Raw genomic sequence first — 130,951 nt, forward strand, 5'->3', positions numbered from 1 at the left:
TGGTAACCGTATTCAAAACCGTTCTAGCGATGAAAAAATGTATTTGCTGTTTCATCATGGAAGACCGAATGTAGCAAACCTTACAGACCATTTCCTGCTTATCAGGCAAATCTTAAAAAATACCTCAACCTCAGAGGTGCCCCTCACTAAAGCCCATACTACAATCTTCGCCCTTATGAGTGAACCTGGATTTCGTGCTGATTTGCAAACAGTGTCACACTTGTTGCAGCAACATCCGTATGGATTAATCACATCGAAAACACAAGAAGGTGCCAGAGCTTTGACGACATCAGAATTCATTCAATATTTTCTCGAGTTGCATTCCATATATTCAGACTTTCATTCAGTATATTCAGACTTTCATTCCATATATTCAAGTTTCATTCAATATAGTCAAACGCACAATCGCCACATGAATATGCAAATTAGGTGTTAACTAATTAAAACACGCTAATTTGCACACATTTGACAAGGCACTGGTGAATACGATAAACAAAATAACTGAAACATTTCACCACAGAACTTCCCCAGTTAGTGACTTACATCAGGAGTCTTTTTCCCCTAAAATGTTATTTAAATATGCATATTAGCTTGTTTGGTTAATTTAATAGAAATCTACAGATGCAAACAGATGGAGGGTATAGGCCTAACACAAACACCATCACCGGTGCACCAGCTGTGTATTTCGGTATATGAAGTTTTCCTCCCATTAAAGTAAAAGAAGACATGGAAGCAAAGTAGACAAAAATCTCAAAATTGACCACTACATGAAAAAAAATGTCCTTTCTTAAACACTTTTCATTCTATAAGTTTGTTCTATGCTGATAGATCTTTACATGATACAGACAGCCCTTCCTTAAATATAAAAGGAGGACATTGTATGACACTGAAACTAAGTCCTTGTCACCATCAGTTATGTTATGTGTGTGTGTGTGTGTGTGTGTGTGTGTGTGTGTGTTTGGTAATTTTAATAATAATAGCAATAATAATAATGTATTGATCATTTCAAAACTGAAGTCACATTGTCAAAACGCTTCACATTGTCAGTGAAATGGAAGTCTATGTGTTCCCTGGTTTGACCCCTTTGCCTTCCCCCCCAAACTCTGTCTCTTGTTGTCCCCAACATTACTCATCACCGGTTTCAACCCCCCCCCTTCAACCCTCCAAACTCCTCCTATCAGGGCAGGTGTGACAGTCATGGGTATATAGGTAGGCTAATGTGAAGCAATCTGTCTTGCTCTGGGGAGGGTGGAAGACAGGAAGCAACAGGGCTGTGAGAGAGGCGGAGGAAAGTTGCAATTTACAAAGACAACTAAATTGACAGTTGTCAGACTTGCATTGCAACCATGGTGCTGGGAGTAAGTATTGGAGCCTTGTCACATGTTTTGGACTACTTTCTCATAGAAGTTTGTTGGCCTCTATTCGAATGACAACCTAACCGACCTACGTCATCTGTTTCAACAGCCAATAGCGAAGTCAGCTGGTTAAGTCAGTTACATCCAGCTGTTTTATATCCATTAGTTACACAAACTGTCAAATGGTCGAAATGGCTGTGTTTTGGACGGAGGCTCATCGAGCGCCTGCAAGCATGGTATACGGTCAAGCGAGCTAGAGAGGGACTGAAGAGAGGGCGCTGTGTTAGAAGAAAGCCGTGAATCAGAGAAATAAAATGTCGTTTTCGCCGTTTTATTACCACTAGAAATGCAAGTGTAGCAAGTGTCTCACTACTCATTTATATTTTAAGATGCTACAAATGGTATTCAGCTAAAAAAAAAGAAAACTGAAAAGTCGGAAGTTAGAAACGAAGTACAGAGAGTCGTTGCTATGAAGATGATACACTGTCTCGTCTAGTTGCATTGGTGCAAATTAGCAGGTTTTAGAATGTTGCAGACTGGCGCATTGCAAGTTATTGAAAGTTTCAACTCGTAGCAGATATTTGGTCTGAACTGAGCTGCAACAAATTCTTCCGTGGCCGTGTTTGCATGAATGTATTATAAGTACATGTTAGCAGCTGTGGGCCGAATTCCAAATTCTGCAAAGACCCTACTCTGCCTCTGACTGGCTGGTACTTGATTGATTGACCGTTAATTCAAATATTTACTTAAAATAATTTACAATGATTTGAGGATTGCATTGCCACTTTGCATATTGAATTGTCAATTGCAAAATGCAATGTCATTAAAATAAAGAGGCCAAAAAAACTTACCATACCTTACCATAGTACCTTAGTTTCGAAATCTGCTGTGCAAGTGTTCACCTTTGTTTTTTCAGTTTTAAGGAACTCTTGAAACTCTTCAATAAGAGATATTTATGAGAAACATTCACAATCCTCCTAGCAAAGATTAACATACATTTTATTGAATAGCAAAGTTGACACTGCATGCTGCTCTTGCTCTTGCAATTTAAAAGAAAGCCTCAGAGCAAACTCGCCACATGTTCTCAGTCTTATTCAGAATCTTATTTTGTTTCACTCTCTTCAATCTAGAGAGGGAAAGATGAGTACAAACTGGCGGCAACCTCAGACGGTGGAGACAAGAAAACGAAGAAAGATCAAACAAAGAGGGATATGGACGATTTGAAGAAAGAAGTTGACCTGGTGAGTACACAAACATCACAGTGTACACATAGGTACGCTTGAAGGAGATATATACGCAACACTGACCGCACAGACAAATCTGGTCCTCCCTTTAGACCGCAGACAGGTGTAATGCTGCTCCCCAGGTCCATCGTCCCGCCCTCCTCCGTTGCACAGTCCTCCTGGTTTTTTCCCCTCCTCTTGCTCAAGTGTGGCCAGCTGGTCCCTCCTCTCAACCGCACCATAGGCTGTCTCTGTTAAGCCTTCACCTCTCATAGGTTAAAACCATGTTCATGAAATGAGTTCAGTTGCAGGCAATCGGGGGATCATTTACTTTGGCAATGCCGGCCAAAAATCACATGTCTTAACTTTTCAAATTTTCCAGTGTACAGGTGTCATCATGGTTAATAGTACACAGGTATTTTTTTTTTTAGGGTTCTTTGTTTGGGTGGGGAGCAACACTGCGGCAACCGAAGAGACAGACACACTATTTCAGAGGTTAAAACATGAATTCATTCTGATTATGACATTTAAAATAATCCACTTCTATTAAAATCTGTCTAAAAAACTAAAGTAAATAAAAGACAGGCACTGTTTATATTTCTTAAAATGACAGAGCTACAGTCCAAATACCTCTATGAGTAATACAAATTGTTCAAGATTTGGGGAGTGTTCTATTTAGAGTCCATGGAGTGACGTTGGGGGGGTTCTGTCGTGCCCTTGTACGGTGTTTGGTGTTTTAAGCCCCCAATATACTGTATATATTTGAGAGGATTGCACAATTATGAAATGTATCATAATAAATTATAGTCTTAGTTCACACCAGTAACTACATAGTGTAGGCTATACTGTACATTCATGAAACAACAGGGAGAGGACACCTCAGTGTTTTTTTACCTTTAAATAACTCACTAATACACTGTGTTTACAGTCATGTTTACAGTGTGCATTGAATTTATCGCTGAATTAATTATCTAGTAATGTCAGTGTCTTTCTTTTCTATGTCCATATATATACACGAGGAAGCAAAGCATATAATATTTGACGTAGAAAACTCGGCTGTGGTAATAAAACAGTATGGCAGACAATAGTCTACTGAATGATAGTCTAAAATATACATTTCCGAAACCACTGCTCACTAAACGTACAATATGTAATTTTCTGCCGCTAGGGGTCTCTCAATCAAAACAATAGATGTAAACAGGGACATTTTATCAGAATACAGCATAGAAATTATGCTTAGAAATAAAGGATATATTGAATAGGATGGAACAACACAATGTAATTCTGCTCAATAAAACATCACAAAATATCACATCACCTAAAATATAACATGCGTTATTAATTTTGCTCGTTTTCATTTTAAACAAATTGCTGCCACTTTAAAAAAATATATATATATATTTCAGTGCTAGTTCCATGGTATCAGAATTTTGGATAGTTATCATGGAAACATTTATTGGTCATGTGACGAGGGCTGGGCAAATCAGCATAACAGGCAGCGTAGTGACAGTCATATTTCAGGGTGGGGCCTGTGCCACCCCGTGCCCCCCTTCTAGCCCTGCCCCTGCGGAGACGTAACTGTTACGGATGGCTGGTGTTCGGCCAGACTCGGGCGCCTGTGGTCTGATACGTCTGTTTTCCTACGGATCATTAAACTGCCATTAGCGTCGCCCTGCGCTAGAGTTTGTGCTGGCTGAGTTCGGATTGCTGTGACCATAGTGGCTGGCTGCTAGCTGGCTAGAGGGGTCAAAGGTTATATGATGCCACTGACAGGCGACCAAACAAAACGTCCTGTGTCATTGAAATAAAATTTGATATTTCTCTGTTTTTGAACATTGTTGGAAACATTTGGGATCGTGTAAGTCCACATCTGAACAATATGTATATAACATAGATATAGTTGTTTTTAGACATTTTAATGTAGAAATATTACATATTGTACCTTTAACTGAAACCATTCCAAGAGTTACTTGTCATTTGCCTTTATTGGCGAGCAGTGGAAGTTAATATGTTACTCAGGAAATGTATATTATAGTCCAAATGAGAGAGAGAGAGACAGACAAAGATGTTTGCGCATAATATACATGGTTGTATTATAGCATTGTGGATTAGTGGTAGTAATTGATCTTCATGTGTCATTTGTGAAATAGACCCCTGGTCCTCACCTTAGACCACAGACAGGTGTAATGCTGCTCCCCTGGTCCATCGTTCCTCCCCGTCCTTTGTTTCACACCGTCCATCTCTTTCTGTCGAGCTCTTTTCCCTCCTCCTGCTCACCTGCGGCCAGATAATATTTCTGGCTGGTCCCTCCTCCCGACCACACCATAGGCTGGCTCTGGCAAGCCTCCACCTCTCATAGATTTGAACCCTGTACATTAAACAAGTTTAGAAAATAAAAGAAGAAAAAAAAAAAGGGTCACATGCTGCCTCTAATCCTGCCGAGTGGGCTCCTCCTGCATGTCCTCCCTCACATGGAGAAGGTCACAAGCCATGGGCTATCCTCCAGGCTCAATATTTTCTACTACTACTACTACTACTACTAGTTCAGGTGCAGGCAATCGGGCAGTAAAACATGCAATTAAAACCATGTAAGATTAAAAACAAATTACAAAAAGGAATGCATAAAGCCACAGCAAGTTTAAAACATACTTTGACCCTGTGACACATGCATGGAAGTTTAGGTGGGTTTCCTGTGTAGAACAGTACCCCCAATTTCTACTGCTTCTATTGGGCCTTTTCTCAGTATGTATATGTAGTAGAAGAAGAAGAAGAAGAAGAAGAAGAAGAAGAAGAAGACTTGACTTTATTTATCCCGCAAGGGGAAAAACACACTTTCTGCTCTTTAGCTGGCTGAGATCGTTTCCCAAGAACAGTGAGGCACCCTTACATATAAACCACTGACCAAAATGTACAACGGTAGCATTTTATAGGCAGAAATACATTTATTAAAGGTGTTTTTTTTTAAAGTTTCATTTGTAACTTAAATGATTTCTCTGTTCTTAAGAACTTCACCAAAACTGGTCTCACTTCTGTAAAGTGGTTTGTTAAAGACAAAGCAGCTTTTAACTTCTGTAGGATAGTGTCCTTCACAAGGTCAGCTCACACGGAGGCAGATTCAGGTCTCATGTTCATCTCAAAGCACTAAGTAGACATGAGTGAACATGTGCAAGTGTCCTGCTAATGATTTGTTAATATTATAATACTCATTTTCTGTCATTTTACTCTAAATTGGTCTTTGATTTTCACAAGGTCATCGAGTAAAGATAGATTGTTGCCGTCAGTTTGTTGCAGACATGCTGAAGTAAAGTACCTTTACAACAACTACAATTACAACAGAATGTGAATGCGATGGCTTGTTGCCAGTTTTGTAATTTGTTCTTTAATTACTCCATGTTTATTCTGCAACAGCCTCTGCCCAATGTCACCCACCAGGTCACAGAGTGCTGCAGGTTATTAGGCAATATAATTCCCATCTAGATGACATATTAATGATTATTGTCCTCGGTACATCTTAACAAAGTCCTGCCGCCTGCTGAAGGACATCTCAATGCCATAGCAACCCTAACCAGGCCTGTAACAATCATTATATAATTGTCCAATCGCAATTATTTAATTTCTGTGTTTAACCGCAATTAATTGCTAACATTAGCTAAGGTCCGACAATAGACATTGGGGAATGACTGCTGATGGTAATTGTTGATTTTGTTTAGATGTGCCAAATTGCAATTGTATGTAAGTGATTATTAGTGTTTTATCTTTTATTGATGAGGATCATTGTTCTATTGTCAATTTTATGTTCATTTAAGCAACAAAATGCAGTGGTTTATTATAATAAAGAGGCATGGTTTTCTTCATAGGCTACCTGTGTTATTACATTATCTGGGTCACATAACATAAAAATACATATACTGGGATTCATTCTTAACAGTTCAATTTGTCTGAAAAAGTAATACTAAAAGATGACTAAAAGAGACAATTATATCATCACAATTATTTCTGAGACAATATAATTGTACAGTAAAATCTGGAATTGTTACAGCTCTTACCGTAACGCCAGTCTGCCATAACCTCCCTAACTTAGCATATCATTTACTGCAATTAACAGCAGGCGGTGTCTTTAGTGTGTGTTACAACTGCTGAAAGTGCATTGTGTCTTCAGAAAGTTTGATTTTGAGAACAAAAAAGGGGCAACAGTGATTCAATGTCATGTATTGATGATCTTCAGGTGTCAGATTTGAACAATGGTTAAAGAATAATAGCCTGTAGTAAAACAGTAATAACAGTGTAGGTCGGTCTATATGGAGCCAATGAAGCTGACATGTTAATCATTGTTGCACCATCATACAAGTGAGGCAGTGGTCGCTATTCCCATAGCAACATAAAATAACATGTCTAAAAGTCCAACAGAAAATGCTATATATAGAACCATGTGCAATTTGATTTAGTTTAACGTTGATGATGTCCAGAAGAAAGTAGTCGCCTTGTCTTGGGTGACTCCATAACTAACTGAGCTCTTGGCGGTTTAGCTCTTGTGTTTGGCTGCAAATGTTCAATCATCAGCCAACTCTAGTTTTACTCGAATGACTGCTTTGACTCATCTTAAAATCACACTGTATGGACCGGCATGCATCCATAATCCTGCTCAGATGACTGATTTTGCCTTGTCATCTTTATGTTCCCTGTGTCCCTCTGGAGGACATGACAAGACATTTTTTAATCCTCAAAGGAGATAATATCTGCGGTTTTAAAATGACAGGGATTTTAGCTCAATCTCTTTCTCTCTCTCTCTCTCTCTCTCTCTCTCTCTCTCTCTCTCTCTCTCTCTCTCTCTCTCTCTCTCTCTCTCCATAGGATGACCACAAGTTAACCTTGGATGAACTTCAGAAAAAATATGGAACCGACCTAACCACAGTGAGTGTGTGTGTGTGTGTGTGTGTGTGTGTGTGTGTGTGTGTGTGTGTGTGTGTGTGTGTGTGTGCCACTGTGTGTGCCACAGAATAAGATAAGCCGAGAGGCCAGGGAAGATCTTACTATGCACAGACACAATTTCCACCATTTTAGTGTACGTATTAGAGACATGCAAAGTAGTGAAGAAACTGATTGTCTTGTTTTCCTCTCTCACACTGGTTTCCCCCTATTCATATTCAAATCCCATGTTTTGCTGTCTAATTACACAGACTTGTAAAAGGCGAAGCATTGAGATTACAGACATCTTAATTCTTGTAGATGTGTGTTCTTTTGTTTTTGCAACACCTCCTGAAGTAATAGTGGTGTATCTGTTTACCAAATAAAACATTTAAACAGGAAACATGTCACTCCTTCATAGTTTTGCCCTCCAGTAAAAGAGGACAAAGCTGTAAAGCCTGGACTCACAGGTTTACCATGATATTACCTAGTTTACACTTTACACCTAGCTCCTTTTTTTCCATCAATCTGTCAGTCTGTCAAACCTGTATTTTTTATTTATTTTTTAGGGTCTTTCCTACGGCAGAGCAAAAGAGATCCTGGCCAGAGATGGCCCAAACTCCCTCACGCCTCCTCCCACAACGCCTGAATGGGTCAAGTTCTGTAAACAGGTAAAAGTCACTTCTTCTGAGTTGAAATTCCAGTTTGGGACTGTACAACATTTTCCATGCAAAACAGAAACCTCTTTTACAAGTTTAGAAAAGCATATTCACCTTGATTTGACGAAGAGAGTAAAACCAGTAAAGTTATAGTCTACATCCTCGACGTTCCACTTCCGGGATTGCTCCTGTGCCGCAGGAAATTCCGCTGGAATTCGCCTGTGACGATTATGATTGGTTTAAAGAAATGCCAATAAACCAGAGCACATTTTTCTCCCATCCTGGAATGCTGTGTGGACTCGCCAGACCCTCCTCTCCAGCTCTGTGGAGTAAGGTCTGGCAAAGCGAGACTAGTAAAATTATGGCACTTAAATTATGTTTTATCTGGTTTCCAGCTGTTTGGTGGTTTCTCCATGCTGCTGTGGATTGGTGCAATCCTCTGCTTCTTCGCTTTCACTATCCAGTCTATAACAGTAGATGAAATGGTCAACGATAACGTAAGGAGGTCTTTGTATATGTTTGTGCAGATATTAATTAAAGGATTAATACCACCAAATAAGAACTGACTAACAGTCATTTTTCTCTCACTATAGTTGTACCTGGGTATCGTGCTTACCTTTGTGGTCGTCATCAGCGCATGCTTCTCCTACTACCAAGACGCCAAGAGCTCCAGGATCATGGACTCCTTTAAGAACATGGTCCCACAGGTGATTTTCTCGTGACTTTTGAACCTTCATATCTACAGTATGTCACAACTTTTTAAAGGTACACTGTGTAGTGTTTCAAGTATTTTATTAGCTAAAATCAATGTCTTCATTCATAAATATGTCCTCATTGGTGTAAAATGACCTCTGCCAATGATCTGACTTATGCTCGTAAGCGAAGAATTTCTTATCTGTATTTACATTGGACGGGCAAGTCCAAGGAGGCTTCCGTGTCGTTACGCCATTTTGAAAAATTATAATCGCTGAGAGGGACATAAAGCACTAGCAACACTTTTTCGTTCAGAGCCAGCGTCACATGACTGAAACCAGCTGAAACGGAGAAGGAGATCAGTGAGAGGCGCTTATCACTGCCCCGGCAAATCTGAAAGCCTGCACTGCACTTTAGTTCATAATGGAGGATCATACTTATGCCGAGCCACAGGAGAAGGAATCCTCTTCACCAAAAAAGTGAAAAAGGGAATTATAGCTTCTTGGTACATAACGGTTACCGTAGTTGCAACACGCATTTGAAAAAGCGAGACACTAGAGAGCACTATTCGTTTGAATGCAAAATACAATTTCACCGCTAGATGGGAGAAATTCCTACACAGTCTACCTTTAAAACAGAAAACAGCATCAATGAAAAGCTCATTTAGTCATAAATGCATAAATGTTGCTCATATCATATTTAAGACAGTGACTAATGATAGAATATCAAGAAGGATCCATATTGCTTCAGCATTACTGCAACGAGGACTCGTTTTTCCATTTATCATCTGGTTTCTTGCTATTGTAAAGAAAATCATGTATAATTCTGTTCAGAAATTGCCCCGAAAAACCATATGTTTCATCTTGATTCTCGTAGCAAGCCCTGGTCATCCGTGACGGCGAGAAGAAGATGATCAACGCTGAGGAGGTGGTGGTCGGAGATTTGGTGGAGGTGAAAGGTGGAGACAAGATCCCCGCTGATTTTAGACTCATCTCTGCTCACGGCTGCAAGGTCCGTACCTCAAAGACTTGTTATTAATCTCCCTTATGGAGCAGTGGCTTCAAATAGCACTTATGGTGGTTAAAGTTGCTTAACATCTAACGGGAAATACCGTGTTGAAAGATGTGGTTTATAAATCATCATTTTACTTCATCTAAATCACTTTCTGAAAAATGCTTCTTTTGACTGACTCAAAATCACATCATCTCCATCTAGTTTGTTCTTTAGTTTAAGTTTTATTTTGACCCAAACGTGTAATCTTCTATTGTCCTACTTTTGTCCGAGTCCAACAATAGCAGTCGTTGTTTTTTTTGGTCTTGTAGACATCATGTCATTTTCACTTCTCTGGATATCATTGGTATTTCATTCTTGCTTTACTTTTTACTCCTTCAGGTAGACAACTCCTCTCTGACTGGTGAATCCGAGGCTCAGGCTCGTACTCCCGACTTCTCCAACGACAACCCTTTGGAAACCAGGAACCTAGCTTTCTACTCCACCAACTGTGTTGAAGGTAGAGAACTAACAAAAAAGAAGACAAAACAGAAGTTGTGTAGACTATTCAATAGATTCAAGTTAAGTCCAAGTTAGAAGAAAATTAAACTTAAAAAAGGTTTCATGAATTACAAAGGTTTTAAAGGGCTGGGCAAATTTATGGAGACAATGGGAGCAGCTACCTGACTTTTTTCATGTCATTTTTATCACTCAAAAAAATCTCTGGCTCTGTCCAGGTACTGCCAGAGGAGTCGTCATCAACACCGGAAACAGAACCGTCATGGGTCGTATCGCCTGCCTGGTTTCCAGTCTGGAGGTCGGCCAAACTCCCATTGCTATAGAGATCGACCACTTCATCAACATCATCACTGCTGTGGCCTGCACTCTGGGTGCTGCCTTCTGTATCCTCTCAATGTTCCTTGGATACACATGGCTGGAGGCCATCATCTTCCTCATCAGTATCATTGTCGCCAATGTGCCAGAAGGTCTCCTGCCTACTGTCACTGTGAGTGGTTTCAGCATTTCTGCCTGAGTCTCATTCTCTCATTTGTTGATTCAAAGACAGATATAATACAAAAAGAAACATATTATAGCATTAAACAGTTGATTTCTGTCTCTAGGTGTGTCTGACCCTGACTGCTAAGCGTATGGCGAAGAAGAACTGCCTGGTGAAGAACTTGGAAGCTGTCGAGACCCTGGGCTCCACCTCCACCATCTGCTCTGACAAGACCGGCACCCTGACCCAGAACAGGATGACCGTGGCCCACATGTGGTTCGACAACCAGATTTATGAGGCCGACACCACAGAGAACCAGAGTGGGGCCTCCTTTGACAGGAGCTCTACCACCTGGGCTGCCCTGGCCAGAATCGCCGGACTCTGCAACCGTGCCGTCTTCCTGGCAGAGCAGACCAACGTCCCCATCCTGAAGGTGAAAAGCTTATTGCATGTAATATTTGATCACCACAAAATAGTCTAAACAACTCACCAGGGGTGGAAAATACAAATAATAATGGCTTTTTGTGTGACAAAAAGGTCCTCGGAGGTCCCGGGATTGAGTCTCTATCCCCTTTCATGCTGTCCTGCTAATTGAAGGTGAAGATGCCCAAAGAGCCAGACTGCACTACAGATCTTTATAAAAAGCCCTCAACATAATTAAAGGCCTTTTCAGAAATATATAGCTGTGGCTGTAGGAAGAGATGGCCACCCAGACCCATTCATTTATTTCTCAATGAGTACTGACAAGTTTTTTCTCTTTTTTCAATTTTAAAGTTGAAAAATTGTTTAACATCTTTTTTGTTGAATTGTAAAGTGGCTTTTAGGAACTTTCAGTTTGTGTTGATTTTAGAGGCCCCTTTGGACAAAAGCGGTAGTGTTTTTACCACACCTGCTGTCTTTTCTAGCGCGTGCCGGCTGTATTACTGAGTTCTGCCGTCTCCCGCTGAGCTTTTAGTTGTTCTTCGTTTTATTTAATTTTTTTTCTGGGATTGCCCTGCCCCAGTATTAGCCATAACTACAACAGATAACTCCTTAAATAAAATCAAAATACAATATGGCCTGGATACTAAAAAAGGCTTTTCCGGTGTTACACCAAAATCTGTGACCCATCAGAATGAGTTACTGTAGAGCCAGTCTGCCTGCCGTAAATCATTTTGTGACTTTGCAGGAAAACTCAGACCGAGGCAAAGGCATTAATTAAAAATAAAAATGGCGTCTTTTTCACTGTTAGTCTCGTTTGCTGTTACAGGTCATCTGTGATCATCAGATGGAAAATGAAACAGTTTAAGAAACATTTAAAAGTACCTTATAGTTACTTTAACATGGTCCTAATTCATCTTATTTATCCACCTGCTCTGTACTTTTACACATTCGTAGTTTATAAACCATTGGAGAACTATACAGTACATTATATATATATATATATATATATATATATATATATATATATATATATATATATATATATACACTCACCTAAAGGATTATTAGGAACACCTGTTAAATTTCTCGTTAATGCAATTATCTAATCAACAAATCAAATGGCAGCTGCTTCAATGCATTTAGGGATGTGGTCCAGGTCTAGACAATCTCCTGAACTCCAAACTGAATGTCAGAATGGGAAAAAAAAGGTGATCTAAGCAACTTTGACCGTGGCATGGTTGTTGGTGCCAGACGGGCTGGTCTGAGTATTTCACAATCTGCTCAATTACTGGGATTTTCACGCACAACCATTTCTAGGGATTACAAAGAATGGTCTGAAAAAGGAAAAACATCCAGTATGCAGCATTCCTGTGGGAAAAAATGGCTTGTTGATGCTAGAGGTCAGAGGAGAATGGGCCGACTGATTCCAGCTGATAAAAGATCAACTTTGACTAAAAATAGGAAAATGAGGCTACAATTTGCACGAGATCACCAAAATTGGACAGTTGAAGACTGGACAAATGTTCCTGGGCTGATGAGTCTCGATTTTTGTTGAGACATTTAGATGGTAGAGTCAGAATTTGGCATAAACAGAATGAGAACATGGATCCGTCATGCCTTGTTACCACTGTGCAGGCTGCTGGTGGTGGTGTAATGATGTCGGGGATGTTTTCTTGGCACACTTTAGGCCCCTTAGGACCAACTGGGCATCGTTTAAATGCCACAGCCTATCTGAGCATTGTTTCTGACCATGTCCATCCCTTTATGACCACCATGTACCCATCCTCTGATGGCTACTTCCAGCAGGATAATGCACCATGTCACAAAGCTCGAATCATTTCAAATTGGTTTCTTGAACATGACAATGAGTTCACTGTACTAAAATGCCCCCCACAGTCACCACATCTCAACCCAATAGAAAATCTTTGGGATGTGGTGGAACGGGAGCTTCGTGCCCTGGATGTGCATCCCACAAATCTCCATCAACTGCAAGATGCTATCCTATCAATATGGGCCAACAGTTCTAACGAATGCTTCCAGCACCTTGTTGAATCAATGCCACGAAGAATTAAGGCAGTTCTGAAGGCAAAAGGGGGTCAAACACAGTATTAGTACGGTGTTCCTAATAATCCTTTAGGTGAGTGTATATATATATATATATATATATATATATATATATATATATATATATATATATATTAAAATGTCAGCAACACATCTTTTGACTTTTATAAAATGTGATTGTATGAAACATTTTTGTATCTGTGTTATATCAGTTTTGATGTACAATATATTGTAAATTAAGAATGACCAATATTTAACACAGTTTCGATCAAAATCCAACTTTCTCCTTTGCTTAAATCCTCAGAGAGATGTAGCCGGTGACGCCTCAGAAGCTGCCTTGCTGAAGTGTATTGAGCTGTGCTGTGGATCCGTTCGCGGCATGAGAGACAAATACCCCAATATTGCTGAGATCCCCTTCAACTCCACCAACAAATACCAGGTAAACAATCCACAGAGTTCCCCATAGCTTTCAAATTTGTTCAACATGTATATCGAAAAGGTTCAACCTATCTAAGAGAGGCGAAGTCATGCAGATTTTTATCGTAAAAAACTTGTAAACATAGCATTGTAAGACAATACTTGCAGTGGTATAGGAGGGAAATGTTGATTTACGCCCTCTAGTGGTTGGGTTATTTCTCTATCGACCACTTTTTGATAAATGAGTACTAGCATATGTTTAGAATAAAATTGGGATTGAGACAAGTATTTAATATACAGTCGTTCCCTTGTCCATAAGCTCTCCATCCACAAGAATTCAACTCCTGGAGAGACCAAGCACCTGCTGGTGATGAAAGGTGCCCCAGAGAGGATTTTGGACCGCTGCTCCACCATCATGATGAACGGCAAAGAGCAGCCTCTGGACGAAGAGCTGAAAGATGCTTTCCAGAATGCCTACCTTGAGCTAGGAGGACTTGGAGAGAGAGTTCTGGGTACAACATAGCTCCATTCTACAGCTACATCCTTATGTCTTTAACTAGTGTGTCAAGGAACAGCCATTTGTGAACTCATGACAAGCATTTTCTTACCGCCTTACTCAGGTTTCTGCCATTTCAACCTGCCTGATGACGAGGTCCCAGTGGGCTTTCATTTTGACACTGATGAGGTGAACTTCCCCACTGAAAACCTGTGCTTCATCGGCCTCATGTCCATGATCGACCCTCCTCGTGCTGCTGTGCCTGATGCTGTCAGCAAATGCAGGAGCGCTGGAATTAAGGTATGTTACTGTAGTCTTTTCAGGTGTACAGTAGAGTTGTGTCGGTTTCCGGTATCAAAACGAGGCTTAACCGGTTGGCATTTGTCACTATGACACCATCTGGCAAATTAAAAAGTAGCCTACATTAGTAAACCGTGTTGACGCCGTCACGGCGCTAAATCTAACTTGTATCAAAAGCAGTGTTGGACAGTAGCGGTACTAGTTGAACTACTTCTAAATAGAGTTGCAGTTTTCAAATAGCTTTTCAGTAGCTTAGCTATTTTATTGATCAGGTAACGTAAGTGCGGTAGCGTCCTCACAAGCTACATTTCCCAGAGCATTCTGCAGCTCAAGTACAGCAGAACTTTCTGCTGCATTCTGAAATAAAACTGCTCAGGATCACTGACAAGGACTAATCATGACACGGACGAGTCGTGTTAATGGATGTAAAAAAAAATATAGCTCTGATGTAGTAAACTACTTTAGCCCGTTCTCTGAATACATCCATGCTTTAGCCATGTTGCTGTAGCTTAGCTTGCTACACTTATTTGGGGGCTAACGTTATTTTCAGTGTAAATTATTGTTTAATGTGGAGTGTTACGAACGCGCTAAGCTAACCGGGCTTGTTAAACAACAAAGATCACTGCTACTCAGCTGGTAACAGAAATCCCTGTCTCATTTTCCTACATTGTTGCGTTTAACGTGTGGATAAGACTAACTAGCCTGGATGAGTGCAACTCTTTCCTACTTCTAAAGGGGTTTGTGTGATGTCACTAGCTATGTTTCCATCCACACGTTTTTATCCGAATGAAGTGATATCGAATGAAAAATGCCTTATGGAAACAGTAAAATTCAATTGAATTTCATGAATATCGCCTCAAAGGAAATACGTTCGGTCTCACCGGATTTTATCTTGATCAATATGCGGCTTATGCGATAAACGCTGATGGAAACGTTATTTGCCAAATAAATAATGAATTGCGATTAAGTTTTAGGTCATTTTATGGTTGCAACCCGCCACAAAACGAAGAAGGAGAAGTTTTAGTTCATTTCCGCCCAGTATTTCCGCTGTCAACAAAGACAGATGTAAAACCAAAGGGTGTCCGTGAAGTGTCTCTGAACCACGATCTCCCAGAACTGTTTGGAGCGCTGTCGTTCCCACACCACAGGCCGCCTCCGTTGTCATCGGGCATTTACATGCATCTGCATCTGCATCATCATAGCAATGTGTTGATAGCATCGTTGTTTTCTTATTATAGCTTGATGTGTCGCTATCAGCTGGCACATAAGCACTATTACAACTTGTGCAATATTGATCATTTGTTGGTAGATGGCGCGATCCATTTTGTCTGGCAAAACTTTGTTCGCAAATGTTTGCTTGAATATTCGATTCAGTGCGAAAATGAATGGAAACACCTTAAATGTCTCAAATCAATTCGATATACCAATTTGATCGCAAAACAGCATGTGACGTCATTACGCACAGGTTTTTATTCACTTTAAAGCCGTTGGATGGAAACACACTTTCACCAGCTTTATTTGCATGAGTTTCTTTTACCGAACTTCAGATCATTTGATTGACAAGTGGATGGAAACTTAGCTACTGACTCACCTCAGTAACTGCATAGTTCGCTGTCGAAAGATGGTTGCTGCCTCGAGGACCACTCAGGTCCATCGGCCCGCTCCGTCGGTGTCCTCGCCGGGCCAGCCCCTCTCCTTCTTTGTTAAAGTAGTTCAGGTATAAACATATTGTTATGTGTCTGACGGCCTGACAGCACTTCACTGCTAAGCCGAGCGGCACAATGTGGAGATCACGTTTTAGTAGCTGTGATCAGGCCCTTAGCCCTTTGGTTGCCCTAGGCGAGATTGAGTTTTGAGGCATGAGGCTGATACGGTGATCTCAGACCGTCTGACAGACACAGAGCCCCGTTTGAGACTCTGGTCTCTGAATGACACAAAGTTTAGGGAAGTGGCTGACGCTGCTCTACATCGGTGGTGGAAAACCGAATCTACTGCAGAAATACACGGAGCACAAACGGAACACATCTGCCGCAGCATGTCGACAGCAGAGCGCATCCTTTATAAACCTGAAGCTGCACAGACCACGGAAGGCGCACTGCAGCAGCTCCGTGGTCTGTGCCGCTGCTCATCTCTATTTTTACAGCAAGAGTGGACACTAAGCGACGCAAAGGTCTGCTTCCAAGCTCCGTGTGTTTGAGTCTGACCCATAGACTGGAAATGTCACGTCACAGGAACTTCAAACTAAATCATTTGTTTGAAGTTTAGGAAATGATCGACAATAATCATCAATTCAATCTAATAATCAGGTTGACAAGTAAACGTGTGGCTGAGGGGACACCCTGGGATGATCATGTTTTAAACATGTTTTATTTTGCTTGTCATTCTAATTCTATTATTAATGAGAAGTAGACCTAAGGGCGACATGGCGCCCCCAACACATTTGACGCCCTAGGCAATCGCCTAGTTTGCCTATAGCAATCGCCGGCCCTGGCTGTTGGGAGGGGGAACTGCGCATATTCTTTTGTCTACTAGAAAGTTTCTGGGTTTTTTGGGGTGACAAGAATAATCTTTGGCAGAGTAAGTCTCAAAGAAAACTAAACTGCGCCACTGATATGGAAACATTTCAGATTTAAGCCGATAAGAGAAATGTTTGTTTTTGGGCTTGATATCAAAACATTTTGAAAACTTTTACACCAACCCAAGCCTAGTGTACTTTACATATATCTAATATTTCACCAAATCCCCAACCACGTTCTGTGTTAATACTTAACGGCTTCTCCCTTAGGTTATAATGGTCACAGGTGACCATCCCATCACAGCCAAGGCTATTGCTAAAGGTGTGGGTATCATCTCTGAAGGCAACGAGACAGTTGAAGACATTGCTGCCCGCTTGAATGTACCAGTCTCTGAAGTCAACCCCAGGTTAGTACACTTACTAAAATTGAAGTGAGATCAACAAACAGAGAAATGTCTCTTTTTAGATAAAACAGATACCGCAGAATATTGCATAATGTTTAAAATCGCAATAATATCATATCATGACATAAGTATCATGACAATATTCTCAGCCCAAAATGTTTTTGCAATTAATTCACTGCAGACAAATACTGTACATCTAGGGAGTCTCTGAGCTGGTGACTTAACTTTTTTTCATCAGCCAGTAGAGTCTGTTTAAATCACAGTCACGCTACAGAAATACTGTCATTCTGGGCAGAATTCTCATGCAGGAAATTCCTGTTGGTTAATCCCTTAGCATTCCATCCCCTTTTTCTAGAGGGATAGGGGTGGGAAACAGGGGATGTTTAGAGGGTGATATCAGGTCAGTAGAACAGTAGATTCCACATAGAAGCGGTATATATCATTTCATAGCTGGGAACCCAATGATTAATTTGACCTGCAACTCAGCCCTGTGTTGTTTTCTAGTCATAAATGAGAAATAATAATACATTGTAATAATTGAAATAAGTTGTGCATTATGATAGGAGTTTATGATGGCCATTACCGTGCTCACTTATGTCTCATAAGTTAACAATTTTGGGGTGGATACCATTTGTTTCACAGATTTGGTGTACAATTAAACCATTTTTTAGCATTTAAGAATTGACAAGAATTGTCCAATTTCTTCCAAAATACCACATTAAGACACCCAAACCTTGAGGAACACCATGGGAAAATCCATGTTGTGATTTAGTATCAAAAACTTTTGAGATGCGGAGATTTCTGCAAGAATTGATTTTTTTGGGCAATTGGATAGGGATCACTTATGTTTTGGAAACTGCTGAGCAACCCCCTTATGGTCAATATACCTATGTATTATAATAATAAAAACATGTATTCATGGTCAAAGCAATCAATCAATCAATAAATCTTTATTTGTATAGCACTTTTCATACAAAAGTCATGCATCACAAAGTGATTCACATTATAAAAACAAAGTAATAATGTAACAATAATGTCTAAGGTCATTTGCAATTTCGACTAGTGCTGTGCTGTGATTGGTCCCAAAGCCAGATTGGTATTTTTCATAAACATTGGAAAAATTGTAAAATCATTTAACTGATTTAAAAAGGTTCTCTAAAAGTGTACTTAAAAATGGCAGATTGGATACTGGTCTGTAGTTATTGAGTACTGCAGCATCTACATTATTTCTCTTCAGAAGGGGTTTCACCATGGCAGTTAAAAAGCATCATGGAAGACACTCATCTGAAGAGAATAGTTCACAATGGTCACTAAATCTTCACTAAAAAAGCCAAGACAATTCTCTTCCAAGGCAATCTTCAAAAAGCAGAACTATCAGTAGGGTCTGGACAAATAAACCAAGCCATTGGCTGCATTTATCTTAAAAAGAGATGTGGAAATTGGATCTATAAAGCAGGTTGCTAGTTTCAGTTGAATAATAACTTTACCAAGCCATGTCAGCATCAACCAGGATGAAATACTTCAATGTTTCCATACAAACAAATACAGGTGCAAAGATATATTTGCAATGATATATTTGACCTAATAGTTTCTATCTTACTTCTGAAGTGCTGTACCCCCACCCTACCTGTCTTTCCTGGATGAGTATTGTAAACTGATAGTCCAAGGGTGAGGCATCGATGAGGGTTGGTGGTCCATCTATGTTAAGCCATGTCAGCCATCACAGTCTTTATCGATTTCCTCTGCTAATGTTTTAGCAGATCCTGAAGATGTAAAGCCCTTTATTCTAAATCTCGCTTTTTGCTGATGATGCCATAATTTTCTTTAAGGGATGTCTGTTTTCGAAAAGAATTTACTGTTTCCCCATGATTTTCTTTTTGCATTGCCCTAATTACAATATATCCCATTCTTAGTTTACCCCCTTTTAACAGGATGTGAGATTACAACGGTTGTCCTAATGCTGCTATGATTTCCTCTCCAGGGATGCCAAGGCCTGCGTTATCCACGGCAGTGAGCTGAAAGACATGAGCCCAGAGCTGCTTGACGATGTGCTAAAACACCACACTGAAATCGTCTTCGCCAGAACTTCCCCTCAGCAGAAACTTATCATTGTGGAAGGTTGCCAGAGACAGGTCAGCGTCCCAGACACAGATTGAGATTAAAAGCTTTCAGAAATGTCTGTGGTCCTAGATTTTTTGTTTCATAAAATTTTTTACTTGAATCTTGCAGTGGACATCCTAACACTTCTTTCTTTTCTATGCAGGGAGCCATTGTGGCCGTGACAGGTGATGGTGTAAACGACTCTCCAGCTCTGAAGAAGGCCGACATTGGTATCGCCATGGGGATCGCTGGATCTGACGTCTCCAAGCAGGCCGCTGACATGATCCTGCTCGATGATAACTTTGCTTCCATTGTTACCGGAGTGGAAGAAGGTAAGACTTATACCAAGGCTTATACCTTCAGAAATGTGGAATGCAGACTGGAAAAGCATAAATGTAAGTGCTCGATTTTCCTTGCAATATTAATTTCTAAAATACTCTGTCAGGCCGTCTGATCTTTGACAACTTGAAGAAGTCCATCACCTACACCCTGTCCAGTAAAATCCCTGAGATGACACCCTTCCTCTTCTTCGTCATCGCCGACATCCCTTTGGCCCTGGGAACCGTCACCATCCTTTGCATTGACCTGGGAACTGACTTGGTGAGCTCTTTCACTGAGGGCAGATCACATTATCTTATTTCTTAACAGTTTTTTGAGATTGAAAATAGTTAATTGCCTTATGTTTTTCCCTTATTTGTTGTCTCCCAGGTCCCTGCCATCTCCCTGGCCTATGAAGGACCTGAGAGTGACATCATGCAGAGAAAGCCCAGAAACCCCGACGTTGACAAACTGGTGAATCAAAGACTCATCAGCGTGTCCTATGGACAGATTGGTAAGCGTACCTAATGGTACCTTAATGATATTTAGGTGTTGCAACAGAAATTATTATTTGTTGCTTTTCTTAAATGTTCAACCTTTTCCAAAAGACCCATCGTAAAACTGCTCTTCTTCTCTGATAGGTGTGCAGCAGGCCGTAGCTGGCTTCTACACAAACTTTGTGATCCTGGCTGAAAATGGTTTCTACCCCTTGGACCTGCTGGGGATCAGAGGGATTTGGGAAGACAATAATATAAATGACTTGGAAGACAGCTACGGACAGCAGTGGGTCAGTAACACTCATGCTAAATGAATGGTATAGTTCATTCACATTTCTAATGTAAAGAAGAGAATAGAAATATGAGCTAATATTTTTTAATGTTGTATTCACCAGACATACGAGCGCAGAAAGATCCTAGAGTTCACATGTCAAACAGCTTACTTCGTCAGTATTGTAATCATCCAAGTGGCTGTTCTAATCATCTGTAAGACCAGGACGATCTCCATCATGCAACAAGGAATGAAGTATGTATAAAGACATAGAAGACCTTTAAAGTACAGACAGTGATTTCCAAACATGTATTTCCTTAACGGATAAATTCAAGCCGGGGACATTTTTAGAGACTGACTTTGTCTTTAATATCTTATACTTCAGTCAGGGCACACTTTTCTTAGACAACAACATCACGCATCATTAGTGTTAATAACATGCCAAAACATCTGAGAGTAAATTGTTTATGTATAATTATAATCATAGCTTCAGGAGTTCTCATCATAACATTAATCAAAGTGTAGAATGGTGTCATGTTAAAAAAAATAAAAAAGTAACACATATTAGTTGAATTGTTCTAACAGTAATGACTCTTTTTCACAGGTCCAACCGTGTCCTCATCTTTGGTCTATTTGAGGAGGTAGCACTGGCTGCCTTCCTGTCATATTGCCCGGGCATGGACGTTGCCCTCAGAATGTATCCTCTCAAGTGAGTAAAACACACACACACACAACCTTATATACACAAACTATGGTTTTTACATCACAAATCATACTGGATTTACTCAAAATAGAACTAAAATGGTCTAATTTTCTATGTAAATGTTTTTTTCTTTTCATGTATAAAGGCAAATTTATGAGCACAATATGCATTACGTTTATCCTTTTTAAAGTATTAATCCATGAAATCCTTTTTTTTTTGTTAATTTACTGACATTTACATTTACTTCTTGCCAATCAGTGCCGCTGGTGTGTAAACACTGTTTTCATTGTATTCCAAGATGGTAAAGTTTAAGTCAGTGCTGTTTTAGCTTCATTATCTTGGTAGAAAAGGTAGATATTATCTAGTGTCGTCAATAGTTTCCACTTCAGAGGCAGAATGAAACAGAAAAGCTACTGTAATAATGAGATTATTTTCCCAACAGAGACCAATAGATATTTTTATTTCTGTCTTTACCTCTGAGGTTCTCGCTGTCTCATTTTAAATTCAGATATGACACTGGAAGGTACTTATTACTAAAGAAAGTCCAAGATTTGCAGAAATTTGCAGTATTTACAGCACATGTTCAATCAATTAAACATAACATTTGGCTAAATAAATAAATTGACATATTATGATTATTTTCTTTTCCTTTTTAGACACTCAAAAGCTGGCGACAAGTTAAAGAAACACAGACATAATTTCAAATCTCCATGTGATAGTCTATGTGCTCAATCTCTGTGTCTGTGTCATACCTTAGGTTTTCTTGGTGGTTCTGTGCCCTCCCTTACACTCTCCTCGTCTTCCTGTTCGACGAAGCCAGAAGATATTGCATCAGACGCTACCCAGGCGGTAAGACCTTTACTCACTCTTCTTTTTGCCTTTTGAGGCAGTTAAAGCTTTTGTATTACACATTTTTCTTTGTTCTCTGTATTTGGAGGTGCATTTAGGAGGTGAAGAGGACATGAATTTAATGTTGGCCAAATGAGAAATCAAATTCAGAAACATTTTATTTGTGTCATATCAAATGGAATTGCTGTCCAAAGAAAACCAAGTGGTTCCAAATTCTGTGACTTTGATTGAAGTAATGGTTAACACTTAGTTTGTGTTGCCATGACACTAGGAATTTGACTTTAATGCTGATATGAATGTCGGTGTATTATTTAAAATTGACCAAGAAAAGCTATCTACAAAAAAAAATAACTTCATTTGTTTCCACCAAACTTCATTGACATTTTGTACAGTTTTTGAGATATCCTGACCTGACATGATGTAATGTCAGTCAAGATATACAGTATAATGTGTAATACAGAGAGCAAAAGCAGTGGTGTATTAGTGAATGATGTATTGCAAGGTTGGTGATCAATGTATGTTTAGCATGAGCTGTGTATATGCCCCTGTGTCTAAATGTGTGTGTGCATGTGCCCGTTATTCCTGCCACAACTGCGTCTCCACGCAGACCAGTGAACTGTGGCAGATGGTAATGCCCAGTGGGATTTTAACCCTCAACCCTGCCATTGTCAATATCTCATTCCACCCACAGCGCTGAGCAGAACCTGCATTCAGGGCTGGCTCTGGTGTGTGTGTGTGTGTGTGTGTGTGTGTGTGTGTGTGTGTGTGTATGTGTGTGTGTGTGTGTGTGTGTGTGTGTGTGTGTGTGTGTGTGTGTGTGTGTGTGAGGGGGGGTACATCTGAGCCCCACAGCACAGATCAGTGAACATCCCATTGACCATCCATGCTGAATAATGTGCTACAATCAGGCAGAAAAAAGAAGTTAAACTGACAGTTAATTTGTGCACGTGATCTAATGCTATTTTTGAACCTAGGCTGAAAATCACTTTTACAGATTCACTCAAAAGTGGAAGCCATGATTCCAGCCACGTAATGTTTGGCCTTCTGTGAAACCCATCAATTTATAGTGTTTCAGGCCTAAAACTAAAATGCAGCTATGGGCTCTTTGGGGCCTGGTAAAATATGCTAAATAACAGTATTGACACCTTGGACTCACACTGACTTCTAATACAGTGTTATTTGATTGTGCACACATCTAGCTCACCTTTTAGTCATATGTATTGCCTCAAGTATGATATCACCATCTCATGAGTAACTGTAAGACATAAAGTCCTCAGCCTCCATGTCCCTGCAGGAACATCTCTTACTAGCATCATAAAGAAAGTCTCGGCTCTAGATGTTCAGAACGTGTCTTGCTCAAGCTCCCCAATCCAGTCTTATTTCTTTGAATCACTGTCAGCCAACATGAGCAGCCTGGGTGTTAAAATAAAGGTCACAGCCTTTTTAGATCCACCAAGTCATTCCTTCTTTTGATTTGTCTGTGAAAGACAACAAGGAGAATTTAGACCCCGAATGTGAGGCGAAACATCCCAAAAACTCTGTCCCTAATTTTGTCTCCTTTGGTTTCTAGGTTGGGTGGAGCAGGAGACATTGTACTAAGACAGCAAGACACAAGTTATTTATTGCCATGTTACCTAATTGTCTGAGATGTTAGTCAGACCCCAAAACACAAAGTATGGATAAATTAAAAACTACATGTATTTATTGAATATTCGATGTATATGTCATTCACAATAAAACATTTTCTGTAACATTGTACATAACAGCTTTTTTTTGAACACACTTTAGTTATCGCTTCTCTGACGAGTAAAGGCTAAAAACATCATTGCAGGGATTTGATGCAGGGCGTCAGGTTCAGTGACCCATGTTCCTAAACGTTGGTTTTGGAGACAAATTTGAATCGAAAAGGGTGGGCATGGATTTAAAATAACGCAAATATGATAAATTGAGAAAGACTTGGGATGGGATGTTTTAGGACACATTTATAACCAGCATGAACAGCAGATCACATATAACACATCCTACTTTGAAAACCGACAGCTCCAAATAGTGCATCAAAAACGTCAAATTAAAATCAAATGTTAATGTTAGATTAGCTGTGTATACTTGTGACTAAATTAAATAACTGATCATAACAATCAAAATCATTTAATCTCTCCACACATTTACATATTCCATATGTACGGGGACTGAAGTTGACATGGATATCATTTTAAGGCACACCACTATGTGGCCCACATAACAACAAAATTGTCCACTTTTAAAACAGACTTAGTCTGCGCTGACACACCAACCCGATTATCGGCCGTCGGACAGTCTGGCGAGGTCGGTGACTCGGGTCTGTTCAGTGTGTTCCGTGCCGTCGTCAGTCGGAGGAGCCGTCGGCTTGAATTTGGGCCGATTTCACTTGTTGAATCGGCCAGTGGGCAGTCGGACTCAATGACCAATCTGATGACGAGCGGGATGAGCGTGACGAACGCCCCTTAAAATCTGACGAAAATCTTTCAAACTGACCTTTGTCAGCATATATACTTTTCTTCTCCCTGAAGAATGTCAGTCCATCCCTGGGGTGCGCTCTGGCTCACCTATGGTCTCAGGGTCAGCTTTGCACCTTTCCTCCTTTCACTCTTCAGCCTATTCTTTGAGAATTAAGGCTGACAGATTTAGGCTACATCTGGTGGCTCTTCTTTGGCCCCACATGATATGGTTTTCGGCTATTCCTCTTCTCTCGGACGAGATGCTGTGGCTCCCCCACACCAGAGGGATTTGCTGTCTCTGGTAAGCGGGAACCTGTAATGCAAGAGGCCCGGGCCCCAAAAACTAGGGCAGCCTAAAAAAAAGCTGTTGGGAGGGTATTTGCCACATGGTACAAGCTCACCAGGTGGATCCCTACTTGGCGACAGCACGGGACATCCTGTCATTCCTGCCGAATCAGCTGGAGGCAGGAAAGTTGGCCATACCCTGCATGGAATGCTGGTAGTGGTCAAGGCAGTGTGTGTTGTTGCTTCCACACTGAATGAGCATGACTGTTCCCAGACATTTGTCCGTCTTTGGGGTTCGGACCCAATCCATGGAGCACTATAGCGTGCCTCCTGATCTTGACACTGGGTTCTTCCTGGCAGAACCTTTTGCGAGGTTTCATTGCTGGAATGTGGCTGCTGTTACCTCCTTCCAAAATGTAATACATTATAGATTACTAGTTACTGTCATTTGAGAGTAATTAGTTATATTACAAAATTACTGTCTCTGAATTGTAATGCTTTACACTACTTTTGCGTTACTTTTACCAAAATAATCGCAGAAGTATGACTTGGCAGGTATTGTGAATTTTACCATGGGATCAGTAAAGCCTGATCTTTATCCAATACATCATAATTTATTTATTCATAGATAGATAGATAGCTATATAGATTTTTATTGATCCCAAAAAAATGTGAAATTCCGGTGTTGCAGCAGCAAAAATATCAGACACACATCACACATACAGAATATACATGAAGTAAAAGGATACAATATACATGAAAAAATAATAGGATAGAATATAAGAACAATGGTTTAAAATATCTATAAGTTGGGAATAAAAACTGTACAACTGTTTAAATAGTATTTATAAAGCTGTAGGTAAACAAACCTATTGTGCAAGTTGCAATCAGTGCAGTTGTGATGTCTTATGTCATATTCAGAATTTTGTGTTATATTAATCTGAATCTGCAAAGTAGGCTAATCTATAAATTAAATAGCCTAGTGAAGTTAAACGTAGGCCTACAGTAGCCTACTTGACTCTAAATTGTTGTGGAGTAGAATAATAAAGTAGGAGAAATTGAAAATACTCAATTAGGAGTAGGCTTATCCTGATTTCATGCAGGTATAAACAAGCAACATGTTTGCAGGGTCACAGAAGTTAGGACGAGATACTGTGGGTGCTGCGGAGCTCGAGCACCCACGGAAAATACTGAGCACCCACGTGTGCTAGACTGGCAGTAGGCTACATTCATTTAAAATTAAACATTGCAGTTGGTGCTAGGTGGAGCGGCTTTCATAGTGTGATTGGTTATGTCGCTGTCAGTCCCCTGCTCCATATCCTATCCACCAATCACAGCATCTCTCGGATGAAAATGCCTCTTTAATGAATGAAAAAATGTTTTGACTACTTTAGACTTTTTTGTTTAAAGGGCGTGCGCCCGTGAGCACCCACGGAGGAAAACATAAATCTGCGGTTATGAGTCAGGGTCAAAAATGTGCTTGATAGGCGGGTCACCATGGAAGGAAGGAACAATATATTTAATTTTTGAAAAACGCTGCTTTAATTAAATTATTGTTATGGGATAGAATAATAGCTGATGGTTAATTCCAGTAGGAGGCAGTAATGCAACATATGGTATGCCAACTGCCTGGCTGTTGTTGCATTTGACAGTGTTTGCCTCCGCTGATGCCAATAAGCATTAAGCAACGCAGCTACTTCTGTAAGGCCTTCTGCAGGCTGTTGAGAAGGCATGTCTGTATGAAATGAACGCTTCTTTTTCCGTCTACCTTCTGCCTTACGGTAAAACTGAACTGTCTTCCGGTGTTGTGCCAAACAACTACCTTTACTTTGCTACAAATGTCAGACATGTTATGATACGGGGTACTTGGTTGAATTAAAAATGCAGGTTTTCATAGAAAAATACCTTATCTTGTGTAGATAACAGTACACTGCTTATAAGCCTTGTATAATTAAGCGGGTGAGTAATAAAAAATATCAACTCTGTACAGTTGTCATGAAGGAGGAATTTAGCAAACAAAACAAAAACTCAGAAAAAATGAGCGAAAAAGATCTGTCATCTGTAGCTGCTGTAATCCTATAAAAACGCCCACCAATCACTGCCTCGCGGTCCACTTGGAAAGAACCAATGAAATGCCTCCTTGTCCCGCTGGACGAGCCTGAGCTCAGTGAGCGTCGTCACTGCCCGGAGTTTTTGCAAGTCTACTGGAGAATGGAGAAGAAAACTCATCAGAAGTTGCCACTGCCGCCATCGTTGCTATCATTCGGTTGGACAGGTACGTTTTGTTGTTGTTGTCTTTTTGTTGTTGTTGGTTGTTTATAGGAAATGTCTCTGGCATGTCTGTGTGTGGGGGGAGCCCCGAGGGCAAGGGGAGGTTTCCCAGAGGAGATGCTACTTTCAAATCTTGATAGCTTTAAAACTTTACCAACCCTGCCTTTAAGGAAAAGCATGTCAGATAATGTTGTGTGTGCATCCCCATTACTTCAAGAGCCAGTCTGCCACAATGGTGTATGCTATGTATTGCTCTGTTGACCACTAATGCAAAGAGGCCCTCAGTGAAAACTAACTGAGACCACTCTAGTGCTATATCTACTTTGTGTTAACCCTTCTCATTATGAAGGCCCCTTCTCCCTTAACTCCTCTGATGTGTGTGTGCATACACAGTATTGTCATACCAACCAGGTCTCAGATGGCCTGCTTCAAACACGAAAACTGTGCATGCTGCCCTATTCAGGCTAAACCAGCAAATCAGGTTATTTTCCTTTCGACTTCACAGGTAATGTCTTTTACAGCAGAGGGTGCTAGTGTGAAAAAGGCAGCGAGAGTCTGCAGACAAAGGATCGAGAGATATCGAGAAAATAGGAAGAAAGAGAATGAGGTTGATGGATGATGAGAAAAGTGAATGGATGTGATAAAGAGGAAGGAAAATAGTCGAAGATGGAGAACAGCAAATATTAGCGTTTCGTCTATACAAGCGTTTTCAAGACATATAATTAATCATCTTACTATTATTTGAAAGCTGTTGTGTGTACTCTGTTAATTTGTTTCTGATGAATTGTCATGCTGATAACAATTCAGTTGAGATGAAGCAAGCGGGTGGAGAGAGAAAGAGGCTGCAGACGGACACTAACATTATCAATATGTGTGTGTGCAAATGTGATTGAATAGAAGGTATGGTCATACAGTATGTCATTGTGAATGTGGCCCTAAAAGTATTCACACACACAGCCACATGTTGTTAGCTGGCATTCCAATGAATTTTCGTGTATGAGAAACTGCACCACAAACCAGTTTCCATTGTGTTTTATTGTCTTGTGGCGAGCTGCAGCCATTATCTGAGTGGATACACAACACTGAGTGTAAGAGGAAAAGTGGATTTGATTTTGGGTTGAAGTGTCCCCTTAAGGTTTTTCTCAACCTTTCTCCCTTAGCTATCTCTTACACCACTGTCCTCTTACTCCTAGATCTATTTCATGTCATGAATAGAATTGGAACAAATTGAATTCAATACACTACAGGCCTCACTGCCATGGCAAAGCTGCCACAAAATGAGCTGCTTTCATTGTACCATAACTAGAACAATAGCACAGGACGCATTCTCTCTTTCGGCCCTCTCATACTTACTAATCTTTTACCTTTTTCATTTTTGTTCCTCGCTTACTCAGAATTCCTCTTCTCATCCCCTACTATTTTACAATCTTCCCCCCTCCTTTCTCCTCATTATTGTATGATAACACCCCCCCCCCGCCCTCCTTCCTGCATAGTCTAGTGACTATAAACAGTAGGAAGTTTACTACAAACACATCCAACAACCCCCACTAACCAGCCAGCCAACAAGGACAATCCCTCTTCCTTTCAATGGACCGGAAGGTTTTATGGTTTTGCAAGTTCAGGGTCATGAACTAAAGGTGGCAGTCAAAGATAGGGATGTCACAATACCAAAAATCTAGTAGTCGGTTCCGATATCAGCAAAAGTACACGATATTCAATACCAAAGTCTATACCACGGTGTGTAAAAAATAAATAAATACAAAACGAACAATAATACCTACACATTAATTACTGCATCAGCCGGTCGCCGTCACCTTCCGCTTTCTTTGTGCTGGCATTTGAAACTTGTTGATTTATGATGTCTATGGTTAACTGCACCTCAGATGTCTGCAGGGTAAATACAGACAGCTAGACTAGACTAGACAAGTCGAAAAACCACTTTGTCTGTTCAAGGACACAGTATGTCCAGAGCATTAGGTGGCTCAACCATTCATTTAAAATACAGTCAGTTAAACTTCATGGCTTTGCTTTAGATCTCTGCTAACAACAGAAACACTAAAGTAGGGCTTACAATTGTAGCTGCAAATCTTAAAAGTACATCTGCTTGACCAATAAAATAAGTCTCAATATCCACTTCCTGGTTTTGTAACAACGGATCTTAGCCCAGGTTTGGACAGGAAACCTAAATCTCACCTGAACTTTTAGAGGACTCAGCACTAATTGAATCTCAAATCTGATTTCTGTGTGTTTCTCAGGATGATCAACATATATTAATCCTGTATTGGTACAGCAGGCAGTCAGCAAAGGACCTTCTTAAGCTCACTTAGTGTTGCAGCAATGTGAATCTATGCTAAACACAATGGTTTACTATTATGAAATACAGTCCAGTCCTAGTCTTTTCACTTTTCCTGAGGTGGGTAGACTTCAGGCTTCATCTACACTACTACATTTTTCTTTTTTAATCAATGTTTTAAGACAAAAATAATCGCTCTATGGTGTTTTAAGCCCCCAACGTTGACTTCAAGGCAGCGCTGCAACCGTCGACTTTAAAGCACCTAACCCTAATCATAACCCTAACCCTAACCCTAGTCTAATCCTAGTGCCTTCCAGGCAACACTGCCTGGAAGACGACGTTGGTGGCTTAAAACACCAAACACCAAAATAATCTCAGTCCACATGAGAGCTTTAGCTCCAGTAGCTGAACTAATCTCCAATCATATTCACATGTCATATCACATGAACACCCACATACACTGGGCACGCGCGTGCCAGTGTAAACAGGAAGTAGATTGTCCAGTGTTAATCTGCGGTTCAAAATCATGGATGTATAAACTGAACATACAGAAATACTTGGGCGCCTGGGTAGCTCAGTTGGTAGAGCACGCGCCCATATGAAGAGGTTTATTCCACGATGCAGAGGCCTGCGGCGTTGTCCTGCAGGCCTTCCTCCTCTCTCTCCCCTTAATTTTTGCGCTCATGAAAGAACAACAATGGCGAAAAGTAAGCCCAGCGATTTATTTGCTTGGACTGATGACGAGGTAGAACTGTTACCCTAAGAGCCCTAAGGGATCGTCCACGATACGGTACCGTACGAAACGGCACCTCTGATTAATATTTAGATAATTTGATAACGGTTTAATTTATCCACTTACCGATTTTTCTTGCTAAAAGCTAAGGAGTTAGCCATCACGGGGGTGTCTTTGGTGTCTGTTCTATCCAGCCTGGAAGTTGTGCCTCTTTTCGGAGTTGTTCAGCAATAAATCCAAACTATCCCTCTAGATTTATCCACTTGATGTCCATCATTTATCAATTTTCCGTCATTTTTGCCGCTAGCTCGATGCTAGCTGCCATTTTGAATATCCCATGATGCTTATGAGATTGTGTTGACGTTTTTCAACCAATGGGAAGGCAGGTCCGGCTATACAAAGAGTATATGGAGGGAAAGATGGATCACTCCAGCGAATCCGGAACAGAAACAAAGGCTCTAGAGTGGCAAGATAGGTCACCCAGTCTCTTACCGTTTCTACAGAGAAGAGTGTTTTGGAGATGTGGCACACATTTGGGCCTTTGGCTTGAAATGTAAATAGTTTGTCCTTTTTTACATGAGTTATAATGCTCATTATGTTTATTTTTGCACTGCATGACCTAAATATATAGGAGAACTGTTTTCAACATTGCTGTGTGTGATTTCAATAAATATGACATTATTATTTGATTATTGGCATAAGTGAATGTCATGAGGTCAAAAGCGTGCAAGTTTTTTTGAAAAAATGTATATATTTTGTCAACTGTATAAGTTATAATGTTTATTTCTTCACAGTGTGACTCCTAATACATATGGGAACTGATTTAGACAGGAGATTGGCTTAGCTTTTATTGATATGTGTGTGATATCAATACATATCTGTGAGATTCATGTTCCGTTTTATTTATTTATTTGTCTTTAAGGTCATACAACCTTTTTTTACATTCAAGTGACCTCACTGCAGCACAAATATTCTAATAGCCCAGTTTTTCCTGAAAAAAATGATGTTCATAAATTGACTGTAGACAACAGGGTTGATGTTTTACAAGCTTTTTTAGAAAATAAAACCAGACGGACAATGAACTGTAAAAATGACCTTAGGTATCTGAGCGTTAAAAGGAATGTAAGCCTATCTAACCGATAAGACTGACTGACATGCATCATCGTTTCCAAAGGTCTCCATTTATGCCCGTCCAGACTACAATGCAAACCCAGAGTTTTCAAACCAAAACGGGGGCAGGAGCAGTTCCAAATTTCTGTGTTTTTTTTTCTTCTGTTGAGTAGTGTGAATGCGAGATGTAAACGTAGCAAAATATATTTGTTTTTAAACCCAAACGTAGTAGTGTAAATGTAGCCTCAGAATCCATTACGTGGTTGTTTTTTTTGTTTTTTTGTTTTTGTTTTTTTTTAACAGGGCAAATTGACCTCAGACAGAGAGGGTAAACGAAAGGATTCTCTCCTTTGCATTTGACTTGTTGTCCCCAACATTACTCATCACCTGTTCACTTTCACCTCTTTCAACCCCCCCCCCCACACACACACTTTTTCCCCCCCACTTCCACTTGTTGTCCCAACATTACTCATCACCTGTCCTGTTTCACCCCTTTGCATCTTCACTCCCCCCAAACTCCTCCTATCACGGCAGGTGAGATGGTCATGGGTATAAAGGTAGGCTAATGTGAAGCAATCAATCTTCTCTGCTCTGTGGCTGACAGAGTGAGTGGCCGAGGAAGGTTGCAATTTAAAAAGACATTTGGATTGACTTGGTTTTCATTCCACATTGCAACCATGGGACTAGGAGTAAGTATTGGAGCCTCTTCAAATGTTTTGGACTAGTTTCTTAAGGACGTTTTTTGGCCTCTTTATTTAAATGACAATGTATTTTGCAATTGTCTATTCACTTTGCAATTTTGTCATTCAATTTGAATATGCATTTTGCTATTGACAATTTCATATGCACAGTGGCAATGCACTCCTCAACTCAGTTTAAATTATTTTTAACAAAAATTGGAATGAAAGCTCAATCAATAGCATTTTATTTTGCTGTGTTTTTTTTGGTCTCTATTCAAATGGCAATGTATTTTGCAACTGTCAATTTAATTTGCAATTTCATCATTCAATTTGAATATGAATTCTGAAATTGACAATTTAATATGCATGCAACGTTGCATTGAAAAGTTTCAGCGTTCTGAACTGGCCAGTTTCAGCTGATGGAGGCACCAGCAACTCAGCTTGTCAAGTTGCCAGTGGCTGGTTTTAGAACAAAAGGCACACCATCTGTTTTAACAGTCAATATCTAAGTCAGCTGGTCAAGTCAGATACAACTAACTGTTTTATATCAATGAGTTACAAACTGTCAAATGGTTGAAATGGCAGAGTTTTGGACGGAGGCTCATAGAGCGCCTGTGAGCATGGTATATGGTTGAGCGAGCTAGAGAGTGACTGAAGAGAGGGAGCGGCATTACTAGAAATGCAACTGTAGAAAGTTAAGATGCTAGAAATTATATATATCTAGAAAACCCTGAAAAGTGGGAAGTTAGAACGGAAGTACAGAGAGTCGTTGCTATGAAAATGATACACCCTCTCTTCTAGTTGCATTGGTGTAAACTGGCAGGTAAACTGGTCAAGTTTTAACTCGTATCATAGCAAATATTTGGTCTGAACTGAGCTGCAACAAGTTCTTCTTAGGCCATATTAGCATGAATGTATTATAAAAACATGTTAGCAGCTATTGACACTGCTCTTGCATCTTATTTTGTTTCACTTTCTTCAATTCAGAGAGGGAAAGAGGAGTACAAACTGACCGCAACCACAGATGGCGAGCACAAGAAAGAGAAGAAATTTCAAGCAAAGAAGGATATGGACGATTTGAAGAAAGAAGTTGACCTGGTGAGTACACAAAAGATACGCTTGAGGGAGATATACACAACATTGACCACACAGACACATCTGGTCCTCACCTTAGACCACAGACAGGCGTAATGCTGCTCCCCAGGTCCATCGTCCCCCCCCCCTCCTCCGTTGCACACCATCCAACTCTTTCAGTCCTCCTGGTTTTTTTTCCCTCCTCCTGCTCACCTGTGGGGAGGGAAAAGGTAATTGGAATTCTTTTTTTTTTAGTGTTCTTTGTTTGGGTGGGGAGCAACACTGCGGTAACCGAAGAGACAGATACATTATCTCAGAGGTTAAAAACATGAATTTATAATACTAGTCTAAAAAACTTAAACAAATGAAAGACAGGTACTGTTCATATGTGTCCTTAAAATGACCTAGCCACAGTCCAAATACCTCTATGGGTAATACAAATTGTTCATGATTTGGGGAGTGTTCTACTTGGAGTCCAGGGCCGATTCCGTTCCTTAGCATCTTGTCCTCCTCACGTGGTCCTGCTGTCCCTTGAAACTGCTGCGGCTGCTGCAGAGAAGAAAACAGGCCCCCTCAGGCATGGGTACACACAGACAGAGACTTTATCACACACACAGTTCCAGATCATAGGTCACTTTCCTTTACTTAGCTTATACAGGCGTTGAACCAAGTCTTTCCCCCTCCTCGTCACAACCAGCTTGTTCAAGGAAAAATGCCTCGTCATTCAATACCAAATTTCAAAATCTAAGGAGCAAATCTCATCAGCGACAGTGAGCCAATAAGCATGCAGCATGCTTCAACCAAGATCTAATAATGCTGCTGATTGGCTGTCTATTGTTACACATCGTAAAGACACGCAGGAAAAACTCTGTTACTCGCAAAGACGGGGCTCACGTAGCAGTAGCTGAAAAATAAATACAAGATTTGTACCTTAATGTGTAATGCTGTAATTTTTTTTTGTTAAAATGAATTTGTTCAGGAACCAGTATCAAAGTCACGGTATTGGTATCGAAAATATTTATAACTATACCCAGCCCTAGTCGTTAGCACCTGGCAATGGACTTTGTGCTGGCTGGGTTCGGATTGCTGTAAGGATAGTGGCTGGCTGCTGGCTGGCTGGGGACTGACTGTGGATGTGTCTCCGGAGCTGTTGTCCACTCTCATCCCGACTGAAGTCTCTTAGTGCCGGGGGAGTGAGGCAGACAGACGGAAGGTGTGCTAACTGACTAAATTAGCATAAGATTAGTCATCTATCTATACAGCTAACATTACGTGGCAAACTAAATCGTGGGTTAGCCCAGGGCCATGGTCAAAGCAATCATACTAAAAATAACTTTAGAGCGTGTTGAACAATATTGTAACCTTATAACCACAGACAGGTGTAATGCTGCTCCCCAGGTCCATCGTCCCCCCTCCTCCGTTTCACACCGTCCAACTCTTTCTGTCCTCCAGTTTTTTTTCCCCATTCTCCTGCTCACCTGTGGTCAGCTTATATTTGTGGTTGGTCCCTCCTACTGATGACACCATAGGCTGGCTGTGGCAAGCCTCCACCTCTCATAGGTTAAAACCATGTGAAAAAAAGGTCACATGCTGCCTCTAATCCTGCCGAGTAGGCTCCTCCTCCATCTCCTCCCTCACATGGAAAAGTGCACAAGCCCTAAGCTATCCTCCAGACTCAAGCTTTTCTACTACTACTATTAGTTCTGGTACAGGCAATTGGGGCATAATTAGTCAAAAGGGGGGTATAAGTCAGATTAAAAACATGCAAGATGAAAACAGCACAACATAAAAAAGCATGCATAACACCAGAGCAACAAGTTTAAAACACACGTTCACCCTGTGACACATGCATGGAAGTTTAGGTGGGTTTCCTGTGTAGAACAGTACCCCCAATTTCTACTGCTTCTACTTGAGCTTTTTCTCAGTCTGTATCTGTAGCTGGCTGAGGTCATTTCCCAAGAACAGTGAGGCACTCTTGCTTTAAGTTCATCCCCAGGTCAACGAGAAGGGCTGATAAACCACTGACTAAAATGTACAACGGTCACATTTTATAAGCAGAAATACATGTATTAAAGGTGTTTATAGGTTTCACTGGTAACATGAATGATTTATCTCTTCTTAAGAACTTCTTTTGTTCTTTAATTACTGCGTGTTTGTTCTGCAACGGCCTCTGCCCAATGTCACCCACCAGGTCGCAGAGTGCTGCAGGTTATTGGGCAATAAAAATTCCCATCTAGATGACATATTAATGATTTTTGTCCTTGGTACATCTTAACTAGATCTCAAAGTCCTGCCGCCTGCTGAAGGACATCTCAATGCCATAGCAACCGTAACACCAGTCCGCCATAACCTCCCTAACTTAGCATATAATTTACTGCAATTAACAGCAGGCGGTGTCTTTAGTGTCTCTTCCAACTGCTGAAAGTGCATTGTGTCTTCAGAAAGTTTGATTTTGAGAACAAAAAAGGGGCAACAGTGATTCAATGTCATGTATTGATGATCCTCAGGTGTCAACTTTGAACCATGGTTGAAAAATAACAAACTATTGGGCAGTAGTGAAAAAGTGTAGTTGGGTCTCCATGGAGCCAATGAAGCCGACATGTTAATAACTATTGCACCATCATACAATTAAGTGAGGCATCAAAGTACAGCTAAAAGACAGTGGTAAACATTGACGATTTTAGACCCTTTTTAAATTTCATCTTGGGTGACATTGATTACTCGCAGCAAACTGTTTGAACCATGCAGACCTCTCAGGTTGTCTGGGACAGGTCTGCTTTCTTTCCCCAGAGTCACAACTAAACGTGGAAAAGAAGCATTCAGTTTTTTTATGCACCACATATCTGGAACAAACTCCCAGAAAACTGCAGACCTTCTGCAACTCTTGCCTTGCCTTGGGTGACTCCATAACTAACTGAGCTCTTGGCGGTTTAGCTCTTGTGTTTGGCTGCAAATATTCAATCATCAGCCAACTCTAGTTTTACTCGAATGACTGCTTTGACTAATCTTAAAATCACACTGTATGGACCGGCATGCATCCATAATCTACCGGGTGAGCTAGAGGTCGCCCCAGATGATCGATTTTGCCTTGTCATCTTTATGTTCCCTGTGTCCCTCTGAAGGACATGACAAGACATTTTTTAATCCTCAAAGGAGAGAATATCTGCTGTTTTAAAATGACAGGGATTTTAGCTTGTTTTACGCAATGTCTCTCAATATCTCTCTCTCTCTCTCTCTCTCTCTCTCTCTCTCTCTCTCTCTCTCTCTCTCTCTCTCTCTCTCTCCATAGGATGATCACAAGTTAACCTTGGATGAACTTCACAGAAAATATGGAACCGACCTAACCAGAGTGAGTACTCTGCATGTATGTGTGTGTGTTTGTTAGTTTTTGCGTGTTTGTGAGCCACAGAGGCACATAAGCCCAGAGGCCAGGGAAGAACTTACTATACACAGACAATTTTGCCTGTAAAAACTTTGCCACCGCTTTGCAAAAGGCAGACTAGTGAACATCCAGGCACTCACTGTCAGCGGACTATTCGGAAATGAATTGAACCGCTCAGCACTGCTGTTGTTGAAGTTGCCTGTGAAAATCCCAGTTTATACAGTCTATGGTGAAAACCCAGCGTAAAGCACAGTGAGACTAAATGTATATTTTTGTTGTTTTTTTCAAAGTGTGCGGCAACCTGTGACACTGCCCCACTCTCATTTCCAACCAATCACATCATTTCTCCCATCCTGTCGCTGGGAGCGACCCAGGTCGTGCGCAATTCACGTTAATATCGACCCTAGTGATGCCCTGATCCAACCCACCTCCCACCCAAGTAGATCGAGGAGGGTTAACCCATTCAAACACACAGTCAACCTTGGTATAACCCTGGTTGAGCCATTGGTGTGAAAGGGTATTAGATTACACCTCACACCTAGCTCTTTTTTTTCTGTCAATCTGCCTGTCAAACCTGTCTATTTTTTAGGGTCTTACCAACAGCAGAGCAAAAGACATCCTGGCCAGAGATGGCCCAAACGCCCTCACGCCTCCTCCCACAACGCCTGAATGGGTCAAGTTCTGTAAACAGGTAAAAGTCACTTCTTCTGAGTTGAAATTCCAGTTCGGGACTGTGCAACATTTTCCATGCAAAACAGAAACGTATTTCACATATTAAAATGTCAATGCAAATTCACTTTAATTTGATAAAGAGAGAAAAACCTGTAAAGTTATGACACTTGAATGTTGTTTAATCTCATTTCCAGCTGTTTGGTGGTTTCTCCATGCTGCTGTGGATTGGTGCGATCCTCTGCTTCTTCGCTTTCACTATCCAGTCTATAACAGAAGATGAAGCGGCCAATGATAACGTAAGGAGGTCTTTGTTAGTGTATGATATTAATTAAAGAATTAATAGCACCAAAGATGAACTGACTAACAGTCTTTTTTCCCTCGCTGTAGTTGTACCTGGGTGTGGTGCTTTCCTCTGTTGTCATCATCAGTGCATGCTTCTCCTACTACCAAGAGGCCAAGAGCTCCAGGATCATGGACTCCTTTAAAAAAATGGTTCCACAGGTGAAATTCTCTTGACTTTTTGTACCTTCATGTACCTCTATCACACCTCTGTCACAACTTTTTGAAACAGCATAACTGAAAAGTTATGCAATTATGCAATTAGTTGCAATTATTTACAAAATAGCTCAAAATGTTGCTCATGTCATATTTAAGACAGTGACTAATGATAAAATATCAACAAATAGCCGTATTGTTTCATCAGCATTAACACACTGATGACTCATTTTTTTCATTTATCATCTGGTTTCTTGCTAATGGGAATAAAAGCATGTATAATTCTGGTCCGAAATTGCCCTAACAAAACATATATTTCATCTTGGTTCTCGTAGCAAGCCCTGGTCCTCCGTGACGGCGAGAAGAAGATGATCAACGCTGAGGAGGTGGTGGTCGGAGATTTGGTGGAGGTGAAAGCTGGAGACAGGATCCCCGCTGATGTGAGAATCGTCTCTGCTCACGGCTGCAAGGTCCGTACCTCAAAGACTTGTTATTAATCTCCCTTATGGAGCAGTGGCTTCAAACAGCACTTAAGATAATACATATGTATACATTGTTAGAGTTTAGTATAGCTATACTTAAAGTCAATTGAGTCTTTACATTACATTAGTTAAATGTCCATCATTCAGTTGTTTTTTTTTACCAAAAGGTTATTTCAAACTGGAGTACCCAATTTCTGTTAAACATATAAATACATTTTACAAAGTGTTCTGTGTTCTTCTTGCATAGATTTAAGTAATTGTTTTTCACTTCATTCAAAGCAAACAATGACCACTTATAGTGAAATATAACCTGATTGTAATGTATTATATTTACCTATACCACAGGCATTTTACTTAACTTAAAGCGCCCATACCACTTATTGACTTAGAATCACATTATAATACCTTACAACAGTGATTATTATGCATTATTAAAGGATTAAAATGTATTAAATTATGAGACTTATAATACACTATGATCCTGGTAAGTATAATGATACTCGACCTTATAAGTCATTATAAAATGGTTTATGTGTTTTGATTATTGTTATAAAGCATTATGATTATTCACGAGTGCTTATAACTAAACTTATAAGCAGATTATAACCACATAAATGCATTCATAATGAATTATAGACACAAAGTGACCAGCTATTATAGAATATTATGATACTTGACCTTATAAGTCATTATGAAAATGCTTTTTGGGGGTGGTGATGGTGCAGTGGATATGACACATGCCTTTGATGTGGGAGATCTGGGTTCAATTCCCACTACGATACATCAACCAATGTGTCCCTGAGCAAGACACTTAACTCCTAGTTGCTCCAGAGGAGTGCAACCTCTGATATATATAGCAATTGTAAGTCGCTTTGGATAAAAGCGTCAGCTAAATGTAATATTATGATTATAGTTATAAAACATTATGATTATTTATGAGTGCTTATAACTTTACATAAAGAGCATTATAAGCAACCAACTTTTGTTGGTCCTGTAGACATCATGTCACTTTCACTTCTCTGGATATCTTTGGTATTTCATTCTTGCTTTACTTTTTACTCCTTCAGGTGGACAACTCCTCTCTGACTGGTGAATCTGAGCCTCAGACTCGTACTCCCGACTTCTCCAACAACAACCCTTTGGAAACCAGGAACATTGCTTTCTTCTCCACCAACTGTGTTGAAGGTAGAGAACTAACAAATAGCAGACAACACAGAAGTTGTGTAGACTTTTAAATAGATTAAAGTTAAACCCAAGTTGGAAGGAAATTAAACTTAAAAAAAGATTTCATGAAATTACAAAAGTTATAAAAGGGCTGGGCAAATTTATGTAGACAATATACAGTAAGTTCATGGTAAAAAGGAGTTGCTACCCCACTTTTTTCATGTCATTTTTATTACTCAAAAAATCTCTGGCTCTGTCCAGGTACTGCCAGAGGAGTCGTCATCAACACCGGAGACCGTACTGTCATGGGTCGTATCGCCTGCCTGGTTTCCAGTCTGGAGGGTGGCAAAACTCCCATCTCCATCGAGATAGCACACTTTATCAACATCATCACCGGCGTGGCTATCATCCTGGGTGTTACCTTCTGTGTCCTCTCACTCATCCTTGGGTATGGCTGGCTGGAGGCCATTATCTTCCTCATCGGTATCATTGTGGCCAATGTGCCAGAAGGTCTCCTGCCTACTGTCACTGTGAGTTTTTCTGGCCGAGTCTCATTCTCTCATTAGTTGATGCAAAGACATATGTAATAAAAAGTAAAGATATTATAGCTATGAACACTTGCTTTCTGTCTCTAGGTGTGTCTGACCCTGACTGCTAAGCGTATGGCGAAGAAGAACTGCCTGGTGAAGAACTTGGAAGCTGTCGAGACCCTGGGCTCCACCTCCACCATCTGCTCCGACAAGACCGGCACCCTGACCCAGAACAGGATGACCGTGGCCCACATGTGGTTCGACAACCAGATCCTCGAGGCTGACACCACAGAGAACCAGAGTGGGGCCTCCTTTGACAGGAGCTCTGCAACCTGGGCTGCCCTGGCCAGAATCGCCGGACTCTGCAACCGTGCCGTCTTCCTGGCAGAGCAGACCAACGTCCCCATCATGAAGGTGAAAAGCTTGTAATAATAAACATGTAATATCTGATCACCACAAAAGAGTCTAATCAACTCACTAGTGGAGGAAAATACCAATAACATTGCCTTTTGATGTAACAAAAAACATCATTGTTTAATTGATCATTGAAATTTAAAGTGGCTATGAGGATTGATTCTAGCGCCCCCTTTGGACAAAAGCAGTAGTGTTTTTACCACACCTGCTGTCGTAAAGATCTTTTTTACCGAGTGCTGGCTGGTGCTGTATTACCCACTGTATTACGAAGTTAGCGTTACCGGGACAGCATATAGTTGCGAATGAATGTTTTGCTCAGATTATCATTTACGTAAGGGAATACGTTACTGATGCATCGTTGCATTTTAAGTGTTGCATACGGTAACTTAGCCTACTTTGGATGTATTGTGAGCTAAACTGGGCACTAAATGGAAGGGGGACATTATTTCATGTAGGCTTCTTACGTACAACCACATCGCATTGTAAAGTTATTTTATGATTGAAATGGTCATATTACATACCTGTCTAGGAGGAAGAGGGCCTATTCAGGGTCAGTTGTGAATTCTTTACAATCCCGTAATTCAATTGTCTCCATCTGTTAAAAGCCCTAGCGGCGTCTGTCAAAATCCAACTTTGTGGTGTGCCTGGGTAGCTCACCTGGTAGAGCGTGCGCCAATATACAGAGGCTCAGTCCTCAATGCTGCTGCACTTTGCTGCATGTCATTCCCCTTCTCTCTCCCATTTCATGTCTAAAGCTGTCCTGTCAAAAATAAAGGCCTAAAAAAATGCCAAAAAATCCATCTTTCTCCTTTGCTTAAATCCTCAGAGAGATGTAGCCGGTGATGCCTCAGAAGCTGCCTTGCTGAAGTGTATTGAGCTGTGCTGTGGATCCGTTCGCGGCATGAGAGACAAATACCCCAATATTGCTGAGATCCCCTTCAACTCCACCAACAAATACCAGGTAAACAATCCACAGAGTTTACCATAGCTTTCAAATTTGTTCAACATGTATATCGAAAAGGTTCAACCTGTCTAAGAGAGGCGAAGTCATGCAGATTTTAATCGCAAGAAACCTTGCAAACATAGTATTGTAAGATACTTGCAGTGGTATCGCCCTTTAGTGGTTGGGTTTTTCTCCATCGACCAGTTTTTTTTATAAATGAGCATACTAGCATACTTAAGAATACAATTAGGATTGAGTTTTTTAAATACAATCTTTCCATTGTCCAAAAGCTCTCCATTCACAAGAATGCAACTCCCGGAGAGACCAAGCACCTGCTGGTGATGAAAGGTGCCCCAGAGAGGATTTTGGACCGCTGCTCCACCATCATGATGAACGGCAAAGAGCAGCCTCTAGACGAAGAGCTGAAAGACTCTTTCCAGAATGCCTACGTTGAGCTGGGAGGACTTGGAGAGAGAGTTCTGGGTACAACATAGCTCCATTCTACAGTCACATCCTTATGTCTTTAACTAGCGTGTCGAGAAACAGTGATCTGTGAACTTACGACAAGCATTTTCTTCCCGTCTTACTCAGGTTTCTGCCATTTCAACCTGCCTGATGACCAGTTCCCAAAGGGCTTTGATTTTGACGCTGATGAGGTGAACTTCCCCACTGAAAACCTGTGCTTCATCGGCCTCATGTCCATGATCGACCCTCCTCGTGCTGCTGTGCCTGATGCTGTCAGCAAATGCAGGAGCGCTGGAATCAAGGTATGTAACTGTAGTCTTTTTAGGTGTACAGTACATGTATCTATAATTTCAAGACCAAAACCACAATCATGTCTGTGTTAATACTTAACTTCTTCTCCCTTAGGTTATCATGGTCACAGGTGACCATCCCATCACAGCCAAGGCTATTGCTAAAGGTGTGGGTATCATCTCTGAAGGCAACGAGACAGTTGAAGACATTGCTGCCCGTTTGAATGTGCCAGTCTCAGAAGTCGACCCCAGGTTAGTACTTACTTACTAAAGCTTAGTTCTGAGTGTTCTGATGGCACTAAATATTAAGAATAAGACTTTTTGGCAGATGAACACCATGCTGACAATTATTTACATGAGGTGAGCGGGAGTAGCAGTTCTTCCTAATACTTGTACTTAGGGGTGGGGGAAGAAATTGATACAGCATGCCATTGCATGTTTTCTGTGGCAACACTATATCGATACACAGGTGCCAGCTATCAATCTTCTACTATATTAACAGCATGTGAGAATTTAACTTTTTGTTTTTCAATTCAATTCCATTTTATTTATAGTATCAAATCATAACAAGAGTTATCTCAAGACAGTTTACAGATAAAGTAGGTCTAGACCACACTCACACATATAATTTACAAAGACCCAACAATTCCAATAATTCCCCCAAGAGCAAGCATTTAGTGCAACAGTGCTAGGAAAAAAGTGTTCTCTACCAACTCTGCATTCTGGGAGTGCAGTCTGCAGTGTTCTAGTGCGGCAATAGGGTATTAAGGGTACTATGAGCTCTTTAATATATGATGGTGTCTGACCATTAAGAGTTTTTTAGGTCAGGAGAAGGATTTTATATTCAATCCTGGATTTTACAGGAAGCCAATGCAGAGCTAATACGGTATAAATATCTCTTTTCTTAGTTCTTGTCAGTACACGTGCTGCAGCATTCTAGATCAATTGGAGAGTCTTAAGGGACTTGTTTGAGCATTTTTTCAGGATATATCCTGATTAAAAATAATTCCGAGATTTTTTAACAGTAGTGCTAGAGACCAGGGCCATGCCATCCACAGTACCTATATCTTAAGATAATAAACTTTAAGATGTTTAGCCAAGTACAATAACTTAGTTTTGTCTGAGTTTAACATTAGGAAATCATCCATTTTATGTCCTTAATGCATGCTTGAAGTTTAACTAACTGACTGGTTTGATTGAAAGATATACTTGGGTATCATCCGCATAACTGTGAAAGTTAATCAAGTGTTTCCAGATAATACAGAGGGTTTTCACAACGCGTCATCATACCATAATTCGCCATATTGGAGTACTCCGCATCACAACAAAGCACAGGCACTGAAGTAGATCCCGAACTCCATCAAGGAAAATAGTTAATTATTGCCGTGTTTTAGGTTGTACCAATAGGTCAGACCGAGAAAAACATTTGGAATATTATAGACTTCCAAAAGTTATTAAAAACCAGGGAGAGGAATGCCAGAAGTTATCAGAGGAAAGGAGGCGCTTGTGGTTGGCAAAGTTCAACCAGGATCTACGAGGGAAAAATCTGTCTTGTTCGGTCTTTGAAATGAAAAAAAATGATTGAGAGTCACTTGGCTACACCTTGAGTATCGCTATGATATCATACAGTTAAGGTTAGGTTGATTAAAGACGTTACTGCATTACTTACTTTGGCCTTCACAACACAACGGTCGTTGATGACTTGGTACTGCATCTCCCTCACCCATCCACACACCATTTGGTTATAGGCTTCCAAACTTTTGTAGGATTTAAGGTCTTCCGCTGTGTATGGGCTCAGCGAGAAAACCAGGTAATTGACTGTATCGGGATATGCAACTGAAGGAAGAATCACCGGGTCGCCATGGATCCAAGAAGAGGGAGCCAACTTGTAGGGATCTGCACCACCAGTAAACCGTAATTTCTCGAAATATTGCACCTTTTCTTGTGGTCCAAGTCCTTCCCTATTTGCCTTTGCATCTTGGACGCATTTTGATGAGCTTTTCTGTTGTTTAGACATAAAGTATTAAAGTATCCAAAGCGCACAATACTCCATTGCTCCATTCAGTTGTTTACACCAAGTGCCTTCAATATGGCCGCGCATCCAGGTTACCGCGCAGAACGTGATGTCAGTGAAAACCTTCTATTGCCTAGAGGAAGCATATATAAGGTGAATAGAATTGGTCCCAGCACAGAGCCTTGTGGAACACCATGGCTATCTATAGCGTGCCTGGATGCTTCATCGTTAACTTAGCAAACTGAGATCAATCTGATTGGTGAAGGTCGATAGGAGAAAAGCAGTCAGTCAATATATGTCAGTTCTTAAAGCTGTTTCTAACGGTCCTGCATTTAAAGGTAAACTTGAACAAGTTGAGGCAAGTGTTGATGAATTGTATCTGTAGTTATAATTTTGTCATTAAAACAAGCTCATGAAGTCGTCACTACTGAGAGCTATAGGAATATACGGCTCAATAGAGCTGTGACTTTCTTGAAACAGTCGGTGGGTTATGTACACTGACTGAAACCAATCAAATCTATTAGTGAGATGAACGCAATTCTGAGACTGCCGTTATTGTCTGTTTGTGATGCTGAAATAAATTATTGAAGAGCTGGGGGTGTCACTCTTTCAGGGGGAGCTAGTGGTGCTATGATGCCTAGTGGAGAGTGTACTTGGTAGTCAATTACATAATGATGTGGATAATGAGTGCCAGTGATCAGTTGCATGCTAATTGTTCATGTTATTTAAGTAAGCAAATTAAGATTTATGCCATCAGGTTTGGCGCTCCCACAAAAGATTAAAATTGTCAATAAATACAGCAATATGCTGCCGGCAGACAATGGAGATCCACGTGTGGAGGCTCGGGAGCCTGGAGAAGTATCCTATTCCACAACCTAGCAAGGGCACTAGTCCAGAGATAAAGATATTCAGTCTGGAGTCTTTTAAAATGCCAAAGAGCTGGTTAAAATTCTGTTTTAAAATCTCCAACTGTTGCCTCCGGATATCATTGGTGCCCACGTGGACTACCACCATTTCCACCGAGGGATTGGCCTCCAGTATCTATGGTATCCTGGCAGAGATGTTGTATACAGTAGTGCTGGGGAAACACAGGGGGAAAGTTGTGGAGGATTGCATATTGGCATGCCTCACAATGGAATCCCCTATGATGAGGGTTGTAGGCTCAACGTGGACTGGAAATCAGGCGGGTGGATGTAGCAGCTGTTGGTACATTATTGAGGACAGAGGGACGAGCAGCTGCTCTGGAGCTGGTCCTGTTGGTGCAGGTGCACGAAGCAGGCCATTTTTGTCCCGGGCTGCGGTGCAGGGACCTAGTGAGAGGAGGAAACTCCTGTTCTTCAAGCACTAAGAACTGAGGCCGATGTCTCGGGCTGGAGGTGGACCAGTGGGTGATTTGCGTTGAGCCTAATGAGCCCAATGAACCATGGTGCTGATTGTCCCGGGGTGGAACACAGTACAGTCTTGGTCCTGGCTCCCGTTCGCAACTACTGGTCTTCAGTATGTGGGTGAGACAGCTTTGTCCATGGAACCATGTCATCCAAGTTTCCACTGGCAGTCTCACCTGCAGCCACTAAGGTTTACCATGGAGTCCATGAGCCACTCCTCCTTATCGAACTGGGAGCAACTGGAGAGGTGAATGCTGGCATGATAAAAGTGCCCAGGTTTAAAATACTCCATAAAAGGGAATGGCTAGCTTAGCTGCTAGGCTAAAAACAAACCTTGCTGTAAGGCAGAAAAGGCAGTTGGACTGATCAGTGTCCCCGAGTTGGTCAAAAAAGTGCCTCGGAACACACCAAAGTGGCGAGACGTAATACGTCTCCATAACAGCAGGCGGTGCTAATCTGTATTGTCGCCCAAAAATTAAAACCGGCAGCTGATTGGACGAACACGTCACGTGGGTCTGGTTTCTCCGGAAATTCAGTCATGGCGGCTTGTTCAGAATACAATCTCATACTGTACTAAAATAGTTCACCGAAACGTGTTTCTGAAAACATTTTAAGCGAGAAATAGGCCATGCAGTTGCTGATTCTGTCTTCATTTCAGATCAACAAAGGTCAGTTTAAAAGATTTTCGTCTAGAGACTCTAGCCACGCTCATTCCGCTCCCCGTTTCCGGGTTAGCACTCTACCAATCAGATGGGTCATTTGAGTCCGACTGCCGGCAGTGCCTGCCCCGCCGATTATACATGTCAAATCGGCCAAAATGAAGGACGACGGCCCCTCGGACGGACGACGGCACTGAACACACCGAACAGACTCGAGTCACTCACCTCTTTGGTGTGGTGTGGTGTCTGTTTTTGAAAGAATTTCTTTCGACATGATTTTCTTTTTGTTTTGCCCTGATTATATCCCATTCTCAATTTACCTCTCAAAAACAGGATGTGGGATTACAACCATTTCCTAATGCTGCTGTGGTTTCCTCTCCAGGGATGCCAAGGCCTGCGTTATCCACGGGGGTGAGCTGAAAGACATGAGCCCAGAGCTGCTTGACGATGTGCTAAAACACCACACTGAAATCGTCTTCGCCAGAACTTCCCCTCAGCAGAAACTTATCATTGTGGAAGGTTGCCAAAGACAGGTCAGCATCAAAGAAAATTTAAGACAATTTCGCAGACACACATTGGGAGTAAAAGCTTTCAGAAATGTCTAATCGTAGATTTTTTGTTTTGTAAAAAAATGTAACTTAAATATTGCAGTGGACATCCTAACACTTCTTTCTTTTCTCTGCAGGGAGCCATTGTGGCCGTGACAGGTGATGGTGTGAACGACTCTCCAGCTCTGAAGAAGGCCGACATTGGTGTCGCCATGGGGATCGCTGGATCCGACGTCTCTAAGCAGGCTGCTGACATGATTCTACTCGATGATAACTTTGCCTCCATCGTTACCGGAGTGGAAGAAGGTAAGATTTACATCAAGGCTTAAATGTGGAATACAAACTGCAATAAAGCACTGATGTAAGCGCTTGATTTTCCTTTTATTAATTTCTAAATGACTTTGTCAGGCCGTCTTATCTTTGACAACTTGAAGAAGTCCATCGCCTACACTCTGACAAGTAAAATCCCTGAGATGTCACCCTTCCTCTTCTTCGTCCTCGTCGACATCCCTCTGGCCCTGGGAACCGTCACCATCCTCTGTATTGACCTGGGAACTGACTTGGTGAGTTTTTTAAATGAGGGGATAATAGGGAATACTAGGTAATCTTATTTCTTACTGTAACAGTTTTTCATCATCGGAAAGTCTTTATAAACTCAAATGTGTGTGACAAAGAGATTGAAAATACTTCACTGACTGATGTTTTTTCCCTTTTTTATTTTCTTATTATCTCCCAGGTCCCTGCCATCTCCCTGGCTTATGAAGAAGCTGAGAGTGACATCATGAAGAGACAGCCCAGAGACCCCAAAACTGACAAACTGGTGAATGAAAGGCTCATCAGCATGGCCTATGGACAGATTGGTAGGCATACCTAATGGTACCTAAATTGTATTTAGGTGACAGAAATGATTGTTGTTATTTTGTGCTTTTCTATAATGTTGAACCTTTTCCAAAAGACCCATCAAAGTGCTCTTCTTCTCCGTTAGGTATGATGCAGGCCGTGGCTGGCTTCTTCACATACTTTGTGATCCTGTCTGAAAATGGTTTCTTCCCCTTGTCACTGCCTGGGATCAGAATGCGTTGGGACGACAAAGATTTAAATGACATGGAAGACAGCTACGGACAGCAGTGGGTCGGTAATGCTCATGCTAAATGAATGGTATAGTTCATTCACATTTTCAAGGGAAGAACAGAGGAGGAAAATGAACTAATATTTTTAAATGTTGTATTCACCAGACATACGAGAGCAGAAAGGTCCTAGAGTTCACATGTCACACAGGTTACTTCGCCAGTATTGTGGTGGTCCAGGTGGCCGATCTGATCATCTGTAAGACCAGGAGGAACTCCATCCTGCAACAAGGAATGAAGTATGTACAAAGACATACAGTATAAGGCCTTTAGGGTATAGACAGTGACTTCCAAACATGTATTTTCTTACACGATAAAGTGTAGTGCATGTGTGTAGTCTGACCTTTGTCTTTAATATCTTATATTTCAGTCAGTTTATAGACAACAACATAGTCAAAAGTTTCGATAACACGCTAAAACATCTGAAAGTGAATTGTTTATGTATAATTATAATTAGAGCTTCAAGAGTTGTCATCATAACATTAATCAAAGTGTAGAATGATCTCAGGTTAATAAAGTAACACATATTAGTTGAATTGTTCTAACAGTGTTGACTCTTTGCTCTCACAGGAACCGTGTCCTCATCTTTGGTCTATTTGAGGAGGTAGCTCTGGCTGTCTTCCTGTCATATTGCCCGGGCACAGACCTTGCCCTGAGAATGTATCCTCTCAAGTGAGTAAAACACACACACAACCTTATATACGCATACTATTTTCACTAAATGGTCTTATTTTTAATTTTCCATGCAAATGTTTTTTTTCTTTCCATGTATGCAGGCGAATCTATGAGCATAATATGCATTAGGTTTATCCTTATTAAAGTTGTCATCCATGAAATTCTTTTTTTCTGTTAATTTACTGACATACAATGTTCAATCAATTAAACATAAATATTTGGTTAACAAAACCAGTTGACAATATTTTGATTATTTTCTTTTGCTTTTTAGACACTCAAAAGCAGCCCACAAATTAAAGAAGAAGAAAGGGCTAAGCTTAATGTTAAATCTCCACGTGATGGTCTGTGTGCTAAATCTCTGTGTCGTACCTTAGGCTTACTTGGTGGTTCTGTGCTGTCCCCTATGCCATCATCCTCTTCTTTTACGACGAAGCCAGAAGATATATCCTCAGACGCTACCCAGGCGGTAAGACCTTTACTCACTTTTTGCCTTTTGAGGCTTTTGTATCACACATTTTCTCCTTGGTGGTGAATGTGTGTGTGTGTGTGTGTGTGTGTGTGTGTGTGTGTGTGTGTGTGTGTGTGTGTGTGTGTGTGTGTGTGTGTGTGTGTGTGTGTGTGTGTGTGTGTCCATGATTAATGTGCAAAAACCAGACAGAAAAAAAGCAAGTTAAACTGACACAGTTTACATTTTGGGTTGATTTATTTTAACAAAGTTTTTTTTTTTCACTATGTAGATGGCCCAATGCTATTTTTTAACCTGGGCTAAATTAAGTTTTACAGTTTCACTCAAAAGTGGAAATTCCAGCTTCGAGCCAAGTGATTTTTGGCCTTCTGTGAAACCCTTCAATTTATAGTGTGTAGAGTCACACTGACTGCTAGTATGATGATGTCATCCTACAGCCTGGGTGTTAAAATAAAGGCCACGGCCTTTTTAGATCCACCAAGTCATCCCTTCTTTTGATTTGTCTGTGAACGACAACAAGGAGAATGTAGACCCCAAATGTGAGGCGAAACATCCAAAGACCTCTGTCCCTAATTCTGTCTCTTTTGGTTTCTAGGTTGGGTGGAACAGGAGACATACTACTGACACAAGACACAAGTTATTTACTGCCACGTTATATATGTGTCTGAGATGTTAGTCAGACCCAAAAAACACAAAGCATGGATGAATAAATATAGATGTATTGATATCAATGTTTTGATCTATATGTCATTCACAATAAAACATTTTCCATTCCAATGTACATTAAGGCTTTTTCTTGTGCCACACTTTTCTTATTGCTTCTCTGACAAGTAAAGGCTAAAAACAGCATTTTCAGGGATTTGATGCAGGATGTTTTTCAAGGTTCAATAGATATGTACCAGTGAGTCAGGTCCGGTGAACCACGCAGTGGGATTATCCACCTCAACAGTTCCTAAACTTCAGTTCTGGAGACAGATTTGATTCGAAGAGGGTGGGCATGAATTTAAAATAACGCAATTATGATAAAGAGAGAAAGAGTTATCCACACTTCACAGAGCAAATGGGATGTTTTAGGACTGCTGTTATTACCACAATGAACAGCAGCTCACATACAACACATCCTACTTTGAAAACCGACAGCTCCAAATAGTGCATCAAAAACATCAAATTAAAATCAAATGTTAGTGTTAGATTAGCTGTGTATACTTGTGACTGATTAAATAACTTATCATCACTATCGAAATCAACTGTTTAAAAAAAAACAACGTTTTAATCATTATATTCCCAGAATTTTATCTTTACTCACCAGTCATTAAAGGAAGGGTTGTTATCTATTTCCAATATCATTTTTTTTGTATATTCTTTGAAATGGTCTTTACACCCCAACAGCAATACAAAGTCTTTATGGGCTCTGAAAAAGTCATCTGTGGCTGCTGTAATCCTGTAAAAAAAAACAAGTCCACCAAACACTGCCTCGCGGTCCGCTTGGAAAGAACCAATGAAATGCCTCCTTGTCCCGCTGCGAGCCGGAGCTCAATGCACATAGATGCTTTCCAGAGTTACTTCAAGTCTACTGGAGAATGGAGGACAAAACTCAGCAAAAGTGGCCTCTACCTGCCATGGTTGCCTTCTTTCTGTTGGACAGGTACGTTTTTGTTTTGTTTTTTGGGGGCGGGGGGGATTCATTGTTTACAAGAAATGTCTTGTTCACGTCTGGGTGTGTGGGGAGCCCCGAGGGCAAGGGGAGGTTTTCCAGAGGAGATGCTACTTTCAAATCTTGCTGGCTTTTTAACATTACCAACCCTGCCTTTAAGGATAAGAATGTCAAATCAATGTGTGTGTGTGTGTGTGTGTGTGTGTGTGTGTGTGTGTGTGTGTGTGTGTGTGTGTGTGTGTGTGTGTGTGTGTGTGTGTGTGTGTGTGTGTGTGTGTGTGTGTGTGTGTCCATTATCTCAAGAGCCATTCTGCCATGATGTTTGCTATGTATTGCTCTGTTGACCGCTAATGCAAAGAGGCTCTCAGTGAAAACTAACTGAGACCACTCTAGTGCTATATCTACTTTGTTTTACCTTGCTTATTATTAAGGCCCCTTCTCCCTCAACTCCTGTGTGTGTGTGCGTGTGCGTGTGTGCGTGTGTGTGTGTGTGTGTGTGTGTGTGTGTGTGTGTGTGTGTGTGTGTGTGTGTGTGCATACACAGTATCGTCATACCAACCAGCTCTCAGATGGCCTTCTTCACACATGCACTTAGGAAACACTTGAGCTTGTAGGCAGAATATTATCAGAAGGTTTTGGGTTGCCAGAGTGAAAATTGTGCATGCTGCTCTATTCAGGTGATGTCTTTTACAGCAGAGGGTGCTAGTATGAAAAAGACAATGAGAGTCTGCAGAAAAAGGATGGAGGGATATTGAGATAATAGGAAGGAAGAGAATGAGGTTGATGGATGATGAGAAAAGTGAATCGATGTGATAAAGAGGAAGGAAAATAGTCGAAGATGGAGAACAGCAAATATTAGCGTTTCGTCTATACAAGCGTTTTCAAGACGTATAATTAATCATCTTACTATGATTTGAAAGCTGTTGTGTGTACTCTGTTAATTTGTTTCTGATGACTTGTCATGCTGATAACAATTCAGTTGAGATGAAGCGAGCGGGTGGAGAGAGAAAGAGGCTGCAGACGGACACTAACATTATTAGTGTGCTAATGTGTTTGAATAGAAGGCGTGGTCATTGTGAAGCTAAAGATCCTTAAAGGTCCTACAAGCACACAGCCACTGACATGATGGAATGTGAAGCAGATGTTAGCTGGCATTCCAATGAATTTTCGTGTATGAGAAACTGCACCACAAACCAGTTTCCATTGTGTTTTATTGTCTTGTGGCGAGCTGCAGCCATTATCTGAGTGGATACACAACACTGAGTGTAAGAGGAAAAGTGGATTTGATTTTGGGTTGAAGTTATCCCCTTAAGGTTTTTCTCAACCTTTCTCCCTTAATCTATCTCTTACGTCACTGTTGTCTTACTCCTAGATCTATTTCATGTCATGAATACAATTGGAACAACACACTGCAGGCCCCACTGCCGTGGCAAAGCTGCAACCAAATGAGCTGCTTTCATTGTACCATAACTAGAACAATACCAGAGGATGTATACTCTCTTCCAGCCTCTCATACTTTAGTCTATTTTTTCAACGTTTTTCATTTTTGTTCCTCTCTCACTCAGAATTCCTATTCTCCTCCCCTGCCATTTTACAATCTTCCCCCCTTCCTTTTCTCCTCATTATTGTATGATAACCCCCCCCCCCCCCCTTCCCCTGCATAGTCTAGTGACTATAAACAGAAGAAAGTTTACTACAAACACATCCAACAACACCCCCCCCCCCCCCCCCAAACCAGCCAACCAACAAGGACAACCCCTCCTCCTCCTCCCTGCGAGTTTCAATGGGCAGGAAGAGCACTCCTTGGTTTCCAAACTTCAGGGTCATGGGCAAAAGATTGCAGCCAAACACAAACAACAAAAAAAAAAAAAAGCTGGGAAAGAAAGTTTGTTTAGTGTATCATCTCCTGCACAAAATATATGTCATACTTATTTTTGGCTTTTAGCTTTTCTGTACTAACTTGATGGCCAGTGAAAAAACACTTTGTCTGTTCAAGGACACAGTATGTCCAGAGCATTAGGTGGCTCAACCGTTCATTTAAAACACAGTCAGTTAAACTTCATGGCTTTGCTTTAGATCTCTGCTAACCACAGGAACACTAAAGTAGGGCTTACAATTGTAGCTGTAAACCTAGTACGTTAGCTTGACCAATAAAATAAGTATCAATATCCACCTCCTGGTGTTGTAACAACGGATCTTTGCCCAGGTTTGGACAGGAAACCTAAATCTCACCTGAACTTTTAGAGGACTCAGCGCTAATTGAATCTCAAATCTGATTTCTGTGTGTTTCTCAGGATGATCAACATATATTAATCCTGTATTGGTACAGCAGGCAGTCAGCAAAGGACCTTAAGCTCACTTAGTGTTGCAGCAATGTGAATCTATGCTAAACACAAGGGTTTAGCATTATGAAAGACATTCCAGTCCTAGTCTTTTCACTTTTCCTGAGGTGGGTGGATTTCAGAATCAATGACAAGGTTTTTTTTTTTTTTTTTTTACAGGGCACATTGACCTCAGACAGAGAGGGAAAACTAAAGGCTCAGTGGATTCCTCCCTTTGCATTCCACTTGTTATCTTTGCTATGAGCAACCATTTAGTCCAACCTCTTTTTCCCAAGCGGTCTTGGGAAGAAAATAAAAGTCAGTTATAATCAGCTTCTCACCTTTTTCCTCTTTCATTCTTTATTATGTAAATGCACTTTCAGCTTTGGCCACTCAGTCACCCACAGAACTGTACTTTCACCTTTCTGTGTCTGCTTTTAGCTCTGTGTGTCTCTCATTCACTTTTCCACTATCTTGCCTTTTTTTAGTTAATCTCTGTTTTGTATTGTAAACACAGACAGACAGTACACACAGGGATTCACTGAAGGGTGTGGCCGTTTGGTTGTCCACTTACTTGCTGCAAGGAAAGGTCGAAAATTAATGGAAAAAAGAGGAATGGATTGAGGAAGGAGAGTACATGAGTAAGAGTGAAAGAAGAGGACGGGAAGCGGTGAGAACAAAACAGGGAAGTTGAGCAAGAGTTACCCCTCCCCTTTCTCCCTCCCTCCCCCCCCACAAGTGCCCCCCTCCTCCAGTAACCCCTCCCTCGTCCAGTAAACGCCCCCCCCCCCCCTCCACAACACTACTCCTCACCTGTCCTGTTTCACCCATTTCCACTCCCCCTCTCCCCCCCTCCCCTAAAAAAAAAAAACTCCTCCTATTAGGGCAGGTAACCCAGTCATGGGTATAAAGGTAGGCTAATGCTATGCAACCTATCTCCTCTGCTCTGGGTTGTGCAGAAGACAGGAAGCAACGGGGCTGAGAGAGAGAGTGTGTGTGTGCGTGAGAGCGAGAGAGGCGGAGGAAAGTTCCAATTTAAAAAGACAATTGGATTGACTGTTCTCAGACTTGCATTGCAACCATGGGGCTGGGAGTAAGTATTGGAGCTTTGTCACATGTTTTGGACTAGTTTCCAAGAGTCTTTAGATTCAGGTTAAGATTAAGCTGGTTATGTTTTTCAGTTTTGAGCTCAAAGCAAGTTTTAGTCACAAGTTATTGCTTACGCCTGACAGTTGTGGATTGCCTGAAGTACTTTGTACCTTAGTTTCGAAATCTGCAGTGTACAGTTTTATTTTTTCTCTCCACAGTTTTAAGGAACCTGTCAAACTTTTCAATAGGAGATATTTATGAGAATCATTCACAATCTTTCTAACAATGATTAACTCATATTTTACAGCATGTTTGAACAGCAAAGTTGACACTGCATGCTGCTCTTGCTGGTGCAACTAAAAAAGGAAGCTTCAGAGCAAACTCGCCACATGTGCTCAGTCTTATTCAGAATCTTATTTTGTTTCACTTTCTTTAATCCAGAGAGGGAAAGATGAGTACAAACTGGCGGCAACCTCAGACGGTGGAGACAAGAAAACGAAGAAAGCTCAAGCAAAGAAGGATATGGATGATTTGAAGAAAGAAGTTGACCTGGTAAGTACACAAACAAACGTAAAAAACAGTCTGTAATTGTCTTAACTACTTGAGTTGGTCTATTTCAATAAGGCAATATTCAAAAGGGACTTTGTAAAAGTGTCTGTAACTTGCAAAATCCGCCTTAATTCAAACTGAAAGGAACAGACGTTAAATAAAAAAGACCTTCTTGAACTTTACACCCATGTCCTCACATACACATTGTTTGCCTCATACTTAATGCCTCATTCAAGCCATGTTAACACTCACTCTCACTACCATGAGTCACAGCAATGGTACAGTCAAGGCCGAGAGACAAACCACTGCTTTTACCTCACAGCTAGTCACATGAGATGTAGCTGTCTGCCTCGTATTTCCTAAAGATTGCTACTTACACTCCTACATGTACTGTCACATGTTATTAAGGAGTTCACAGCTATACTTAACTTTAAGTCATGCTTATCTAGATTAGTTTTCAACGCTGAAGTGTTGGGTGAGAGCCGCTGTTAGTCATTATTGTCTTAGGTTTCTCAAAACATGAATAGTCCTTTTCTTCTGCAGCCGGTAAACATAAATTATTCTGTTTCTAATTTACCTTTCAAATTCCCAGATCATGGGTGGCTCACTGTGTGTCTTAGCCACGATCACACAGATACTAAACTGCACTCGTGTGCACAGAAATTTGCAGAGTTGTAAAATTGCATGCATCGAACTTTATGTGGGTTTCCTGTGTAGAACAGGGCCCCAATTTCCACCAGTGTCAGCTTGTTCTCAGTCTGTATCTGTAGCTGGCTGAGGTCATTTCAAGAACAGTGATGAACTCTTGCGTTAAGTCCATCCCCACGTCAACAAGAAGGAGGCTAATAAATGATTTAATACCACCGTCTGTTATTAAAATGCACAATGGTTGCATTCGAAAGGCAGAAAGACATTTTTTATTAAAGGTGTTTTAAGTTTTCATCTGTAACTTGAATTATGTCTCTCTTCTTAAGACGTTGACCAAAGCTGCTCTCACTACTGTGTTGTGTGTTGTGTGTCTGTCCATGAACTCTATCTTAAAATGGCTTGTTAAAAACAAGGCTTCTGTAGGATAGTGTCCTTCACAAGGTCAGCTCACAAGGAGGCAGATTCAGGTCTCATGTTCATCTCAAAGCACCCACGAGGGAACACGTCCAAGTGTCTAATGATTTGATAATATTATAATAATCATTTTCTGTCATTTTGCTGCATAATAGACGTAAACTGCTCTTTGACTTTCACAAGGTCATCGAGTAAAGATAGATTGTTGCCGTCAGTTTGTTGCAGACATGCTGAAGTAAAGTACCTTTACAACAACTACAATTACAACAGAATGTGAATGCTAGTTTTATAATTCGTCCTTTAATTACTGCGTGTTTGTTCTGCAACGGCCTCTGCCCAATGTCACCCACCAGGTCACAGAGTGCTGCAGGTTATCAGGCAATAAAAATTGCCACCCAGATGACATATTAATGAATATTGTCCTTGGTACATCTTAACTAGATCTCAAAGTCCTGCCGCCTGCTGAAGGACATCTCAATGCCACAGCAACCGTAACGCCAGTCTGCCATAACCTCCCTAACTTAGCATATCATTTACTGCAATTAACAGCAGGCGGTGTCTTTAGTGTCTCTTCCAACTGCTGAAAGTGCATTGTGTCTTCAGAAAGTTTGACTTTGAGAACAAAAAAGGGGCAACAGTGATTCAATGTCATGTATTGATGATCTTCAGGAATGATAAACTATTGGGCAGTAGTAAAACAGTAATAACAGCGTAGGTGGGTCCCTATGGAGCCCATAAAGCCAATACGTTAATCATTAATGCACCATCAGACAATTAACCGAGGCGTCAAAGTCCAGCTAAAAGACGGTGACTATTCCCATAGCAACTTAATGCAGCAGATGATTTGATAACATGTGACGAAGTCCGTGACAGAAAATGTTAAATACAGACCCATGTGCATGTGCAGCATTAAAGCTAGTGAAGAAATTTTCCTCAACCGGTTTCAAAAGAAGTGCTGACAAACAGTCAAAAAAAAGCAACAGGGGTGTGGGGCATGTGCAGCACAGCACATTTGGCATGTCATAATGCAAAACGTTGGCAGTCGAGATAAAACCGTGCAATTACATCCATTTTCTCCACCGACCGTAAAAAAATGTAACTGTAAAGAGACTCTATGAACATCAAGTTCATATATTAACAGGCCAGGACTCCCCATTCCTAATGGTCAAATTACTACTATGTAAATGTGATATTTCATTTAGTACTTATATATATACTCCAAGCAGTGGATGTGAAGGGACTCAGTTCGTCTATTAACTGCTTCTATTAAGGTTTTGAGTGGCATATTAGTATAATAATTTAATTAAAGTATATATATGCTCAAAGCAGTGGATGTGAAACATTAAACTTTAAAAGGTCAGTGTAAACATGTACTTACATAATATAATGGGACACTGTCACTGAGTGGTATGAACTGATTCCCTCAACCATTCATTCATTCATTCACTATGGACTAACAGTAGCTGAGACAAAAAGCTGCCATCTATTAAAGGAAATGTGCTTTTACTACAGATCATAAATAGGAGTCTGCTTTAAAACAAATAACCATAGTATTCATAAAACCAGCCAACGTTAAATCATATGATCATAATTGCAGTCTGATATTTTTCCTTCCACTCCATGTAATAATAACGAATACAATCAGATGGCTACAACATGACTTGCCTGCCATGTATACATATGAAGTTAACTAATTCCATTTTGTGAGGATGTAGCAAGCGGTGCAGTTTTTAAAGCAACACTTTCGACAATCAATTCATCCAACAAGTTCATTTTGCTAGCACCGAGTGATGTGAGTTCAGCTCTGGAAGGGTGGGCTCCACCTAAATGTCAAAACACACAAGCAAAATTCTTGGGAGCAAACATCAGTGTATCAGTTGGGTGACATTGATTCAGCTGGATGGACTGTTTGCTCGCGGCAAACTGTTTGAACCACGCAGACCTCGGAGGTCGTCTGGGACAGGTCTGCTGCAACCTGAACTAACGTGAAGAAGAAGGGTTCAGTTTGTATACACCACATATCTGTCAGAAAACTGCAGGTCTGCTGCAACTCTTGCCTTGTCTTGGATGAGTCCATACCTTACCGAGCTAACTGCGGCTTAGCTCTTGCGTTTGGCTGCAAATGTTCAATCATCAGCCGACTCTAGTTTTACTTGAATGATAATGTTAAGGGCATTACAGGACATTTTTTAATCCTCAAAGGAGATAATAGCTGCGGTTTTAAAATGACAGGGATTTTAGCTTGTTTTACGCAATGTCTCTCAATATCTCTCTTTCTCTCTCTCTCTCTCTGTCTCCATAGGATGATCACAAGTTAACCTTGGATGAACTTCACAGAAAATATGGAACCGACCTAACCAGAGTGTGTATTCTGCGTGTGTGTGTGTGTGTGTGTGTGTGTGTGTGTGTGTGTGTGTGTGTGTGTGTGTGTGTGTGTGTGAGAGTGTGTGTGTGTGTGTGTGTGTGTGTGTGTGTGTGTGTGTGTGTGTGTGTGTGTGTGTGTGTGTGTGTGTGTGTGTGAGCCACTGATAAGCCCAGAGGCCAGGGAAGATCTTACTATGCACAGACACAATTTCCACCATTATATTGTGTTACAGACTTGCAAAGTAGTGAAGAGACAGAACATTTTAACATTCTCATTGTGTGGGGAAATTATTTTAAAGGGTCAGTTTAACCAAATTACTGAAACTCCAGTGGTGTCTGGCTATGCAGATAGTATTGGTTTACCTTTTGAGATCTCTGCCTTCACCACTATACATATATATATATATATATATATATATATATATATATATATATATATACATATAAAATGAAGACTATCTGCATGGCTGATTACCATTAGAGGCAGGAGAGAAAATGTTGTGATGTGGTTGAACTGACCCTTTAACGAGTCAATGAATGTCACATTATACAAAAAGCTGTAACACAAAATGTAATTTTTATGTTTTGACCATGGTCTTCATCACGCTGAGGACACACACACACACACACACACAGAATCCCATTACACAACCCTATACAGCCTTAAACTGGCCAAATGCTTGACTGATGCAGATTATCCACTGAAATCTGATCAGTTGGCCCCAAAACAAAGACTTCATTCAGACAGGAACACTGGTCTCATTGACCCTACCAACAAGAAAAAAATGCTGCTTTCATTCCTGGTACAACACGCCCCCCCTGCCCCAAAGAGACCTTCAGTCACACTCTTAATTCTTCTCCATGTCTTTTACACTGTAAGAACATAGTTACCCAGTTGAAGTAATAGTGGTGTATCTGTTTACCAAATAAAACAGTTCAGCAGGAAACATGTCATTCCTTCATAGTTTTTCCCTCCAGTAAATGAGGACAAAGCTGTGGAGTCTGTCAAACCTGTATTTTTATGTCTATTTTTTAGGGTCTTACCAACACCAGAGCAAAAGAGATCCTGGCCAGAGATGGCCCAAACGCCCTCACGCCTCCTCCCACAACGCCTGAATGGGTCAAGTTCTGTAAACAGGTAAAAGTCACTTCTTCTGAGTTGAAATACCTGTTCGGGACTGTGCAACATTTTCCATGCAAAACAGAAACCTATTTTGCATGTTCACATTTTAGAAATGCAAATTCACTTTGATTGGTTGCAGAGGGTAAAACCAGTAAAGTTATGTAAACTTGAATGTTGTTTAATCTCGTTTCCAGCTGTTTGGTGGTTTCTCCATGCTGCTGTGGATTGGTGCGATCCTCTGCTTCCTCGCTTACAGTATCCAGGCTGTCTCAGAAGATGAACCGGCCAACGATAATGTAAGGAGGTCTTTGTTAGTGTATGATATTAATTAAAGAATTAATAGCACCAAAAAATGAACGGACTAAAATTCTTTTCTCTCTCGCTGTAGTTGTACCTGGGTGTGGTGCTTTCCGCTGTCGTCATCATCACTGGTTGCTTCTCCTACTACCAAGAGGCCAAGAGTTCCAAGATCATGGACTCCTTCAAGAACCTGGTCCCACAGGTGATTTCCTCTTGACTCTTCTACCTTCATATCTATGTCACAACTTTTTGAAACAGAAAACAGCATCAATGAAACGCTCATTTAGTTGCAATTATTTACAAAATGGCTAAAAATGTTGCTCATATCATATTTAAGACAGTGACTAATGATAGAATATCAAGAAGGATCCATATTGCTTCATCAGCATTACCACACTGATGACTCATTTTTCCATTTATCATCTGGTTTCTTGCTAATGGGAATAAAACCATCTATAATTATGTTGAGAAATTGCCCTGAAAAACCATATATTTCATCCTGATTCTCGTAGCAAGCCCTGGTCATCCGTGACGGCGAGAAGAAGAGCATCAACGCTGAGGAGGTGGTGGTCGGAGATTTGGTGGAGGTGAAAGGTGGAGACAGGATCCCCGCTGATCTTAGAGTCGTCTCTGCTCACGGCTGCAAGGTCCGTACCTGAAAGACTTGTTATTAATCTCCCTTATGGAGCAGTGGCTTCAAACAGCACTTAAGATAATACATATGTATGCATTATTCCTGTGTTCCTGAGTATTTAAAGTTGCTGTATGTAGGATTGCAAAGATCCAGGACGTAGCCAAAAAATGTGAACATCAACAACTTCTCAGTGCCTCCCCACTACCTCTGAAAAAGCCCAAAACGGTCTCCTAAGCCCCTTCTCCCACAAGGGAGAATGAATGCGTGTGCATGAACTCTGATTGACACGCAGTTAGACACCCCCCCTGGCCATGATTGGTGCATCTGAACAGTGAGCGATGGATTTTTGCAAATCGCACTACAGGCTGTAGGTGGTGCCAGAGGAGCCAGATTCTTTTTTAAATTACCCGCTTCATGTAGTTCTACTCAAACACAGGGTTAGTTAGGGTTACGGTTAGAGTTAGGGTTAGGGTTCATGTGTCATGACAGTGTCATGTGCTCATGACAGTGTCATGTCGCTCTTATGTAGATACCTTCAAGTAAAGTGTTACCGACAAAATTATAGCTGCTCCGCAGCAATGGTCAGGGCTGAGCACTTTGAGGTGGAAAAGGAAAAAGTGGTCGATGGAAAAGAAGAGGGTTGGTGAGTGGTGCGTAGGGGATTTCAACTCCGAACCCCTCGCTCTGAAAGCCAATATCAACCTTGTTAAGCTACAGCTCCTCTTAGAACCCACTGTTTTTCCAATCCACACAGCATAATGCCAGAACACACAGTGGCATGTTAACCTAGGACACAAACTAATGAGCTGATCAATTCAGACAGGTGTGTTGATGCAGAGACACATATACAACATGTAGGGAAGGTGTCCACAGCACAATGGCTGATAAGGTGTAAGAGGGTCACGTCATAACACTGGGGGCTTGAGCTCACAACCAGTGGGTCTGAAGGCAAGTGCTGAACTTTTGCGTGAGCTATTGGGCAGGCAATGTCTCAAATGGCTTCATGTCATTAAGTAGACAATGTGAAGAATTGCATAGAAATGCAGGAATTTAAAATACTGTACATCATTACAAAATTCTGAGGGTTTGTGTACTTTGTCTAGACAACATAGATATGCTTGTAGTATTTTATTAAGTCAACCCGGGTTGAATACCATGACTTAACTGGAACTGATTGCTAATTTGAATCAGGTGTGTTGACGCAAAGACACATATCAAACGTGCAGGGCAGTTGTCCACAGCACAATGCCTGATTAGATATAGTATGCTCATCTTGTAACACCTTGTACTCAAACTCAGAGCCTTTGTTGCCGTAGGCAGGTGCTGATCTCAGGGAGCTGTTATCTGGGTGATGACGCAACTGGCTTCACGACATTGAGTAGACAATGGGAATTCTGAACTACTGTCAAAGTTCATTTCTCACTCGAAAATTCAAAGAATTAGCATGTATGGAACATGGATTTCTTAGGAAGAAGAAGAATAATACTGGCAAAAACAATACAGTCCCGCAGATTTGCTGCTCGGCCCCTAATTAATCATGATGTACTCACACCATATCAGTAAGTCATGGTCAAAGTTGCTTAATATCTGACGGGAAATAGTGTGTGGCATATTAAGCATCAGCTTACTTCATTTTAATCACTTTCTTAAATGTTTTTCTTCCTTTTGACTGACTCAAAATCAAAATCACATCATCATCACATCACCCAAATGTGTCATCCTCTATTTTCCTACTTTTGTCCAAGACCAACAACAACAATTATTTCACATTGTCCTGTAGACATCATGTCACTTTCACTTCTCTGGATATCTTTGGTATTTCATTCTTGCTTTACTTTTTACTCCTTCAGGTGGACAACTCCTCTCTGACTGGTGAATCTGAGCCTCAGACTCGTACTCCCGACTTCTCCAACGACAACCCTTTGGAAACCAGGAACATTGCTTTCTTCTCCACCAACTGTGTTGAAGGTAGAGAACTAACAAATAGCAGACAACACAGAAGTTGTGTAGACTTTTCAAAAGATTAAAGTAAACTCCAAGTTAGAAGGAAATTAAACTTAAAAAAGATTTCATGAACTACAAAGGTTATAAAAGGGCTGGGAAATGTATAGAGACAATGAAGTTGATGGTAAAGAAAGTAGAAGCTACCCCATATTTTTACGTCTGTCATTTTTATCACTCAAAAAATCTCTGGCTCTGTCCAGGTACTGCCAGAGGAGTCGTCATCAACACCGGAGACCGTACTGTCATGGGCCGTATCGCCTGCCTGGCTTCCAGCCTGGAGGGTGGCAAAACTCCCATTGCCAAAGAGATTGAGCACTTCATCCACATCATTACGGGCGTGGCCGTCTTCCTGGGTGTTTCCTTCTTCATCCTCTCACTCATCCTTGGGTATGGCTGGCTGGAGGCCGTCATCTTCCTCATCGGTATCATTGTTGCCAACGTGCCAGAAGGTCTCCTGGCTACTGTCACTGTGAGTTTTTCTGCCCGAGTCTCATTCTCTCATTCGTTGATGCAAATACGGATATAATAAAAAAAAAAAGAAAGATAATATAGCTATAAACACTTTATTTCTGTCTCTAGGTGTGTCTGACCCTGACTGCTAAGCGTATGGCAAAGAAGAACTGCCTGGTGAAGAACTTGGAAGCTGTCGAGACCCTGGGCTCCACCTCCACTATTTGCTCAGACAAGACCGGCACCCTGACCCAGAACAGGATGACCGTGGCCCACATGTGGTTCGACAACCAGATCCACGAGGCCGACACCACAGAGAACCAGAGTGGAGCCTCCTTTGACAGGAGCTCTGCGACCTGGGCTGCCCTGGCCAGAATTGCCGGACTCTGCAACCGTGCCGTCTTCCTGGCAGAGCAGACCAACGTCCCCATCCTGAAGGTGAAAAGCTTGTAATAATAAACGTAATATCTGATCACCACAAAAGACTCAACTCACCAGTGGAGGAAAATACCAACAACATTTGCCTTTGGTGTAACGCCATATTTTGTAAAAGAGAAAAATAAATAAATTCCCCTTATCAACTTATAGAATATCTTTCCTCCTCCTAAAACGTGTTGTCGAATTGGATACAATACCTAGATGAATCCAGAGATGCAGTGACTGCAGGGAGGTGACTTGGCAAGAAACAGTTTGGATCCAACAAAATCAAATGCCGCCAGACTGCACTACAAATCTTTATAAAAAAGCCCTTAACATAATTATTTTCAGAAATATATAGCTACAGCTATAGGAAGAGGTGGCCCATTGATTTATTTCTAAATGAGTGACAAGTTTTTCTCAAACTGCACAATGGGAACAGGATGAAATAAGGCAGAATAATTGTTAACCAATTATAATAATATAAAGAATGGCCAATATTTTCCACAATTTCAGTCAAAATCCAACTCTTTGTCCTTTGCTTAAATCCTCAGAGAGATGTAGCCGGTGACGCCTCAGAAGCTGCCTTGCTGAAGTGTATTGAGCTGTGCTGTGGATCCGTTTGCGGCATGAGAGAAAAATACCCCAATATTGCTGAGATCCCCTTCAACTCCACCAACAAATACCAGGTAAACAATCCACAGAGTTCCCCATAGCTTTCAAATTTGACATGTATATGGAAAAGGTTCAACCTGTCTAAGAGAGGCGAAATCATGCAGATTTCAATTGTTGCAAGGTTGCAAACACAGCATTGTAAGACAATACTTGCAGTGGTATCGGAGGGAAATGTTGATTTACGCCCTCTAGGGGTTGGGTCATTTCTCTATCAACCACTTTTTGATGAATGAGTACTAGCATAGTTTAAAATAAAAATTTAATTGAGACAAGGTTTTAAAATACAGTTTTTCCCTTGTCCAAAAGCTCTCCATTCACAAGAATGCAACTCCCGGAGAGACCAAGCACCTGCTGGTGATGAAAGGTGCCCCAGAGAGGATTTTGGACCGCTGCTCCACCATCATGATGAACGGCAAGGAGCAGCCTCTGGACGAAGAGCTGAAAGACGCTTTCCAGAATGCCTACGTTGAGCTGGGAGGACTTGGAGAGAGAGTTCTGGGTACAACATAGCTCCATTCTACAGCTACATCGCTATTTCTTTAACTAGTGTGTCGAGAAACAGTCATCTTTGAACTCATGAAGAGCATTTTCTTCCCATCTTACTCAGGTTTCTGCCATTTCAACCTGCCTGATGACCAGTTCCCAGAGGGCTTCGATTTTGACGCTGATGAGGTGAACTTCCCCACTGAAAACCTGTGCTTCATCGGCCTCATGTCCATGATCGACCCTCCTCGTGCTGCTGTGCCTGATGCTGTCGGTAAATGCAGGAGCGCTGGAATCAAGGTATGTAACTGTTCTTTTCAGGTGTACAGTACATGTATCTATCATCTCAAGACCAAAACCGCAATCACGTTCAGTGTTAATACTTAACTTCTTCTCCCTTAGGTTATCATGGTCACAGGTGACCATCCCATCACAGCCAAGGCTATTGCTAAAGGTGTGGGTATCATCTCTGAAGGCAACGAGACAGTTGAAGACATTGCTGCCCGACTGAATGTACCAGTCTCTGAAGTCAACCCCAGGTCAGTACACTTACAAAAGCTTAGTTCTGAGTGTTCTGGTTGCAGATGAACACCATGCTTAAAATGATTGTCATGAGCAGGAGCTGAAATCTTCCTTCTAAACATGTCTCTTCTTCCGTGGCAGTTCTTCCTAATACTTGTATTTAGAGGTGGGGGGAATCGATACAGCTTAGTATTGCGATATTTTCCCTGGCAATACTGTATACAATACACGGATGCCAAGTATCTATCTTTTATTATATAAATTGGCACATGAGAATTTAACTTTTTGGTACTAGAATAATAAAACAAAGAAATGTATCTTTTTAGATAAAAATGTTGTCAAAGACATGATTTGAAGTTGAAACATGGGTAATAAATTGCAATATGTCGCAGAATATCGCAATATGTTTAAAATTGCTATAATATCGTATCGTGACATAAGTATTATGATAATACCTTATCGTGGGGCCTCTGGTGATTCCCGCCCCTACTTGTACTAATAGAGCAACATTAAATCAGCGTTGGCAATCAAGGCTCTGAAATCTACTCAGCCAAAAAGGCTTTTAACATTAATTCACTGGAGGCAAATACATCTCGGGTGTCTCTGAGCTGGTGGCCTAACTTTTCTTCATCAGCCAGTTTAGTCTGTTCAGATCACAGTCACGCTGCAGAAATACTCTTCCCCAAACACGTGCATTAAAAATACTGTCATCCTAGGCAGAATCCTCATGCAGGAAATTCCTGTTGGATAATCCCTTAGCATTCCACGTCCTTTTTCTAGAGGGGTAGGGGTGGGAAACAGGGAATGTTTAGGGGTTTAGGTCAACAGTAAGTTCCACAAATTATATAGTGGTATATATAATTTGAAAGCTGGGACCCCAAGGCTTAATTTGACATGCAGCTTAGAATCTTGTGTCAAGTTTTTCTAGTCATGAATCAGAAATTTAAAAAAAAAAAGAATTGTGAAATGTATAATGGCTTAGTACATTATGATATGACTTCATGATGGACATTCCCATGCTCGCTCATGTCTCATAAGTTGTTCCATTTGTTACACAGATTTGGTGCACTATTGTTTAACCATTTTTTACCACTTAAGAATTGATAAAAATGGTCCAAATTGAGGAACACCATGGGCCTTGAGGAACACCATGGATTATTCCACTGATGATATTTATATTATTGGTATTATACACGTTGTAGTTGGAGATTTCTGCAAGGATTGCATTTTCCAGCGTTAGATGGGGATCACTTCTTTTCAGGAAACTGCAGGAAACCCCTTTATGGTCAATATACCTATGAAAGCTGTATCTCTTCTAAATTCCCTAGTTCTCTAGCTGGTGGTTGTAAAGTTCCACACTGTGATTATTCTAAAGATGACAAGCTAGCATGCCATGGTTGGTTCCACTGAATTCTCTGTTTGGAGTCTAGTTTCATATGATACCAAAATCCTTAATTTTATCTTTAAATCTGAGCCTGCTAAAAATAATACACTATCCTGTACCCTGGGACTGATAAAATGTCATTGTCATAAACATGTATTTGTGTTCTAATGTTTTAGCAAATCCTGAAGATGTAGAGCACTTTTTTCAAGATGTCGCTTTTTGCTGATGATGCCATACTTTTCTTCAATGGGTGTCTTTTTCAAAAATTATTTCCTGTTTCTATATGATTTTCTTTTTGTATTGTGCTGATTATACCCCAGTCTCAAAAACAGAATGTGAGATTGCAACTGTTGTCCTAATGCTGCTTTGATTTCCTCTCCAGGGATGCCAAGGCCTGCGTTATCCACGGGGGTGAGCTGAAAGACATGAGCCCAGAGCTGCTTGACGATGTGCTAAAACACCACACTGAAATCGTCTTCGCCAGAACTTCCCCTCAGCAGAAACTTATCATTGTGGAAGGTTGCCAGAGACAGGTTAGCGTCAAAGAAAATTTAAGACAATTTCACAGCTAAAAGCATAAAAGCTTTCAGAAATGTAGTCCTAGAATTAAACATAAATATTGCAGTGGACATCCTAACACTTCTTTCTTTCTCTCTGCAGGGAGCCATTGTGGCCGTGACAGGTGATGGTGTAAACGACTCTCCAGCTCTGAAGAAGGCCGACATTGGTGTCGCCATGGGGATCGCTGGATCTGACGTCTCCAAGCAGGCTGCTGACATGATTCTGCTCGACGACAACTTTGCCTCCATTGTTACTGGCGTGGAAGAAGGTAAGACTTACACCAAGGCTTATACCTGCAGAAATGTGGAATACAGACTGCAAAAAGCATCATCGTAAGCTCTTGATTTTACTTGCAATATACATTTCTTAATTTCTTTTGTCAGGCCGTCTGATCTTTGACAACTTGAAGAAGTCCATCGCCTACACTCTAACCAGTAACATCCCTGAGATTTCACCCTTCCTCCTCTTCATCATCGCCAACATCCCTCTGCCCCTGGGAACCGTCACCATTCTCTGTATTGACCTGGGAACTGACATGGTGAGCTCTTATTTCTAAATAAAGTTTTTTTTATCATGGGAAAATAGTTACAAACTCAAATGTGGGGGGCCAAGCGATTGACAATACTTAATTTACTTATTTTCTTAAATACCTTTTTTGTTAACTTATTGTATCCCAGGTCCCTGCCATCTCCCTGGCTTATGAAGAAGCTGAGAGTGACATCATGAAGAGACAGCCAAGAAACCCCAAAACTGACAAACTGGTGAATGAAAGGCTCATCAGCATAGCCTACGGACAGATCGGTAAGCGTACCTAATGGTATCTAAATGATATTTAGATGTTGCAACAAATGATTGTTGTTATTTTGTTGCTTTTCTAAAATGTTGAACCTTGAACCAAAGTGCTCTTCTTCTCCGTTAGGTATGATGCAGGCCGTGGCTGGCTTCTTCACATACTTTGTGATCCTGGCTGAAAATGGTTTCCTCCCCATGGACCTGCTGGGGATCAGAATGGGTTGGGATGACAAATATGTAAATGACCTGGAAGACAGCTACGGACAGCAGTGGGTCAGTAATGCTCATGCTAAACGAATGGTATAGTTCATTCACATTTTGAAGGGAAGAACAGAAGAAGAAAATGAGCTAACCTTTTTTAATGTTGTATTCACCAGACATACGAGCGCAGAAAGATCGTGGAGTTCACGTGTCACACAGCTTTCTTCACCAGTATTGTGGTGGTCCAGTGGGCCGATCTGATCATCTGTAAGACCAGGAGGAACTCCATCCTGCAACAAGGAATGAAGTATGTATAAAGACATAGAAGACCTTTAAAGTACAGACAGTGACTTCCAAACATATGTTTTCTTACACGATAAATTCAAGCAGGGTACTTTTGTAGTCTGACCTTTCTGTACACGTCACAAGTGTCAATAACATGAGAGTGAATTGTTTACGTATAATTAGAATTATTTTGGGATCCAGATATTTCTTTGGGGTTTATATTTATAGCATCAAGAGTTGTCATTATAACATTAACATCATAGTGTAGATTAGAATGATATTAGGTTCATAAAAGTAACACATATTAGTTGAATTGTTCTAACAGTGTTGACTCTTTGCTTCCACAGGAACCGTGTCCTCATCTTTGGTCTATTTGAGGAGACAGCTCTGGCTGCCTTCCTGTCATATTGCCCGGGCATGGACGTTGCCCTCAGAATGTATCCTCTCAAGTGAGTAAAACACACACACACAACCTTATATACACGTACTATGATTTTTCACTTATAAATTATACTGAATTTACACAAATTAGAACAAAAATGGTCTAATTTTTAATGGAAATGTTTTTTTCTTTTCATGTAGGCAGGCGAATCTATGAGCACAATATGCATTACGTTTATCCTCATTAAAATAGTAATCCATGAAATCCTTTTTTTTCTGTTAATTTACTGACATTTACTGCACTTAAGTCTTCTTGCCAATCAGTGCAGCCGGTGTGTAAACACTGTTTTCCTTCTATTTCCCGATGATGAAGTTTAAGTCAGTGCTGTTTTAGCTTCATTATCTTGTTAAAAAAAGGTGGATATTACCTAGTGTCACTGATACATTTCAAAGGCAGAATGAAGCCGAAGCGCGACTGTAACAATCTTCCCACCAGAGACGAATAGAAAGCAGTAAAAGCAAGTTTGACTCATTCGCTCAGGAAGTTTCACAAGCAGCTGAAATCTCCTCGTTATTGTTTGAATGTAAATGGACTGCATTTATATAGCGCTTGTCTTGTCTTAACGACTACTCAAAGTGCTTTTCCATAGCACAGGCACCATTCCCCGTTCACGCACACATTTACACACAGGTGATCGAGGCAGAATGAAGCAGAAAAGCTACTGTACTAATGGGAGTTTTTTCCTAACAGAGACAAATTGAAAGCAATAAAAGCACATTGGGCTCATTAGCTCAGGAGTTTCCCAAGCAGCTGAAATCACCTTGTTATTGTTTTGGGTCGTCCTTTACTCTACTGCTTCTCCTTTCTTCCTTGCTACCTTTTCATCTGTTCCTACTGCTTCTATCTCTTCAAACTCCTCACCCACCCCCTCAGCTTTCTCGTTGGGTGACTGCTGATGTTTAACTAACATTGGCTTCTCTTCCTCTCTGTCTGAGACTGCGACTGGGTTCTCTCTTTTTTATTTCTGTCTTTACCTCTCAGGTTCTCGCCGTCTCAGTTTTCATTCAGATATGACATTGAAAGGTACTTGTTACCTTAAAGAAAGTCCAAGATTTGCAGAAATGTGCCGTATTTACATGTGGCTAAATAAGTTAGTTGACAATATTTTTAATATTTCCTTTTCCTTTTTAGACACTCAAAAGCAACCGACAAGTTAAAGAAACGAATAAGCATCATTTCAAATCTCCATGTCATGGTCCGTGTGCTCAATCTCTGTGTCTGTGTCATACCTTAGGCCATCTTGGTGGTTCTGTGCCTTCCCCTACTCCCTCCTCATCTTCCTTTACGATGAAGCCAGAAGATATATCCTCAGACGCAACCCAGGCGGTAAGACCTTTACTCACTCTTCTTTTTGCCTTTCGAGGCAGTTAAAGCTTTTGTATTACACATTTTCCTCTGTTCTCTGTATTTGGAGGTGAATGTGGGGGGGTGAGGAGGACAGAATCTGTATCACATCAAATGTTGCTGCTGCCCAAAGAAAACCGCTTGTCTCTAAATTATGTGACTTCGTTAGTCAAGAAATTAGCTAAATAAACCATTTAAACCTCCACCCCATCCCTAAACCCTACCAATGTTATTGCCTCATTCCACCCACGGAGCTGAGCAGAACCTGGCTCTGATGCAGCTGCGTTTGTGTGTGTGTGTGTGTGTGTGTGTGTGTGTGTGTGTGTGTGTGTGTGTGTGTGTGTGTGTGTGTGCGTGTGTGCGTGTGCGGGTCTGTTACATCTGAGCCCCACAGCACAGATCAGTGAACATCCCATTGCCCATCCATGGTGAACAATGTGCTACAATCAGGCAGAAAAGTTAAACTGACACGGTTTATATTCTGTGGGATTTATTTTAACAAAGATTTTTTCCACTGTGTAGCCTTCATGGCCCAATGCTATTTTTTAACCTGGGCTACATTCAGTTTTACAGTTTCACTCAAAAGTGGAAACCAAGATTCCAGCCAAGTGGTTTTTTTAGCCTTCTGTGAATATGTATTTATAGTGTTTCAGGCCTAAAACTAAAATGCAACTTTGGGCTCAGTGGGGCCTGGTAAGAGATGCTAAATAACAGCATACACACCGTGGAGTCGCACTGACTTCTAATACAGTGTTATTTGATTGTGCGCACATCTAATGATGCGACACAAGCCATTTGTGCCAATTGTGTTGTTTGAGCTGCCGGGTCAGGTCAGAGTTCACCTTTTATCATCATGTCATGAGTAACTGTGAGACAGAAAGTCCTCAGCCTCCATGTCCCTGCAGGAACATCTCTTACTGGCATCATAAAGAAAGTCTCGGCTCTAGATGTTCAGAGCGTGTCTTGCTCAAGCTCCCCAATCCAGTCTTATTTCTTTTAATCACTGTCAGCCGACATGAGTGACGATATCATTCTACAGCCTGGGTGTTAAAATAAAGGCCACGGCCTTTTTAGATCCACCAAGTCATCCCTTCTTTTGATTTGTCTGTGAACGACAACAAGGAGAATGTAGACCCCAAATGTGAGGCGAAACCTCCCAAAACCTCTGTCCCTAATTCTGTCTCTTTTGGTTTCTAGGTTGGGTGGAACAGGAGACATACTACTGACACAAGACACAAGTTATTTACTGCCATGTTACATATTTGTCTGAGATGTTAGTCAGACCCAAAAAACACAAAGCATGGATGAATAAATATAGATGTATTGATGTCAATGTTTTGATCTATATGTCATTCACAATAAAACATTTTCCATTCCAATGTACATTAAGGCTTTTTCTTGTGCCACACTTTTGTTATTGCTTCTCTGACAAGTAAAGGCTAAAAACAGCATTTTCAGGGATTTGATGCAGGATGTTTTTCAAGGTTCAATAGATATGTACCAGTGAGTCAGGTCCGGTGAACCACGCGGTGGGATTATCCACCTCAACAGTTCCTAAACTTCAGTTCTGGAGACAGATTTGATTCGAAGAGGGTGGGCATGAATTTAAAATAACGCAATTATGATAAAGAGAGAAAGAGTTATCCACACTTCACAGAGCAAATGGGATGTTTTAGGACTGCTGTTATTACCACAATGAACAGCAGCTCACATACAACACATCCTACTTTGAAAACCGACAGCTTCCACGCAATAGTCCATCAAAAATGGAAAATTCAAATCAAATGTTAGTGTTAGATTTGCTTTGTATACTTGTGACTAAATGAAATAACTGATCATCTCAATCAAAATCAGTAATTTTCCGTCTGAATTTATTTTATTTAATCAGCACGTAAAAAAAACAAAAACAAAAAAACACAACAATGGTACATTTAAGAGACATTAAATGAAAAAGAACATGCAAAGGAAACCCAGAAAACCCTCAAGGGGCTTGGCATGATAGACTAATCAGTGTTATCAGCTACTACACTGTTTTCAAAACCTTTTTAATCAGTATTTCTCCAGGATGTTATCTTTACCTACCAGATATTAAGGAACAGCATGTCAGAGCATTGTGTGTGTGTGTGTGTGTGTGTGTGTGTGTGTGTGTGTGTGTGTGTGTGTGTGTGTGTGTGTGTGTGTGTGTGTGTGTGTGTGTGTTTGTGTGTGTGCGTGCCCATTATCTCAAGAGCCAGTCTGCCACAATGGTGTTTGCTATGTATTGCTCTGTTGACCGCTAATGCAAAGAGGCCCTCAGTGAAAATTAACTGAGACCACTCTAGTGCTGTATCTACTTTGTGTTTATCCTGCTTATTATGAAGATCCCTTCTCCCTTGGCTTCTCTTTTTTTCTTTTTTTTTTTTTTATTGACAAAATGCAGTTTACAAAAAAATCAGGTAAGCAATGATAGCACGTGAACAACAAGTGCACAAACTTATGAAAATAAAAAAAGTAAATAAATAAATAGAAACATATGAGGCAATACAAACGAGAAATAACATAAAAATATAAAATAAATAAATAAATAAATAAATAACATGACAACATGACATTACAAACAAGTACAAGAAGACATAAATGTACAGTCAGTCGGAGGTTTCAGGGAAAAAAAGCTCTACACTTTCCACAATTTTGATCCTTTTTTTGTTATCCAACAATCTAAGTGACTTCAGTAGAGATTTAAAGATTTAAATTCTATGAGAAAAGGTACAAAATTAGGAGATGAGTTAGAAATGTTCTGCTTGTGAATATAGAATTTTGCATACAGAATAACAAAGTTAATTAGATATTCAAGAGCACCATTACCTGAATTATCGTAGAAACAGATGATATCTTTAAGATTAAAGGAGTTGATAAAGTTGGTGGGTTCAAAATAGTAAGACTCCAAATCTGTCCAAAATCTTTTGGAAATTTCACAATCCCAAAAAAAAGGTGAGATATTGTTTCAATATTCTGTTTACAAAATGTACAGGAAGAGTCAATGTCGGTAAATCTAGCAACAAGGTGATTAGTAGGGTATATGTTATGTAAAATGTTGAGGTGTACTTCCTGAATATGCTTATTATTACACTTTGTGTGCGTTACTTCAATTCCATCCAATGATAGTAAAGGCAGTGATATAACGTGTGCATCATAGGTTAAGCAATTTTTTATAAGTAGAATTAAACCATTTGGGATTGCACGAGTTAAAGAATGAAATTCTCTGAAAGGAATTGGAAAACTGTGTACGTTCATGAACTGTTCATAGGATAGCATATCACCAGATTCATCGAAAAGATTAAGAATGTGATTTAAATCTCTTTGGAACCAATTCGGGAAAAAATAAGGATTTGTTCTTAATGACTATGTTACAATTGTTCCAGAGGAAAGTCTTGTGCGGTGAAATATTGTGGACAAAGGCTAGCTTCCAAGCTAGAAGGGCTTGTTGATGGAATTTTGATCATTTAATTGGCAATTTATTTGGCAGAAAATTACATTTTAAAATAAAGGAAAGACCTCCAATTGTGTTAAAAATGTAATTTGGGATAAAATACCAAATTGACTCAGGGTTTTTAAGACATCTTTTTAACCAATTAACTTTAATGGTGTCCACAGTGTCACTGAAATCTAGGACTTCAAGACCTCCTTCTGCTTCACTACTGGAAAGTACGTTTTTCTTTAGTCTGTGTGACTTATTTTTCCAAATACAATTCAGAAAAATTTGATTTACTTCAGTGGTTGTTGAATCTTTTACAAATAAGGATAAAGATGGATACACAAAACGAGATAGGCCCTCTGTTTTAGAGAGGAGAACTCTGCCCAAAATAGACAAATCCCTTTGAAGCCAGATGGTAAAAACATTTTTTGTTTTCTTTAGTGTACTTGAAAAATGTAGATGTTGTCTAGCAATAAGATTTCTAGTTATAAATATGCCCAGCTACTTAACAGAATCCTTAACTGGGATATTTCCAATTACACAATCATCACAACCATGTACTGATAAGATTTCACATTTGGACAGATTCAATCTTAAACCTGAAGCCTTGGAAAATTGGTCTATCAAGCGAATAGAGTTACATAACTGGTTCTTGTCTTTCAAAAATATCGTAGTGTCATCGGCCAATTGGGAAATTTTTAACTCCTTACCAAATATTGAGATTCCTTCAAAATTTCTGTCAGATGTAATTTTAAGCGACATTAATTCGGTGACCAAAATAAATAAGAACGGCGAGATCGGGCACCCCTGCCTGACCCCTCTATTAATTTGAAATCTTTTAGAAGTATTGAGATTAATTATAACCGAGCTATTAATCTCTTTATAGAACATACTGACAATGTCTACAAATGTGTTACCAAAGCCAAACGCTTTAAGGGACTGTAAAAGAAATGTGTGCTCAATTGTATCAAAGGCCTTATAAAAGTCTAGAAACAAAATGAGTGCCTCAGACTTAACTGCGTCTGCATAATCCAACAGATCTAATATGAGTCTGATATTACAACTAATATGTTGATTTTTCATAAATGTTTGACTGTTTGAGTTTCAGCTATAATAGAGTTTAGCCCTTTCTAGAAGCTGTTTGAGTAAGCTAAAGCCAATATCTTTTAATCTATTGTTAAAAGAGTGATAGGACGCCAGTTGTCAATTAATAGAGGGTCTTTGTCAGGTTTGGGGATAAGAGATATAATGCCTTGCTTCACTGTAGCTGTCATCTCCCCTTGACTGATGCATTCTTTGTACACACATAATAAAGAGTTATGAATGTGTTCCCAAAAGTGTATATCTTCTCTGATGTGTGTGTGCGTACACAGTATCGTCATACCAACCAGGTCTCAGATGGCCTGCTTCACACACACTTAGGAAACACTTAAGCTTGTAAGCAGAATATTACCAGAAAGTTTTGGATTGCCACAGTGAAAACTGTGCATGCTGCCCTATTCAGGTTAAACCAGCAAATCAGGTTATATTCCTCCCGACCTCACAGGTCTTTTTTTTTTTTTTTTTTTTTTACAGCAGAGGGTGCTAGTGTAAGAAAGGCAGCGAGAGTCTGCAGACAAAGGATGGGGGGATAACGAGAAAATAGGAAGGAAGAGAATGAGGCTGATGGATGATGAGAAAAGTGAATCGATGTGATAAAGAGGAAGGAAAAGAGTCAGATCAAATATTGGTGTTTTGTAGCGCACATTTTCAAGACGCGTAATTAATCATCTTACTGTGACTGGAAAGATGCTTTGCCATCATTTTTTCTGATTAATTATTATGCCGATAACAATTCAGTTGAGATGAAGTGAATGGGTGGAGAGAGAAAGAGGCTGCAGACAGACACTAACACTATCACGCCTTCATCCTTCGTCCACAAGCAGGGCCCCTGAACGTGCCTGTTGCTATGGCAACTCATATTAGAGCCCTCTCTCTTTCACTCCAGCATCGAAATAAAATCTAAGCTATTTATAGAGAAGCAGTGGTAACACGCGAGCTGCACTGATCGCACACGCATTGATGTGAATGCACTCACCAAAACAAAAATATAGACTGTGCATACACGCACCAGCACATGCACATGTGTGAGCATATGCACACACACTCCTCCACAATGCCAGGGCTCGCTGCTGTGTCCATCTGTGAATCAAGTCCACCTGTGGTTTAGCTTGTTTACTCGTGATTTTGTTTATTTTGATGTGTATGTTTTGCATCATATTTTGGAAAAGAGCCAAAAGTAGATAGAAGAAGAGATGAAGTCCTCGCAGTGAAATCTCCTTTTCGCTGTTTGATCTATTTCAGGTTTATCTTGTCAGTTGGTGCAGAGTGCTCTCCAGGCCAACTGATAAGGTCTATAAGAATACACAGGGTGCTAGACAGTGAGTGACAACAGTCTACTTATCAGGATCCAATCACTCTCCAATGGTGGGCTTATCCTGCCTGCCTGGGTCTAATTCATGGTTTAAGTGGTCCCTTTGTAATAAAACTACTGTATGCAGCCTGCTGATATAGCTGGTTAAAGCTTGGTCTTATTACTGGTTTGCCTTAGAAATATATAAAATAGGAAACTCTGGTAGATGTTCGCATGACGCAGGTGAGGCAGACTCCTTTTATTCTGTTCGGACGTACAACAACAAGTGGCTGAATGTTTCTTGTTTCAGGCATAGATCCAGGGATGAAAGAATACATCTCTCATTTGTGTTGTGGGATGAAAGGGTTTAAAAGCTCCTGGAACAGATGCAAATGGCCATAAGGGTGCTGCTGGGGTGCAGCACAGCTAAACTTGCTCGCATGGCTGTAATGCGATCGATGGGGTCTCCGCATGGAATGACGCCACCCCCCTCCTCCAACTTCCATCTCCGCAGGGGGTGTCAGAGGTCAGGGAGCATCCTGGAGCTAGCGGGGATTCAGAGTTGCAAGTATTTGCAGCCCAGTAACAGTGAAGCCAGATAAATATGTTAGAGGAAACAATGCACAGGGGCCCCGCTAGTCCAGGGGGAAAAGGGGGAATACTTTCAGGGGGCCTCAGAGTTGGGAGGGGGGGGCGCATGCATGCACTGGAATCTCAAGCAGCAATTTTGACATTTTGGTATCATAAAATAACTAAACAGATGCTCTAGTTTTGCCTGTCGACATGGTATATGCACAGCTTCTGTGCATCGATAACACATGCAGTGGACCTATAGTACAACAATGGCAGTGTTACGCAGATACATCTGCTTTTGCAGCTCTGTATTTAGGAGGAGAGGGTTCAGAAGTTGGCTGCCAGCCATCAGCACACAACAACTTTGTCAAAGCAGCAGGGGAAAGGAGGTGTCTGCGAACCCAGCTGTGAAGCCGGGTGAGATGTAGATGAATCAGAAGTGTGTGTGTGTGTGTGTGTGTGTGTGTGTGTGTGTGTGTGTGTGTGTGTGTGTGTGTGTGTGTGTGTGTGTGTGTGCGTCTATGTGTGTGTGGCAGGGTAAGGTGGGGTGGGCCTCTTCTCACACAGCACGACAATACAGCTTTTTAAAGCAATTCTTCCACATTTTGGGACATTTCCTGAGTTAGTTGAGAAGATTGATACCTCTCTGTTAGCATAGCTTAGCACAAAGATGCTGCCAGACTGGCTCTGTCAGAAGATAACAACAAAAAAGAAGACAAAATGTACCTGTCAGCATTTCTAACGCTCACTGTTTAACATGTTGTATATAGGCTACTTTGTTTAAACTGCACAACAAGTTTAAAAACGAGTATATGCTGTTTTACAAGGGGGTTATGTGCTAAACTAGTTCTTGGCTGGAAGCTGTTGCCAGGCAACCGGACTGTAGGAAAAATTGTTGGCAAATTGTAATTTTTTTATATTTTTTAAACAAACAAGATATCGCAAGTTAATTGGTGTTTAAGCACTGGATCGAGCCTAGCTTCCCCCTCTGTTTCCAGTCTTTGTGCTAAGCTAAGCTAACCGGCTTTCCCAAAAGGCCAAACTATTCCTTTAAGAATAGGCCTATAGAAGGCTATGGTATCACATTCAACATGGGGGGGTCACAGCCGGGGGTCACGCATTAAGTTTTGTGTGTGATGGTGTGCATGTACATGTGTGTATTATGGGGAAATAAAGTGTGTTATTTCTCTTAAGCTGTTGCGTCATTTTTGTTTTTTCTTCTAATGTTAGCGTTGTATTTTCCTGCAATATGATCATAGTTATTGATAATTTCGCTCAGTTATTTGTATTTGATTCCTATCAGTGGATCTTATTGCTCATCCATGGTGAATGATGCTTTTTTTGTGATTGTTTTTATTTTATTTTTTTAATTCTTTATTAATAAACATTGCGAGCAATTCAGCAACGATGGACATTCTTATCCTACAATTAAAGATTCCAGTGTGCAAAAAAAAATAAATAATAATAATAAATCTCATTCAAATGATACATGAAAAAGTGAACTAAATTTAAAACCGTATCTAAACATAATGAATAAACAATGACATCAATAAGTCAACTTACTCAGCGGCTACAGAAAATAATTCTAGTATCTGTGCCTTACCCTTTTTTGTTTGTCATAATGGTTAATGTATCAATGTACTAATGTAATTCAACCAGAAAGGATTTGGGAAGCACTTTTCTTGCTTTGTATGAAATGTACCAACTAAGTAGCGTATAATATTTGTCATATAACTCAAAGGTTTATTACTTTATTCGAATTTAGTGATAATGACTTTGGGCATAATTGTTTTAGAGTGTCCAGTCCTTTTATAAACACCATTTTCCATGGTGAATGATGTGTGCAATGTGTGTGTGTGTGTGTGTGTGTGTGTGTGTGTGTGTGTGTGTGTGTGTGTGTGTGTGTGTGTGTGTGTGTGTGTGTGTGTGTGTGTGTGTATGTGTGTGTGTGTGTTGCATGAAAAACTGAAAAAAAGCCCAGTACTGGTGGACGCCCCGCCTCCATCCGTGGGGTTACCATGACAAACGGCGTCGACGTCACAATGGAAGGAACGCCGTCTATAAGTATTGGAGGTTCTGCCGCGGCCGCTCGCGAGCTCCGATGTGTGTTCCGGACGGTTGACACGTGCTGAAGAACAAAAAAAAAAAAAAATAACAAAAAATAACAAAAAATACTAATAACGGACACATCCTGGAGTTTTATTTTGTTTTAAGATTTTTGATGGTACATCCTTTTTAAGGTGGATTTTTCTTTCTCAATTTGTACTTGAAGTGGGCAGAATTAAGTCCACATCTTAGCCACCATGGGAAGAGGAGTGAGTATAAATATTGTCTTTGTTTGACTTCGCAGATGCTAATATTGTTCACATTGAGATATGTGGTGGGGACAAGATGGGTTTAAAACTTCGCCATTCAAACAAGTGGTTTACTTAATCGATGTTGATGTTGTCACGGTGGCGGGGGGGGGAGGTGGAGGTTCACATGTGTTAAGATAAGCAACAAGCCTCCTCTTTTATCTCAAAATGCCTGCTGTTGCTGTTTCAAAGTACTTTGACGACTTCCGTGTTTTCAACCCCCAGAAGCGTAAGACCCCCCTTTCATTTAACTAGGCAACGTGTAAAAGCAACGTAACTCGAAAGAAAGTTTCCGTCGCTCTCAAAAGATGCTTCTCAGCACCGAAAAACGGTTCGGTGTCTGGTTACGTAACGGGATGAGCTCAAACCAAACGCCTGGACTGTCAAAGTTTGACTGGAATTATCGCTAGCTGCGACGTTACAACTGTGGAGGGCTATTTTTGGTCGAATTTGGGTCGGAAAATGGTTCAAATATACTCCAGATACGTGTGTTGTTTTTTTTTGAATTTATGAAGTAGTTTCCCCCCCTTCAGGAAAAAAAAAGGTGTTTTGCCATTTTTAAGAAAAAAAAACAAACATTTAGCTTTCTTAGTGTGGTACTTTTTCGAGCAGCTGTGTATGCTGGGGATACATCCATGGGTATAAAATGGCTTGGCAGTGGGAGGGATATGTTGAAAACTCATGCCACGTTTTGTTCCCCCTTTGCTGGGAGATTTGGAGCTCTTGTGACCAAAAACTTATCTTAAAGTCAGATCTGTACACCTTGTAGGGAGAGTAGCTTGGTAGTGTGAATGCTTAGGTTGACACACGTTTGTATGATGCAGATTAAAAAAAAAATGCATTGTAGTAAACGGCATTAAAGTTGTCCTAGTTTCAGGAATAAGGCATATAAAAAGGGGGATTTTTAATTGTCGTTGCTGCTTTTTTGATCGCCACCTTTCGAAGCTTGGCTATCATAACATATTTTTTTTTGTCCCGCTATGTATTATAAGGTACCATTATTTCCACAGAGTATGACATTTTGGCAAGTGGCATCCTTTTAGAGGCTGTTGTGTCAAAAGAAGAATGATTTTAACCCAAGTAGATTTACCAGCGACCGTTCTGTTATTGTTCGGTTTTTCACGAACTTGAACTGTATGGGATGAAATTGAACCCTGTTGTATGAAATATCAGTAGTCGCCACACCCTGCCATGCTGCGCAACAGCTTCACTCATTATAGATTCAGCCTACAAGGGATGGAGAGTTGGATGGATGGAGTGAAAGGGAGGAAAATGGACTGAGAGAGATCTGGCGGGAGATGTAAAGCAGAATGGCTCATTCAGTCCCGCTCCTTCCTCCTTTTTCTCCATGGTGCTAATTTACGATTCTGAAAATCTTTGCTCGCTCTCTCTTGGCTTCTTGGCTGCTGCTGAATTTCTTTTCCTCCCCAATATGTGATGAAAGCCGTGCCCTGCCCCCATCCAACTTCCCTCCATTTCCCCGCTGCGTCTCCCCCTCCTTTCCTGCCCCCCCTCCATTCCTCCTCTTCTCTTCTCTCCTCCAATACATTCAGTGTTGGCACCGACAAATAGCAAAGACTTGGAAGAGATGCTCGCCACTACAGAGCTTTCCTGGTGCGAGTAGAGAGAGGCGTAGGGGGAGGGGGAGGAGAGGGAGGATGATAAGTTGTTGTTGATGTAATGGAGGAGAATAAGAGCAGTGAGAAGGAGCACAGGTATGAGAAGAGTCCAACAGTGATGATTATTTTTTTCCCAGTTTCCCCTCGTGTGTTGAACAACCCCCCCTTCAAATAAGAGATAACCCTTTTGCATGCCCTTTTTGTGCTTTTCAGTGTTTTCTCATCACATCGGCAGCACCGTGCAATAAACAAGGGGAAAAAAGCGAGTTAGCCGAGAGGAGGGATTGATTGCACTGAGAGGGAGTGGGGGGGGTGATATTAGGGCGAGCCAAGAGACACCAGTTGCCGCATTGCCACCATTGAGCAACTTGGCTCCCAGACATGATAGAGAGGAGGAGGGAGAGAAAACGCTGGGGGGGCTGAAAACAAACATCCATTTCTAAAGTGCAATATCAATCAGTTACTCTAATGAATGATCTGTTGCCGTGCTTTAAATTAAGGGAGCCTTTGGAAAGGGGAGCAGGTAAAGATTTAATTATTTTAAGATGTAATGTGTCTATATTTTAGTGAATACTTTCTCTTTTCTGAATAAATAGAGGTGTAGAACATTTAAAATGTCTAACATATAAACCTGTCCTGTCACCCGTCCTGGCTAACTGGGCAGCGATGCAGAGCAGGAGCTATGAGACAGCTGTCAAAGTCACAGGAGACCGATGGTGGGAATCCTGTTCCTATTTTTATTTTATTTTTTCTCCTTAACTGGCTGAACAATAAATGCGACAGCATGATATATTTCATTCCGAAATGCTTGCTGAAAAAAAAAAAAGATTCTTGTACTTTTTTTTTTTTTTAGCTTCGTAAATATAAAGATCTGTGGTATTTTGGGGTAAGGACGTTCAGTTAGAGGAAAAAAGGAGGAACACTTAGCTGTTCGGCTGTCTTTTAGGTGACTGGAAGAGTGAAAACCGGTACATATTTTCATGCAATGGTGGTGGGGGGCTTCTGAGATTATAGGTTAAACTTGTCCATGCATTATTTATTTTTTTATCTTCATGCATGTTTAAAGCTATGTTAAATGGATACCGGGTAGATCAGTCGGTTTCTGGATGTCTATGGGAAAGTTACCACTTGTACAGCTTAGGATTTTGCCCGGTGTTTTTATTTTTTATTTCTTTTTTATCAAATGCTTTCAAATATGTACATTCTGCTAGTGTAGTTCAATCAGACCATGTAGCAACTTTGGCAAGATTTAAATTTCTTTTTGGGGGGGGGAGGTAAATTCCTCAACGGAGGATCTATCTCTTTAGTGGCCACAGATGATAACACTCGACCATAAAAACCCACCTTCCTATCTCCGAGTGAGGAGTCGGCTGGTTATTATTCACACTGTGAGCTGACCCGGCATGTCAGCCGTCGGGGCCACTCTTCATCTCAGCCGAAGAGGCACCCCCACTATACCTTCACATCCATTCTTTACAGTCTGTTTCCCTCCTTGTTCTTTCTGTTTGTACCTGTTTTCCATCTCTTTCTGTGTCTCTCTCTCTCTCACTCTCTCTCTCTGAGGATTTAACATTCTTTCCGCTTGGCAGTCATTCTGTATTAACCGGGGCTTTTGTCACACGCCACCCCTTGTCTGTGACAGAACACAGCATACTCCGTCTCTCCCTCTTTTTCTCTTTTTCACACTCACTCCATATCCCCCCCCCCCCCCGTAAATCCCAGCTCCTCGTTGTTGTACTTCGTTTCATCTATCTTTTTGCTGTTTCTCTTGTCTCTTTTCTTTCCCTCTTTTCTTTCCTTTTGTCGCTCCACCCTCCCTCTTTCTCTTATTCTTTCACATGTCATCTCTCTCTCTCTCTCTCTCTCTCTCTCTCTCTCTCTCTCTCTCTCTCTCTGTCCTTTCCTCTGTTTGGCTAAGCAGCTTGAGCCGTGAGATTTGTTTTCTGTGACAGCTCTTTGAACTTTCACTGCAAGCCTGTTGCTCCGCAAAAGTGGAACATTTAATATAACAAACTGCAGAGCACACTGTTCCCCTGCCTCTGTCCGTGCATCAATGAGGAAACATGACATTTTCCATGCCAAAAGAACGCCATGTCATAATCCAGGTCTTAAGTACTGTAATCTGAATCCCTGGGTTCATGTGATTATGACATGAAAACACAGGAAGTTTGAATGTTAACGATAAATAATGTTGGACACATTCAGCTCTCCCCCTCTTGAGGAAATGATGCAACTTGTAGCTATGGTGTCTTGGCCAGTTAATGTCACAGAGGTGTGGCTAAGCTCTGTGGAAAAAAAAAGAAGAGCCATTGATTTACTGGTTCATTCATTCTAGTCCAGATCACCTCCGGGGTCGCTTGTTCAGCTCTTAAATTATGTTTTTTTTCTCCACATAGAGAACAATTTATCATGAAATGTATACCTGTGGGGGGGGGGGATATCCTTTCTTGTATAATGACATAATATCTCTGCTTATAGGCTTGGTTTTACCAACTTGATATATGAGGAATTAACATGTTTATAAATGAATAATCCGTAAAAAAAATTCAATGACTACAAAGCTCAAGAAAGAAAAGCTCAAAAAGAAATCATTGTGTGTTCTCTGCCGAGGAGTTTAACTGACTGAAAATGTATATTTCCTTTTTTGTTCATGACATTTTTAAGTTTCTTAAGAGCCACGTCAGTGTCAGCAACAGGATTGAACGGGATTGCAACTGTGCAGTTTTAGAAACGTTGAAAAGAAATGTAAACATCTTTTCAACAGGTTTTTCTGCTGATTTCAGTAGATATTTTACCACTGTATTGTCACAAGTGGGACTGAGTCAATAACACCACATTCACATGGCAAACAACAAGCACTGTAAGTTGATGGTGGCATTTTTCATGCGAGTGGTGTGCGTCACCTTGGCAGTAGAAAAGTGCCCATGAATTAAAAAAAAACAAAAAAAAACAAACAAGGAAAGGCATTGATTCATTCATTCACTTTTGTTCTGCTGGAAGAAAAGTGAAAGTTGCACAGGACGTGAAGGGAGTGTTAAACACGGGCCGTGTGTAAATCAACACACTTTCTTTTGAGAGAGGGAGAGAGAGAGAGAGAGAGAGAGAGAGAGAGAGAGAGAGAGAGAGACTTTAAAATATGCGACCGCTTGACCGAACTCTCGCTTCAGAGTTTTGTCAGAGCCAGTAGGTTGCTGTTCACTCAGGCGAGGAAAAACAGAGTTTTTTTTTTTAGGGTTTCATTGCTATTTGAAGAGTTCTCAATGTCCTTCTCACACAAGCCCTAGCTTTTCTCTAACTGTTTTTCAGTTTGACCGTTTCTCATTCTCGCCTCAATTTTCACAAAAAAAAAGTCCCAGATAACTTTATATATAAGTTCAATTTGCAACTGTTGAAGGTTGCTTCACACTGCTCAGCTGAACCAGGGTCAATATGGGGTCTTCATTCACTAATGTAAGCAACACTTAGGTGCAACCTAAATTGGTTGTAAACTACACTTTGACTTCACTGAATGAGGCATTTCAGTATGTATTCTCTACATGTGAAATTCCCACAAATCTCCATAAAGGCTGAAGAAAATGCAGTGTGTGGACCACATGCCCGTGGTCTAAACAGTCGCATGAAAAGATTTCTGAGCCTTTTGTTTGTGTTTTTGAACACAAACAAAGATTTTATGGAAGTTGTTCAAAGGGCCATTGTTGTTTTCATTGGAGCAAATGCTTCTCCACCACGCCGTCTCTTTGCTGTAGAGCATCCTTCCATTTGGGCTTTCCGTGCCCTCTTCTCACCCTATTTCCCTCTGATGCATCGCACAAATCACAAACGCATAAGGTGCATACCAAAAAGGATTTTCTAAAAAAAAAAAATTTGGTACCAAACTACACTACAAATGCGATGCTTCGAATGTGGAAAATAGCATGGCTAACATTTAGAGGTGACACTATTGGTATCAGAAGCTCTACTGCAGGAGCTTCCTGTAACACGGACAAATATCATATCTGTGAATTGTAGTTGCATTAAAACAGCATTGGGCGTAGAAAGCCTCATTGTAGCATCTCATGGTGGCGCAAGTGGCTGGGCTTTGAAAGTGTGACAAGTGGAACTTGTCTGATAAAATTGGGACTCTCCCTTGAAGGCCCTGCACACACGTGTTTTGAGATTAGGCCGGGATTAACTGTACGTGCACTCGCCAAACTACACATATTAATAAGAATAAAGACAACAGAATGAAGAAAAATGTCAGTCAAGTGTGTTGTGGTCTTTAATTGCACTAAATTTGTAGCAAAATGTGTGAGCATAGATAAGGGTGTAGATGTGTCAACAGCAGCTTTGTTGTCTGATTACAACTATCTTGACTTCTCAGTTCTCAGTCTTTTAAAGGAAATGTCAAAGGGCAGATGCAGGAAGACATTCATTGTTTCTTGTCAGCTGCTGGTCTAACATGGTAGCAGCTTTCCAGAACAGAATGCCACAGTTTAAAATGTCTTTGAGTCTGTTACCAGGGACGACGTGCCACGATGTGGGTTAACATTACTACTCTGGCATTTCTCCGTCTCCATTTATTGAGTTGAAGTGGTGCACTTGAAATACCTGAGCTGTGTTCGAAACCGTTACCCATCACGGAATAGTTCACTATATTGTGTGTCCGCCATTTTGTAATGGTGTTCGAATTAATTTCATTCACTATATAGTCCACTATAAAATACCCACAATGCACAGCTAATTTTAGTGTACTTCGGATGTACCCCTACATTTTACTCCCGTATACAACAATGCAACGCGGCCTGTGAGGAGAAGAAGAAGCAGAAGTAACCGCGAAAACTGAAAAAAAGGAAAAATGGAACGGGCTTTAGCTTCTAAACAGTGGGAATGTAACATGCAACATACAGTATATACAACCTTTTACTATCCTCCCAGAGTGCTCGGTTTTTATTAGGGAAGTAGTAGAAATATTTTAGTTTCGGTGTGTTCACATGATGCTGGGTGCGCCCGCCTCCGTCACACAAATAACAGGCGCACCTCGTGACGCAAGTCATGCAACGATGCGTTTTCAGTGAGTGTCCGAAATCTCGTTTGGTCGTTCCCAATATAGTTAACTATTTAATAAACACTACATAGGGAAGAGTAAGTGAGGGAGTGGTTTGGATCTTGCACACAGGCATTTTTGGTTGGTATGCAAACTCTTAAGGTAAGCAAAGAGCTAGTAAGTTAGCACTCCTGTTTTCTCTAGCATTGTTTGATTGCTGTTTTGCGCCATTCATTGTTTTTTTTAGGAAACTGTGATTACGGGCACTTCAGAAAGGCCTGTAGTTTTCATTCTTAAAATTTTAATCAAAGAGTAGGGCTGCAACTAGTGCGCGTTTTTGTCATCAATTAATCTAGCAGTTCTTTTTTTCGATTGGTTTGGTGGTTGATGGTTTAGTCTACAAAAATGTCAGAAAAAAAGTACTTAAGTTTCACAACTGAATGCTTTCATAGCTCTAAATATCTACCAATATATCAAGGGTTTTATAAAATGAAATCTGGATTTGACATTTATTATATTAAGATAATTAAATGTTATGCTGTTATGCTATACATAAACAGGAAACAATACATCTAATATCTTAGTATTTGAATGAGGCTCAAATAGACCACTAGCACTTCTGTCCAGTCTGTTGGAAATAAAGTCTGTGTTCCAACTTTGGGCTCTGGACCATGGTTTGTGAATGATTTGCCATAAGCCAGATGGCCTCTGGGGGCCCTCGGGGGTCCAGAGGCTAAGATCTGGCCGCAGTGATCCAGAACCAGGCTTCGTGTTTTCCCAGCTTAGCCGGCCAGGGGGCTCGAGCTACAATAACAACATGTGCTAGGATCACACACTCTGCTCTACTGACTCCCTGGGAAACTTTTAAAAGGCTAATGCAGTAGATAAACAATATTCGTTAGCATATTTCCGTGACTGATGTCCATATGTGGTCATACCCCCGTGGGGGAGCCACACTTGGGTCATTTTGTGTCAAATATATATCGTTCTCGAAAGAGTTTCAAAATGGCTGCTTCACACTGTGGTGCTGCATGCAGACAAATGGCTCATTTGTAGTCTTTCGGAAGCCTCACTCCCTGCTAACATGCCAATACCTCTGATACTTGTACAGAGCTGAATTATAGATGAGCCTGAACCGCTAATCGATGTTGGCTTCACTCTCGTGTTACCTACCTGAAACACATACAAGCTTAACTTTCTCTCCCTCGCTGTGATTAACACACACACACACACACACACACACACACACACACACACACACACACAGAGAGAGAGAGAGAAGCCTACAGATTTTTTACCTGTTAAGTCAAGCCGCTAATGTTCCTTGTACAACATGTCCTTCAGGGCACTACATCTCTCTATAAATGGAGTGTAGGCTCATACTATCTGTTGGCAACTCACCTGATTACACTTGCGGTAAGACAGCGGGCAGGACTGACACACTGACTTGGCGAGTTATTTTGGGTTGGCTGAGAGATGATAAAAATCATTTTGTTGTTTACTGCCCAGTGATTTACTTTCCTATTCAGTGCATGATTTAGCACTCCTTTTTTGCTAAATTGTTGAATCTTTTGGGCTTTTTAAATTCCACTTCAGCACCTCTTCTGTCCCTGGTCCTCGTTCCTTCCTCCCTATTCACCTTCTCTCTGTCACGCTGTCTCGCACACCGTTTGGCTTACAGCCATCTAAAAGACGCAACCTTTTGTTGCTCTGTCAGCTACAGTGGCTGCTGGTAATAAGAGAGGATGTATGCGAGGAGAGAAAGGGACAGAGAGGCTGACCGTCACACTGTGCCAGAGTTGATGGCGTGATAGGGAATGTCAAGAAAAAGAAGAGTCACACAAATTAAGGATATTTCTGTACTTGAAATGTTTGTTTCACCTATTTTCACAACTTAAATTGTTTCTGTGAGATCCAGTTTTAAACTTAGAAATGTTTCTAAGTGAATTTTAGTTTTCAGCCCTGCCCTGCAGCCTAATCTGTCTCACCATCTAAAAAAAAAAAAAAAAAGCAATTATCTTCCAACTGACCAAAAACTACATGGTGCTCCTCCCTTTGGTTACATTGTTGATGTACACACACTCAAAGTGTCACTCTTTAGCTTGCCTGATCCTTTAAACTGCAGTAAGTGATCGTCACGGGTTTGGAAGATGCATGGATTACTCAATCAATAATCAATATACACACACGTTATGGACGTGTATAGCAAGATGAGTTTTGAGGCAAATTAATAATCAGCTGATGAAGTTGTCTTTCAAAAGTTTGCAAATCCTGAAAAAGGGGATCCCCATAGAGTTGTTTTTGCAGTGACAGATGACACTGGTGTACATAAAGCCAGGATCCAAGACTTTGTTTTCACTCTCTGCTCCTCCAACAGGGCTCTGTATCTCACAACATAACTGCATGTGACAAGTAAAGAGGACTGTTGGACTTTAACTGGGTTTGTTAAAGTTTGTGGCAGTTTGTCTCCCAATTTAGGCCGTACTTTTTTTATATCTGGTTCTGTGTGTGCATTGACCCCCATGCAGTCTTGAAAAGATGCACTATGACAAAATATCTTCTGTTGTAAACTTTTGCAGTGCAAATGATATGACCTCAGACTAGCTGACTAGTTGATCTAAATCAATGGTGACCCCGCCCAAAGAGTCGTGACTCGTAGGATACATGTGAGGGATCGGGGACATGCTAAACAGGATAGGAAAGCAGAGAAAAAACACATTCCGGCTACACAAAATTAAGTTAGTATATCTTACTATTTTTGTAATCTTTGCTTTCAAATAACTTGGTAATTTTACATCTTCAGGCCCCTAAAACTACGCAGTTTAAGGCTGTAATACAGCCATGGTCGATATTAAGACTTGTGGGTACATTGTGGCTTTAATCACACATATGTAGGTGTTAACTGAGGCTCACTTTCTGAGACTATTACTCATTCAAACTGCTGCCACGTCTGACAAATCTAGCTCCAACATATGCAACATTTGGAGACAATCGAAAGCTGTCATTTTACAAGTGATTATATCAAAGTTTTTTTTAATCATTATAGTGATAATACAGTATTTTTGAAAGGGCAGCTCGCACCAAAGTATCCATAATCATACTGTAGAATATCCAGTGTGTATTATAGCTAGTATAAAACATTTACCAAAGCTTGTGCGTTGCCTTTTAAAAGGGCTCTACTAAGCACCATCGGAGTCAGAAATGAGAGAAAATGAGAAACGAGACTAACCAACTCAAGAACAAATACATTTCTGACCCTGGACATGTTGTGTTTACACTATGTTGTGTCCCAGTCTACATCTCTGCCGAGGGCAGTATTGCTCATCATCACTTAATATTATAGGTTACTAAACAATGTTTCTCTTTTTTTTTATTTTATTTTAATTTTTTCCCTTCTTCTTTCCCCTTTGTTGTGTTTCCAGGAAGGACGCGAGCAGTATGAGCTCGCTGCGACCTCGGAGCAAGGCAGCAAGAAGAAGGCGAAGGGGAAGAAGAAGGAGAAAGATATGGACGAACTGAAGAAGGAAGTGGACATGGTGAATGTCTCAGCTTCACTTTTTGTTTTTCCACTCTTCTCATTGGCCTCAGGAGCTCTTCCCCCTCACTGTCCGCCGTCTTCTGCTTCCAATATGACCACATACCATTCTTTTATTAGAATGGTTTCTCCTACCTCTCTTCCCTTCATGTACCTCTTCGTGCTCTCTCTCTCGCGCTCTCTCTCTCTCTCTCTCTCTCTCTCTCTCTCTCTCTCATGTAAAATCACATACAAGAACTGAAAATATACTCCTTCACTTTCTCTTTCCCTCCTCACTTCATTTCATGCTCCTCTTTTCTCTCATTTGTTGCTCACCTACCATCTTCCTTCTGCTTTTCCTCCTACTTATTTCCCTTTTATCTTTCCCTTCCTTTTCTTCCTCTCCTCCTCCTCCTCCTTCTCGCGTTCTTGTAACCTCCCCTGTGTCTTTTGTTGGCTCCTCATCCATCCATTCATTCTTTTCCCTTAACTGGGAATGTTTCTCTGTCATTGTCATAGCTCTACCTTGTGGGAGGTAGTTATTTTAAAATGGAAGGTCAGCACACACTGAGCTGTAAATGTCACTGGGTTTGGGCATGTTGAACACACACACACACACACATACATATAATAGATACACGCACGCACACAGACATAAACACTGGACTGACGCCACCTCCTTTTCTCTCTGTGTGTCCTTGCAGGATGATCACAAGCTGACCCTCGATGAACTTAATCGCAAATATGGAACAGACCTCAACAATGTGAGTGAGATTACTAGGAAAATGTGCTGTATTATGTGTCTGCGTGTTTTTGAATGTGTTGTACTTGAAATGTGTATCGCTTTAAAAGTCACACTGAGATGTCATTTTGACAGCCAGCATTCTTTACTCCAAAGTCTGGCATCGTAATGTCATTTTGAAAAGTGTATTTCCATCAATAGTGTCCACATTAATCATGGAGATCATATAAATATCAAATATCGGCAGCATACTGGCTGCCATTAACTTTCATTTTTCTCTTCAGTCTGTCAGTTGATTGTCAGTGACTGAATGATCAATGCAGCTTAGATGAATTAAACAGAGGACTCTGTTTACAGCAACTACAGGCTCAGCTCTCCCAGCATTTATTAAACAAAGAACGTCGATCGAGAGAAAGAGGGAGAGAAAGGGGAGGGGGGAGGGTTTGATTTGTTTTCTGATCTTAATATTAGCTTTATGGTGGTGGTAGGTGGATTTTCGTATCTTTGGACGGAGCCAGGCTAGGTGTTTCCCCCTGCTTCCAGTCTTTGCACTAAGCTTACAGGCTTGAAGCTGGCTGTAGCTTCAAATTTACCGTTTAAAAAAACCCATGAAAGCGGTATCGATCTTCTCATTTAAATCTCAGCAAGAAAGCAAATGAAGATATTTTCTGAAATATAGTATACCTTTAATTGTTCACAGTGAACAATGGCCATGTATTATATATATTCATAAAATATTGACAGCAGGTTTCAAAAACCACATCAGAAAACGGTATGAATGCGTTGCCTGTCCAGTGTGTTCTTGGAGTGTGTTTAAAGCATGCAGGATCCATGACTGTCTTTAAGACATGCCTTCAACCCCCCCACCACATTCAATCACACACTCCAACTGGCCCTCTGTCCTCATGCAAATGTACTCCTGATCACTCAGGAAAGATCAAGGAGAATAGTTAATCAGTGCCTCTAAAAACTGGGCTCTCCAAGCTGTGTGTGTGTGGGTGTGTGTGTGTGTGTGTGTGTGTGTGTGAATAATTTATTAGCTAGTCCCTGTGCCCTGATTTCATGTGATCCTATTTGCCTCACTTTACTCTTCTTCTTCCTTCTGTTTTCTTCCTCCTACTTGCTGAATGACATGGCCTTGTTTATTCTGTTGATGCTGTGTTGCTAGGCGATTAGTAGCACCTACAGACCCCCCCCCCCCGACTTAGATATGTGTCAGTGAGTTTGTGTGTACATGTGTGGTTGGCTGGCAAACGATAAGGCCGTGCGTATTAAAATACATGATTGTTAATCTGACTTTTAACATGTTAACACTTTTTTAGAACATCTGGCCGAGAATCTAACTTTTATCAGCTTTTATGCAACTGAATCGGTATCTTCTTCTTGCTTCAGGGTTTGACTAGTGCTAAGGCTGCTGAGATTCTGGCTCGTGATGGGCCCAATGCCCTCACTCCTCCCCCCACCACCCCAGAATGGGTCAAATTCTGCAAACAGGTATTACATCAGCTCTGTTGTAAACTGTACACCATCTGTCTTGGTGGTAGAGGACTGTCACTGTCATGACTGAGAGCATGTTCTCTCTTGTACACTTTTATTTTTCAGCTCCTATCAACGTTTAAATGTAGCCTCAATCTCCTAATTTACAAGTTTCACAAATGGAGCATCTTACTCAAATGTCAGGCTTAAAAGGTCCCTCCTGTTCTGTTTTCCTTCAGATGTTCGGCGGTTTCTCGATGCTTCTGTGGACTGGTGCCCTCCTCTGTTTCCTGGCTTACGGTATCCAGGCTGCAATGGAGGATGAGCCTGCTAATGATAATGTAAGAAAATGTCCTTGTAGTCCATGTAGTGTCTTGATGTGTCAGTAGTGCATACTTTAATCATAGCTTGATGTCAATTTCATACAATGTTGAGATTTTTATGAGGGTATGTTTCATGATGTTTTTTTTTTTTTTTGTGGAAGTCTGTTGGTGCTATGAAATTGACAATATGGTGATTGTGTCAATATGTAGGTATTATGAGGAAATAACTTTAGAGTTTTCCAGCCCCAATGTAATACAAACTATTATTTCTTCATTGTGTGGTGATTATGGTTCAGGATTAGCCAGTTTTACAGCACAAAATAGTAGATAATGTTAGAAGCTGGTAGGGATCGACCGATTATTAATAATTAATGAAACCGATAACCGAGCGATCACGGAAGGCTTGTATCATCTGGATGCGGCAACAGTTTTATTGTCATTACCGAGAATTCCTCATGGGGGAAACGGAAACTAAACACTATAGGTTTAAGCAATTATTTAATGAATTAGAAACTTTAACACAATACCCAGTAAAGATAGTCAGGTAGTGTTGTGGGCGGGACATTAAGTCAGACTCAGTGGTGAGTGAAACCGAAGCAGAGGGACAGACACAGAGCTGTAGCGGAGCCAAAGTAGCGCCCTTTTTTAATTAAGTAAGTTAACAGTTTACAATTTACAGATAATCTGCAAACTGCCAAAAAAAAACCCCGGCCAGGGCCAATAATTGGTCCATCCCTAGTAGCTGGCTCCTAATTGAAATTTAAAAATGTCGCAATACACAAAGTAAGGTAATGGTCTTGATCTACTAACTGTCTATATTGTTTCCATAAATTAGACGTAATACCCTGTGAATATTTTTGACGCTCACAGTTGTACCTGGGTGTGGTGCTTTCCGCTGTCGTCATCATCACTGGTTGCTTCTCCTACTACCAAGAGGCCAAGAGCTCCAAGATCATGGACTCCTTCAAGAACCTGGTCCCACAGGTGCCCCTTACATTTTGAGACAGTTTTGTACATAATCATGAACATACTAAGCTCACAACAAATGAACAGTGTGTAACAGTATACTGAAATCTCTACTTATAAAAACCCCTGTGGTATTGTCAACTCTGGTATGTTAATTCAAGGTCTTTTCCACTTTGCGGTACAAAAACAGTAGAGTCCTCTTGACATCTGAATCCCATTAGCCCTGTTAAATAATTTGGAGGTTAATTATAAAAATCATTTTCATTATTTTATAAAAAAAAAAAGAGACAGACAGAAAATAAAACGGGCAAGTCTCGCTTTCTCCTTTCTCTTACACAAGTGTCTGTCTCCGCCGTTGTCTCGTCTCGTAGCAAGCCCTGGTTGTCCGTGACGGCGAGAAGAAGAACATCAACGCTGAGGAGGTGGTGGTCGGGGATTTAGTGGAGGTGAAAGGCGGTGACAGGATCCCCGCTGATCTGCGAATCATCTCCGCCCACGGCTGCAAGGTGGGTGACCTCTTGACACAAGTTATTTTCTACGGTCCGGGAGCCATATTCTAAGGAATTAATCCTGAAAACCATTTCTCCATCAAAACATTAAAGGTGGTACCTTGACCTTTTCAATTTCAGTCTGCTGCTGGGCTTTAGTGTGCACTTGAAAAACATGTATATGTGTTAGTGCCTTGAACCTCTAGAACTTTGTGCCATGTACTCCACCTCATAAAACCTCAGCATACTGCTAGATGTGAGCAATAATTTACCCTCTGTTGTTTTTAATATGAATTCCAAACAATGTCAAGCACCTTGTTCATATTGCTGATATTTCATTGTCATCAAACTGTAAAGTAGAGCTTGAGGTACCACACTGCCCTCTAAAGACTTTTCCTTTGCAGTCACTATTTTAATAAATGGACACATGCCTTTCGTGTGACTAGTGGTAGTCTTATTATGGGGACAAAAAACAAGTATGTGACCCATTTTGGGAAAGAAACTTTGTGGCAGCCATCTTCTCCGTTTTTATATATTTTCTCTCCTAAGGCGGATGTAGCTAAATTGTGTTTCTTTCTTCCGTCAATCACAGTCTATGTTTCATTGCTCAGGTGGACAACTCCTCTCTGACCGGTGAGTCCGAGCCCCAGACTCGTACTCCTGACTTCTCCAATGAGAACCCCCTGGAGACCAGGAACATTGCTTTCTTCTCCACCAACTGTGTTGAAGGTATGACGACAGGATGCATCAATTCAAAGCCATTCCGAGACCGTGCTACATTTTATCGGCAGTTCAGAGGCTCTGTAGTAAACCCGGAGATGTTTGCTGTTTTTTGTAAAAATAATGTATACGCGATCATCCTTTCTACAGGAACTGCCCGTGGTGTCGTGATCAGCACCGGAGACCGTACCGTCATGGGTCGAATCGCCACCCTAGCCTCTGGACTCGAAGTTGGACGTACCCCCATCTCAATCGAGATCGAGCACTTCATCCACATCATCACCGGCGTGGCTGTCTTCCTTGGCGTGTCCTTCTTTGTCCTCTCCCTCATCCTCGGATACAGCTGGCTGGAGGCCGTCATCTTCCTCATCGGTATCATTGTCGCCAACGTGCCAGAAGGTCTCCTGGCTACTGTCACTGTGAGTCCTGGTGATTCTGTGTATTAAAGGTCTAACTACGGATTAAAAACTGATTCAGCCATTAACTGACCCAAGCAATCCCATCTCTAGGTGTGTCTGACCCTGACTGCTAAGCGTATGGCGAAGAAGAACTGCCTGGTGAAGAACTTGGAAGCTGTCGAGACCCTGGGCTCCACCTCCACCATCTGCTCCGACAAGACCGGCACCCTGACCCAGAACAGGATGACCGTGGCCCACATGTGGTTCGACAACCAGATCCACGAGGCCGACACCACAGAGAACCAGAGCGGGACTTCCTTCGACAGGAGCTCTGCGACCTGGGCTGCCCTGGCCAGAATCGCCGGACTTTGCAACCGTGCCGTCTTCCTGGCAGAGCAGTCCAACCTTCCCATTCTGAAGGTAGTTTTTTTTTTTTTTTTTACCCTGGTCTCCCCTGCAATTTCATTTCTCTTTCTCTGTTTATTTGAATAAATAATTCCCAAAAAACGAAGGCTTCTCTGAGACAACCCTCAGAACGGAGTTTTATTTTTATATTTTTTAATACATAAATTGTCTAACATTATTAATGAAATAATTACCTCTTTGGACTAAAAACAGAAGTCTATATTATCTTTCATCATCCCTCCTACAACAAGATTTCTCGCGTTTCTCTTCCCTAGTGTTCTTTTTTCCCCTAATATTAGCGTCACGTTATTTGTAGTAATGCCGACACTTGTTCAAGTGTACTAAATGAAAGATGAGTGTGTGTACGAATCTGAAGAGAAGACAGGAGACTGAAACTTAACTTAATGTGTCTTCTTCTGTGTAACTGCAATTTTGAATGCTAAAAGTATACAAGTCTAAACAAACGGCAACGGTGAAATGTGAATTGTAGTTTCAGTTTTTTGTTTTTTAGACATCTTTTTTCCTCTTTGATGTCGATATGGCCTTTTAAAAGTGTGTTTCCCTGTAATCATATCACAGATTTGGATCTTAATACCATACACGTCATAGAGATCTTTTTCACTACAGCCTACAAGCGACAGGCTTGTTTTTCTGTTTATACCACTCTCCCTGGAGTGGACACCTTTCGTAACCACATAATTATTCCTAACCCCAACCCCCAAAACACACACACCCAAGATGTGCGTACGTCTCTTGGCTCCAAGATTTTCATGGGAGCCCAGCCTCAGGTGTCCTGAGCGGACCAAACAAGCGTACCGAGACCTGCTTGAAGAGGTGCCCTTTCAATCGAATTCTGGAGCGGTTCGTTTGTGATGAGAACGTGATCCGTATTCGAACCGCACCAACTATATGTACTCCGCAAGTCTGAGCTAATGTCTCCTGTAGTCAGGTGTGTTCAGCAATCTGCGATGCAGCAGAGCAGCAAACCGTAGCAGCTTGCAGTGTTTCTATCACAGAAATGGACTGCAGTCAAGCTCGGCGCCCTTCACTCGTATCTCCGTGGTCAAACCAGCTGCCGCTAAAATTGGAGACAGACGCCGGCAGAGCAGAGCGAAGTCTCGGTGACCAGAGCAGACGTAGTAACGTCTCTTGCGAAACAATGTCTGATAATTGTAATGAAATGAGCTGGTTTGACCACTAGACCAGAACACAGGACCTTCTTCCTGTATTTACGTTCTTGCTCCCGCCCCCAGACATATACGACCAATAAGAGGGCTGGACGTTCTTGCCTGATTTGTAACGACGCATTTTGGTACGCTTGGATTTTTCCAGGTGTGAAACCAAACCAAACCGACCGAGGGCAAATTGCTCCAAGTTTACTAACTCACCAACTGATTCGGACCAAAGCAAACGCCCTAAATCACCTGTACATGTCTAACTGGCATCATGGCTCTAATTACCAGTCATTCTCTCTCACTGCTCATTATTTTTGGCTGGGCCACAGCAAAGTGGCGCCAGTCAAAGTGTTGGGAGTTTCCCCATTGGCTGTTGCTACCAGTGTTTCCACTGGTAACACTTTGCCGTTTATTTACCTCAACTGCAGAGGGTACCAGTCCTTGTGCATACTTCCACAATATTAACACGCATACGCCCACAGTGACTTGTTTTCCCTTGGCCTGTAAATGGGGCCAGCTTGTATTGGTTCATGGCGACCATGCCTTCGGCCATTAATTGAGACCTGGCTTTTATTAAAATACCAGCCTTTATTAATACCAGCCTTTATTATATAAAAATAAAAATACAGTAATTCATATAAGTGTGTGTGTGTGTGTGTGTGTATATATATATATATATATATACCCTGATAAGACATATAGTGGACATGGATCAAACAATGGGATGAAAGAGGACAGGATACTTCAGGGAGAGACGGGTGAGGGGAAAGAAGAGACAATGTCTGCCTTTTTTTCTCAGCACTATATTCCATTAAAATGTCATGGAAAAATGACTTTAAATTTTCTCCCCCCCCCCCCCAATAACATTGTCCCCACAACACTGCCGCGAACAGTCCTCAATTACGTCCTCGGGAGGCTTTTACAGCGAGGCATTAACTAACGGGATGTTTGTTATTCTGTGACTTACGCCCAGTTAACGTTGTGCCTATGATTAATGTTCTTCCCTCTCCATCTTCCTCCACCAGAGAGACGTGGCTGGCGACGCCTCTGAGTCGGCTCTGCTGAAATGTATTGAGCTGTGCTGCGGATCAGTCCAGGAAATGAGAAATAAAACCCCCAAGATTTCTGAGATCCCGTTCAACTCTACTAACAAGTACCAGGTATGGGACGAGGAGCTAGCTCGCAGCTTCATGTCATTCTTTGAAATTCGTTTGTCATGTTGTTTTCAGGTGCTGTTACAGGAATATTAATTAATTTTTTTTTTTTTTTTTCATTGTTTTGAAATGTCATGTGCTTTGAAATATTTAATGTCTTTGTGCTAATCATTATGATTTTTTTGCTAATTGTTAAAAATGGATTCATGGATTGGATTCTCGGCTTTAGCTTAAGGTTAAAGGTCAAGAAAGCCCAAAACATAGTTGGTTGCATGCTTGCGTTTTTGTTCATCGTTTTTTTTTCCGTTTATCATGCTTTACAGTACAAAGAGCGTAGCTCAAATCAACCATTTTACATTGAAAAAATGAGCACATACATTAACACCTGAATGCTTAAACTGACCTGTTTTTATTGTTTCTCATGTGGTCCTAGCTTTCCATTCACAAAAATGCAACACCTGAGGAGTCCAAGCACCTGCTGGTGATGAAAGGTGCCCCAGAGAGGATTTTGGACCGCTGCTCCACCATCATGATTCAGGGCAAAGAGCAGCCTCTGGACGAAGAGCTGAAAGACGCTTTCCAGAATGCCTACCTGGAACTGGGAGGTCTGGGAGAGCGAGTACTGGGTAAGGATGGACGGCTGCTGGGATTGAGATGAGTGAATTGATTAAGAGAGCAGAAACTCAAATGACCCCCTCTGAAAATCACTTCATTGGGCAATATTTCCCTTCCTAAACGGCTTTTTCGTCTTGTGTACCCTCCAGGTTTCTGCCATTTCAACCTGCCTGATGACCAGTTCCCAGAGGGCTTTGCTTTTGACACTGAGGAGGTGAACTTCCCCACTGACAACCTGTGCTTCATCGGCCTCATGTCCATGATCGACCCTCCTCGTGCTGCTGTGCCCGACGCTGTGGGCAAATGCAGGAGCGCTGGAATCAAGGTAAAGCCCGTATCAAATTGAAAAATGACTTATGGAATGGTTATGTTAAAAAATATGAATACATAATTTGCATTTCCTCCAAGTGGCCTTAATTATAATAAATCTCTACTTCTTAGTGGTTGTGTAAATTACAATATAATGGAAGAATTTGACTGACATCCTCAGGCTTGATGAAATGTTCCCCTTGTCCTAGGTCATCATGGTAACAGGTGATCATCCAATCACAGCTAAGGCCATCGCTAAGGGTGTGGGCATCATCTCCGAAGGCAACGAGACCGTTGAGGACATTGCTGCGCGTCTTAACATCCCAGTCAACGAAGTCAACCCAAGGTACTGACTATACAGAGGAACCCTACTTTTGCTCCAGTTGTCATGGAAACACAGATCACAACTGCACCTGAAGTACTGTACCCTAAGGTTCCATTTGCTTCTGAATGTGTTTAATTCAGACCCACCTAGCGCAACCTAATGGCTTTGTATTACCTTCCAGAGATGCCAAGGCCTGTGTCATCCACGGTGGAGACCTGAAAGATCTGGCCCCAGAGCAGCTTGACGACATCCTGAAGTACCACACTGAGATTGTTTTCGCCAGAACCTCCCCGCAGCAGAAACTGATCATTGTGGAGGGCTGCCAGAGACAGGTAGGGACTAAACAAATGAGCAGGTGTTTTGCGTGTCAGGGAGAAGGTTTTTTTCTTTCTGCCCTTAATGAGACTCTGCAGTGTTTGCCAAACTGTAAAACAGGAGTACACAGAATGTGCCTATGACTTATTATGTAAATTCACGAGTGAATATTTGATAACCCTATCCCCCAAACGCTTATTTATGATTATTGCTTTGGTGTGATGACTAAGTTGGCAGGATAATCAAGCATAACGTTTGTCAAGCTGTGACCTCGCATAAATATTCATGAGTGTGTCAGACGGAGCGAACGCTGTTTAGAGGTGTGTGGACTTGGACTATGGTTTTATTTATTTATAAAAATGTTTTTGTTGATTATCACCTGATCAAGGGCAACCACAAACATTACTATTGGCCCTCTTTTTGTAATTAAGAAAACCCTGACTACATAATATATTTCTGCCAAAAATAGTTGAAAATAACCAAATTTGATACCATTTAGTTGCATTCCGTGCGGTAGTCTTCCCACAACTTATTACCATAATGTATTGCAGTGCAGTGTATTTGACTGCTGGGAAGGATGGCCTTCTCATGAAACTGGGCTGTCTATGCCGTAGAAAGACGCAAATGGCTGTGTCATTCGCTTTTGCTCAAGAGGAAGGAAACCTACATCTACCAGAATGCACTGCGCCGCACCAGACCAATAAACACTCCTGCTGGTGGGTGACGTAATGCGAGCATGTCCGTATGGAGCTCAACGGTGACCACACACTTTTTGAACGCCTCTGGTTCCGGGAGTGATTTTTCCCTATTCAGTTGCTCTATTGAGGTATCCGAAAAATGCTTACATACAGAGTTTTAAGCCTGGAACCAAGCCAACCAGCTATGGTTTCTTGGAGATGAATTGTGACAATAAACATTTGATTCGGCAAAAAAGCTGAAAGTTAGTGTGAAATAAACGATCGTAGAATGGATCAATGGTAGCAGCTCGCTAGCCGTTCGCAGGTGCGGTAAATATTTCCATTTTAACAGCTAGCTCCACCAGGATTGTGGGTAGTGTAGTACTTCTCCATGATATTACGAATAAAACATGTTTTTCTTAAAACAAGGTTGATTTCATACGGACTTGTTGCTTCTGCAGAAGCATAAACCATTGTTTCACTATGTTGTTGCTTGTGGTAAGTCTACCTTGGATGGTTTAGACATTATGGCTAATAATCAAAGTCCTTATCTAACCCTAACCTAATCCTAGAGAAAATAAATGGGATTTTTCACTTCCGGAACCACACTGTTGAGCTTTATGGAAACAAAAAAACAATATGGCGGCCAGCTGGTAACAAACAATGTATTACATTCGAACGGTAAGCTAAAATATGTGTCTGAAAACCTTTTGAGCCGCAAAATAGGCAAAGCAGTAACAGAAGTTGAGTTTTTTTTTTTCGCCTCTGTTTTTTTGCAATACAGGAAACCGAACGGCGCCCACTTCCTATCAAACTATCATATTTCAGCCAAACAGTGCACTAAAATATTTTTCTGAAAACATTTTAGGCGAGAAGTAGGCAATACAGTAACAGAATCTTGGTTTATATCTTTATCAGCACAGTCTAGTTTTACAGTTTAATCTGAGTTTGAGAAGGAGTAGTTCATAGATGATTTACACACGGTACCCACATTGTTATGATACAAAGCTGGTTAAAAATTGTAGTATCCATTCAAAGTAGCACAGATTTGCTGCATTAGGGAGAATGAATTGTGGTCCTTGTAGTTTAATGTTGTAACATTGAGTATGTTTACATGCACACCAATATTCCACTATTATTCCGAATATGACAATATTCCGAATTTAATACAGGTCACGTAAACGGCATATTCCGGTTGAATTTTCAGAATAATGCCTTATTCCGAATATAGCATTTCCCGATTAAGACGTGGGTTATTCCGGTATTATTTGGGTTTTAGAGGCATTGTTTGGACATGTATACAGCCATTCGGAATATGCAGGGTTTTTACCGCAGGCTTATGGTCAGCTCGGTGCGTTGCTATGGTTTTTGTACACAAACCAACCAGCCAACAGTTTGCAAGGCTGCAGACCCGATAAGAAGGAGAAACACGGCTACTTTTAAACATTGTCAAAGACTTGGCTATCAACAGGTTTTCTGATATTCACATACATCGCTACGCCGAGCTTTTCAGGAAGCTGGTTGAAGGAATGAAAGAGGGACGCTGTGTTCGCACGGTCCAACAAGTCCGCCGCCGCTGGAAAACTTTGAAAAAATCTTATTTTGCACAGCTACATGTAAACGGCAATATTAGTGGAATATTCACTTTCATTAGCCATGTAAACAGCTTAGTCGGAATATCGTCTTTTTCATATTTAGGGAAAAAAACAGAATATTATGTGCATGTTAACATAGTCAAGGTGTGAGAAACGAATAATCCACATCACTGTCTTAATGTTATGTGACAAATATTTAAGTCATTTTTTTTCTTTCAAGGAAAACCTCTTATCTGTAATCAGCATGCAGCCCACTGATTATCTTCACGCTTGCCCAGAATACAAGCTGTGTTTCTCGACTGATTCCACCTCTCTTCTCTCTTGCTCACTCGTGTCACATTTTGTCTGTCCTGTCAGATAAAGCGGAATTGCCCTGAAACCAGGAAATCATTCTGTGTGGCGCAGCGTTAAGGTCAATTTATGCTTCTGCGTTAAATTGACGCCGTGGGTACGTAGGTACGTGCAGTTACGGACCCTATGCCGTAGCCTGACGTGCACCTCTCAAAAAATGTACCAGGCTTTCCACGGGGTCTTAAAAAGTCTTTGATTAGCTGAAGTGTTGTGTTCTAGGTCTTAAATCATTTCAAACAGGTCTTCATTTTTCTACGTCCATGTAACGCTACCTCTAATGCTCATTGAAATACTTTTTTTTTTTGTGTTGTCGTTCTTTCTTTCGATAGTCCAAATATAATTCGCAGTATATGTATAGATAGATAGATAGACTTTGCAAGTACATTTGTGACTCTGCATTTTGTTGTACTTTAATGTCTTCAATTTCATTCATAAAGGTCTTAAAATGGGCTTAAAAAGGTCTTAAATTTGACTTGTTGAAATCTGCAGAAACCCTGTGTAACTACACGTTGCGACGTCCCCCCACCCCCCGACTCATTTCCGGGTTCTCCTTCTCCATATACAAACAGGAAATCAAGCAGAGGGCTAACGTTTTCTGCTACAGATTTCCGACCGTGGTCAGAAAGCACAAGGGAGACACTTAGTTTCTCCCACTATGCCTCTAGAGTTAGCACTCGCTAATCCCAGTCAATCTCTCCCACACTCCTCACGCGCGCACACATGCCGGCCCTGCTATTCTTTAAAAAACAAATCGACGCACACACCAACGCACAAGTATAAACTTCAGTCCACTTATGTAAGTTATGGCGAAAGCTCTGCATAGAGCCTCCGCAGAAGCATAAATCCCGCTTTAGTTGTTAAGAATATGAAAATGCCACTCAACAGCAAGAATGGTGACATTTCTCCAAAGTGAAAGTGACTGATGGAGGTTTTTTTTTATACACACACACACACACACACGAATCAATTGACTTCTTCGGCTAAAGTCAAACATTTTGTTTATTTTTGCTCCTTTTATATTTCTTTCATCGCTTTTACTTAACTTTTCCTTCTCTTTGTGACTATTTCCCTCATCGCTTCTCTCTTCCCTCTCTCTGCAGGGAGCCATTGTGGCCGTGACAGGTGATGGTGTGAACGACTCTCCAGCTCTGAAGAAGGCCGACATTGGTGTCGCCATGGGGATCTCTGGATCCGACGTCTCCAAGCAGGCCGCTGACATGATCCTGCTCGACGACAACTTCGCCTCCATCGTTACCGGAGTGGAAGAAGGTAACGGATTGTACTTAACGGAATACTTTTAAAGCTTTTTGAGCTGAATGACTTTAAATTTAGCAAAGAAATGACAATAATTTCACTGGATTTTTTTTTGAATGTTCGTATTTAGCTGAAGGGTTAAAATGATTAAAATAATGACTGTATGCACTTGCCTCATGTACTCGTCAGGCCGTCTGATCTTTGACAACTTGAAGAAGTCCATCGCCTACACTCTGACCAGTAACATCCCTGAAATCACACCCTTCCTCCTCTTCATCATCGCCAACATCCCTCTGCCCCTGGGAACCGTCACCATCCTCTGTATTGACCTGGGCACTGACATGGTAAAGATGGACAAATGTGCTGCTAAAATCTCTAAAATGTGGTGCCAGGTAGCGATATCCATGACAGGGTTTTGCGCGACCACATCTATTCTTTGCTCTGTGACTAGTGAAAACTAAGCTAGAGGGAAAATAGCACATACTTCTGATTCTAGGTTCTCTGAGTCAATGTGCTCATTGATTGTGTCCTGTCTCCCAGGTCCCTGCCATCTCCCTGGCTTACGAAGCAGCTGAGAGTGACATCATGAAGAGACAGCCCAGAAACCCCAAAACCGACAAACTGGTGAACGAGAGGCTCATCAGCATAGCCTACGGACAGATCGGTAAACAGACACTTTGTTACTTGTGATTAGAAGTCCAAATATACCAAGTAACACTTGCTAAAAATCAAACCACAACCAGTCCATGACTCCTTGTTAGATTTTATTTTTTTTTTTCTGGAAAGGCATCTCATTATCTGGGTTGTCCAAGATAACTAGAACAGTGGCATGCACCAGAAATAGGCTCATACTGATAGAGAACTGATAGCGAGTGATGACAGAGCAGTGCCTCTGGCTTTTGATTTTCCCCTCTTCGGACATGAAGCCAAGAATAGGTTTGACCCTCCTGAACCTGTGCTACCTTATAAGACCAATCTGTTTTTTTCCGGTAATGATTTTTCTCAAAATTGCTATGGGATTATTTTTGTTGAGACATGCTGTTGCCCTTTTTAAAACATTATTGCACAAAGGAGCAGACCATCTATTCATTTTCTCAATCAGGTCATGTCCAGAGAAATAAAATGGATATAAAGGCCATTCCCATTCAAATCAAGCAGAATGGTCAGAGCAGCAGCCATTTTTAACAGACCGACTTCTGTGTAAACTTCCGTTTTAAATCGACTTGCGGCAAGTCGCGGAAGTGAGGTTTTGCAGTAACGGACAAACAAGCAGTGGAGTAGTAGCGTTACGAGAGAGAGCGCCAGCTGCTAAATTGGTCAAAATGAACAACTTGCTATCACAAGATGAGTTTTGTTTGCCACACTGTTTGCCACCAGTGTGGCGTTGGGGAACGGCGGTGTCGGCAAGCTAACAAAAAATGACAGAACAGTGAAATAGTCAACAGTCAAATACTGTAAAAAGTCTCAAAACGCTCAGGGGCCATCCACACGGAAACGCCTTTTGGTGCAAACGCACGTTTTGCATCGTTTTGGCCGATCGTCCAGACGAATCCTGTAAACGCACTGCCCGAAGACACTTTTTTTAAACCTGGTCCCAGAGTGAAAAAATTCGAAAACGCCGCCCTTGCATCTTCGTTTGGACGGCGAAGCAGCATACTTGCGTATCGATGATGTCATCGCCACACCCCTCGACCTCTAGCCTTCCACCTCTTATCCCGCGACGACGTCCCATAACTATGGCGGACTACATGCTTGTGTTCCTGCTGGAGAAGATATTGAGCCTATTAGGGTTACGAGGGCAAAATATCATGCTCCTGTGCCACAGGATGTATACAGCGCGCAAGCTTTATGCACATGCGCCGCCTCTCCTTCTCCGTTTTTGGTGAATTTCTGAAGCAGAAACCGCGCCACCTATAGGCCTGGAATATGAAGTAGCGTGTTGAGTCATTTACAAATGGGTCCGTTTGGACGCAAACATTCTTGAAACGATGCCAGGGAAGACGGGGAGAAAAGAGATCGTTTTGGTACGTGTGGACGTGGCTTCAGTCCGCAGAGAAATGCACACAACCCGTATTCAGAAACTCTGCCTTTTAAACGGGCCGTCAGGACTTGTATACGGTTGTGATGTCACAACTATGCAACATATAGCTAGAAAGCACCGCTACAGTGCCGTTACAGTCATTCCCCGTCTGTGACGGTGCAAGAGACAGGCGCTAAAACGGAGCGTTTCAGACAAAGTGTGAATGCATGTATGTTCAGACGGACTGTATGAGAAAACAGTTTTTTGAACATTAAGGCATGTAAACATGTTCTAGTAGAACCCCAAAATAAAAGTATGAACCTTAAAATGAAACTATTAGGTTCCCTTTAAGCCTCTAATTTCGCAGAAGACCACCTAATCTCATTTATTTATTTATTTACTCAGTCATTCATCAAATGATTTAGTCCTTAAAATCCCCCCCCCCAAAAGACTAATCAAATGTACTGACTCAGTCATTCATCTTATTTCTCCCAAAGTACCACAAGGCCCATTTGTTTGCTTAATCATTTGATTCCTGGCTTAGTTTCAAATTCTAAATGGACTAATTAACTGCATTAATTCATGGCTAAAAACTGCTCAAAAGACAGAACAATTTTCAGCCATTAACCAAAAGATTATACAATATCCAATTGATCCGGTGACTCGCTCAAATGTACTTTGACTTCTTAACTTAATGCCTTCATCCAATCACATCTTCCCCCTGCAGGCATGATCCAGGCACTAGCAGGTTTCTTCACCTACTTTGTGATCTTGGCTGAAAATGGCTTCCTGCCCTCCACCCTGCTGGGCATCAGAGTGAACTGGGATAACAAATACATTAATGATCTGGAAGACAGCTATGGACAGCAGTGGGTCAGTAACATGTATTGCACAGACCACATTGTAGAAGGTTATAATTTGGTCATCGCCACCTGTTAGACCTGTTTTCTGATGTGTGCGTGTGTTCCCTGTCAGACTTACGAGCAGAGGAAGATCGTGGAGTTCACGTGTCACACAGCTTTCTTCGCCAGTATTGTTGTCGTCCAGTGGGCCGATCTGATCATCTGCAAGACCCGGAGGAACTCTGTCTTCCAACAGGGCATGAAGTGAGTACAACAAACAACCAGTATGTATTTAAAGCACCTCCTTATCCCCTTCCAACTCTGAACTGTTTACGTTTTGAGTTGTCGCTCCTCTGCTACTGAAAAAGCTGCCATCTTCAATGTCATGCCTCCTTTTCAATATCGTACTAGCTAGTTGTGCTTTTCTAGGAAGACCTCTACATAACTTCAGCGTTTTTTATTTTGAGCTCTAAACCATATGAAGTGTATTTCAAAGGCATTTCAGACTGTGGTTTGCATCAGGGCCTCTGGCTCAGTGTCAGTAGTTAAAAATCCTGGCACCAAGATGTTTTTTTTTTTTTTACAATCTTAGCTATTTTCAGTCACTCAAATTGCTTTCAAGGTTTCATTTTCCCCAAACGGTCGGTCTTAATGGTTCCCCCTGTGTGCTTTCAGGAACAAGATCCTGATCTTTGGGCTGTTTGAGGAGACCGCCCTGGCCGCCTTCCTCTCTTACTGCCCTGGCATGGGCGTCGCCCTCAGGATGTACCCTCTCAAGTGAGTAAAGCAAAAAAAAAACTCACAATTCACCAGTAAAGCCATGAACAAATCTAGTTGACTCTGTGCTCACTCCACCTACCACATATTGCTCATCCAGGCTCATGGCACTGGATCAGTTTCTCATCTCTTTTTTTTTTTTGTGTGTGTGTTTTCCAGGCCCAACTGGTGGTTCTGCGCCTTCCCCTACTCCCTGCTCATCTTTATCTATGATGAAATCCGTAAGCTGATCCTCAGACGCAGCCCAGGAGGTGAGTCCAGAATTCACGCTTTTTATTATCTTCTCTTGTGTTATCCTTCTTCTCTCTCTCTCTCTCTCCCCCCTCACCTGTTGTTTTTCCTGCACATTTAGTTTTGCCTATTTCTCCATCTCTTCTGCCCCATTTGTCTCTTGTTTTTCCTCTCCACCTCCCTCTGCCTTGTGGATAATTCTTATGCTTAGTGAGGGACGAGAGACTTAAGTCTTATTCCTCTCTCGTTTTAAATCTTTTGTCATCATCCAGTCTCTTTGCATGCTTTTAAATAAAGTATAAAGATCAAATATATCCATTTTACCCAAAAAGTTGCCTGTAAAATCTTTTTCTTTTTTTTTTTCTTTTGTTTTTTTGTCACTCCCTGTGTGTCCAGGTTGGGTGGAACGGGAGACCTACTATTAAAGACCTTTCAGTCCAGTCAGCTCGCATCTTCTCCTCCACCACCGTCTTTGCATGAATATTGTCTTGCTGCTCGGAATAAAAAATGTAACCTCTGTGAACAAAAATTGGAACATGTTTTTATATTAGGGAATGCTTGATACTACTATTAGACAAATCCTGAGATGGTACGTGCTGATGATGATGCTGATGATGATGTTGACAAAATGATAATGCTAATAATGACATGAACACTGAACATTGACATGACTATGCGTGCCTTGTTTCTGAAACAGGACCAATTTTATACATGTTTTTAACAGTTATAAACGTTCAATAAAAATGCGCTTGAGTCAGGTCCCACAGACGTTTGCTGTGCTCATTTATTGTGTGTGTTTGTGTCCTGTAAGTGAAGTTTTATTTGTATACAACATCTCTGTGGTGGTTGGGTTGAGTTTTTCCCACCTTTCTTCTCAGCATGCGGGATGACCCCAATTAGAGTTAAATATAGGAAAAATCAATGCTTAATCCTCATTAAACAATCTTACACAGATGCAGAGGATTATGGACCCACACCCTCATTTTCATTTGATGTTTTCTCTAGGAATACAAAGTTATAAAATACTTAACTCTACTACATTAAGGCTATACTGTATAGACCAAAAACCTTAATGCAGAAATGTGGTTAGTGAAACCATTTTTAAACTTGTACCAGTAGTATTTTAACTTCTGGGAATACATTTTGTATCTGGAACTTTTTTTAATGTACTGTATTTTAAGCTTTTGGTATTTTTACTGTTAAACATTAAATGTAGAATATACATTTTCTGTGATAAGTCTCCTTTTCAAATAAACTGACCTCAGAGAAACACCTTAATCTGACAAGAGTAACACGTTTGCCTGTTGTTTGATACCTGGTCTATATCCACGACCTTCCACTTCTGGGATTGCCCCGTTGCTGCCAGAAATTCCGCCGAATGTCCTTTTTTGGTTGTTTTTTTTGACCGGATGTCCGTTACCTAACGCTTCCTTTGTGTTTTATTGAGGACTATGGTCTGCAGATCTCTGCAGGGTAAATCCAGACAGCTAGCTAGACTATCTGTCCAATCTGAGTTTTCTGTTGCACGACTAAAACAACTTTTGAACGTACACGTGTTCCACCAAAACAAGTTCCTTCCCGAGGCTATTTTGCAGAGGCGCCGGGGCTCCGTGCAGCGCTCGGCGCCGCCCAAGGCCATTTTGATTGGTTTAAAGAAATGCCAATAAACCAGAGCACGTTTTTCTCCCATCCTGGAATGTTGTATGGACTAGCCAGACCCTCCTCCGCAGCGCTGTGGAGGAAGGTCTGGCAAAGCGAGACTACTTCATACTCTTCAAAATATGTCAACATATTGTATACATCTGTTTAGAAGTAACAACTTATTAAAGCGAGAGGGATGATCAGATTAGTACTCAGACATATTTTAGCCTTTATCTACCTCTAACCTGTCACAGCCCATGTAAAAATCATTCCGCCATTTTGGCAAGGTCGACCCACGGGGAAAATTGTGAGCACACTTTTTATCAGCAGAACAAGAGAAAGTCTTATCAGCCAGCTGCTCTCAGCTACCAGTTGATATGATTCCTGCAGGGGTGTACAGTGTGTGCACACTGCACCACTATAAACAGTTTTTAAGCTTTGGAGCACAAATGTGATCGAGACCTGTTTGGACTAGAGCACTGTGGTGTTTAAATGAGACCAATCATAAGGTGTTTCATAACTCAGGTTCTCCTCTTTGTGTAATTTTTGTGAAAACCAATATTTGTTTTATAATGGTGGAAAATAGATTGACTTGACAGTTGACAGGGGACTGACATTTGGTTTGTGCTGTGTTCATGTTATATTGTTTTGATGGCATTTATATATTTTGTTTAACTCTGTCTGGCCAATAGGAACAAGCAAACCAGGGGTTTGAAAACAAAACAGACTCATATGCAGCTTGAATATGAAGTCATTATAAAGTTAAGTTAGATATTATAAAGTTAAGTCGTAATCGATCCTGCAACTTTAGATTGATGATATAGATTCTAGTCTCATGTGGTCTTTGCAAAAACAGCCCTGTCCCGGAGTTGTTAAGGACATGGTAGGGAATTTAGTTTACCAAAAGGCACTGTGATGATGTCTAATCCAATATCCATCATGCTTAATAAAGCTGGGAGTTTCAAGCAGCTCCTGTATGTGGTCTCTGTCCTCCCACGCACTGCTTGCTGAGAAATTAAAAGATATATATACACACACACACACACACACACACACGTGTATTTGATATAAAATGTTTTATTTTTATACTTTTTTAAGTTATCCTTTTATCCAGTGTGCCCTGTATGTATGTTGAGAGGTGTTTTTGTCATGTTTTCTATGCCTTGATATTGTAAATACATTCCTTTTAAAAAAAAAAAACTTCAATCAATTACCGGTAATTACAACAGGCAGTGAAAAAAAAAGGAACTGTTCTTCATGCTTTCTACCACTGTTCAGACATTATTCTTATTCAAACAACAAACGTAGGCTACAGTTATATATTTATTATATATAAATAAAAAAAGTTAATACAATTTATTTTCAAAAATGTATTAACGCACCCCTCTCAATAAGGATCAAATGGTTCAGTCCGCACCTACACAGGTTTGGTAACTGCAGTGGGATTACTGTGATGCTAGGAGATAATGTAGTTAGCCCAAAACTACGTTAAAAAGTGCTACAAAAATGAAAGGAAAGAAAGAGAAAACAACTCGCAACTAAGTTTTATCAGAAGAAAATGTGAGTTTGTCAGTGTTTTAAAAGTGCTGTAAGCTAAACTATATAGAAGCTGTTATGACAAGCTGTATAAATGACAAGTAAAATAGGCGTAACGTTACAGTAACGTTAGCCTATTTTAAAGAACCCTTTCTAATGGCGGATATTTTTTTGTTTATTTTGACAGGGATGGACGTATTCCCCTAGTATTAAGTATTACGATATTTTAGGTAAGTAACAGTAGTAATTAATACCACACTATATACTAAATACTAAACTAGTATGCATAAAAAAATAATAATTTATTTTATTATTATATTAATATTGCTGATGCAAGCAGGTGTAAGAAATTCAATGTTGTAGCCAGTCAAAGTAACGGTAGAGCTAATTTGAACTGTTATGTAATGTAAATGTATTGGTGGGTAGTCTTAAAATGTACATAGTATGTTAGTGTACTGGAACTATTAAGTAGCAGGAAATGAGAATTCTCAAGTAAAGTAGGTACCTTGTAGTTCTTGTACCTAAAGCTAGTTGCATTCCACAACCGGTACTAGCAAGAAAACCACAGGTGTAACTAATAAGCTGTGTTCAATGTAGGCGCAATACCAGTATGTTGAATTCATTTCATTGGTAACGCCTATGTTTGATGTCCACCTTCAGAGAGGCCTGTGAAGTAAAATCACAAATACTACATTTGAACTACCGAGACGGGGGAGAGGTGAATACAATGTATTTGTATTAATATTCAACTTTGCTTTTTGGTATTACTTTTAAACTGTTATGTACAATCATCCTCATATTACATTACAGAAACTGCTCCAGAGTGAAGCAGCAATTTCCCATCACCTGGTGATGTTCCTGAAGACATGACACAAGGTGAGCTCATATACACACAGGTGACAGGTGTGGCTGCAATTAGGGTATCACAGGGCTCCAGACTAACTTTTTTTTTTTTTTACTAGCACTGTAGCCCTTAACTGAAAATTGTACAGGCACAGGCAGAAAATGTAGGTGCGCACATCTTAAATCGACCTCCAACGCAATGCTTCCCATTTTTTTTCCCCATTTTAACTGTACAACACATTTTAATTGAATGGTTAACTTAATAAATGGACATTCAGAAATGTAAACAAAGTATTATTACTGTCATTACAGTGCAAAAACCAAACCAAAACAAATACATTAAATGTAAACATGAGGTAAGTGGTCAGTGGTCACTTTACTGTCATTACAGCATCAGAACAGGTAACATTATTAACAGAACGAAAATATATAGTATTTATTCAAATTGAAAACTCAAGTTCTTTGTTAACATATATAAATACTCTCTCAACTCCTCCTACATCAGTCTATCTGTTTCGAAAATGCGGTTTTGTGATGAATAGTACAGGGGGGCTACTAGTCTATATCCTTGGCGTTCCACTTTCGGAGACCGTATACAAAGTGGGGGGGAAGAGAGGAGGGATAACGTTAGGCTAAGGCTAACTCCTTCTCGGCTATCACAACGCAGCATTTTCCTCGCCAATGTACGGTCTTTAGCAAACAAAATGGATAAACTTCGGCTGCGGATCACCACTCATAACTGGATTATGGACTGCAACATCATGATTTTGACGGAAACATGGTAACAACAGCGGCGTGCAACAGCATGTGCATGTGTCGCCATGGTAAACTTTTACGGACGATGAGTGTGATATCATGAAAGCGAGACACGCGAGTGTAGATGATGTTACCCCACGCAGTTGACTCATCGCTTACGAACCCTCCTCCCTCTCACACACAATGACCAACTCTTGCAGATTCGACTTCCGCCTCGTAATTGATTAAACCTAGGTTAATTGAATGCATAATCCGACTAATATTATGCACAAAATATGTACATTTTTATGTCTATAGAGCCCTAACTGTGTCGCAGTACTCATTAAATGAGAGTGAATGCTGGAAAAATACAAAATAAATAAAAAGAGATTACCGTTATTGTCAGTCTTTCATGTATTTCCATACATAAAAAAACAAAACGTTGTTCCCCAAAGTGCCAGTGATTAAAAACAATATCAGCCATGAAAACAATATAAAAACAGTAAACAGCAATAAATAATAAAACATTGAAAACTATTTAAGATTAGAAAGGATAAATGGATTTTATTTCATTCTCCTGCATGGTGCAGCGTCTTAGTCCTTACCAAATGTTCTAACAGAGGCAGACCTAACTTCCAGAAGAAAAACACACGCATCCTTTAAATATACTGTGTGTGTGTGTGTGTGTGCGTGTATTTAAAGGATGCGTGTGTTTTTCTTCTACACTCTTGGTCGCATAAAGGGACAGGAACAGACTGTGAGGCTCCGCAGTGTGTTGCGTGTGTTTCTGTCACACTTGAGTTCTGTCAAGATATCGTCTCCCGACTAACCCCAGTGACATCTCTGGCCCTCTGATCTCTAGCGTGCGTGCGTGCGTGCGTGTGTGTGTGTGTGTGTGTGAGCGCACGCACAATGCAACGTTAACTCAGCTCACGTCTCTTCTCTCTGTCTCTGAGGATACGTTTTTCTGCAGATAGGGTTAGTTTGCGGTGACAGATGACATATAAGCTGGCAAGAGATGGAGTGTATGACAGACGCAGAAAAAGAGAAGGGCGTAGCCTTCAAGCATTTCATTTCTTTCTCTCTGTGCCTGGTTAAAAACCAGTGTGGGTACATCAGACAGTTGGTCACCTTACCAGTCAACACCAGAGTCATCCTGGTATGTGTGGTAGATGATTGGCTTAGCTGTCCAGTGCACACGTAATGGCTTGGCTGAAATAGCCCATCCCTACTAGTGTCCGTGATGAATTAGTGAAGCTCAATGCTTACCTGTTCAGGAGAAAACTAGCCAACTCGGTATCTGTCTTAAAGTATTAATTGTTGTATGACCATTCTGGATTGTCTTCTTCCTGTTGTTCATGTCAGGCCTCTCATTCTGTCTCTCTCTCTCTCTGCAGTGTGTAATATCTTTAGTAATATTATAAACATAATCATATAAAAAGGATCCGTATTCTGGCTGAGCTCTGGAATTTGATATGATTGAACCATGTTTATGATCACATCCATTACCCCCACCATGACGGTTCAGCAGAATGTGTCATAGACATAAATAACAGACGAGCAGGCGTACTTTTTCGGCTCTTTAGTTTTGTGTAAATAATATACCAACAACACATATTTTATATAGTTTTGAGAAATTTAAAAAGAACTCTAGATATCTTGGCAGGGACATGGTGTATCCTGAACTCACTGGCCTGTCCCTGGCACAGGACTGGTTTTAAATAACTTCACAGAACACAATGTAACGACAGGCAGCCCTGTGCTGTAACGTTTTTCTGAAAGTTGGAATGATGAACAGTGGCAGTTAACAGTAAAGATAGTGGAGCTATGACTAGAAATAATAGTTGTAGCAGTTCAGGGCGATGCGGGGCATAGTAGGGCATAGCGGGGCGTTGTGGAGCGGTCCCGTAAATGAACGTTGTTACAGAAATTATGCTTGACATTGATAATAAAATATCGGTATTTTTGTATCTTCGATAATAACATAAAAAAAGTGACTGATTGTAGCACCCTAGTCTGATACTCTTTTACAGAGAAGACAAAGAAACCTTATATTACCAAGTCTGATTTATGGTCTAAAGGAATAGTTGGTAACACTTCATTTATAGAGGTGTGCATAAGACTGACATGACACTGTCATAACCATGACATGACACTGGTCATGAACATGAAGGAGTCTCTATGAATGTTTATGACTGTTGTCAGTAAGTGCCATTTGGTAAATTATGACGTATGCAAAGTTAGCATTATTTAAGATGACAGCTGTCGTGTCAAGGTTAGGATGGTGTCATGTCAGTCTTATGCAGACCCCTTCAAATAAAGTGTTACGAAATAGTTCGATATTTTGGAGAATACACTTTTTCGATACTACTCTCATATCTGCCTGTTTAATACGATGCTACAGCCAGCAGCCGCTTAGCTTACCATAAAGACTAGAAACTAGCTAGCTTGCCTGGCTCTGTCCAGATTTAACAGTCTGACTACCATCACCTCTCAAGCTCACTATTTAAAACGTTCTATCTCTTTTGTTTAATCGATGCAAAACATTCTCGCGGTGACAAGACTCTAGGAAGCTGAGCACAACGTTCAGTGTTATAGTCTGTGTTTGTCTTTCCAGACAGTCCACCTTAATGTCAATCTCTGTACCCTGTATCTGTTCTTGCTACTGCCTGAGATACTGCCTCTCCTTATAAAGCCATGATGCCGCATAGTGAGACACACACCAATACACACACTAGCACATCTATGTGTTGCCTGTATGTTGTTCATTGTAAGCAAACCTCATTGTGATAATTTGCGCCACATATTTCTGCAAATCATTTATATGCACTAATACATCAAATATCTTTTTGGCCCCATTTTATTTGAGCAATTTGAAGTATGAACTTCTGTTATTTTATCCTGAACTGGTTGTCCCCAAACATAACTAATGTGTGTTCTCTGGAAGGTAAAAGTTGGCCTAGATGATTGTCAGAATAATCATATTTCCAGTGAGCCTGTTTATTATCATCTTCAGCCTGCTAGGGGTTCAGGGAAGTCCTGCAGTCTGGAACTGCCTACTAACATACTGAATTTGCAGGCTTATAGGAAAGATTGACAAAGCCATCAAGCCGTAAACTGCTCAGTAGAGTTGGCTGTCAAGTAACTGGCTATCCCACTTCAAGCATCAATGACATAGATGACAGTCACAAATGAACCCATGCAAATGCCTTTTAGCATCTTTATCCATCTTTTTCCCGAAGAAACCTCTAATTCACATCTTTCCTTCTTTTTCAACCTGTTACTGACATTTGTCTTTGTGTCTCATGTGTGGAACGTGTTAAATGACTCCAACTAAGTGAAACTGAGCTAATGCAAAACAAAATCCAAACGTATAGGGAGGTAATGGGGAAAATCACAGGTTGGGTAGCTCCTGGAAATTAAACCTGCTTGAGATAAAGGAATGAAGCATGAATGGGCATGAGCCAAAAGAAATAGGACAATAAATAGACTTTTATGAGTTTATAGGTCTCATTGCCGTTCTAGCTACAGGCAGACCCTTGTAATGGCTGCTGCCCACCATCTCTAAAAGGACCCAATGAGCCAGAAAATGTTTTCAAGAGCAAAGAAGGAGCCACTTGTCCCTGTGTTACTCTCTGTATGGCAGTGTGTGTGTGTGTGTGTGTGTGTGTGTGTGTGTGTGTGTGTGTATTTTTCGGAGCGGATGGGTTTCTGTGTTTCTGTGTAGTTCAGTCTCCTGGGGGTTAAACTGAGTCCTAGAAATGTTTTCCCTCTTTCCATCCTCTTGCACTCTTTTATCCCTCCATCCACAGTGCTCTCAATCTCTCTCTCTCTCTCTCTCTCTCTCTCTCTCTCTCTGTCTCTCTCTCTCTTAGTAATAGGCAGGTATTTCTTAAGCAACTGCAGCTATCTACTCTCAGTACAACGCACAAACTCACACGCTGAAACTTTACAGATGAATTAACCATGACGTCACTGCTGTAGAAATAATAAACAGGAACAGCAGTGGCATGAAATATCTTTCTAATGATGAAATTGCCACTGCATGAGTGTAATAAATTGAGTCTATGATTGAATTAGAGCACACACACACATACACACACACACACACACACACACACACACACACACACACACACACACACACACACACACACACACACACACACACACACACACACACACACACACACACACACACACACAGATCTGCTTGGACAGTCAAAGGAACTAACAAAATGAGACTTGCTGGCTTGCATCCCTTGCTGTTTATCTATGCAACGGTCTTCACATTTGTAAATTTTACCATTTTATACTTAGTTTACATACAGATCTCAGTATTCAGTTCAAGCTGTGTGCTGCTGCTGTAATGTGTAACTTACAATATAAATAGTCCTGATGTGACAAAAACATAGTTGATAATTATTAGCATTACTAATGAGACTAGTTTTGCCTCAGAATTCCTTTTCCTCGTTTTGTGCACTGTTTAATTGAACAGTTTCATTTTGTCTTCATGTTTGTTTCATACTTGTGTCCATTAAAAAGAAGGAAATGTTTGCAGCTATGCTTGTGAAATTTGTCAGGCAAAATACACTTTACAATTTATACAATTTATACCAAATAGGTTTTCTGTTAAATACAGGCAGATATTGTGTCTGCATTGGGTCTGTTAGGGTTAAAACACAGAATCAGCACCCTGATATGTTTGAGTACTGAGCAATGGTCTACAAGCAATTCTGTAATGATGGTGGCTGTATACCCTACCATGCATTTGAATGCATGGTAGTTACGTGTGAGAAGTAAGTCACAAACAAATGAATACTGGCCTGTAGGAGCTCTAAACATGCATGGTTATAGGCACTGTTTCTTTAATTTTCACTGTTTTATGTATCAACTGTTACCAATCAAGTAAGAAGCACCTTTTCTCATGTTGAAGTAGAAATCCTCGAAGGGCTCTTTTATCCTCATCTTTCTTAGGGCATAACATTTGAAAACGTTAATGGATGATGTTAGATGAAAGATTCTGTGTCAAGAGTAATAAAATGTACTCGAAGATACAAGAGGCAAAGAATAACACTTTATTTATATAGACCCATTTTGTACAGATTCAATGTGCTTTACAGATGACTGACAAGCCAATAAGACAGTACAAATATAAACAGAGAAACAATTTGTCCCCTGCATGCACATGAAACATAGAAATGACAAAAATGAAAATAGACCAATGAAATAGAAGTCAAAAAGAAATAAAATGGATTATGGGCATTATACTTTCTTATCAAAAGCCAGCCTAAATGGGTAGTTATATGTTAATGTCAAATCTTAATAATAAAAAATGAGGTTTACCCAAGAGAAAACGAGATTTGACCCATTTAATGTTTCTTTTCTGCAAACCTGTAACAGCAAAACTAAAATCGTGTTTCTTCCAAATGGTTATACTTTAGACTGCCATATGAACCACAAGTTGAAAACCAAAAGACTGAAGCCAGCGAAACAGGGAGAGAGAGTGCAAGAAGGTCAGTTGGAGAAAGTGTTTAGTCAAAGTGATTTCCAGGAAGTAGTTTGTTCTTCTCCACTCTGCCAACGTAATCGTCTCTGGCTCGCACATTTTCCACTGCCTTGGCCAACTCTTTCTCTAACACACACACACACACACACACACACACACACACACATTCAACTGGGCGCAGATAGACAGTAACACATGTGGACACACACACACACACCAGTGGACATGCAGGCTTTTGAAACGTGCATACTAGGTCTGGCAAACTACCTCAGTCTCACACACACAACAGTCTGCTCTTAGCTACGATTGGAAGCTCTGCAGGCCTGTGTGTTTGTATGTGTGAGGAAGCTGAGCCTTTAGCCACCAGTGATGCTAGTGGCACCAAAACAATGTGGTCATTATTGGATTTGACACAAAGCCATGAGAAGAGGAAGGGCAGGCAAAACATAGAAACAGAACTCACAGAACATACAAAGTAGCTTTTACCTGCTTTTTTCTCAAAGAAATAGGATTTGACTTCTAGGGGACACAGCCGGTCTAAATATAGGAACGCAATTTTATATTATACATGGAAAAATAACATGTTTCAAACTACCGGGATTCCGTTCTGTATTTCCGTAGTGAAACACATTAATGTAAGAAAATGAAGTAGCTGCATCTTCTAGACCTTTACTAGATTAGGGTTATGATCTATTCTGAACAGTGTATTTCTATATAGGCGATTGGGTTCAACAGCAACAGGAAACAGTTTCTCAGCCTGACTACGCTCTCCTGCGCTTTCTCTCTCTCCTATTCTCAGTGGTCTTTGTTCTTTGGGGTTCCCCTCAGTAATTACTATTCTGAGTGCTGAGTGGCCCCAAAAACAACAACAGTCCACTGTGGCTGCATGTCAAGGCAGAATACTAACTTTCCTGCTCAGTGGCCTCAAAGACAAAGCCAGCCCTGTCTAATCAACCGTTTACTTCCCTGTGAGTATTTCTTGTCCTTATTTCTTGTCAGGTCTGGGAAAAGTGTAACTGGATGGCATTTTCTATATTGTGATGAAAAAGGACATTGAACCTCAAGTGAAGCAATGTTACACCTGCTAAGCAGCATGAGAGATGTTTAATTTAAAACTGATTTCAGACCTAGTCTTGTGTGCAATATTATTATTATTAAGTAAAACACAAACTTAATACCTCTGTATGTGTGGCTGTATCTTTCTAGGAACTCTCCAAGTGTTCCCTGGAAGAAACAAACCCAGTTATCATTAACCAACGTGGGTGAAACCAGATATAAGGAGCATTTCTAAATGTGGCTGAGGGAGCAAGATCTACTTTGATCACCAGCAATGCAGCAAAATGACAAATACCAGCCTTTGTTTTAAAGGGGTGATAGAATGATTATATAGGGTATTTCACACTGTTCCTTAAGGTCTCCTAATAGGGTATGTAACATTGGTTGGGCTGAAAATTGCCCGAATGCTATTTTATTAGGCCCTTAACTACCCTGTGAATATGGCTCTATTTGTAACAAGAGCTTTTCTTCCAAATATGGTAAGCTCATGAATATTCAGATGAGCTGCGCGCTGATTGGTTTGAGCGAACCCCATAGAAACACATTGGAGACTAGACAGCAGGTCTCATATTTCAGACACTGCAAAGGTATACGTTGTTTGTCGGGCTATTCCGTTATTAAATTCACTTCTGAGACTTTTTTATGCGAGAAAGCAACTATATAAAGCTCAAATATGGGCTGTTTTACGAAAATTGATGGCTAATTGCAAATTTGGTAAGACGTGTCGGACTTTAGGAGCTCCACACAGTCTGACGAGAAAACGGCAACCTCCATACCCAGTGAAAGTCACCGTTTCTCGGCTACTGGACGACCGGGGCTCGGGGCTGGCTGGCTGCCAGCTGCCGGCATAAATAGAGTATATTTACAGTTTGAATTTCGTCACGCCACTTATATAACATCTACCCCAAGGTCTTATAAAGCTAACAATGGTGTCCGATTTCAATTTAATGCATTTTTGTGAACATTAGGGATTTTGTTAGCTGCTACTGTCCCTTCAATCCTATGGGTAAAGACCGCGGCTAGCTGCAGGCCTTGGATCTCCATCAGGGTCTCGGCATTTTGTAGTCCAGTAACCCAGAACCGGTGACTTTGCGCGGGTATGGAGCGCCGTGGGCTTCCCTTCGTGACGGAGATCCAGCTAGCTCACAGTGAATGAAAGTGCAGTCTATGAAGTAGGACACGACGGGCGGCGAGGCAGCACCGGCTGCTGTCACGTAGCCTGCTGAGCTCCTGCTGAACTCCGACACATAGTCGGACAAAATTTGCAATTAGCCGTCAATTTTTGTAAAACGGCCCATATTTAACCTCTACACAGTTGATTTCTCGCATACAAAAGTCTCAGAAGTGAATTTAGTGATTAAATCGCGGACCTCTGCAGATCTGCGTGACCTAGCTAGATTCAGAAGACTAAGCTGACCTCAGGTCAGTGGTGTAGCTTATGCAAATGTTGGGGCGTGACAAAGACTAGGAGTTGAGATGCTGACGTCAACTTCCAGCTTTGTTCAGACTCGCCCTTTTTCAGCGGCAGTTTCAAATTGTGAGATTTGCAGAGGAAAGAGGTATCAATGGGATTTTGAGCTTCTATGTATGTCCTATTTACCCTCCAAACTGTCGTTATTCAACTATGACAAGGTAAAATCAGTTTTGCATTCTATCACCCCTTTAAACTTTGATATTGTTTGATTTTTTTTTTTTTTTTTATTTATGAAGGAAAAGTATTAAGACATACACTCTCTACAAGCACACTCGAGCAAATTTAGGATAAGCTGGTTGATTTACCCTTTGTGTCACCCGTTACTACATTTTTAGGATTTTACAGTGCCACGTTCATGATATGGATTTATTTCAGCAATAATATAGTAAAATAGTAACATAAGAACAATGCTAAATATTAAAAGATAATCCAATAAAGCCAATGTTTTATTTCAGGGCACCAATGATACACATATTCAGTACCTTTCACTTTGTTTTCAGTTTTCTGTTTGCAGCTGTTGTGTAACTGGCTTTAACGGTTAAGGTTTTGGAAAACCCTTCTCGTTCCTGGTAGTAGGCTGGTAAACTCGGTTAGAGGACACCGGGGGAAGAGAAAATAAGATTTAATGGCCATTTTAGCCTGGGTGAGCCCAGATGAAATAAGATTTGAGTGTAATTTCTTGATATCAATCCCAGGGCCAAAGCAGATAAGCGATCAAAGATCACAAATTACAGGAAATATAAATTCAGTGAGAAGATGATGGAGAGGAGAGAGCAGAGGGGGAGAAGACTGAATGCTACGTTATGGTGCTGTGAGTGGAAGGATTGATGTAAGGCACAGACTAATCTGCTTCAGCATTAAACTTAAAGTTAAAGTTTAGTAAAATCCACAAGCTTTTGCTCATTAAATTAATGTCATGTTAAAGCTTTATTGCTTAACTTTTTGATATTAATGACTATAGCTTTAAGTCATCTCCATTAAGTTTGGGTTCTGACCGCTGCTAAAGACCGGTATCTCTATGCGATGTGTCGCTAATCTGCTAGTGGGGCTGGGTTCGGTATTTATTACTGTAAAAGATTATTTTCATTGTTTTATCTGCAATTCATTAGTTTATACGTTTTTGCAATTAATCGGTTAATTGTTTGGTCCATAAAAAATCAAATACATCAGTCAAAATATTGCTAAAAAAAGCCAGATTTCCAGTCCAAAATAGGGCTGCAACTAATAATTACTTTCATTATTGATTAATCGATTAATTGTTTTGATAAAATGTCAAAGAATTGTATTTTTAATGTTAGAAGATACCCATCACGGTTTCATAAAGCCAAAGGTGATGTCTTGAAACTGCGTCGTTTGTCTGACAAACAGACCAAAGCCCAAATGTATTCAGTTTCCTATGAAATGAGGTAAAGAGAAGCAGCAAAAATGAACAATTGAGAAGCTGTGAGTTTTTGGCATGTTTGTACCAAAAGTAGCAAATATGTGCAGTTAATTGTAAAATGTGTGCTTTGCTGTGAAAAACTAATGGTTTCATTGTTTCATTGATCAATGGTTTCAGCTCTAAAATATATTTGTAGTTGTTTTCAGGGGAGCGATATGTGGAAAAAGCAGAGGGGGGGATGTTTTTTGATGATGCACAACAAAACAAAACGTGCAAGAATGAGAAGACGAGAAGAACGTGCAAAGAAAGAAGATCCAATGAGAAAAATATTTGAGGGGGTAGGAGGGGGTGGTCTGGTCCGGCCACAATTTTATAATGAACCAAAAATATGTTTACATCTCTTGTGTGTTCTGTGCTAATGCTTCCTACGCCACCCCGAATAAACACCAACGACGAAAGCCCGACACCGCTTTACGCGCGCACGCTCACACACAGACATGCTAGGTGACGTGCACTGTAACGTTCACGGCTCGATCCAAGACCTTATTATACATCCATGTCCCGAGACTCACTGACAACATTGTTTCTGGTAAGTAACGTTAAAACTAACGACACTATCCACTGCAGTTATCCACTAGTCAGGACACACTTTTATCATTATCAATGCACGACAGCAAACGGATAGCGTTACTGAAGAAGTTATCATTGATTATTAACATGATCATTTACTAATGACAAACGATGTATAACGTTTGTAATGTTATATCTTGTTAAATTACGTTAGCTTAGGTTAAAGGGAAGCTATGCCGATTTTCCACCGGTGTTTGTGTCTTTGCAGTGTAGGATGAACGGTGTTTGGCTTCCCCTCTTGCCCTAAACGTTAACTAACTTACATGACAAACTACATAACGTTAATCTTCTTATCGAAAATATGAGTACTGACAGTGTGCTCCAATTGCACCTTGCGCCTTAACAGGCTGCAGGTCTCTATCAATGGGTCGAGCCCAGAGGGCATTAGAGCTGTTCTTCTCAAAGCCCGGGAAGATTAAATGTCGACAATCAGAGTGCAAAGTTTGTCAAAGGGGAGGTAGGGAGAAAATAATATATCTTATTGTCCACCATGACAAGTCATCTGTGTAACTTCAGACAGTGAGCTGGATTACCTTTACTCTTTTGCCCGAGTAAAGTATATTTGTAATTTATTTTCACCATATGACATGTCAGGTATCATCCAGTAGAAACTATTTTAATTCAATAGCTGTTCATTTATTTGATCTGCTGCACACACGGATCAATAGACTTAGAATTAAAAATGATGTCTAATGGATGTTTGTTAGGTTTAAGTGATGCTTTTGACTTAAGCTGCGGATCATCTTGCCTTTGCTGTCTAACAGAATGGTCTAATAACTTGTGAGTGTAATGCTTTACTTCAGAATGATATTTTCAGCCTTTGACACTAGATTGTCAGGGGTCCGCCGTATCGGTCTCACCTTTTTTACCCATGACCTGTTTGCATGCCTAATAATGGTCTATTGTTGAAGTAGCATTAATCACTTTGAGGGGGGGGGGATACATTTTGTCCCCACTGCAGATAAAAAATAATTTAGCAGAGGCAGGGATATGTAGACCAAAAAGGGAGAAATCCCACTCACTTTTTGTTAGGTAATTGATTTTTCTTTTGTGTGGGTTTAAATAATTACACATAAGCACACACAAAGATGAGTAATAGATATTTTCCTTGTTTGTGTGGTTGTATGCTCGGCAGGCTCTCTGTCATAAATGCTCACATAGTCCCATTCATCAGGTGCTGCAGTGTGCACATTAGATACGTGTATGTTAAGAAGGATGTATGTTTATGAATAGAAATAATTATAGCAATAGATGTATAGGCCAGGTACCCTTCGGCAAAACAACTTGGCTCCCATGGACCACACACACACCTGGGCCATTTCTCTTGTGTACTGTGTGTCATGGCTACAGGGGGGGAGGGGAGACGTGATCACGCCTTGGGACAGACTCAAAACAACAGTAATTATTCTTGCTGTAATTATGAAATATAGCTATACAGCCTGAGGAGAGGAATGTGGGGAATGGAAGATGTTGCAGTAAGTAACATAATTGAAAAGGAATTAAGGGATGAAAAAAGGACGCAAGGATGCTTGGAGGCAAATGTCTGGAAAGAAAAAGGAGGAGGTGAGGATAAGAAGACAGCCTCACCTGGGGGCAAACAGATATGAGCATTACCCTTGGTGCACTTGTGACATGAAGCCACAGCTCCAGGGAGAGGCAAGAGAGCATTAGTGACAAGCCTGTTCAACCACAACCAGAGGTGTAACTTCAAATTTGTCCACGTAGAAGCAATTAAAAAAAAAATATTTCTCTCCAGACAGTGTGTTTCACTCCATGAGACCTTCGTCTTTGCCTTAATTATGAAATATGGCCTCATTAATTGTAGTACAGCTTCAGGAGAGAAAATTAAGGCGTTAGAAAGCATTGAAGCAAAGAGGCAGCGGAGGAGGAGATAGAGAGACTCAGAGGATGAAAGGAAGAAAGCAAAAAGAGGAGCAGGTGTGAATAATGTGGGCCAACAGGGGCCATTATTTATGTTGCAATGATTATATAGAGCATCTCTCATCTTCATATCTCATCTTCTAAACATAGATCCAGTGAACTGTCTAAACTAAATCATTGCACTAGATATAGTGCATTGGGGTTAACAAAAGCAATACTTATACAATATAATATTATTTGAAACCAATTTTAAATAGAACTTCTTCTACCTTATCTGTTTTTGTTGACAGGAGACTGCTAATTTAGTTTAGGACACCTTGTGTATATTATTTATCTGCTGTAGGGCTGAAACTAATGTAATCATTTTTTTATGCTGATCATATTTTAGTTAGTTTTACTTGATCATAGACCCAGAACAGTTTAAATGTTGTTAAATAGTGTAAGATACCATCAAAGTATCCCAGGCCCCAAGTTGACATATTTAAATGGCTTGTTTTGCCAAACATATTCAATATACCTATCATAGAAGAATAAGGAAATCAGCAAACAATATTAATTTTATCTTTTGACATTTCTGTGTTAGAAAACAATATTTAAACAAATAATTGATTATCAAAATGGTTGCTGATCAAAAGCTGTTGTTTATTGGCACATTCAATTACAATAGACAATCCCAAAAAACCGACCCGTTCTCACTCCCACCTCGTAAAATACTGATGCTTGGTCAGTCGCTCTCAGCGTCGACTACCGACTCAAAAATCCCCCTTTAGCGTCTGTATGGAACGCACCGGGCAGAGCAGTAGCTCGACCGCGGCGCTGTAAGATGACGTAGTATTAAGAGTGACAACGGTAGCAGTAGTAGTAGTATGAAAGACTGAAAATCCGCATGAGGAGGTTGGTTTGGGTGGTGGATGGGAGGACTTTCACCCAGGAGACCAGGGTTCGTGTCCCCGTTCTTGTCCCACGTGTCACTGAAACGCGGCTGAGTCGTCTCTGTACTCGGTCCGGTTCGGGTGGTTGATTAACGTACATTTTTGCTGATTGGCTCTCATAATGGGCCAGATGGGTGGCGCATGGCCCACCGCCATGAGTCCATTAGGGAAAGTTCAGTGGTTACTTCACAAGTCTGTAATAACAGCAGGACAGTTGAGTTTATGTTATCTAAACTGTTAAGACAGTCGTGAAGTGAGGATGACGTCAGTAGGCATCAGATAATGATAAGATATATCAGATACAATCTAATGTGAAATCAGTTAGACTAAAATGACAGAATTATTGGTTTTGGCAAGGCTAGATTAACTGAAATGTTTAATTTAATAATATAAGGATTTGGGGGCCCCAGGCAAACAGCTTCTCGCTTTACTTTTTACCCTTTCTCTGACTGGGAATGTTTGTATTGGCAGTGGTAGAAGAAGTCAACCCAAAATGTTTTTTTCTTAAGTAAAACTATTAACCATTAATAGTGAAACTGTTAATACCGCACAGTACAAGTCCTGCATTGAAGTGTTTACTTCAAGTGAAAAGATAGGCATTATATCAGCACAATGTTAACGTCTGTTTAAGGTGGAGCTTTCAACTCTAATTTAATGCTGAATGAATAATAATCCATCATATTTAAATTGTGATATTGGTGAGTAAAATCTGAATCTGCAATGTAACCAATAGGGGAAAGAGAGAAGTGGATGAGCACATAAGGAGAGACGGGGAAAAGGAGGGGATGAAGGAAAAAGGGGAAGGAGAGAATGTATTATTCTGGTTTCTAATGACTTGGTTTGGGCGCTCTGGGCGAGGAGCTGCTGCGGCTCTGTGATTATTGAAGGGATATAACATATCTCTAATCTTTTATCTATGAAAGTGCGGAGTTGTGTGTGCATGTTTGCATTACTGCATCAACTCTTCCTGAGAAATCTGTCTGAGATTTTCTTTTCTCTCATGGAAAGAGTTGTCAGACTGTCAGAGGTGGCAAAAGCATATGTATGTGTGAGAGAGAGAGAGAGAGAGAGAGAGAGAGAGACAGTTAGGAGCTCATTGAGGTTTTTTCATTTGCTTACTGTTAAGTCGGTTTGGTAATTATCATATCCACCATCTGCTACAGAGCATACAATAAGTAGGAGACAGAGCAGCACTGCCAAGAGGAGATGGAGAGAGGAAACACAATGGAGAGACATCCAGAGGGGGAAGGGAGGAATAGATGAGCGGAAAGCATGTCAGTGTGGTAGCGCATTTTTTCTACCTGTGTTTGTTTATGTATGAGTGTGGCTGCTTGCATGCATGTGTCACTGCATACATTTATGCGTGTGTGTGTGTGTGTGTGTGTGTGTGTGTGTGTGTGTGTGTGTGTGTGTGTGTGTTTGTGTGTGTCTCTGTGTGTGTGCAGCATGGTGGGTGGGTGCGGTGGGTACAGCAAAAGCTATTTATAGCAGCTGCCTCACCTAGCTGTTAGCAGTGTGTTTAATAGGAACCGAGAGGCATCATGGGAGTCACAGTAAAACGGAGCCCTGCCTCACAACGTTATGTCACAACTCACCCCACCGCTCTCCCACTGTCTTCCTCTATTCTTCCTCAGTCTGTGCTAAATTGATGAAGCTGAATAGTGAATAGTCTTTCAAACATGCCTTCAAATAGTTAGTCTCTCTGCAGTGCCACAACAACGTGTGCTTCCTGCCAAATTAAAAATCATGCCACCATTTGATAAAAGCAGACTGTCAGAAGACTTGCTTCAGAAAATGATTGGTCCCCTTTTTAGCATGGTGTAAAGACAGTGAATGATTATTTTGGGGAGGTTAAGGATTAGTGTTTGAATTACTTCATCCACAGTGTAGCTTCATTTCACTGACTTAGAGGCCTGCAGACATTTATTAGCAGTTCTAACTCTTTTAAAGTGTCCATATTATGAAAGAAACACTTTTTGTGGGATTTGGGGTGTTATTTTGTGTCTCTAGCGGTTAGCCCCCTTGTTCTCAATGGCAAAACACTGCTACAACACACACGAGTTCACCATAATCTACAAAATAACTACTTACATGTCCCTGTTCTGCAAGTATTCCACGCAAAGTTGGAAGTGTGCCCTCGTTTAGAAGAAGTCTCCCGGCTAATCCTGCCTCGTGCAGACTGAAGTTAGAGAAACAGATAGCTAGCTGATGTGATCCTTACCTAGCTACTGCGCATGTGCGAATCCCAACAAAGATGGTACAGAAGTAGGATGTCTCACTCTGGAGCTAAAATAGAGACCTGAACACACAGGGTGAAAAGAGGAGCTGCAGCAATGTGCAGTACAACAAAAATATGGTGTTTTTTGAAAATTAAACCATGTAAACCTATTCTGGTACAACCTCTAAATACAATTATGAACCTGAAAATGAGCATAATATGAGCACTTTAAGAATGTGACGGAACGTGTGGGAAATACCGTTTTTTTTCCTATTCTCGCACTGAAAACCAGACATATTTTGGGCTCTGCAAACCACAAAAGGATACCTGTGTGCCAAGCCCCTTTCTTAAATTTTAGATTCTTTATAAAGTTTTATAGGGACCGGGATCCAGAGAAAACTCAAATTAAGCAACAGTGTGCCATACAGTACAAAATGGCCAGGGCTGCCTTCCCCAGCGCTGCCATCATTTTTCACTCTGTTTCACTGGAGTTATCGCAGGAACAGAAGGCAAAGTTTAGTTTAGCAACAACTTTGTGATTACAACTAACAGTTCCTACCTGAAATTTAGGACAGAGTCCAGTGTTCATTGGTCACATGCAACGGCACAGCAATTTAAGTACCTTTCAGAGCCTTGCATTGAGGTTTTGTTCACCCGTGCAAAGTAGCAGTTACAATACATCTTATGTCTTTTAATGTGTTTTGCCTTATTCATTATCTAGCTTAACTAACATAACATAACTAAATTACTATATACCGTATTGGTTGAAGTGGACTAGATTTGTCTCACACAACTAAACGTGGGTAGATGTGAAAATCTGATTCTTTTCTTTCTTTATTTTCAAAGGTTTTTGTGATTACTGGCACTCATTGAGAATGACAGCTATTTTTAACCACTGAAAAGTAGTTTTTTTGTTGCACTTTGAATGGATTGAGTACAGAATGATTGGTGTCTCTTTGAAGCTGCTTCAAACGGCCTCAAGAGTGGACACAATACTTAAAAGGTATGATAAAGAAGCAGGCGCTACTCTTTGAATGAAAAGGACAGAATGGATTAACCAATTAGCTAAATGAATGTATTCAAATTAAAAACTACACAAACCCAAAAAAGGATTGAAAGCATTTTAATCAGTGTTGCTGACGTGAAAAACTAAAGGAAGAAGGGGTTCCTGCCAAGTGTGTCTCACTCGCAATTCTACCTCATCTGCAGATGAGTGGTTCTCAGTCATATTGGTCAAATGAGTCTCTCTTTGCAAATTGTACTGGCAACAGGTTTGTTGCTAAATTTAAAAAGTGAATTTAAAGTTGTTGGACTTGTGTGTGTGTGTGTGGGTGGCTGGGTGTCAGTTTGTATTACAAGGGGACAAAAACAACCTTGGGCACAGCAGGATGTTAGCATGGGTACAGTGTTTATCTATAGCCATATATAACTAAAGGTCAATATTGAATATTAACCATCTCATAAATGATCTCAAAGGCACCTTTTTAGTTTATGATTTCATGTAGTCAGTGGTGTGTAACCAAGTGCATTTTATCGAGTACAGTCACATTTAAGCTACTTGTTCTTGAGTATTTTCATTTTATGCTACTTTTTGTTTTACCTCAACTCACTACAATTCAAAGGGAAATGTCTTTTTACCCACTGTTTTTGAAAGCTGCTGTACAAAGATTTTTCATACAAAATGTGATGCATATTTATAGATTAAAATAACAGTATATGAAATACCCAATTACAATTGGCTCCTCCTTTACCAATTAGGACAGTAAAATGCTACTTACACATGAGTGTAATAACAATCTTTTCACATAATAAAATAACACTCACACTTTCTTACTTTTAAGTACATTTTGCTGATAATGCTTCTGTACATCTACATAAGTATATTTACAGTATGTTATTGCTACTTTTGCTTAAGTACAAGCTCTGCATACTTTTCCACCCCTGCATATAGTTTGGATGACAACTTGTAAACTGTCATGGCAGCAGAAAGGTGCAGATAAAGCTTTTATGTTATAATCTTCACACTTGTTTCTGGTGCTGATGCAAAAGAAGGTGTCTCAGACTCTTTCTCAGCCACATTTGCAACTGGAACATTTGTCTCTGATCTGGTTGAGTGTCGCACTTGTATAGGTAAGTGAACTGGGGTGTTGAAAAGTGTATCTGAAGAATCTCCACAAGACAGTTCTGCAGGCACTGTAGGAGTTGATCCACGTGCCTTCTCCATACACGATCAGCGGTTTGGACTGTAAAGGATACTGGTCCAGTTTGTGCAAAGACAGTTGCAGGAACCCACTTAGGTTCACCTCTGTAGTTCCTGGCCAACACAGATTCTTCAGAAGTGAAAACTCTCTTTGGCCTGATGTTCTCTTTTCATAATCTGCTTCTCTTGTTGCTTTTAGACAGTGTCCTTTACTGCTGATGGTTTCAAGAAATCAGAAGTGGTGTGCAGATCTCTCTTTAACATCAGACTGGCAGGAGATGTCTTTGTTGTTGCATGTGGACTGTTTTGGTAATTTTGCAGAAATTTGTGCAGTCTCTGACGCAGTGTTCCTTGAACCTTTGAAGCTTTCAGTGCCTGTTTCATTGTCTGGACCAACCTTTCTGCAAGGCCATTTGTTGCAGGATGGTATAGAGCTGACTTAATGTGTTGCACCCCATTAGCTTGCAGAAATGCATTCATTTCCTGTGAGGCAAGTTGAGGTCTATTGTCAGAGACTAGCTGTGTAGGAGATCCGAAAATACATTTCTCCTAACCTCTCTATTGTCTTCTCTGTGGTGCTTGACCTCATGTTAGCCACTTCGGGCCATTTACTGTGTGCGAAAACAGCTACAAGAAACAATCTGTCTTCGAATGGACCTGCAAAATGAATGTGCACACTAGGGTTGGGCGGTATCCAAATTTTGATATCGTCAAACCTCCCTATTTTACCGCGGTATACGGTATTACCGTGACTAATTAAAAATTATGACGTAAGGCTCAGACAGCGTCACCAAACTGTTGGCTTGTGCACCGTTCAGAAACTGAATACCAAACACTATTCAGTGTTTGGGGTGTCGGTGCGTCCACAATGGCTGTGGGTTTTGATGGTGCAGTGTGTAGCCCCTTAGCATCAACCACATGCCCCAAGTATTCCACAGGTGTTGGGAACCCGCTGAGGATTTGATCCATAGCTCGTTGGAATAGTGCCGGAGGTGATGTGATACCAAAAGGTAGTCTGCGGTATCTGAAAAGTCCTTTTTGTGTATTAATAGTCAGCATTTCACGTGACTGTTCTTCCACATGCATTTGTGAGTAAGCCTGATTGAGGTTGATTTTGCTGCATTTTTGTCCCCCACTTAGTCCAGCAAACAAGTCATCATATAGAGAAAGGGGATTCTGCTCCGCTGTTACCACAGGATTTAGTGTTACCTTAAAGTCTCCACAGGTCCAGATTCCCCCGTCCTTTTTTGGTACTGGAACGATGGGCGTGGCCCACTCCCTGGTTGTCACAGGCTCCAGAACCCCATTCTTGACCAGAGCTTCCAGGTCTGCCTCCACCTGGGGTCAGATGGCGTATGGCACTGGTCTTGCTTTCATAAACACAGGTTTACAATCAGGTTTCACATGCAGCTTTACTGTAATTTATTTCATGCTGCCTAACTCATCTCGGAAAACCTTCTCATGCTTTTCCAGTATGGCCTGCAGGCGAGTGGAACTGTGTGACAGCTTCCCTAACGTCTTGCCAGTCAAGCCGAATTTTCTTTAGCTACACATCCCCCATTATAGCAGGATCATTTTTGTTAGTAATGTAAACTGGCAGCTTGGCAGTTTGGCCATTACAGTTAACACCTCAGTCATTCCTTAATGGCAACTCAATGTCCAGTATATCCCTTAAAAACTGTGTCTGAGGATCTGAGTGGCAGATGCTTCATCTTAAATGCTGCTGTAGATTTTGTATGACACTAGCGATGCCCTTGATCCTGTGTCTATCTGCGTCTTTACAGAATGTCCTTCCAGTTGCGGTCTGGCACAGAAGCCTTATGAGCTTTCATCGGCTTTCATTATCTGCACAGTGTTTACAGTCAACCCCTCTTCCTCTGAGGAATCATTTGTTTTGTCGTTACCGTGCTTAACTGTGCGAACATGTCTTTTCTTTTTGTGTTTTACAGGGTCTTTTTTACTTTGACTTTGAGCTTTTGTCTTTGCTCTTTTTGTTCCTGCATGCCCGCTCTACATGTCCTTTTTCCCCACAGTTGTGACAGTCGGTCTCTTAACACCAACAGCCAGTTGGAAGGTGTCCTGATCTTCCACAGCGGAAACATGGTCCCTATGCAATTGCTTTGCCACTGCTGACTTTGTGAGTGAGTGAGGCTCACACAGCGAGCACATCGGCGCACCGCCGCCGTCTTTTACCTGGTCAGCGAATGCGTCAGCAGAGAAAAGCAGAATAAAATGTATTAGTCCAACAGCATGTCTTTACAGCAGCATGGCTAACACCAACAACCGAGGCCAAAGTTACCCACAATCCATTAGGCGTATCACTCTACGAATCCCACAGTAGCCCAAAATACACAAACAAAACAAAACAAGATTGTATTGGGACGTGTTAATGTAATCTCAGTGCAATGGTTGCTTTTTGTTTTTTTCCTGAGTTTAATTTAGCTGCTGCAAATCCCAACTAAACTAACGCAGGCTCCACAAAAAAATATTATGATTTTGCTTTTGTAAACTCCAGAGACCCAGACACCTAAACAACTAGCCAGTTTGTCATGTCAGTCAGACATGAAGCCTTGATTATACTCACAGTGGCGCGTGACACCGTGGCGCGGGCCTCGTAGAGCATGCACAGAGACGTTTATGCTCAGCGCATTTTTCGTTGCATTATTCTCCGAAACAACAGGGGGCGTCCAAACAAAATAATCTGTGAATAAGCAAGAAGTGCTAGAGTGGAAAGTAAAGTAGAGAGCGGAATTAAAGGAAAGCAGGCTTCCTGGCAACAGTAGTAAACACATCCATGATAAACACTGACGTACCGCCAAACATTACATTTATCTACTCTAATTATTACTGACTGCTGTTTATCTCCAAATCGAAATTACTGTCTGCCTCTAACACTGTTAAGTACACTCTTTCCATGAGGCCGTTTTTTGGCTTTGACAAAGTGATCTCTCATGCTTTTCCACACTCTCCAGCAAATGCGTTTTCTTTTCCCAGTGGGGTGGCTCTCTCTGACCACATATTTAAGTCCATTTGACTCCCTGTGGTCTGTACACGAAGAATCATACAGATGTTTGAAGATGCGAACCTGCTCGGCCAGTCTTCCCAGCCGACCATGTATTTATTGTTTTATTTCCTTACATTTGGTTTTGTGCCTCCGTTGTATTTGCCTCGGTATAAAACATTCAGCATACTGTTTAGATTATTTTATACTTGGTGCGAGTAATATATTTTCAGGCTGTGTAAAACGTTAATAAATCTGTCTAAAGCTGCTTCTCTGCGCCATTGCAGAGCCCAGCAGTAGCCCCACACACACACACACACACACACACACACACACACACACACACACACACACACAC

At 40.9% G+C, this 130,951-nt stretch overlaps 4 protein-coding genes and 1 long non-coding RNA gene across 5 annotated transcripts in view; all 5 read left to right on the forward strand.

Annotated features, from left to right (window-relative positions):
- Positions 1–1,216: 1,216 nt before the first annotated feature.
- On the forward strand, positions 1,217–23,930 carry LOC144513000 (sodium/potassium-transporting ATPase subunit alpha-1-like). The gene is made up of 23 exons (XM_078244042.1): positions 1,217–1,358; positions 2,486–2,596; positions 7,430–7,489; positions 8,053–8,154; positions 8,538–8,639; positions 8,736–8,849; positions 9,712–9,846; positions 10,228–10,345; positions 10,563–10,831; positions 10,947–11,255; positions 13,614–13,748; positions 14,046–14,238; positions 14,347–14,522; positions 17,308–17,444; positions 19,423–19,573; positions 19,705–19,873; positions 19,987–20,141; positions 20,250–20,373; positions 20,501–20,646; positions 20,752–20,882; positions 21,232–21,336; positions 22,088–22,179; positions 23,750–23,930. Exons 1-23 carry the CDS (start codon positions 1,347–1,349, stop codon positions 23,776–23,778), a joined length of 3,075 nt encoding a protein of 1,024 aa, XP_078100168.1. The 5' UTR covers positions 1,217–1,346; the 3' UTR covers positions 23,779–23,930.
- A 7,994-nt stretch (positions 23,931–31,924) lies between these two features.
- Positions 31,925–49,594, forward strand: LOC144513001 (sodium/potassium-transporting ATPase subunit alpha-1-like). The gene is made up of 23 exons (XM_078244043.1): positions 31,925–32,037; positions 33,016–33,126; positions 36,392–36,451; positions 37,074–37,175; positions 37,351–37,452; positions 37,544–37,657; positions 37,987–38,121; positions 39,201–39,318; positions 39,559–39,827; positions 39,933–40,241; positions 41,068–41,202; positions 41,475–41,667; positions 41,776–41,951; positions 42,055–42,191; positions 46,380–46,530; positions 46,683–46,851; positions 46,954–47,108; positions 47,282–47,405; positions 47,531–47,676; positions 47,781–47,911; positions 48,243–48,344; positions 48,722–48,813; positions 49,409–49,594. Exons 1-23 carry the CDS (start codon positions 32,026–32,028, stop codon positions 49,435–49,437), a joined length of 3,072 nt encoding a protein of 1,023 aa, XP_078100169.1. The 5' UTR covers positions 31,925–32,025; the 3' UTR covers positions 49,438–49,594.
- A 4,114-nt stretch (positions 49,595–53,708) lies between these two features.
- On the forward strand, positions 53,709–70,852 carry LOC144513007 (sodium/potassium-transporting ATPase subunit alpha-1). Its single transcript, XM_078244049.1, has 23 exons — positions 53,709–53,881; positions 54,319–54,429; positions 57,791–57,850; positions 58,889–58,990; positions 59,170–59,271; positions 59,364–59,477; positions 59,788–59,922; positions 61,760–61,877; positions 62,114–62,382; positions 62,493–62,801; positions 63,335–63,469; positions 63,762–63,954; positions 64,063–64,238; positions 64,341–64,477; positions 66,227–66,377; positions 66,505–66,673; positions 66,789–66,943; positions 67,083–67,206; positions 67,325–67,470; positions 67,575–67,705; positions 68,031–68,132; positions 69,360–69,451; positions 70,667–70,852. Exons 1-23 carry the CDS (start codon positions 53,870–53,872, stop codon positions 70,693–70,695), a joined length of 3,072 nt encoding a protein of 1,023 aa, XP_078100175.1. The 5' UTR covers positions 53,709–53,869; the 3' UTR covers positions 70,696–70,852.
- Positions 70,853–77,928: 7,076 nt separating this feature from the next.
- On the forward strand, positions 77,929–106,322 carry LOC144512603 (sodium/potassium-transporting ATPase subunit alpha-1). Its single transcript, XM_078243412.1, has 23 exons — positions 77,929–78,203; positions 88,307–88,420; positions 89,103–89,162; positions 90,533–90,634; positions 90,856–90,957; positions 91,810–91,923; positions 92,277–92,411; positions 93,005–93,122; positions 93,264–93,532; positions 93,623–93,931; positions 96,117–96,251; positions 96,679–96,871; positions 97,010–97,185; positions 97,379–97,515; positions 97,676–97,826; positions 101,533–101,701; positions 101,876–102,030; positions 102,227–102,350; positions 104,434–104,579; positions 104,682–104,812; positions 105,224–105,325; positions 105,485–105,576; positions 105,953–106,322. Exons 1-23 carry the CDS (start codon positions 78,192–78,194, stop codon positions 105,979–105,981), a joined length of 3,075 nt encoding a protein of 1,024 aa, XP_078099538.1. The 5' UTR covers positions 77,929–78,191; the 3' UTR covers positions 105,982–106,322.
- A 2,324-nt stretch (positions 106,323–108,646) lies between these two features.
- LOC144512844 (uncharacterized) overlaps positions 108,647–130,951 on the forward strand; it is a 33,985-nt gene continuing 11,680 nt past the window's right edge. The window contains exons 1-4 of the long non-coding RNA XR_013501046.1: positions 108,647–108,757; positions 108,921–108,963; positions 109,394–109,451; positions 109,544–109,609. This is a non-coding gene — a long non-coding RNA (uncharacterized LOC144512844). The remainder of the gene's footprint in view (positions 108,758–108,920; positions 108,964–109,393; positions 109,452–109,543; positions 109,610–130,951) is intronic.

The sequence above is a fragment of the Sander vitreus genome, chromosome 24, assembly GCF_031162955.1.
Source record: "Sander vitreus isolate 19-12246 chromosome 24, sanVit1, whole genome shotgun sequence".
Lineage (NCBI taxonomy): Eukaryota > Metazoa > Chordata > Actinopteri > Perciformes > Percidae > Sander > Sander vitreus.

Bases quoted from the DNA above. Each gene is read 5' to 3' on its own strand.
- LOC144513001 (XM_078244043.1), top strand. The intron at 41,952-42,054 runs GTATGTAACTGT...CTTCTCCCTTAG, and splicing joins GCAGGAGCGCTGGAATCAAG to GTTATCATGGTCACAGGTGA. The intron at 46,531-46,682 runs GTCAGCATCAAA...TTTTCTCTGCAG, and splicing joins TGGAAGGTTGCCAAAGACAG to GGAGCCATTGTGGCCGTGAC.
- LOC144513007 (XM_078244049.1), top strand. The intron at 57,851-58,888 runs GTGTGTATTCTG...TCTATTTTTTAG, and splicing joins ATGGAACCGACCTAACCAGA to GGTCTTACCAACACCAGAGC. The intron at 64,239-64,340 runs GTATGTAACTGT...CTTCTCCCTTAG, and splicing joins GCAGGAGCGCTGGAATCAAG to GTTATCATGGTCACAGGTGA.
- LOC144512603 (XM_078243412.1), top strand. The intron at 96,872-97,009 runs GTAAGGATGGAC...TGTACCCTCCAG, and splicing joins TCTGGGAGAGCGAGTACTGG to GTTTCTGCCATTTCAACCTG. The intron at 104,813-105,223 runs GTGAGTACAACA...GTGTGCTTTCAG, and splicing joins GTCTTCCAACAGGGCATGAA to GAACAAGATCCTGATCTTTG.
- LOC144513000 (XM_078244042.1), top strand. The intron at 2,597-7,429 runs GTGAGTACACAA...CTCTCTCCATAG, and splicing joins TGAAGAAAGAAGTTGACCTG to GATGACCACAAGTTAACCTT. The intron at 20,647-20,751 runs GTCAGTAACACT...TGTATTCACCAG, and splicing joins ACAGCTACGGACAGCAGTGG to ACATACGAGCGCAGAAAGAT.